Source organism: Ctenopharyngodon idella, chromosome 19 (genome assembly GCF_019924925.1).
Source record: "Ctenopharyngodon idella isolate HZGC_01 chromosome 19, HZGC01, whole genome shotgun sequence".
NCBI lineage: Eukaryota > Metazoa > Chordata > Actinopteri > Cypriniformes > Xenocyprididae > Ctenopharyngodon > Ctenopharyngodon idella.
In genome coordinates, this window is record NC_067238.1 from 2,065,341 (window position 1) to 2,209,519 (window position 144,179).

The 144,179-nt window shown below is 37.8% G+C and overlaps 3 protein-coding genes and 1 long non-coding RNA gene across 6 annotated transcripts; 3 read left to right on the forward strand and 1 right to left on the reverse strand.

Annotated features, from left to right (window-relative positions):
• The first annotated feature begins 26,300 nt into the window (after nucleotides 1–26,300).
• Nucleotides 26,301–85,944, forward strand: zfpm2b (zinc finger protein, FOG family member 2b). 2 transcript variants are annotated; one of them, XM_051873806.1, is made up of 8 exons: nucleotides 26,301–27,038; nucleotides 42,894–43,049; nucleotides 46,270–46,371; nucleotides 56,737–56,861; nucleotides 64,690–64,786; nucleotides 80,926–81,132; nucleotides 81,765–81,989; nucleotides 82,471–85,944. In XM_051873806.1, the coding sequence occupies exons 1-8, from the start codon at nucleotides 26,999–27,001 to the stop codon at nucleotides 84,792–84,794; spliced, it is 3,276 nt and encodes a 1,091-aa protein (XP_051729766.1). In that variant the 5' UTR covers nucleotides 26,301–26,998; the 3' UTR covers nucleotides 84,795–85,944. The 2 variants fall into 2 exon arrangements, with proteins under 2 accessions (XP_051729766.1, XP_051729767.1); XM_051873807.1 differs by lacking the exon at nucleotides 81,765–81,989.
• Nucleotides 85,945–87,036: 1,092 nt separating this feature from the next.
• Nucleotides 87,037–89,093, reverse strand: LOC127501293 (uncharacterized). The gene is made up of 2 exons (XR_007926579.1): nucleotides 87,709–89,093; nucleotides 87,037–87,293 (listed from the first exon to the last, which is right to left on the reverse strand). It is a non-coding gene; the product is annotated as an uncharacterized LOC127501293 (long non-coding RNA).
• Nucleotides 89,094–94,114: 5,021 nt separating this feature from the next.
• On the forward strand, nucleotides 94,115–100,720 carry srsf4 (serine and arginine rich splicing factor 4). Of its 2 annotated transcripts, XM_051873096.1 has the most exons (7): nucleotides 94,115–94,302; nucleotides 95,610–95,752; nucleotides 96,615–96,780; nucleotides 97,459–97,568; nucleotides 98,896–99,104; nucleotides 99,308–99,373; nucleotides 99,537–100,720. In XM_051873096.1, the coding sequence occupies exons 3-7, from the start codon at nucleotides 96,723–96,725 to the stop codon at nucleotides 99,982–99,984; spliced, it is 891 nt and encodes a 296-aa protein (XP_051729056.1). In that variant the 5' UTR covers nucleotides 94,115–94,302; nucleotides 95,610–95,752; nucleotides 96,615–96,722; the 3' UTR covers nucleotides 99,985–100,720. The 2 variants fall into 2 exon arrangements, with proteins under 2 accessions (XP_051729056.1, XP_051729055.1); XM_051873095.1 differs by lacking the exon at nucleotides 96,615–96,780.
• Nucleotides 100,721–100,855: 135 nt separating this feature from the next.
• On the forward strand, nucleotides 100,856–109,096 carry tmem200b (transmembrane protein 200B). Its single transcript, XM_051873094.1, has 2 exons — nucleotides 100,856–103,321; nucleotides 106,679–109,096. Exon 2 carries the CDS (start codon nucleotides 106,712–106,714, stop codon nucleotides 107,915–107,917), a length of 1,206 nt encoding a protein of 401 aa, XP_051729054.1. The 5' UTR covers nucleotides 100,856–103,321; nucleotides 106,679–106,711; the 3' UTR covers nucleotides 107,918–109,096.
• Nucleotides 109,097–144,179: the final 35,083 nt, after the last annotated feature.

Genomic DNA, 144,179 nt, shown 5'->3' on the forward strand with positions numbered 1-144,179 from the left:
TCTATATCTAGTGCTCAAGATACTTGCAGAGAATTATCAGTATCATGTATTACAGTCCATATTTGACAGAGAAACGTTGTTAGTCTCTTGCACATGGCACTTGTAATAACACTTAATTTTTCTGCGATGCAACTAAACAGGGGTGTGTTTCCCATACAATGGCGTAACTCGTTGCTTAACTACCATAATAAGATGCAAAGTTGGAGAAATGAACAAGTTAGTCATAACTGTTTCCCAGAAACCGTAGTACTGTGGCCACACCTTCGTCATTTGAACCATGCTGGTCCAATAGGTAACACTTTATTACACCTTAGTTAGACATTCTATTAACTATAAGTAACTTTGCAACTACATGTCAACTACCAGTTATTAGAGTAGTGTTGTCAAAAGTACCGACCGTGATACCAAGTCGGTTCTGAAAGGTTCTTTGCAAAGCCCAGAATGTTTCTTCTACGGCATTGCCGCAAAATCCACCTTTTGGAACCTTTAAATTTAAAAGTGCAGACAAACAGTATGTTTGATCTCCTAAAGTAATAGCACACTTTGTCTGATCAAGCTGCATTATTTGAGGTAGGCTGTCTTTTAGGGTGAATTCAGGGTGATGGGGACACTTTTTGCCATTGAGATGATTTGGAAAAAGTGTCCCAATCAATCTGAATTCACCCTATATTCCTAGCACAAACAGTGCAAGACATGTTATACACACCAAACCGAAGAGTTATGTTTGCCTCAGCAAACACCACTAATTAAATGTTCCTCTATATCCTTAAATTAACTTAATTTGTGCAAAGTAATACCTTAGTGTCACAAGCTCAAATGGCCCAGTGTTCTGTGAACAGTCAGTACACAGCTGCCACGCGTCAGTTTGCTGAAGCGATAAACATCGTCCTCTCTGATGAAAGCTTGTCAACCCAGAGAGCGCCATTACGGCTGATGACTGACAAGTGCAGAATCTCGTAGGATGCCATTTGGGATTTGCTTTTCCAGATGTTTCCCAACTTCTCCTTTCTCATTTTCAGAGGGATTGCGGGCAAATAGCGTACAAACCGAGTGGGGCACCGCATTGTGGTCTCGTACTGTAGTGCCAATCTCGACTGACGCGTCTCTTTTGAAGTATTCATCAATTTTGACAACCATCTGCACAGATTACTGATTTCTTTCCACACATGCACAATTAGAAGTTTGCTGTTGTTGTCTTCTGTTGCTCAGACTGGATCAACCCATCATAGATCGTGCAGAATAACTCCCAGATTTGTTTATAAAGGAAGTAACATATGGATTAAAGTGAATGCATATGTGTGGCATATGGGCAAACTAATTAACGAATAAAAATAAGTTAGGCTACTTTAGAAAGTTGAATCATTTAAAAGACGCTTCTTAATCTATTCAAGTTATTGTGTTCGTATTAACCCAGAGGGAATGTTTATCGCTCAGATGTTTTTTAAGCATAAACTTTGTCTCAGATGTTTCTCCTACAATTCGGAGAACAAAATAGACACGAGGAGACTCTGAGAAGCAAGAGATTTAAGCAGAACATCAGTTAGCTCTTTATTTTACCACATTTCTGTTTATGAGAAACAACTGAGATAGCAAAGAAAAAATCCAGAGGAAATTGTTATAGCTCTGAGGCTGCTCTTTCAAAGCTCAGGAGAATTATTGGAGATCAGATTTATGTTTTTTTTTGTTTGTTTTTTTGTTTGTTTTTTTAATCATTTGAATGCCAACTTTTTCCCTTAACCCTAAAAAAGCCTACTGTATCATATTTGATGCACACATTTCTAAGGCTTCTAAATGATCAACATGATTAAAATTTGCTGGAAAAAAAAAAAAAAAAAAAAAAAAAAAAAACCTGTTGTACACAGTCTACATGCCTTCTGTTGTCTGATTGATAGTATAATGGCTTTTAGTATAATTGTAAAAATGTCCCCTATGGTTGTGATACACGTTTGTTTTTGCTGTGAAATCTTTACTGATTTTTATGACGTAAATGTAAGAATAACTTTTATATTGTTAGAGATATTTCAAGAACACTTACAGAACTGAAGCAACTTAGATTTACTTTTTTTTTTAGAAAAATCATGTTAAAATGTGAGTATCGAGTATGATACATGAGGCTTTTGAGGAATGTACATTTCAATCATCATTAGTTTTGCATTATATGTTTTGGGAGATATAGTGACAACTGACAACTGATATATGCTTTTTATGCAAGCAGTCTGCTATATTGTTATAAAGATCTCATTGATTAACATTACAAGCTGTCAGAATTTAATCTTGTTTTGTGACCATATAAATATCTGTAACTGCAGCAAATTGCATATTTTTCCAGTTTGGGTCGCTGAATAAAATTGAGGTGTTTTTTTTTTGCTCCTCGAGTATAAGATACATATTCTCTCATGTCATGCTGAACCATAAAATCCTGATGTATAAAATATAGTGGTGTAACGGTACACAAAGATGTCGGTTCGGTATGTACCTCGGTTTTAAAATCACGGGTTCAGTACTGTGGTTTTTTTGAACAAATATGCCTCTGTGTATAAATAAATTAAATTATAAGTTCAATTCTTAGCTAATGCTGTAAATTATATAGGGAGCCCTTACTTGCACATTACTATAATATTAAATGTTAAAAATTAACAACAGAGCCCAGATTATTAAATTCAGTTGCTATTTATTTTTAGATATAATCATCACTCAAATATAAAAAAAAAACATGTAAATTGCACATACTGTAAGGCAGGTTTTGCATTATAATTATAAAGTTAATTTTCTACTCCAATTCATTTTTGAAATAAAATCATTTACACAATGGCTGTCATATCATGTTTTCATGACAAATTTATTTAAACATATATTAATCAAGACATTGTGTATATACAAAATGCTCCCCTATGCAGTTAATTTCTCTAGAGAACCAACATGTTGTAGACACTAAATGCCTGAAGTAAATGTAATGCTACGTGAGATATTATTCTCAAGCTGTTTTATTGATATCTTTCTGCAGTTGAAACAGAAGACATCCTTGATGACGTATGCAGCCTACAAATGCGAACTCTGGAGGACACAGCCTCAGAAAAGAGACACAGCAGCTAGTTGAGAGATTACATGTAAAAATACTGATTGATCATCGCTTCTTCTGTGATTTTTACTGGTAGAAAACAGTGTTGCAATACCGCATGCGCCCTCTTCTGGATTGGAGTGTGGATCGCATGTGACCGACTGTATTCATCGTGTGACTGCATGAACCGAGCCGTGACATCCGTACCATTCGGTTTGGGATGAATACATATATCGTTACACCCTTAATAAAATATGATACTCAAAACACATATACAAACTTTTTAATTTTGAATATTTCATTTAAAGTTTTAAGTTTCACAGTATGAGACACTTTTGAGATCTCTTTCGAAACTTTAGAGGAAACACATGTGAAATTATTTGGTATTTTTCTCTGTAAAAAAAGCGCATGACACTTAATCAAAAGTCTCTGTTTGATTGCCATTTTATCGTAATGCTAGAGGAAAGCGATGAGATTCAGAAAAGATCTTACGTTATTTTTCTCCATTTGTAAACCTGAAATAGCAAGCATAGTATGGTGCAAATGTGATATTTCAGAATAAATGCACAAAAATAGTCTTGCAGTGCTGTTCAGAGATCCAGCTCTCTTCTTCCTTTGTCGTGCCTGTCAATTAAAACATCAAGTAGCGTGTGCGCATGCTGCGCGATGATAATCTTCCACAAATAATGAGGACAGGCAATGAAACTACCATACACAAATGGCTGCAAGTATCTAATCAATTTCTCACAGGGATGAGAATTGGGTTTTTTTTCTTCTTCTCTCCCTATTTTATTTTTCTTTCCCCTCCTCCAGTAAATACAAATTGCTTATGCATCAGAATAGTCATTATCTCAGCTGCCAAGGTACATTGAATCTCAGAAACACGTGCGTTTTCCTGCAGTCTCCAGATCACAGGGATAGGCTAAAGTTGCACAGCTATTACAGCAGAATACAGGCCCGGTGTCATTCTAATTATTCCCTATCTGCAGATATGCAAGCACTATAATCTGTTTGGGTGAAATAGCCATTTCTGATCAGCGGTGCTGCGTCGAGCTGTTTAGGAATTCACCGCGTTTTTGATCTAATCACAACATCAAAATATTCATGACACACAATGATATCTCTCCAAGGCAGGCTGACAGCCATTAACGGGGAAACATGGGTAATTTATTAACACTTATCTAGACCTGAAAAGGCCTTTCACTCTGCTCACCACAGAGAGAAGAGTAAAATAGTTTTATGTGATACCAAATGATTTATAATGGTCAGTAGTTATTTGCAAAAGGGATTTAATTAAAACGTGCCCAATTTTGTCCCGAGATCTCCTGGAGAAAGCTCCCTAGAGAGGGAAAAACAGCCGTAGGGTTTTGTTTGAACCACCTTTGCTATATTGTGCATATTGTAAATAACAGTCCCCTCTTTGGTTAAATTGTACGGAAACAAGGTGCGATAAGCCCTCAAACAATCATGCTTTACAACAATGGCCGTACTTACTTCGCTAACTGCTACTGCTAAGTTTTTCGTATACTCCCAGAGGCTAGGCTAACACGGTGGATCTCTTTGTCTTCTCACAACCGTTCAATTAACCCAATCACCCACCATCAGAGCCAGCTGCGAGCTCTGATCGCAGTCTTGATAAACACAAAACAAATCAATATGAGCGTTGTAAAGGTTAAATGATGTTATGTTGTCTGTTGTAACGCCGCTGTGTGCTAGAGCAGTGAGCCACTGACTCGCTCTTACCTTGCCAGACTTTGCACAAAACACTTTCAACTCATTGTATTTACATTCGACCCACAAGTAATTCATTCAAACCTTAGTTTATTTCATGTTTTTAATCCAAGAGCACACATTACGCTTGCTAATTAGTCTAAATTAGCTGATTCTCTCACACATCTTTCCTCAGAGAAAGGTTGTTTAGTCGATCCTACAAAAACACGACTTTGTTGTTGAAGTGAACATTTCCCAACTCAAATCCTGTAAAGGGTCCAGCAATCTTTTCTTACAGGCATACAGTCACTTTCAAAAACAATTAAGCCAATGACATCACTGTAATTACACTAACTAATTACCCTCTCTAAATGAACAGCTTAGCACACAGAAAGCACGCACACACAACACAAAGTGGTTGCAGGAATAGAGCGTCCACTAAACTTCTTTTCTGCTCACCTCTCAAGACCACACAAAGGAAGCTCTTGTTTTGGGCTCACGTATGCGTCATTCTGAAGGTACATCATAAATATTTGCACTCAGTTCTTATCAGTGAATTTGCATTAGTCTCTTATCAGTCCTCTTGCCAGGCTTAACTTGATAAGGAGGAAACGCATCACACGCCTGCTATTAATGAACCTTTGCTTAGTCTGATGTCATTCTTTAGCCAAGACTTCATCCGCATCAAGGAGTTTGCATGTTAAAGAGTTCCCATTTTTAATTGGATTGGCTAAAGCAAGCATCACTATTACTATTGCTCATATACTGTATGAACAAAGCTCTAACGCTAACGTTTAAAATATTAAACTTTGGTGTGTAACCTGTCCTTAATGTTTGTGTTACGTACATGAATGATACCTTAAATCACAAGGCTTGTTGAGGTCTGTTAGTACTTTAGACCTAAGCTGCGGTCACATTAAAGGGGACCTATTATGCCCAATTTTACAAGATGTCAAATAAGTCTCTGATGTCCCCAGAGTGTGTATGTGAAGTTTTAGCTCAAAATACCCCAAAGATATTTTTTATAGCATGTTAAAATTGCCACTTTTTGGGGCTGAGCAAAAACACGCAGTTTCAGTGTGTGCCCTTTAAATGCAAATGAGCTGCTGCACTCTGCCTAAGAGGGCGGAGCTTCAAGAGCCCATTCTCCCCTGTCAGGATTCAGTCAGGATGCACTATAATGACAGAAACTGCGAATACATGCTGCATGGAAAAGAACAGGTATAGTTCAGTTCAATTACGGTTATAACTTATATTGTCTTCTTCCTCTATATTAGTACAAGCCTATTGTACCGAACTCCGTCCGAATGATGGCCAAAACTTTACCGATGAGTTTTATAATGTTTATTGTACTTCACACAAAAGATGAAGCGTCCGTTTTCACTCTAGAAAATCACTGTAAGAGCTTAATAAAACACAGTGCAAGTGTGCATTAAAATATTATCCATAAACTCCCTCTCTCTCCCTTGCATTATCATTAACATACATAGCGAAGTACATAGAAACACTCGTTACAACTAACAGTAAACAAATATATAAAGACTTATGCCTTTTCGGTTGGTGCTTAATAAACTGCTAAACTTTATATCCGTAAATCAACTCCGATGAACTGTAATAAAGTGCTCTCACCTTCATTACTGCTGTATCCAATATCACTCTGGAGACTGTAAGCTGGATCACGAACAGTTTACTGATTTATCCTTGAGTAACAAATTTTTAGCACAACCTCTGTTTTGTATTGTCCCTTTGTATTGATATTCGTTCACAAAGCAGTCCGGTGTGAAATTAATCGCGCAGACATAAACTAATTTCGGTAGAGTTGAGGGAGCATTTTCTTCGAAAACAAAATTAATCCACCTCGTCTTCAGCGGCTCAGATTTAGGGAGTAAATGGAGAGAGCTATGTGGGTTAATCCATCCAGCTACAGAACACCTAAAACACTTGGGAGACGTTCTCGTCAGTGCAGCAATGGCGGACTGTGTAAACTCGCTGTGAACTCACTTCTATGTTAAAACGGCAGTGTCTATCAACATTCATGGGCGGGGCCTGTGGCTAAAGTGACGTCACATTGCCAGGGATCTGGAAACGGCTTGTTCTGAGACACTGCTTATGATTTATGGGGATTAAAAAAAAAGGAGTGGTTGGATTTTTATCATTATAGGGTGGTTGTGTATACACACTGCCAACACACATTTATGTCCAACACCATGCAAAAGTGAATTTTGCATAATAGGTCCCCTTTAATATAATTTTCACAGGCAAAATCCAGGCATTTCAGTAGAAATCCACACGATTGGGAATTTCGCGTGAGGACATTTTTGCAATGGGTTCAAGCTGATCATGCAGGTTTGCTGATTTGACCAACAGAAAGCTCATTGGTTTGAAAGTGACTTCTGTCTAAACTGTGCTTTATACACCTTATTTTTAACATAAGAGCAGGCGTGGACATTAACTTAACGTGAGAGGCATCCGGTGCCATCCACTTCCAGTTATTTTAGCTGTACAAAAACATTCCATAATGCTGCTTGATGTTGAAAACTGGTATTTGTTATCATTATTTCATCATAATTATAAGCACACTGTTAATAACATTTTTCTAGTTATTTACCAATAGCGGCTACATTCACAGCGGTACATTCACAGAAAACAGTTCCCTTTCAAGTGGAACTTGATGCTGCGTCATGGTGTTGACGCTATGGGAGCGCTGCGTGTAAGCCGATGTGTGAAGCATGTGTCTACACATGCCAATTCCTGATTGGCTGATCAGGATGACATAGTATAATACATTACTGAAACCATAAATAGACGCCAGACCAATGAGTCGTCAGCTTCTTTGTCTTAAGAAGGCGCATGTTTGAGCGTGTGTTTGCTGAACTGAATGAGTGAATTGTCTGTCTTCAGTCAGGAGTTAGAATGCAATGTCAGGCTCAGAGTTCAGGAGATGTGTGATGCCTTGCCTGCGTTATATTACGGGTTTTATATTATGGGGCCTGAACCGTACTCTTTGGACATACAGGTTCAAGATGCTGACCCTCAAGCTAATCATGTCATAAATCCAATTAGAGGATTTGTTTGTGACGATAGATCTACAGACAATAGATTCTGCCAGAACACAGGAAGTTTCTCAGGTTCGCTTTTGGGGGCGAGGCATACCAATATCGAGTTCTTCCTTTTGGCCTAGCCTTATCCCCACACACTTTCGACAGAATCAACAGCGAAACTTTTCCTCCCATACCTGAGGGGCTATCATATGTCATGTGTGCACAGACAACACATTGTTAGTCTCTTACATAAATCACCAAGGCAGGCTGTGGTCCCATCTCCAGGTGCAGCAGATCCTGCTCTGGGCAGAGGAAAAGTTCTTGTCTCTGAAGGCAGTTTACATTCTGGGGCATGCAAACATGGGGGCAGATATCCTGTCGAGGCAGGGACTGAGGCCTGGGGAATGGCGACTCCATCCTCAAGTGGTGAAGTCCATATAGCAGAGGTACAGCAGAGCGGAAGTGAACCTGTTCAACCCGGAGGAGATGACTCACTGTCCGCTCTGGTTCGTTGTCACACCTCTTGCTCTTCTGGGACTGTATGCCATGGTACAGACGTGGCCGAGGCTGTGACTGTATGCCTTTCCTCCGATAGCTCTGATCCCGGGAGTTCTAGCAAGGGTTTGCCAGGACCGAGTCCACCTTCTCCTAGTCGCTCCATTCTGACCAGTTCTGGTATAGTTCTTGGACCTGATATCTCTTCTAGACAGCATTCCATGGGAGATCCTGGGTCAGAGAGATCATCTGTCTCAAGTGCAGGGGACGTTCTAAAATGGTGACTCTTTGTATCATGGTGCGAGCTGCGCCACCTGAACCCAGCTGCCCTGTTGGTTCAGTGCTGGGGTTCCTTTAAGAATGCCTTTCAATGGGTATGACCCCTGCTACGCTAAAGGTCTATGTGGCTGCCATTTCAACTAGCCTCATACCTTTAGATGGAGCTTTTGTTGGGAGACATCCTTTCATGTCTTGGTTCTTCCGGGGTGCCAGATGGCTGAAGCCTTAGTTGGACCTGGGTCATGGGAGCCTTAGCTGAAGCCCTATTCGAGCCTTTGAAGACTCTGAAAAAAATACTGACTCTTAAAGAGGCTCTGTTACTAACATTGACTTAAGATGTTTAAGAGAGTAGGAAACTTGCAGGCCCTGTCAGTAGCCTCTTCCTGCTTAGACTTTGCTCCAGGTGATGTCAGAGCTATACTGCACCCCAGACTGGACTATATAATCCAAAAGTTAATTAAATTTCTTATATGATGAACTGTTACCACACAAAAGCTTAGTTTATTCCAGGAACTGGGAAATCATCTCAATTCACTTACATTTAAAAAAAGAGTGAAAATTTTTTAACATTGTTGAACATTTGAACATTGTTGAACATTTCAAAATGGTATTGCTGTTGATGTAAATAACCTAGTAACATAACCTAGAAACATCCAAGCAACCACATAGCAACATTCCATAAAACACTCACATACTGTCTAAGTAGGTAATACATTTGAAAAAAAAAAAAACATTTACTTAAAAAAATATGTTCTATATAGTATGAATATGGCTAGTATGAATGAAATTCGGTAATACATCTAAGTAATAGTAATACATCCACCAGTTGTTACTGTCACGTGTCTTAACAGCATCAGTTGCGTCACTTCACTGCCATTCATAAACTCTCCCGTGGCCTCATGGTAAAGATAGTAAAGTGTTCATCGAATGCGCACTTCAGAATCTCGGCGGAAGTAGTAGGTCATCCAGGGACATTTCACCTTCTGTTTTTCGAGTACTACTATGTATTCGGACGCACTACTCTTGGCATACTGAATTCAATTTCGGGTGCAGTGTCAGAATACCTTAACAACACATAGTGTTAGCAATATACTACAAACTAATCCTTTAGCAGCCACATAACAAGACCCTGACCACTACCCCCAAAACTCTAGCATCATGGGAGTTTTACACAGACAAGACCCACTCAAATCCTGGTTTTCAGAAGGTTTAATTGGGGCTAATTAAATGTAACATGTTCTGCCTAGAAATCAATTTAATTTAGTTTCTAACAAACCAAAAAGGCCAATATTCAATCAAATATTCTGGTTTAAACACATTAAGATATACAGTCAAACCAAAATTTATTCAGACCAATGAACATTTCATTCATTAATACAGTCTATTCACTATAGTTTTTAAAAAAATGGTAATAAAATATGACAAGATCTCAAAGTTAAACTGTATCAGAAAAAATTAATCTTAATTATGTCAGATAACACTTAAGCAAAACATGGTCAGGTCAAAGTGTCTGAATAATTTTTGATTCCACATTTTTATCAATTTTACTGGTAGTCAACTGTATGAAGAATTTTTGGGTATAATATGTCACAGTTTACTTTATTTTGCTATCCTCACTTACATAAATGAACTACAGTGTTGTGCACCCACTAGTAAAAATATATCAAAAATGTCTGAATTATTTGAATGTATAGGCAGCATCTCTATTATGCTGTTGATCCCTCAGAAAATAATTTTAACCCTGTGAAAAAAAAATTGTTTATAGTAATGCACTTACTGTAATGCACAATAGACATCTATGTGAGAAGACATTCATGAGGATTGCAAAGTAGCAAATTGAACAAATTTTATTAAAGCACGTACTGTTCCATACAACCTTGTGTGTTGTTTAAGTTGTAAAGTTCAATAAATTGTCCTTTTAAGGTGGGAACACTGTTTTAAGTTCTGTTTTATTACAGTTCTACTTTCATGCTAATACACATATAATATTCAAGTCTCACAGATCAGATTTTAAAACAGCTTGAATTTTAAAATTTATTCTGATGCTGTGCCATCAGACTTCCATACTAGATACATTACTGTAAATTGTCTTGTTTTGTAAAACATCATGTCACAGATGCTGTCCATGAGCTGCAGAGATTGGGCTGGGATGTGGGCTGCTGCTGATGAAGTGTTCAGAATGTTTTCTGTGCCTCCTCATCTTTCTCTTTGCTGCTGATTTGAAAGAACGGCCTCTCTTCACCTCACACTGTGAGATTCCCCCATCTGCTTCCCCTCCATTTCATCAGCGCACCGATCAACGGCAGCCCTTCCCTCTATCACAGTCACCTCACCGCATGCCACGGATTTGAAGATTAGCTACTCCCATATTTTCCCTTTCAGCTTTTATCTCCTACAAGACACAGCCATACTGAAAAAGGGCAAAATCACAACGAGCCATGCGGTTTCTAATGCCTTGAGGCCTTTTAATTACAAAACTAATGAATAAACTGAGCTGAGGAGCAGTGTATGTTAAAATTAAGGGAACAAATTCAATATGTTGTTTGTGTCTTCTTAAAAATTCCTTGTCTCGTTGTATTGCTGGCATTGCATTTTTTTAGATGTAGACAATGAAGCCATACTTAAAATTAAAATTGTTTTCCTTTTTTGTATGCCCTTTTATGATTTTCAGTCTTGCATTATTGTAAATTATCGTATGTTTCCAATTATTTCTATTGGATAATGCATGTTAAACTCAGCTCTAAATATGTTACAGTTTAGGATTAATTGTAAACTGCTCTGAAACCCTCTGATGTACTGACAAATCCATCCAGTGTTGTTGGGTCCGAGACAGGCTCCAACCTCCCAGCAACCGTACATAGAACAACTCGGTTTGAAAAATGGATGGATGAATGGATGTTCCCAATGGTGTGTATCTTCCATCTTAGCCTATTTTTAAAAATTAAGTTTAAAAGTACGAATACCCACACGTGATGCAGACACCAGTCATATTAGCTGATTTATTTTACATTGAGCAGGTTGCCTCATGGGTGGCAACATGTCACAATCAAATGACCAGCCTGATACTCACTTTATCTGGGTAATCATGTTATTAAACTTTTTTGCACAATAAATAAATTTGTCTGACAGCAAATAAAGAATTTGTATAATGGCATAAGTAACTGAAAAGTTTGGTAGCAATGGTAACATTTTACAATAAGGTCTCATTTGTTAAAGGGTTAGTTCACCCAAAAATGAAAATAATGTAATTTATTACTCACCCTCATGCCGTTCCACACCCGTAAGACCTTCGTTAATCTTCGGAACACAAATTAAGATATTTTTGTTGAAATCCGATGGCTCAGTGAGGCCTCCATAGCCAGCAATGACATTTCCTCTCTCAAGATTCATTAATGTACTAAAAACATATTTAAATCAGTTCATGTGAGTACAGTGATTCAATATTAATATTATAAAGTGACGAGAATATTTTTGGTGCGCCAAAAAAACAAAATAATGACTTATTATAGTGATGGCCAATTTCAAAACACTGCTTCAGGAAGCTTCGGAGCGTTATGAATCAGCGTGTCGAATCACGATTCGGATCGCGTGTCAAACCGCCAAACTGCTGAAATCACATGACTTTGGTGCTCCGAACCGCTGATTCGACACGCTGATTCATAATGCTCCGAAGCTTCCTGAAGCAGTGTTTTGAAATCGGCCATCACTATATAAGTCGTTATTTTGTTTTTTTTGGCGCACCAAAAATATTCTCGTTGCTTTATAATATTAATATTGAACCACTGTACTCACATGAACTGATTTAAATATGTTTTTAGTACATTAATGGATCTTGAGAGAGGAAATGTCATTGCTGGCTGGAGGCCTCACTGAGCCATCGGATTTCAACAAAAATATCTTAATTTGTGTTCCGAAGATTAACGAAGGTCTTACGGGTGTGGAACAGCATGAGGGTGAGTAATAAATGACAGAATTTTCATTTTTGGGTGAACTAACCCTTTAACATTAGTAAATGCATTAGCCAAGAATAACAATGAGCAATATATTTTTTAAGCATTTATTGTGAAGCAAATTAGCTCAAAGGGGAAATATTAATAATTATTCATAACTTATTATGATGATTAATTATGATTAATTATGAATATTTGAATCAGTTAATCAGATTAACTTGATGTAGCTACATTAAAATTACAATCAAAATTACAATCAATCAGTTTCATTCTGTGAACACTCAGTATTGATTATTAATTAATTCTAAGAGAAGGGTATTTTTCATGGCCATAGAAAAATAATTATTTCTTAGCATTTACAGCACTTAGAGCTGGTAGCAAATCTAAATCATTTAGGAGGCAATTTATTGCAGACAGTGAGTCAGAACCAAATATGTATTGTGCACAAGTTTTATTAACTAAATCACGAACACATAACTAAACTAACAAACACATACATACACACAAGTCACACGTACTGTACATGGGTAAAATGAGTGAATCCGGAAGTGGGAAAAGGAAATGGGGCTAGGGAGAAGAATCAAACAAGCTGGAAAAGATCATAAGTTGTTTCAGTAATAAAGCACATTTGCTAACAAAGGGGTTCACAAATTAATACTAAATCGCTGTTTAGTGTTCAAATGTACGATACTTGCAAAATGCATTTAGCTGTTGAGGAGCATCAGATCTGCAGGCTGAGGAGAAATCCTTGATGGTTCGGTCCGAAGTCGTAATCAATATCTTCTGCTTTGGATGAAGAAATATGAAACAACTTAAGCTGTTAATTTGACTCTTGTAGTAGGAAAGAGTTATTTCTCTCTGGGTTAAGCACATGGTGGGGGCAGGTCAAGGCCTGCCAGCCTGGCCTGAGAAGCCACCAGCAGGAGTTGTCTTGGGGCAGTCGAAGATGCGGAAGGAGAGAGAGAGGGCGGTGTTGGGCTCTTAAAGTCCAGGCGAAGCCACACCTCTCAGGGTCGATCTGACCAATGAGGAAAGTGGAACTTATGAGCGGGAACTTCCTCTTGTGGGGAATTTATGAGCCTTTGTGTTTCTAGCAGGGCGTTTGCGTATGTAACTGACTGGGTTGTTGAAGAAGAAACTATTAAAGATTCTTGTTAGCCTAATATGTTGCATAGGTATCACCATCTCATATACACAAGCATTTAAATCTTCACGATACGATATTAGTTTTACCTACAGTCACCAAACTCGGTACATATATTTTTCTCATTAAGCCTGACAACTTTCTAATTTAAACTCATGAGCTGCGACCAACAGGAAGTCGGCTATTTTGGATTGAATGTGGATTTTTTGAAAAATCAGGCTCTGAATTTTAATCTTCTACTTCTAGAAGTTTTTTTTTATTCAGACCAAACATTTTTAACATGGTGCTAAGACATTGAAGATGTTAAATTGCGAACAGATATTAGATATCTCGAACGGTGTTGCCATGGCGAGAGATTAAACTAATGTCAAAAAAGGGAAACAGGAAGAGTCTCATATCTTCTAAACAATACATTATACACAATTTATTTCTATATAAAATAATACAAATGTTTGAAATGAACACATTTTATTCAATTTTTTCAATTCAAAAAGCATGTATAAGTTAAAAACAGGCAGATTAATTATATCTGGTAGAAAAAATAAATAAATAAATGTCATACATAGTGTAACCACTAGAGGGCATATACCTATTTTTAAATAGGGTTGAGAAAATTTGTTGAGAACACTGTTGAGAACACTGTCTCTTTTAGGTATAATTACATATAGTGGGTATTCTATTTGGATGCATATATTTAGACATTATCAAAGACTAATTTCTGTCACAGCGTAGATTGTTGAATCTTCTGAGTCAACTTACTAATAGAACAGTCTCCAACTAAGCATTTGATCTCACTCTGCCTCTCTCTCACTCTCTCTCTAATCCATATGAATCGAGTGGTTTAGTCCAAATTTTCCGAAGAGACTCGATACTTGTTATGATGAACAGATTTAATTTAGGCTTTTACTCACATGTAAATATTGATCAGTAAACATAAGCAGAAGCTCAACCGAACCTGAATAATGCACAAGAACAAACCTCTTCCGGAGCTCAAATGTGCTGCATAACACACGAGAATGAACCTCATTGCATGGTTACACAGCACGTTTGAGCTTCCGGAAGATGTTTGTTCTTGTGCGCCATTCACGTTAGGTTGAGCTTCTGCTTATGTTCGCTGATCAATGTTTACATGTGTGTAAAACCCTAAATTAAATCTGTTCATCATAACAAGCAATCGATTCTCTTCAGAAAATTTTGACTAAACCGCTCGATTCATATGGATTATTTTTCCGATTGCTTTATAAAGTTTTTGAAGCGTCAAAGTGGTAGTTGCAAAGGCAGTCTATGGAAGGAATCTGACAGCATTCTGTCATCAAAAAGATCTTCATTTGTGTTCCGAAGATGAACGAAATCCTTACAGGTGTGGAACAACATGAGGGTGAGTAATTAATGACAGAATTTTCATTTTGGGGTGAACTAACCCTTTAACTATTGTTAACAAATGAAACCTTTTCAAGCAAAACATCTCATGAAAATACATTTGTTAGGTTTTAAATTATGTGACAGTAGAGCCAAATTGCATTAATTTCATTGCATTAGACACAAAATACTAAATTGGGTGTCACTGGGACAAATTCTGCTAGAGCTTTTCTCAGAACCAACTTTATCGCTTTTCTCAGCATTTATTGAAATTACTTTTAGTCAGCTGCATCCATTTTTAGTGGATATAAGAAATCATTTCTCCTCCTCTTAGCAGACCCTTGTAAAATAGAAGTGCACTTAATTGTATTAAATGTGCACTTGTAGTATACAGATCTTAAAAGTAGCCTATATTTACTTTCAGATAATATAATAATAATGCTTAAAGACAGTACACTTTCATGAATGTTTCTTAACACAGTTAAGTAGGCTTTTAAAAAGTGCACTTTTCTAACAATGTCAAATTAAAGGTTTTGTTTATGTTTTAATATTCTTTTGTTGTGCTTTAAAGTACACTTATTTGGATGTGTTGACTACTAAAGCACATGTAAAATTATTTGATATTACATTTTATTAATATAATATAAGGTTAACATATTTTAAATGTACTAAATTTTAGCTTAATAATTACAAATGCGTAATTACAAATATATTTAAATAAATGACACAAGTTTCAATAGAAATAACATTAAAGTATAATTTTTATTTTACCATAAATGCTTGTCAGTACATTCAACAGTAAACTTTGAAGACAAAATTATGCTAAAGTGTACTCCTTTTTCACAATGGGAGTTTCATCACATTAACTATCAACGTCATCCGCTAACATCTGACAACCACAATATATCACCATAGTTTGGGTTTTCATTTTTTTTAACAGAATATCTATTGGTTTATATTTTAAAAACTTGTTTATGTGAAAAAAAGTGTGCTTGTGCAGTCTTTCTTTCTTTAAAATAAATAATAATAATATTTAAAATGGTGTTAATAAAAATAAGTAAATAATAAATAATAAGTACAAATAATGAGTTATTTTATTTTTTAATACAATGACCATTGGACCATTGATGCCTAAAAGGCTACTCTTTGAGGCCAGTTGAATGAGTATCAGAGTTAAAGCTTCAGTAAAAACAAATGGAAAATAAAGACATTCATTGTATGATACAGACCATGAAGCAGCACAATGATGGATGTTTCATAACTCTATAAGAGATCCTCGTATATGGAGATGACACTCTGAGAGCTATTGTCTTCCTGCACGCTAACAGCTGTCTTTATCTTTTGTTATGACACGACAATCTCTGACAGAAGCCTAATTACTGTTTAAGTTAATTACCAGCACTACACTGATGCTCTGCCTTCAGTTCAAAGCTCTCAGCAGCTAATTGACGCGTCGGCTTCTGCATATTCGAACCATAATGGTGGCATGCCATTATCAAACCTCTAATGATCAGGTGCTGGGCATTATATGAGGAAGCAGGGCATTTCTGTCCAGGCCTCTGAACTCCCCTCACCCCATGTGACGACTCTCTTTGCCCCCATCTCTGCTCTGATGCACGAGATGCTACAGCGGTGACAGCGCTAGGAGAGGATGTTCTCAGAGAGAGGAAGTGAGCATGTGATGGATAGTAATTATGGAGTTGTTCATTTGATAATCCTGTCTGCTGTCCCACAGGGAGCTAATTAAACACTGGGAGCATTCATTAAGCCTGCACCTGTCTCACTGCAAATGATAATGGGCCAAAGTTCATCTAAGCTGAAAATGTCAATGACGGAATGGAGGAAGTCAGGAAACAATGTGAGATCTGTTGTTTTGAACGACTGAAAGCATCAACGTACTTTATTTTTGATGGACGACTTTATAATCTAAGCTTACTGGGAAAACAGTTTTGTTTGATGTTGTTTTCAGATTTGTAAGGTGTCCTCTGCTGAACATTTTTTCCCTACTTAAAAACAACATGAAATTAAAATGGACCTTATTTACTTTCTTTAAGGGGCACTCTGTAATATATTTTCTCATTTAAAAAAAAGTTGTACACATATTTCATAGAATTATCTAATTAATTAATCTAAATCAGGGCCACAGTCCTACAGAGTTTAGTTTCAGCCCTGCTCCAGCACACACACCTGTAGTGCTATTTAATAATTAATGAATTATTATACATTTCCAAGATCTTCAATATTCCTCATAACCTACAGGCCAAATGAGCAGAATTATTAAATCTAAGCTAAAAATGTCAGTGACAGACTGGAGTCAGAAAACAATGTAAGAGCTGTTGTATTGATGACCGGAAGCATCATGTTTTATTTTTGATGAAAAAGTGCTTAAGTGTGTTGGTTAAAGGGTGTTTGGTGGTTAAGTGCATGTGTGTTAAGAGGTGTGTCTTGAGCTGCTTCTTGAAAGAGGTGATGTTCTCAGCAGTTTGGGTGGAGGTTGGCAGCTCATTCCACCAGAGAGGAACAGAGAGGGTGAAGGTTTTGGAGAGTGACTTTTTGCCTTGTTGTGAAGAAAATACAAGGCATCACTCATTTAGTGACCTTAGCTGGCGAAAGGGAGTGTACACTTGTGGGAGTGAATTGAGGTAGGGAGGTGATGTTCCAGTGGCAGTCCTGAAAGCCAGCATCAAAACCTTAAAATTGTTTCTGGCCCAAATGGGAGCCAGTGGAGTGAGATTAGGTAGTCTTTATAGTCTAAGCCCACTGGGAAGCCAGTTTTAGATTTAAATTTTAAGGTGTCCTCTGCTGAACATTGATCAATTTTTTTACTTAAATCTAACATCAAATTAAAATAGACCTTATTTGGGCGTTTTAAATCTTATTTTCATAATCTATTGTTATTATGTTATCAATTAACACATTCAAGAGTCCAAAGACTAAGATGAGTCAAAAGTTCCAATCCAAAGGTATTTAATAAAAGAATAAACACAGGGTAATCCAACATAACATACTGTAATAACAGTGTGCTCAATATACAAACAATAGCGACAATGAACTGAGGAAACACAGGAACTTAAGTATACAATGATAATGAACTAAAAAACTAACAGGTGTGATGATCAAACGAAATGCCAAGGTAACTGATGAGAGCGGGAAAAGTGAACAAAGACAACGGGAAATAATGAAAAGCAAACTAAGTCCATGAAAATGAAACTAAAAGAACAAATGACTGAATATGTGACAATGGGTCAAAATATTTTCTTGGATTTGGTGGAATTCAGATCCAACTTTGGGATCACTTGAGACAAGACTTACTTTGTTCAATTTTAATTATAAAACAGAAAGTTCCTGTCTTGAATGCTGATTGGTCAATGCAGTTATAGCAGCACATCACTGCATCTTCCATAAAGTCCAGCTATCTTTGTTTACATGTCAGAGAGTTTACTTGTTTGCGCAAAAGTGAGAAAAGAAATGTGTGTCCTTAAAGGGTTAGTTCACCTGAGTTCATTTCATCAAAAATATCTTAATTTGTGTTCCGAAGATGAACGAAGGTCTTACAGGTTTGGAACGACATGAGGGTGAGTAATTAATGACAGAATTTCCATTTTTGGGTGAACTAACCCTTTAATATTTATTATTGTGTTGATTTATGTAGTTTAACAAAGTATTCACAATATATTAGGCCTTTTTGTTTTATTGCTTACATACTGTTTATATATTTTTCTTAATTAATTTGTTAGGTCTTTTGGATTTATAATAGATGTATTTTTGTTATTTTGGTATTGTAAAGATTAATATACTAATAATGTTATACTAATTATGTAAACATTAAAAGCACACAAAACCACTGTTAAAAGTAGATAATTAATTAGACTCCTTACTGAATAACTTGTAAAAATATATTTTAGTGATCTCATAACCAGAGTCGGCATGACAGGGGTTGAATTTGCTCTGTGCGAGCGTTATTAAGTAGAGGTGTTGTTCTCTTAATGATTAATTACCTAATGTCAGCGTGTCTGTGCGAGGGGCAGCCACACACAGAGACTCCGTCAGGTTGTTAGTATGTGTGATGATTAGCAGTCCAAGCCCATAGGGACACATATTAATGAGGCCACATACAGTGTTAACAATTCATATCAATTCTTAAGGCAGGGCCTAAATTAATTAAGCTCTCATTTACAGGCACACAGAAACCCCTCTGGATTTGACCCGAAGAGAGGGTGTTAATAATGCTTTTTGGAGTAGCATTTACACAATTAATTAATTCTCATTAACAGCAAGTGAAATATAACAATTATCAAAAGGATGTTAAGGTGATGTCTCAATAATGACAAGCCTGATGCTTCATTACCTCTGTGGTCAGTCAGTAAAATCTCATTTAGTCTGAGCATTTCAGTCAAATATGACATACATTGCGTCATGCTAAAATTGTGTCCTGCTTTTAAAAATTTGTATATATTACAGGAAGTGCATAGATATGTATGCAACATTTGAACAACACAAAGGAACATTTTATTGATACTTATTACAGATATCATTATGCTCATCATCTATATATATTACCTTTGACTAAAATAGACTACAGAGCTGTATATACTGTTCTTCCATACCACATATAAATCAGTCTTGGAAGAATTTGATGAGAAAGGACTGAATTCTCTTCTTACATTTTAGAGGAGACATGTGAGATTACTGGGGTCTTTTTCTTAGGATAAAAGTCTGAGAGACAAGAGACTACTAGATGTCTCAATTTGATCTCAAGTTTAATCTTTAAGTATCAAGCTTTGTTTGAGAAGTTTCCCCGAAAAGAGAAATAAAAACAAATGATTAATTTTATTTAATGAAAATCTTCGACCATGACAGAGACAAACGCACACCGCAAGTTTACCATCATTTCTTCATTCAATGTGGAAGAAATCGATTGCAACTTCAGCACCATTGGACTGAACTCTCAGGATTTTCTACTGCAACATTATATTCGGATGCTCTTCAAACAGCTGAGGCATAATGCAAGTATTGTACGATATACTAAATAAATGCTGCTAGTTAGGTAAAGTTGTTGACCCCTTTTGAACTCCTAGTTTAATGACTCTTTTCCCATAGCTTCATTTTCTGTTCCCATGTTCAGTTTCATTCTATCACTCTTCATTTAACTATGTACGTGTGATTGTGTTTGTATGTGTCTGTTAGAGTAGTTGTGTTCGTGATTTAGCTAAAAAAAAAAAACTTGTGCACAGAACATGTTTGGTTCTGACTCCTTGCCTGCAGATAAATTGTCACTTAAATGATCTTGATCTTGTTACACGCTCTAAGCGCTGTAAATGCTAAGAAAGAATTATTTTTCTGTGGCCATGAAAAATGCCCTCTTCTTATAATTAATTAATAATCAACACTGAGTGTTCACAGGATGAACTGATTAATTGATTGTAATGTTAATGTAGGTACATCAAGTTAATCTGATTAACTGATTCAAATATTCATAATTAATCATAACAAGTTGTGAATAATTATTAATATTTCCCCCTTTGAGCTAACTTGCTACAAATGAGACAATTGTTGACATACAGAGAGTACAGTAGAGTATCGTTTCAACATTGATAATAATACAAAATGTTTATGGCACAGCAAATCAGCATATTAGAATGATTTCTGAAGGATAATGTGACACTGAAGACTGAAGTAAAAATGCTGAAAATTCAGCTTTGCCTTCACAGGAATAAATTACATTTTAAAATATATTCAAATACAAAACAGTTATTTTTAATATTTCAAAATATTACTGTATTAATATTTTACTGTTTTTACTGTATTTTTGATCAAATAAATGCAGCCTCGGTGAGCATAAGAGACGTCTTTCAAAAATGTAAAGAAATCTTGCCGACCCCAAACTTTTGAACAGTGTATATGCTATAAAACAGGGGTCCTCAATTCTGGCCCTCAAGGTCCACTTTCCTGCAGAGTTCAGCTCCAACCTTGATCAAACTCACCTGCCTATAACTTTCCAGTACATTCTGATTAGCTTGTTCAGGTGTTTTTGATTAGGGTTGGAGCTAAACTTGTCAGGAAAGTGGAGATTTGAGAACCTCTTCTACAAAACACTTAAATTAGCACAGATAATTTGATCTTGGACAGTCATAAAAATTGATGAGAAATGTTCATATTGAAATGTGAGAAATTTGTGAGATCTGTGAAATTCTTGAGGAGACAGTTTTGGAGACTTCATGTAAGGTGAAAAACATTATATAGGACAAACAGCTGAAAAATTAAAGAAATGTCAATTGTGATAGTTCTTTACCAATAATAATAATAAATTTAATAATGATTTGGAGTATGCAGCGCTTTTAGTATCCACACAGAAACAAGATTGTGAAAACTGGCCCTTTTATTCCCTACGCGTCAATGATGTGCGATAGCACCACAGAGTGCGTGTGTGTGTACACGAACATGTGTGACAGCCCCTGATTTCTGGCCCCAAGGACTTGTTCGTTCCCTTTCCATCAGCAGCCGTTTTCAGGTGGCATGCAGTAATTTCATGGCTCGTTGAGGGTGTGCAAAACCTGGGCCACTGTCACTGTTAACTTTCCTCTTGCCTGGAGCCTTTAAATGAAGTTATTAATCCAGCAAACACAAGCGGACCGGTCGCTCCCATGGGGAGGAGCAAAATTCACTGCCGCCGTCGACATCCGTGTCGCTACGAACCGTGTAATGACAATTTCATTTGTTTTGTTTTTTTTAAAGATAACTTTGACGTCACCTCAGTGGATGTAACCCGTCAGGCCCTGTTACACTTCTATTTCCTCTCGTTTTACTCTCCACATCGCGTCCTCCATGTTTCCACCGCTGGTTTCCCAACTTCCATGTTCTGACGGCGCATCTGTTTCCTGTTTAATTGAATCAAGCCTTTCGAGTTTCCATACACCCCCTGCACTGAGTAAATGTGGTAAGACCACAGAAGTAAACATCAGAGGTAGTAGGAAGCAGCTTTTGCCATTCACAGCTTATCACCAAAGACCCATATGTTCACATAATATGCCTCCAATTTGAAGGAAAGGATAACATTGTCTACAAAATATCCCTCACAGACAATGTTGAGAGACTAATACATCAAACTAAATTTGTTTGCCTTACTGTAAATATAATCTTCTGCTTTGTTTTTTAGGGGAGACTTAAAGCACTCTTGTAGGGGTTGAGTTATTTTAGCAAGATTTGGCCATTCTAGATTTTTTTTTCTTTCTCTTTATGGATAGCATACAGGTGGGTAAAAGGTTGGCGGGGATGATGTTTTGCCAATTTATTTTATCAAATGAACTAAAAATGAACTTCAAATATATCTCACGCCAGAGGCGAAAACATATGCAAAACCCATTACACAGGCTTCACCCTACCCCATTTCACACTATAATTCTATCAGATATCCTTTTAATGGTCTTCAGAAATGTGAAGGTGATGGAAGGTAGGTGCAAGGAGTTGAGGGCTTCAGACAAGTCAGATAAAGTAACAGGATGAATTATGCCTTAATTGTTACCGCTCAAGTCAATCTTCTCAGAGAGATGGGGAAAAATGCATGGAGATGCATGCCACAAAAGTCAAGAACTGTACCGACCTCTGTTGTTTCTTGAGGAAAATCTCAGTATTGTTTGTTGGATAGATCTTTAAGTGCACTTTAATCATTCAGGATGTGATGTTACATCCTAACCATCATGGGTGATTAACTTGGTCAATTATGACTGTTCTCTTATTTATTTATTTTTTTTTTAAATACACTTTTGGGAGGTACATTTATTGTTTCACAAGTTCATATCTGCTCATGTAATCCTTGAATATAATGAAGGTAAACAAATTTGGCTTGAACTTGAGACTCTGAGCTCTGAAGTTTGTTATAAAATTTATATAAATAAAGGTGGAGCTGCAAGAACTGGTAGTTCATGCTACTGAAACATGCAGCTCTTGCATTATATTTGACAATATTAGATGAATTTCCTCATCCAGAACCTTCATTTAGAACATAAAGCAAAACGGGGTAATTGTTTTAGTGTAGTTTACTGAGAACAAGACATTTCAGGAATGTTGTTCCTTATTAAAAAAAAGAGAAAAAAAAAAGGTAGTAGTACACTTTAGCGTATTTTAAAAAGTGTAAATTTCCATGAAAATAATATACCTTAAAAGAATATACTTAATTGTGAAATGTAATGTTTTCAGACACTTAACTGAATGTTATAGCTTAAATTTAATAATTTATATTAACTGCAATTAGCTGAGCTTTAGAGTACTTTTTCTGAGCCACTGAAGTAGGACCTAATGTATCTTTATATGTAATTTCATAATTACTTTTATTGTCTTTGAAATATAATTAAAATGCACTGCCGAATGACAAGGATTTATGGGAAACTAAAATATATTTTAATACCATTTCTATTGAAACTTGCATGTCATGTATTTGAATACAATTGTAATTGTAATTGATGAACTTTAAAGGTAATATTAAATAACACACTTAAGTTTAAATGATTATCAAGTACTTTACATGGGCTTTATGTTAATCAACACATCAAAATAAGTGTATGTCTTTAAAGCATGACAAAAGATTATTAAACCATCATGATTTATTATGTACTTTAAAGTAAAACTTAACTTTTGACATTATTACAAAGCGCAATTTTTAAAATTATACTCAAGAGTTAAAGAAAGTCATCAAAGTGTACTCTCTTTATGTACACTTAAGAAGCCTTTTATTTCATTAATATTATATTATCTACAAGTAAACATACTTGTAAGATCTTAAGTACACTACGCTACACTTTTTCACAAGGGGTAAGATTTCAGTTTGAACTAACCAAAATGGGATATATTCATAGTGGCCTCTAAAACTGATTGCACCCTACACTCTTTAAAATAAAAGGTTCCAGTAAAAATATAGAAGCCCATTTAGTGTTTTACAGTCGGATGCCATAAGAGAACCGTCTTAAGTTTTACAAAGAAAGTGTCATTCTCTTGTTCTTAGTGATCTTGTGCTTTAAAGAACTCAGAAATAGTTTGTTCTGAAGAATATAACACCAAGAGCTTACACCCTCCAAAGAAACATACACTAACTCAAAAACTTCCTACAGAGTGAATAATGCTTCATGACAGGAACCTATTGAAAGAACCACTGAAGAAGTTTTATTTTTAGGAATTAAAGGTTAAGTGGTTGTGATTTATTGTAAGAGTGCAGCATGCACTTTCACCCATTCTGTATCTTCTTTTCCATAGAGGTCATTCTGTCCTCTGTTTTATAGACTGTCTTTCTCCTGCCATCATTTTACAGCACAGTTATTTACATCGCCCTCTCGGTTGAGCAAGATACGGGCATAATTGCATGTTAGTTTTTAATTATAAAAAAGTAAGGCGATGGGCTGTAAGGTAGCATCACATTGTTCCCGTCTTATCCGTGCTCTGTGATCGTGTGAGCCTGTCTCCTGTGCTAAGTGATGATAAGCCTGCTTTCTATGCTCGCTCATAATTAATCCATCTCTGGCGCGCCCCCGCCCTTATCGCGCTCGTTCCCGCGTCTCAATGGAACTGGAATTCTCCATTGATATCTCCCATAAAAAGAGAGTTGCAAATCCTTTAGTTGAGCCTTAGATTGAAGACATGATTCCCATTGCGCTAAATCTCAGCATCTATAACCTGAAAATACATCAAATTAAAAACAGAACTGACTCTTTTGGTGAAATTCCAAGGAGGAATTTCAGTCTGTTGTATATAAGTGCACTTGACATAACTGAATGTAATTTTTTGGACACCTAATTACATGCCAATTGTAATTGAATGAAAATGTATGATAGTTAAATTTTATATTAAATGCAATTTGCTGTACTTTAGAGTGTTTTTTGACCCGCTTAGGTAGAACTTAAGTACATCTTTATGTTATTTCATAATTACTTCTATTATCTTTGAAATACTGACTGATTTATGGTAAACTAATGTAATTTCTATTGAAACTTGTAACTATTTAAAAATATTTGTAATGATAAAATTTATTTAGTACATTTAAAAAATATATCAACTTTAAATGTAATATCGAATAACTCACTACCATTAAAATTATAATCACATACTTTACATGTTACATGCTTTAGTATGTTATACAAAACATCAAAATAAGTGTACATATTTAAAGCATGCCAAAAGATTATTAAAATATAATGATTTAAAATGTACTTTAAAGTAAAACTTTTAATTTCACATTGTTACAAAGTGCATTTTTTTTTAAAGCGTACTTAAGTATGTTAAGAAACAGTCATGAAAGTGGATTCTTTAGTACACTTAAGGTGCCTTTTATTTCAATAATATGTTATCAGTTTTTTTTTTTTTTTGGTTACACTTTATTTTACAGTGCCGTAGTTACATTGTAATTACTCAAATAAGTACTGAGTACTATTAATTAACTACATGTACTTACTACAGAGTTACAGTTATGGTTAGGGTTTGGTTTAGGGTTAGTTACTTGTAATTATATATAATGTACTGTTATTACTATAGTAAGTACATGTAGTAATGTGTAACTACGGCACTAAAATAAAGTGTTACTTTTTTTTTTTTTAAATACATATATACTTTTAAGATTTGAAGTTCACAGCATATGCACATTCATTACAATTAAGTGCACTTTTGCACAAGGATTATAAGCAGGTTTATATAGATTATAATATTCATTGACATTTCAACATTTTTTGCCCATTTTGAGTCAGCTCAAAAAGTACCAAAATCAAAAGCATCTAAGTTCAGAAATGCTGTCTGTAGGCAGCTCACTAGGCATATATTCAGAATGGAATACTTGCACACTGCTTATACTGTGCAGTAAACACTGTAAACAGCCTTCTGCTTATTTTGTGTGTGTGGAATGCATAGTGAAACATTTCAAATAGTAGTGTGTATGCATGTTGAATTCAGCAAATGGCATCCAGCCATCATCTCGGAAATAAAAATGGTTGTTTCAAATTTTATGCAAAATAGCCTTATCTCTTTGTAGTTTGATCAATAGGTCAGTTAACAAGGACATGCTAAAAAAGGTGGTATTTCCAGTTCTTTCTCACACTGGGAAGGTAAACTTGAGCACATTGCATTGTGGGATATAGTGTTGCACAAAGCAAGCTCTGGCTCTGTCTCAAATGGTGCACTTGATGTCTATTTTGATGTCTTGCAGGACCAATGGTCTATGGCATTACATCAGGTGTGGACTTAGAGGAGGACTTCACGGTGCCATTTGGGACAAGGCCTCTGTTGCATGCGGTACATTTTAGCAAAATGCAGTAAATTATCCAGTCATAACATCCCATAAATTATCAAAATTTGCAAACCACGCAAAGTATGCATACTGTATACTGCAGAAATAGTAGCCTATACGGTTTTGAGACAGTTTAAATCTGTTCAATGTAACCTTTTACACTGTGTTGTTCTGAAAATTTCCAGCTAATATGATAAACAAAACAATAAATAACCTATTGGCTGTAACGCTTTTTTTTTTTTTTTTTTTTACAAACAATCAAACAAAAACAAAACTCACTTTCTCACCCAGAAAGTTACATTTACACCGTATTTAATTAGACCTCATACAAAACCACCCAGAGAGGAAAGAAAGAAAAAAAAGAAAGGAAAAAGAAAAACGAGAAGCTATTAAAATACTACAGCGCAGTGAATGTAAGTTGGCTGTAGTGTGTGGAGTGTGTGAGTGCTGCTGCAGCTCTACGGCGCACCGCTGCGCTCAAACCTCCTGCAACAAAAGCACAACACGCGCTCATCTGCGCTGTCAGTGTGCGCTCGGATCACAACACAACTTAACCCTCTACACGACGACACCAACTAACCCTGACTGGAATCAGACAGACACTGAAACACATCCGAGTCTTACAGACAGCACGTTTATCTGTGTTTGGATGAATCGCAGTATCATTTTTTAATCTCGAGACCAGCGCGCGGAGCAGGAATGTCCCGGAGGAAACAGAGCAACCCAAAGCAATTCAAACGTGAGTTTGCCAACGCGGATTTTACTCATGCTTTTTTTCCTCAAAAGATGACAGTTGTTTATAGTAGTTTTAGTTCAGCTAAAGTTGATAAACAAACGTTTCTTTAAACACATTTTATATGCATCGATTTGTGATTAAGAATATCGGAGCAGTCTAATGTGGATCAGAAAATCAAAGGCTTGTTTTGTTTCATTGTATGAAATAACTGATATTCTTCTTTTATATTATATCATAATAGAAATGACAAAATTGAAATTTTGAGATCTTTGGAAAGTTAGGAACTCTTGATTTGACTGAATGCCTGCATGCAATGTTTGTAAAGTATAAGCCATGTGCATTATTAGTACTTTTAATACAGTTATAAACTGAGAAATATACACTTGAAAATTACACTTATAATCTTGTCAGAAAAAATGATTATTTTTATATTGTTTGAGAAATTAATATAATGAAAAAAAATGTCTTTGGAGTGAAAATAACGTAATCTTAAAGTTTTTAAAATGGCAATACTACAACGCTTATTTGAATAAGGCAAACATTGCAAAATATCCGTTAATGCATCTTGGAACTACAGAGAAGTGCTTTGGTTGACACTGGGTGGAAATTCAATTTTTATTGAAGCAAACTTGAAATAACAAGGACAGGTCTCCAAAATATGTTATTTATTTTCAGTCTTGGCATACGGCACTGGAGTTTTTATAGTGCTGAGACTGTTTGCTTAGCAGTCCAGGCATATCAGCTCTCATCATGTCTGTTTTCTACTTTTCAAGGTCTGCATTATACAGAAGGCAGTTGTGATATCTCAATCTGCAGACGTGTCCCACATATTTCTGGAGTGATTTGAAACACTAGCACAGAGCAGAGAGTTCTTGAAATGACTGTAGGCTAGAGAGCGCAGCAGCACCTGTAAGGAGCACAGCTTTACCAGCCACCTGCTCATAGCAAAGGACAAAGAGGTTGTTATGGGTAGAGACGCTCCTCTCTTTTTTTGTTACATTTTGTTCCCAATTGAACGCACTTTGCCCTGTTATCTGAACCCTGGCGATTCACCCTGGATTTTCATATTTTGCCTATTCCATTCTCTGGTGTGCCCTCTGTGAGGCAGATAAAGCGAGAGCACTGAAAGAGCTCCATTAATTTGCCCCGATGACTGTGGCGATAAGGGCAGATAATGGGTTAGATAAGCTGGGGAAGATATACCATCAGAGACCCCATTATTACCATTAGAATTCCAGGCCAGCAGTCTGTTCCAGCCTGATAATCCCTCCCCCATCCTCCACTTCGCATGATAAGACAAGGAATAGTCAGTCCGCACTCTCTTTATTAGCCCGCCTGGATATTCAGATAATATGGTGATAAATTATGTATTTTCTTTTCTCCCACTATTTTAGCCCTATTGAAGGATCTGTCTTTCTCCTTATGGAGAGATAAAAAGGGCATTTTGGGTCATCTTTTTTTCTTTTCCCATGCAGCCCTCCCCCTCTACTGGTGTTTAAGGTTTTATTGTAATAAGAGTTTGATGGTAAAGTGAGATTGGATGGCCAAGGTGTCTTGGTGGGAGAGTAGCCGTCAGTGCTATCAGATCAGCATCTCCAGCACAGGCTCGTACCAGCTGTTCATCTCAACCTCTTATCACCTCCATGGCCAAACGCAGTGTAAATTTGTCCAAATTGTTGGTCAGCACAAGGCGGGTGCGGCAAATAAATGACAGCGGATTAAAAAGTCAGAATGCGACGAGTCTAGGTCTGGTTTCCGTATACTAGCATAATATCTATATATGTATATTTAACTTAAACGTTAAGGACATTCTTATTGTCTGATTCTGCATGTTATCTTTGAATGTCTTTGCATTTTGAAAGCTAAACTGTAGATTTCACAAAGTGCCTTGTCTCTAGTGCGAGAGAAAAAAGATTCACTCTTCATCTCTTTCGTCTCCCATATTTAAATATTTTTAACTGAAATCCATATAATCATGTCAGGCCATCATTAATACAAAATAAACTCCTTCAGAAAATGCGGCGGCTCCAAAAGTATTTGGACTGCTAAATGTTTATGGTCATAATGAGACATACCTGTGGTTGCTTTGTTATGATACCTGTTTGAACATGAGGTGAACTGACTTCATACATCCAATAAAATCACCTTGACAGTAAAAAAGTAATTTCAGAAATGACTCAGATAAGTTAACTGAGAGTTAACTTGTGTTCAGATATTGATATTTTGAAATTTAATTCAGTGATATTGACATGTTTTTAATGGTGCGTTACATTTACCTCATCATAGCTGGAAATTACGTCACACCCGAGTTGATCGCGTTCCAGTTAACATGTCAAAAAGCTAATACGTGTCCAGGCAAACCTTTGTTGTGCTTGCTCTTTTGGAATACAAACATATATTTTGTGCAGATAATGTCATTTCCACAAAAAGACGTTGGATATTGTATTCAGTTTATTGAGACAAAGACAAACAGAAGTGCTAATAAACAATAAAGTACTACTGTTTCACTACGGTTGATGCACTGAGCAGCCATATTGGATTCTGAAGATTCTGGGGTTGTTGTGCTTCCCCTCGAGTTTCCAAGTCGCGAATCCGACTTGAGGGGGCGTTCAAGTTAAAAGTTCCTACTGGGCACTAGGACTTTCCCACTTCCAAGGACAAATGGAACCATAAGTGTAACTTAAGTGTCCAAATGGCGCCAATGTATATCCTTCTAACTATTCTTTCAATATGGTGTAACCGCTAATGAAGTTTTATCACATAAGCTAGTCTCAGCTCTTGCAGCAATGAACTGTCAAAGTATTTCTCTCATTGTTCATAACACTTCAATTATTTATTTGGTGGCTGTCATTGGTAGTTATCGGCGCTAACTTTGTGCTGTCAAAATATGATAATTTATTTCATTATTATACCCTATCAAGGATGTCAGATTTGTTGCCTCTCCTTTATTCTTTTTTTAATCCGTTTTGATTAACTTCATCTGCCAACTGTCAGCGTGAGGCATCCCTCATTCGTGAGCTATCTCTCACAGATCAGTGCAATATGAAGAGAGGGCTTATTGCGTGCCAACTTTCTCCCCAGCATCTGTTCAGCACTAATGAGCTATGAAGTGCTGTGGCTCACTAGGCTGCAAAAGGAGGAGGGGAGATGGAGAGGACAGGACAGGAACGCCACGCGCCTGTCTCACCCTTCTCTAGGAACGCTGTGAGACATCCGAACAGCTTAAGAATGCAGCCACTGTTTGTCTTTGTTAGCTGCACAGAAGAATTCCACAACTCAGTGATTAGTAATACCTGGATTCTAGTCTAAAGCAACAAGCCACAAGAGGCTGTACAAAGGGAGCAAATGGAAGGGGTAAAATCACTGTAATGCACGGTCTTGAGTGACTTTTTTTTTTATTTATTTTTTTTATAAAAATGGTGCAAATGCAGTATGATAAAACACCAATAAATTATGAGTTACTTTTATTAAAACCATACAATATAAATTATTACCAAAATAGTAATTAAAAAGCATATAATTTGTAATTATATACAGTCAAACCAAAATTTATTCAGACACCTTGAACATTTCATTCATTAATACAGTTTATTCACTATAGTTTTAAAAAAAAATGGTAATAAAATATGACAAGATCTCAGAGTTAAACTGTGTCAGAAACAAATAATCTTAATTATGTCAGATAACACATAAGCAAAACATGGTCAGGTCAAAGTGTCTGAAAAATTTTTGGTTACAAATTTTTATCAATTTTACTGGTAGTCCACTGTATGAAGAATTTTTGGGTATAAATATACCAAAAATATCAAAAACGTCTGAATAATTTATGGTTTGACTGTATATATTTATATATATATATTATGGATGCCACAATTCTCAATATAATATTGAACCATTCGGTACGACATCCACGGTTCAATACCCACTTGTGAATTGTTTTTTTTTTTTTGGGTTTTGAGTTTAAATTTCTGTGTGTTCTGTTTTATTTCTCTCCGAAAGGACTCTATGCACAGTCACTTCCGCGTTTTTCCTCAGGCCCATATTTACATCTGGTCCTGCGCCGTAAACCATTGTTCCTTACCTAGAGCTATCAAAATGACAATTTTACCTTTTACGCTGATTTGATCAGCACTTCAATAGAGTTTAACTTTAAAAGCCATTCACCTCAAGGAAACAGAAATTATTAGTTCACCTCTCGAGTCTTGGGGTAAAAAAGTATTTTTTCTCCTTAACCTCTGTTCCTGTCGCCTAAGCATAGAATAACAACAAACACTCTGATGTGCCAAGCCATCAGAACCGAACCGAACCGAAAAACCTTGGTTAAAAAAAACGAGGTATGTATTGGACCGTGGGTTAACTGTATGGTTGCATCCCTAATATATACATGCTACCATTCAAATGTTTGGGATTGGTAATATTTTTAAAATATTTTAAGTCTCTTTTATGCTCACAAAAGCTGCATTTATTTGATTAAAAATACAGTTAAAAACACACACATATATATATATATAAAACTTTTTTCTGTCAAGAAACATCTCTTATTATTATCAATGTTGAAAACAGTTGTGCTGCTTAATATTTTTGTGGAAATTGTGACACTTTTTTCAGGATTCTTTGAGAAATTGAAAATATTTGAAATAGAAACATGAACAGAAAAGGTAGCTGGCCACACACTGAGTCCAATGAAGACTGAAAAAGTCAAGAAAAACCGAATTTATTTTATGAATTGCATCATGTCATCGCGCCAAAATATTTGAAATAGAAATATGTTAATTGTTCAGTAGATATTGGCTTCAGTTATTGAAACTTCTGTATCAGTCAACCAATACAAAATACAACCCCCTCCCCACCCCCCCAAAGAAGACAAAAACACAAAAAGACAAACGTACAAAAGGCTGTCCTTAAACGGCATCTGTAGGCAGCCTCTGGGACAGTAGCTCTAAAAGAGGCCGACAGAATCAATGCCAAAAACAAGATAAGCAAGATGTTTATTTGACGAGCCTTAATCATTGATGCCCCTGCTGCGCTAGATGTCCTATCAGTGAGGTCCAGCGGCTCTAAGGGAACACGCCACTTTTATTCTCCTCACCTTCATTGAGCCTTTAGAATTCAATGATGTTAAATCAATAACTGTTGTCAGATGCACAAACTGGTGGTTGGTTTTGAATGGGAACAAAAAGACGGCTCAATTAGGGTGTTTGTACTGAAGATTTGTTAAAGAGCTTGTCCTTCGAGTTACACCAATGTTCCTTTAAGTCATGTCATTTTACTTGGCAGCCATCTTGGTAACTGTTTTTATGTCATCAAGTTGTCTACTTAAATGGGGAAAGACAGAAATAGCCAAAAGTGTTGATCAAGATTACATTTGAACAATATATGTCTAATCAGCAATAGAATTAGACGACAAGGGTATCATACAGCAAATAAAACATAAAAAACACAATTTCACTTCTTTAGCTTTAGCATATTTAGCTTTTTAAAAGGCAGTACTTCTGTTCCAATACTCACCATTTTAAGTGTTACTACACTCCCATTTATTGTCCTAAAAGTGCTCCGTCTGCTCCTCCTAATACTATTTTATATAAGCAAATTCTCTCCCGGCCAGTTGTGGAAATGAAATATATCTTCCTTCTGTGAATGTTAAGAGTTCTGTTTACTGTATGTTACTTAGTCTGTTACCTGTAGGGAAGTGCTGAGATTTTGACTGGGTCAGGTGGTTTAAATATTGCTTATGTTATGGAGAGAGAAATATATAGGCTACAGTAAATATAAGTGCAGCAGAGCTCAGAGCTGTTTGCTTTTTGATGCGTTTTCTAATGATTAGTGTCTATCCAAACAAAGATGTTAAACATGGGAAATGGTCAAATAATCTGGTATTTGGCAACAAAAGTCTTATAAAATGCTTAATAAATGAGTTATTTGAAAAGCCAAATATGTTTGCTTGTACAGTGGCTTCTGGTGCCACAATATAGAGTGTTTGTTGGGATTAGAGAGCTCTGCGGTCTAATTTTAACTTCAGCACCTCCACAGCAAATGTGATGGCATGCTTTTAAATGCGGAGTGGAAAATCGCTAATGGCACAAATCCGGGGCACTAATAGGTGATAGCTGAAGTTTGTGCAAGCATCTTTTGCGAACTGTGCTTAAAAGTTCATAATTCAAAGTGCTTTTGGGGTTCAGTCTGCAAAGCTGTTGATATCAAATGACAGCCTTTAAGTTCTTTAATTACCTTAGTGATTGCACAGTGTGCTTCCAGGATGCTTGAATTCTGTTAAAGCTTAATTATTAGTTGTGCTTTCTGTTTATATCAAGGATTTTTCAGAAAATGATATGTCAGTTGTTTGGAGTGGTTTATTTGCCATGAAGAATTAACAGAATTAGGATCATGACAGATAAATCACAAAGGAGATCTCCTTAATAACTCAGTTGTTTCTCCCAGACAGTAAATGAAAAATTAACAAATGGAGACTTATGTGTAAGTCTGCCTTTTCTCAGATTTTTCTCCTGGGAAAACAACCCAAACTCTCACATGGATCTCCTGCAGACTTTCAGAAAAGATTTTGAAGTCTCTCCATTTAAAAGCCAGAGATCTCAGATTATTTTCCAAGACAAAATGATCTGAGTTACTGATATTTTCTATATTCATTGTGTAGCTCCATACTCTAATGTCGATAATAATATCTAATTTGTTTATTTTTATTTCTTCTAAACAATGCACTGTAAAAAAAAAAAAAAAAAAATCTTGTTTCAACTTAAAAAAGTAAGTTTTCGTGCTGCCTTAGAATTTTAAGTTTAGTCAACTCAAATATCCAAGTTGTCACTTAGTACAACTTCACATTTCAAGTTAATTAAACTTAAAATTTTAAGGCAGCACAAAAACTTACTTTTTTAAGTTGAAACAAGATTTTTTTTTTTTTTACAGTGTGGGTTAATCATAGTTGATACTTAAATGAATCATAGTGTCCTCAATCGCTGTCTTATAAAATACTTTAATGGAAATTTACCTTTCAGTAGAGTAAATGCCTGTATAATGGAGACTTTAGCACTGATTAATGTAATTGATTATCTTATGGTGGATTGATTTCTTGTTGGGTTTCAGTGTTGTGAGCAGATAATTCAGATCTTTGAAGTCAGAAAATCGTTTTTTCAGACAAGGGTGCTGTAGGTCATTGTGTTTCCTCTCCAGTCACAGTTAACACAGTTTCTCCATCCAGATGTCAGCTCTTATATGAGCGATTGTTCCTACACTTCTCCCTTAAATACTAGTTCAAGGATAAGAGAGTGTATTATAGGATGAGATCTGAACCTTTTTCGTGTTTCTAGGCTGTGTACTAATTGTTCATATAATCTCATTTAAAGATCCAGCAACACAAAGAAGGAAGGACTGAGCATGTGTATATTGGGGGATTATGGGAACATGGTGATCGCTGATGGGGCTTCTGTATGCTAAAAGAAAAAAAGGTTCTCATTGTAACCCTAATTAGTCGTGGATTTTTTTTTTCATTCTTCCCAACAATCACACTCTGAAAAAAAAAAAAAAAAGAAAAGAAAAAAAAAAAAGTACTTAATTTTTCTTTTGCAAGTTTTTGCGTATTATTATTTTTTTTAAAGTAAATTTCACATGTATGGAATCAGGTGAAACTAAATTATGTAAAATTAAAGCCCTGGGTATACTTCGTTTTCTTACGCGTACACTAGTGTATGCGCATAGTTGAATCCACAGCCTTGGAAAGTATACTTCATTTGACTCGTATGCGTACACAGGCGTTCGATGCATGCGCAGTTTTGAGCAATCTCTCGCCCACCAGTTACAACCCATGTAAACATCTTTGTGTTCTTTAATGTTAGAGTTGTACAAATGAGGGTACTTTCTAACCTCTTCGCACAATCTCTCGTCTATGTAGGCGTCCATTGTCGCTGTAGCTTGCATGCGTTCTGGTCTGTTCTGTTTATTCAGTTTATTAAGTAAACTGTAAAATTATTTATTAAGTAAACTAAAAAATTAAGTACACATGTGAGACTTGCGCGTACAAAGTACTTCTGATGACGAAATTCGTGTCACGTGCACTGTACGCTGACCCTCGCCTACATGTAAAAAGTGAAATATACTTTGGGCTTAACAAAGAGAATAAGTAAATTTAACCTGGTCTATCAGAGTTTGTTGAGTAATTTCTACTTACTCATTTGAAGTTTACTTTGCAGTACTCTGTTTCAAGTACATTTCACTCTTTGTAAATTTTACTCAGTGTAGCACTGAATTAAGCCATGCTTTTAAAGTGTATGCTTTACTTAGAAACATTTAAGTAAACAACACAGTAGATTTCTTATTACACTTAAGACAACATATCTACACAATACAGGTAATGAGGTACCCAACTGAACACAGAGAATGCAATACTTGGTACACAATACACAATAACAGTAACAATCAGTGGATAGTTTTTGTGTATGAATGGGTTATTTTGACTAAACATTGACAAATCAAAAACTCCAGATGCCACAAAACAGCAAATTACTAAAGCTAACAACAAAAGCAACAATAAAACAATATAAATACAACTAGAAAACAGTGAAAAATGCAGCCTTATTAATTATTTATGCCCCAGTGCATGATGGGAACACCAGTATCATAAAGTTGAGTCGGTTTTACTTAATTTTAAAACTTTGGTACATAAAAACAATACAAGATTTTCAAACAGTTTTATCCAAGATGCATTGCACTATTTATTTTTGTCACTCTCTGTGGACTGTGCAATAACTTTTGTACCTTTAACTGCACTTTCTTTGTCTTATCTGCATCATTCAGGTTTATACATGGACTGTGATTATGTTATTGTGGTTTATGTGTGGGTAGTATTGTAGCACCTCTGTGTAGTCTCTGAAATTTCATTGCATCCCGATGCAATGACAATAAAAGCTTGAAATTGAAATTCTTTAAGCTTGGTTTAGAAAACCAAGTTAGAATACCAGGTTAGTTGCATGTAATTAATTATGGCTAATTTACTGTTATTACTACAGTAAGTACATGTAACATATTTCGATGACACTGCAAATAAAGTGTTACATAATATGATATTCTTAGCTTTAGGTTCTGGGGTAAAAATGAAAAACGCATTAACTACACTACCATACCCTTGTGAATAAGAAGTACATTTTGATATACTTTTAAAAAGAGTACTTATTATGGAAATAATATATGTTAAAAGAATATACTTATGTGTGAACTGAATGTAATGTTTCAGACACTTATTTGTATTTTTTTCTTTACAATTAAATGAAAGTGTTTTATAGTTTAAATTTATATTAAATGCAAGTTTAAAAAGCACTTAATTAGGACTTTTTCAATTAAAATGTTCTTTAATGTAATTTCTATTGAAACATGTGTATTTAAAAATATTTCTAATTACAATTAATCAAAATAAGTGTACTTCTTTAAAAGATGACAAAAGTTTATTAAAACAATGATTTAAAATGAATTTTAAAGTAAAACTTAATTTGACATTATTACAAAGTGCACAAAGTGTTCTTAAGTGCGTTAAGAAACATAGTCATGAATGTGGACTCTCTTTAAGTACACTTAAGTGGTCTTTTATTTCATTAATATCTTATCATCTACAAGTTCAGTTTTTTGAAAAAAATATATTCTTTTAAGATTTAAAGTACAACAAAAATGCACTTCTTTTTCACAATGGTACAACGTGAACACATGGCTAGATACAGTGCACCATAGTGAAAATACTGTACTCCAATCCATCTCGGCCTGATTTTATTTAATTGCATCCGATTAAATGTGGCATCTACTCTGACTAAGGTCTCCCGGAGGTTCAAGTTGATCTTTAAAGGACATTATTGGTTCACAACTTTTCTGAATCCACTCTTTCTTTATCTCTTTCTTCTTCTTTTCTTTCCATTCTCTACATCTCTCTGGCCCATCTACTCCTGGGAAGAACCCAGCAGAATGACTGAGATGTTATGCCACTGAGGTGATCAGGCATGCAGTACAGTGCCAGGCTGCCAAAGCTGTTTGTTTGATTTTGTGCCGATGTTTAGGAATTCAAATCTGACATTCACACAGAGAAACGCATGAAAAATTTTATTCTATTTGGAAATGTAATCAAGGATGTATATGATGCATCTTAATTTTTGTGGTATGTTAAAAAATGCAGATATTAAATTAGGCAGGTCAGTTTTTAAAAGATGGACATGTTTGCAATACACAGCACCGTATAAGTGGTGTGTTCAGAATGCAACACTGGCACACTACTGTGCTGTATACTGAGTCCTTTGAAGCTTTACGAATCTTTTGTTTCGAATCAGTGGTTCGGAGCGTATATCAAACTGCCAAAGTCATGTGAACCATTGAAATTTCGAAACGTTTCGAAACATTTATGACGTAACAAAGCCTCCTTTACTGAAATACTGACATTGGCAGTTTGATACGCGCTCCTAACCACTGATTTGAAACAGAAGATTCGTAAAGCTATGAAGCTTCATGAAGCAGTGTTTTGAAATCGCCCATCATTAGATATTGTTGAATGAAGTCGTTATTTTGTGTTTTTGGCGCACAAAAAGTATTTTCGTTGCTTCATAACATTAAGGTTGAACCACTGTAGTCACATTAACTGTTTTAAACATGTCTTTAGTACCTTTCTGGGCATTTGAAAGTGTTAATTATCCTGCTGTCAATGGAGGCCTCACTGAGCCATCGGATTTTATCAAAAATATCTTAATTTGTGTTCTGAAGATGAACGAAGGTCTTACAGGTGTGGAATGACATGAGGGTGAGTAATTAATGACAGAATTTTCATTTTTGGGTGAACTAACCCTTTAACTTTTGGCAGTCCAATAAAATAAAAGTCAAAAAACAGTAGATGTTGCTGTCATTAATTGATAAATTCATCAAATTGGAAATGGAAGGTCAAGTTAGGTGCATTGCATTGTGGGATACAATATACTGTGTTGTATGCTGCATATTTTGACAAATCTTGTTGGTCATATTCTCTGCACACAGAAAATCTTGTGCACTGTATGCGTTCTGCATACAACTACTTTCAAAAATAATTGGTAGAATGCCATTTCAACTCATCAATCTTTGATCAGATGTAAAAAACTATACTGTAGAATACCAGGATAGAAGGAACAGGCCGGAATGGCAAGGAAAAGAAGGCTGATTTCCATGCGGCTCGGTGCTGTCAGATTGAATTAGCTCAGGTGTAATTAGAGCGCTGGAGAGCGTCCTGCTTTGGCTGCGGTGTGCGACGGGGCAGCATGGCTCTACACTGAAGCCAGCTGATACCGAGCCGGGCCGCTATCACCATGCAAACACACGTCTCCAACATCGCAGGCGAGCAGCAAATCCAAGCATGAAATTAGCAGTCACTCAGATCATGCCCGCATACTTGCATATTTCACTTAGTGTGTTTTCAGATTTGTGTGTATGTGTGTGTTTGGGAGGAAGTGTTTTAGTGGCTAGCTGGATTTTATGTGCAGTGTTTTCTGGTGGATTGTTAGGAGTTTGCAAACAGCGTGGGTGCTTATAGTGACCTTTTTGTCAAATTTAAAGTCAACGTACAAAATGGAACTTATTTACTAAACTTCATATTTCTTTATAGTCTTAATTTTTGCACAATTTGTCAGTCCATTCCAAAAACAATCTCCATTTAAACTTTAATAAAAATGTCATAACTTACTATTCATCCAAATTGCCCTTTCTTAAAAAAAAAAAAAAAAAAAAAAAAAAATCTAAAAACAATTTAGAAATAGGTTCTATAGATTTGTATAGAAATCAAATCTGAAAATCTGAAAAAGAGGTTTCATAGAGGGAAAAATCACAAATTAAATATCTCTAGTTTCTGATAATATCTATAGATCTACAGTCAAACCAAAAATTATTCAGACATTTTTGATATTTTTGATATTTTTTTTTACTAGTGGGTGCAGAACACTATAGTTCATGTAAATGAGGATAGCAAAATAAAGTAAACTGTGACATATTATACCCAAAAATTCTTCATACAGTGGACTACCAGTAAAATTGATAAAAATTTGGAACCAAAAATTATTAGATACTTTGACCTGACCATGTTTTGCTTAAGTGTTATCTGACATAATTAAGATTAATTTTTCTGACACAGTTTAACTCTGAGATCTTGTCATATTTTATTACCATTTTTTTTAAACTATAGTGAATAAACTGTATTAATGAATGAAATGTTCAAGGTGTCTGAATTAATTTTGGTTTGACTGTATATAGATGTTATGAGCTTCACAGTTTTATTTACAATTACGGTAACTTACTCCTGTTATTTACAGTCATGGGATCAATTAATAAAAAGTTACTGTGATGTGACAAACTATCCATGATGATGCAATGCATGTTACAGTTAATTACTATATGATATAGTCATTTTCTGGTCATTTTGCAGTTATTTACCTCAAAAACCTTATAACCTTATAAAGTATAACAATGTCTCTTAGAGCTCTGTTAAAAATTGCCAATAAATTATTCCAAGATTAAATCATCTGCTATGCACATTTATTTATTCTCCAAAGGGATTTTCAAAGAAATCTTTTTGATACTAAAGTTTATGCCTAAGTGAGAGCTACACTGAGTCTCCTGAGCTGCGGAGGAGTAACCTCTCAGCAGTAACATTGTCCTCTGGGGAAGGCTGAACATTTATGGTCAAATATGGTAAAACTGTGACCTTGTTCAGCACATCTCCTCTCATTACGTCTGTCTCGATTCCTTTCATGCACACAGTCATTGCTGCCCTCCTACAAAAGGGCCATTCATAAAGCTAATGAAAAGAAAGAGTTTACTAACCCAGATCACAACATCACAGCTCTCTCTCTCTCTCTCTCTCTCTCTCTCTCACACACACACACACACACTTTACTAATAATATACACACAAGACAAAACATCACCCAAAACCTAACCCTAAGTGGAAACATGTTCTGGAATAAAAAACAACACATACTTTATTCATGACTTGTTTTTCTAACTGAGGACATCTCCAAAGGGAGGTGTTGTCAGGTTTAGTTCACTTCCCGAGACAAATTTGCACACAGACTCTCTCACTGAATGTATATTCACTCTTACAGTTTCATCCCTGTAAACATGGAAGCGCCGAAGCCAGAATATTTTTTAATATCAAAGGTGAAATACGCGCCTGTTTAATTTTGTTCAGGTGGTTTTTTTGTACTCCTCCATGCCCCTTGATTGAAGAAAAAAAAAATATTAATATGCAAATATCAAAGTACATGTACAGCTGGAAGGGAAAAGGACTCTCTTGATAGAATGTAGCCAATGTCTTTTTTTTGACAGAGGAAAGAAATTAATCAAACAGAGAAAAATGAACTTTGTGATTGCACGGGTGTACCACCCAAAGGCATGGCAAGCAAATGAAAAATCAACATTGTACCCACTGATAAGGCAAATTAATAAGAAAGTGTGCTATGTCTACCTTCAATGCTGCTGCTTGCGTGAACAAGTTATCTTGGAGCAGACGTAACCTTAGGCTTTGGATCTGTTCCTGTGTTGGCATCACTTGAACACTTTGCAGTTGCCTTCATTTATACTTATGAAAGGTACAAAAACATTACAAAACAGTCATAGTGGTTTATGGCTTGTTAGTGGTGTTTACATCCTGCAGTGTTTGATGGACATGATGTCATGTTGCTTGTTGAAAAGAGGTGTACTGTTGCTTTTCTAAACATCAGACTTACTTTGATTTGGGCCAGTAAGCAAGTTTTCTACCACTATCAAAATTTTGTCAATTTTAATATTTCATATAGAAGAGTTAAACAATTTGCAGTAGTTCATATACTTTTGTCTTTAGCTATATTTAATAAGCTATCCAATTATCTTGTGTGCTTCAAATTTTAAAGTATGTATTTAAAAAAATATTATCTATTGCACATAATATAATATTAATTAAATATAAGGCCACTTAAGAGTACTTAAAGTACACTTTCATATGGCTGCATCCGATATCGCATACTCTCTTGAGTAGGTACTAATTCGATAAGTAAGTATGTAATTGCTTCACGACTGCTAAAAAGGTTAGTTCTATATAGTATAAATGTGTGTAGTATGTTTGTAATCTGGGCGTACTACATTGGCTATGTTGTCATTATCATGTGACCTACCAGTGTCAGTTATGTTGCTTCACCACCAAATCCTCTCCCGTGGCCTCATGGGATAGTAAAGTGTCCATTGTATGCACATCTCAGAATCTCACCGGAAGTAGTAGATCATGCGGGTGCTTTTTGCCTTCTCTTTTATGAGTACTGTGAATTTAGACACACTTCTTTTGTCATGTGCTGTTTTTTGCCTACTATATAGTAGGGAAGTATGCGATTTCGGATGCAGCCTATATGCATAAGTACACTGTAAAAAATATTCAGTAGTTTTTACAAAATAATTTTGGCAGCTGTGGTTGCCAGAATAATTTTCTAAAAAATACAGAAAAACTGTAAACACATTCACAAAACAAACTGTAAAATTTACAGTATAAAACTGTAATTTACAAACAAGAAAATCTGAATGTAAACCAGTAAATTCAACAATGCACACTACTACTAAAATCTGTTTTGTACCTTTAAAATACTGACAACCACCATAATAATGCAGGTGGTCACACAGGGAATTGTAGGAATATCAGTTTACAGTTTTTGACTGTAAATTATACATTGATTTGTTTTTTTTTACGTCTAAAAATTGTAAAAATTTAGAGCATTTTACTGTGAAAATTACATAAAATGTCTGGTAAGAGCTTCTACAGTTTTTCCCTGTATATAGTACGGGAACTTACTGTTAACCTATTTACAATTTTTTTCCGTAGCGTTTTTACAATATTTTACCATTAAAATCACATTCATTTTTTACAGTGTACACTTTTAAAAAGTGGACTTTGTAAAAATGTAATAAAGTACATTTGAAATCACTGTTTTAATAATATTTTGTCATGCTTTAAAGAAGTACACTTATTTTGACGTGTTGACTAACATACTAAAGCACATGTAAAGCACTTGATTAGAATTTTAACTGTAGTGTGTTATTTGATATTACATTTAAAGTTAATATTTTTAATAAGTCCCCCTGTAGGCAATCATTTTATCCCTTAAAACTCATCTTTCAAAAAAAAAAAAAAATATTTAAACAATTTTTCATTGAAAAAAAAATCTTCATGCCTTAAGATAGCTTGAATGTAACTCTACACCCTTGCCTCATTTAGTATACGTGGTTCTATGAATATGCAAATTAGCCCTGCCTCTACTCACACCAGCTCAGAGGTCCACTCGTTGACATTCGCACTTTTTCATGATTGGTTAAAAGGTAGTTTGTGACATCAGGAACACCAGCGATTTCGACCTGCATTTTTGAGATAACTGCATTTTTAAGGAAAAAATACTCAGCAATGGTGTTGACTTATGAATTTGCACATGGTTTGTCTTAAAGCATATTAAAAACACCACATACACATATAAACATCCTTAAAAGCTTGATTTTTACCACAGGGGGACTATATTTAAATACACAACATACACATAGAAATGACATTAAAATTATATTTTAGCTTACCATAAATGCTTGAAAGTACATTCAGGAGTACACTTTAACCATTTCAATGACAACAGAAGCAATCATGAAATTACGAGTAATGATGTACTTAAGTCTTACTTAAGTGGGTCAAAAAAGCACTCTGAAGTTCAGGTAATTGCATTTAATATAAATCTAAACTACAATTAGAGTTTCATATTAATGCAATTAACATGCAATTAAGTACAAAGGTGAATTCACTTTAGCGTCTTCTGAAGTGTTAAAGGTGTGCATTTGTTTGTCCTTTATTTGACAGGAATGTTTGAAAATGGGATTGAGACAGACTCTGAGGAGATGGTGTGTGAGAAGAAGGAAATATTGAAAGAAGAAGACAGGTCTGTGGAGGACGACCCACTTTACTTCTCTGACCCAGAGAACATCATCTCTAAAGACGGAGATCACTTGAAGAATGGTGAGCTCATTTCCATTACAAAGATAACCAGAGGAACTTTTATTGCTCAGAGCTTGCTCTTCATAGCTCAAGAGACTTTTAAAATAAAATACAAATACATATTAGTATGTTTATTCTATGTGGTGATAGATATGCAGGGCTGCACAATACTGTATGTTGGTTTAGCGTCAATATCACGATGTGCGCATCTGCGATAATCACATCGCAGCTTTTGCAATGTCAGGTAGGGATCGTAGTTGATACATGATCCGTATGGACCATGCACCACGGTTTGAAAAGCATGTGATTCTCAGATTAATTGCAAAGTGTAACTATCATAGAGTAAAAGTTTATCATTTGCACATGTTTTAGGTCCTGTAAGTGTAAACATTCAAGTGATTTTAAACCATTTGAGCACACAAAAACACAAAAGAGAACTTAATTCGGAACTCACGTTTTCTGTGTTTTTTGTGCAAACACACAGAGCCACGAACACCGAATTCCGTTCCCTTTCTTGACTATTTGTGTTTCAAAGGACACATACATGCAAAATTATGTCAAAATGCCTGTCTTAGTGCCTGTCCTCGTAAACACAGTTTATTAGCTTATGGCTAATGTGAACGTAAAAACAAACCAAAATCGGCACACTGCCACTGTTGCTCCCAAAGAAAAATTCATTAAAATGAATTCACAAGTTCTTCATCAGGCCATGAACATAATGTGAATGTAAACAAAGAAAATTGATGTGTATCGTTATCTAATTAATATGTTAATCAAACTACAAAATACAAAGAGAAAATCACTTTTGTAGCTATAAAAAGGTTTAATTTATACAGTAAAGACTATGCAGTGTTATTTTACATTTGATTATTCAGTTTCTGTACCTGAATACTTTTACACTTACCTGAAAAACATAGGCTAAAGCACTGTTTATTTCATTTGTATCTTTGTTCTGTTGTATTTACCTATGCTTGTAATTTGTTTATTATTTTCTATACAGATTCACTCCCCTACAAAATCACCCCAGTCATTCTAGAATGATTAATTATTTCCAAATAGAGCTATTCATCTGGTGAAACAGTTTTCATATCGCAATATACAGTATATTGCAGAAAAACTAAATATTGTCTGTTTTTTTCCAGTATCGTTCAGCCCTGGTAGTGTGTATCTGATTGGAAATCTGCCACAATTCACATACAGTTCTGTAAAATTCTGTGGATAATTTTAAATCACACATATGGGCTTGTTTTAATATGTAAACAAACACATCCCTACTGTAATTCAGTAGAGGGATATATATATTTTATATTGTATTCCACAATCCTCTGTAAATGTTAGAAGTATCAGACCTTTTCTAGAACACACAATCTTTTCGCACCTTCCCACCGCAGCCCCTTTAGCTCAAAGCAATGTTTGGTTTTGTGCTGAAATTGAATTTGAATATGAAAGAGAAGATTGAAGAAATATGGCATTTTGAGGGAAGACCTACTGTATATGTTACTAACAGGGTTATTGGTCATAGTAAATAACAACAGAGTTGCTGGTATTTGCTGCAGGCTTCCACCATCAAACTCGAGCTAATAGCATCAGCTCTTTGAACTGAAATTCAATTACAGGCGTTTCTGCCGGCCACACCTCACCGTCACAACGGGATAATTCAGAGCCCCCCCAGCCATTTGAAATTCACTCAGCGTCCTAACGTTATGCTTTTCTATTTGTAAACGATGAATCTTCTCTTTGAAATGCCTGTCTCGCTATCCCCAATGTCCAAAAGTTTGCGACGGCAAAGTGAACTGCGTAAACTACCTGCTTTGCCTTCCAGCATGCAATCTTCAAAAGAACAATCACTTTCGCTTTTTTGTTCAAAATTGGTGGAACGATGTGTGCCGGTTTTCTTTTGTTCTTGTTGAAAAGGAAGAGGGGCAGTTCTTTTTCATTTTCTCATTTGTTTTGACCTATTAAGTTTTGAAGGGCAATGGCAAAGAAACATTTTTGAATATTTATTGTTTTTCTCGACCCCCCCCCAAAACTTGATCACATAATTGCTTTTTGAATCTGTGAACCGTATAATGGAAATGTCAAAAATAAAAGTATAGATCATGACACCTATACCTGATGAAAATGAGTTATGATTTACCGTGTATGATTTCTTCCGTGGGGTCATTTCGAGCCGCTCTCAGGACTGCAGGAATGCTTATTAATTACTTGAGCATGAATAAATAAATATGTAAAAATGTCAGTTTTCCAGGTTAAGGTTCATTACCGATGTGTTAAGTTATATAATAGAATATTTCATCTGTGAACCGTATAATGAAAATGTCAAAAATAACAGAATAGATCATGACACCTTGATAAGTTATGATTTAATATTTATAATGAATTAATTACTCCAGAACAAATAGATGGATCTGTAAAATGTTCACGTTTCCTGTTAAGATGTGTTGAGAATATATCCTATTGGGAAGAAATCCTATTGGAATCTTATTTTGCCATATGTTTTGTTATTATATTGCTCTTTTTTACTCTTAATTTGTGCAAATACATTAAAACCCCCTCGTTTGAACACACACTAGATTATAGGTGCTATTTTCTTGTGCCTTTGAGAAGGTTTAATACTTGGCTCTGTCCCTGTATTTATTCAGCTTGAGTTTTAAGATCATAAGGTTTTATCCATTCCTGTCACCAGAAAGGAATTTCCTGTCCGCAGAGGACATGGACTGATTCCCTCTGTTTGTCTGTGTGTGTGAGAAGTTGTATGAGGATCTGAGGTAAATAGGCCTGTTCTTGGAGTTAACTTCTCTTGCCTGTGACGGTGTTAAATAGTACTTTGCCCATGGTGTCAGAGCCAAAGGCAGAAAATCCTTAATCACAGCTTAATTAAGGAATCATCTTGTAGCTTAATTTCTTCCCCAACACTGTAATTAAACATTTCCAATAAGTTTCGTCACAGGGCTTAACACAGGCAGCGAGTCTGTGATCAAGGTGGGTCCAGGGACTTGCTCTCTGTCTCTTTTCCATTCTCTCTAAAGAAATGAGCATAAAATCCCACAGTAGACACTTGAAAGAATCCAAAATGAGAAACTGCACATTGGAATTACAAGGAATAAGGGTTTTAAATGAAAGAAAATGAACAGCTGCTGCTGGTGCGAGAGCCTGATCGGCCGTCGCTGTCAGGTTTACTGATTGTGCTATGTTTTAGTCGCTTGTTCACACACAGCTAAGCTTTGATGTCTTTTTACAGGTGAATTGTGCGCAAGTTTAAAGGTGGAACAACAAGACAGTGATGGACAAGAGGAGAGGGTCCAGCCCAGCCCACTGACAGCAGAGGAATGGGACGGTCCAAGTAAGACAGCTGTCCAATCACATCTCAACTGTCTTACCACATATTATATTTATACAATGCAACATACCCTTGTGAAAAAGAAGTATACTTTAGGATACTTATAAAAAGAGTACTTATGGAATAGTATACTTTAAAAGAATATGTGACCCTGGACCACAAAACCAGTCATAAGTCACACGGGTATATTTGTAGCAATAGCCAAAAATACATTGTATGGGTTAAAATTATCGATTTTTCTTTTATGCCAAAAATCATTAGGATATTAAGTAAAGATCATGTTCCATGAAGATATTTTGTAAATTTCCTACTGTAGATATACCAAAAATGTATTTTTGTGAGTGGATATGCATTGCTATGGACTTCATTTGGACAACTTTAAAGGTGATTTTCTCAATATTTTATTGTTTTGCACCCTTAGATTCCAGATTTTCAAATAGTTGTATCTCAGGCCAAATATTGTCATATCCTAACAAACAATACATCAATGGAAAGCTTATTATTTATATTTATTGTTTCAAAAAATTGACCCTTATAACTGGTTTTGTGGTCCAGGGTCACATATACTTATGTGCACACTAAAGGTAATGTTTTCAGACACTTAATTTACAATTAAATGAATATGTATTATAGTTTAAATTTATATTAAGTGCAATTAATTGATCTTTAGAGTGCTTTTTCAACCCACTTCAGTAGGACTTCAGTTTATCTTCATATGTAATTTAATAATTACTTCTGTTGTCATTGAAAAATTGTTAAAGCGTACTGCCAAACGTACTGACGAGCATTTATGGTAAGCTAAAATATACTTTTAATGTATTTCTTTTTAATCTTGCATGCTATGTATTTAAATATATTTGTAATTACACATTTGTAAAAATAAAGGTGCAATTTAGTACATTTAAAGCATATTAACTTTAAATGTAATATTGAATAACACACTACAGTTACAGTTTGAATCAAATACTTTACATGTGCTTTCTTATGTCAACACACACACAAAAAAAATAAGTGCACATCTTTTTCACAAAGGTGAGCAAGGACCTCAGAATGAACAAAACTGAATAAATATTTTTATAAGTAGGTTTATACAGATTATAAATCATATTCATTGACATTTAAAAATTTCCCATTCTGAGTCAGCTCAGAAAGTACCAAAATCAGGAGCATCTAAGCTCATAAATGCTAGGTAGGCAGCTCAATAGGGATACATTCAAAATGGTATACTTGCGCACTGCTTATACTGTGCGGTAAACACTGTAAACAGCCTTTAATTTTTTTTTGTGGAAGAGAATGCATAGTGAAACATTTAAAAAAAATAATAATAAAAAAATACACCTTTTATATGCCACAATTGTACAGAAACAACAGCATAGGACAGATACAGATACAATGAGTCTGAAAGGTGCAGCCAAATGATGTAATGTAATAAGCCTTGTCCTCTTTAAAAGCATGAAATCTGATAATGTAATAATGCCATTTTGGGAGGTGCTTTATCTTGCGTGTTCACACTAGATTTACAAAATACAGTCACTAGTGCCAGAGCCAAACTGAGCTGACTTCTCTCCTATCTTTATATCTGATCACGGGTCTTTGTAATCAGGTCTTGATGGTGAGATATAACCGCATACTGATATTCACGCTCTTTGTTGCGGTCTCTATCTCTGGATTTCTCTTTCTTTCCCTCCAGTCCTCTGAATAAACATGATTAGTTAGGTTACAGACTCATTCTAGCAATAATGAGTGTTTTCTTATCTGATCAGGAAGGAGTGTTTTTGTCTTCTCTGAACAGTTGAGCCTCGGTATGCCAAGCCAATAGACACAGAATATCTAGAATTGATGCTTAATTTGTGAAGTCACATGGTTATATTTGTAGCAATAGCCAACAATACATTATATGGGTCAAAATTATCGATTTTTCTTTTATGCCAGAAATCATTATATTAAGTAAAGATCATGTTCCATGAAGATATTTTGTAAATTTCCTACCGTAAATATATCAAAAATTTATTTTTGTAAGTAATATGTGTTGCTAAGGACATCATTTGGACAACTTTAAAGGCGATTTTCTCAATATTTAGATTTTTTTGCACCCTCATATTCCAGATTTTCAGAGCTTTCAGATGATGTATAAATCTCAATTTCAAAAAAAATGACCCTTATGACTGGTTTTGTGGTCCAGGATCACATTTGTGTCATTTTTTTGGATTTGGATCACCTCATAAGCTTCTAAAACAATTGTACAGTACAACCAGAAATATTGTGAAATGTTATTATTATTATTCATATAGTGTAATTTATTTCTCTGATGGCAAAGCTGAATTGTTAGCATGCAGTCATCAATTCAGTCTTCAGTGTCACATGATCCTTCAGAAATCTAATATGCTGATTTGCTGCTTAAGAAACGTTTACATTTCTTCTTATTATTTTTTTTCTTTGAATAGAAAGTTCAAAAGAACATCATTTATTTGAAATGAAAATCTTATATAACATTTTAAATGCTTTTATAATGCCTTTATAATTGATCAATTTAATGCATCCTCGCTGAATAAAAGTATTAATTTCTTTTTAAAAAATCGTACTTACCCAAAACTTTTGAATGGTTGTGTACATTTAATGAGAAATATAAATATTATAATGTTGTCAAGTGATATCACCATAAAAATTTAAAACAAAAATAGCAATGCAGTTTTTGGTTAATCATAGAACAGAGGCTATTTTTTCTCCTCTATTTTTATTCATTGAGGAGAGAATCTTCTTTGCTACAGTAGCACAATAAACTTATTTGCATATTCATTTACCCCAATGCATCTTAATAGGAAACCATTACTGTACTAACGCTTTTTCAATGCACACACACTCAATCTGTACTGAAAGCAAGTGTCATGACACAACAAAACAAAGGGTACTTGCACACTAGAGAAAACAGAGCGTTTCATGAATAGGAATATGTTAGATCCATTTAGAGGATGTGGATGTAGTTAATACAGCAATTTGGATTTCCACAAGCACAACTAGACCTGCCTGTCTGAAGTTGAATTGCAACTGCTATTTTATAGTTTTGTTGATTTTGTTTATGGGAGTGATGAAGTTTTAGTGTGTCAGACCACACTTTTTTTCTTTTGTTTCATGACCCTGCCAGCTGGATCCATCACTAGACCTTGTTCCTGGACCTCATAATTTACAAATTAAAGCATTGGATGGAATGACTTCCAACCTCTTAAATTGAATTAGAATCTACAGTTATAACTTCCCAATGAATATTTCAGTGGAAGAAGGAATGATTGTCCAAAAAAAGAGTGAGAGATGAACGAAAGGAACCCGATTCTGTCCGACTCCTCTCAGAAGAAGGCAGGATGGAGTGAGGGATTTTAATGAAAGTGTAGTGGATTAGAGAAATCCCTGGAACAATATGAAATCATTACAGCTGCAGTCGACATCAAAGTCCCACTGATTGAGCCCCCTAAAGCCTTTTCACACAGGGAACAGGAACACGGTGGAGAACATGTAAACCAGAGCTGAGAGCAGCTGACCACTGAGCTCACAGCCAACTGGAAGAGAGAGAGAGATACATGTACGGATTCCAGACTTCTGACATTTAGACAGAGCATCATGGGATATGAACTGAATCAAACTGAGGGTATTCATTGTCTTATATATGGCCTCCTTGATTTCAGATTGTTTAAGCAGATATTCTCAACTCTTTTAAAGGAATTTTCTGAGTTCAGTACAAGCTTAAACTCACGGACAGCATCTGTGGTAAACTGTTAATCACCACAGAAAATCATTTCAAGTCGCTCCTCAAAACAAGCATAAATCGCATTTACAGTAATTCACTTACAGTGAAGACATATGGGGCAAGACATTTCATTTAACCTAGATCAACATTAAAATACACATTGTTTGAAGTACAGCCACAAGACTTCAACATTGTGTTGAATGTTAACATGAGACTAGAGTGATAAGATGACTTAAATAACCAGTAAATCATTTACAAAACCAGTAAACATTTTTCCGTTTACTGGTTTTTATAAATCATTTCACTCAAATGATGAATTATACAACTTATAATAAAAGAACAATAAAAGACACAACGCACATATTTCTGATTTTAAAGTAGGTTTGAAATGGAAAGTCATTTTATATATATATATATATATATATAAATGCATCTTTTCATTTTAGTAGTTTTTAAAGCTCTTATTTTTAATGAAAAATGTCAGGTTGCACTGTATTTTAAAGGATTAGTTCACTTCAGAATTAAACATTTCCTGATAATTTACTCACCCCCATGTCATCCAAGATGTTTATGTCTTTATTCCTTCAGCTGAAAAGAAATGATGGTTTTTGAGAAAAACATTCCAGGATTTTTCTCCATATAGTGGACTTCAACGGCTACCAATGGGTTGAAGGTCCAAATTGCAGTTTCAATGCAGCTTCAAACGGTTCTACACGATCCCAGACAAGAAATAAGGGTCTTATCTAGCGGTCATTTTCTAAAAAAAAAATTTTTTTTATACTTTTTAACCACAAATGCTCGTCTTGCACTAGCTCTGCAATGCGCCACGTATTACGTAATCATGTTGGAAAGGGTGAAAAACTCTCTCATTTTCTCCTCCAACTTCAAAATCGTCCGACATCGTTGTTTTACCTTTTTTTTGTAAAGGCCGTTTGACTTAGTCTTTGCTCATTCACTTTGTGAACACTTGCTCGGTACTTCCGCGTACATAACGCGTGACGTTCTCAATGTGATTACATAATGCATGGCGCGTCGCAGAGCTAGTGCAAGATGAGCATTTGTGGTTAAAAAGAATATAATTTGTATTTTTTTTAGAAAATGACAGATCGTTCCGCTAGATAAAACCCTTATTCCTCGGCTGGGATTGTGTAGAGCCCATTTAAACTACAATTTGGACCTTCAACCCGTTGGTAGCCGTTGAAGTACACTATATGGAGAAAAATCCTGGAATGTTTTCCTCAAAAACCTTAAATTCATTTTGACTGAAGAAAGAAAGACATAAACATCTTGGATGACATGGGTAAATTATTAGGAAATTTTAATTCTGAAGTGAACTAATCCTTCTTTGTTACAGTGTAATTATAATACTACTCAATGTAAGTACTGAGTATTATTAATTAACAACATGTAATAATTTTACAGTGACAGACTTTGGTTTAGGGTTAGTTGCTTGTAATTATGCATAATTTACTGTCATTACTATAGATGTAACATGTATAACAAAGACTAAAGTGTTACCAAATGTCATAACTCAACCTTAAACCCCGCCTCTTTCAGGGGGCAGTCGTGGCCTATTGTTTTGGAGAGTCAGACTGGTAACCTGAAGGTTGCGGGTTCGATTCCCAATACCGACAGGAAATTACTGAGGTGCCCTTGAGCAAGGCACTTAACCCCCAAGTGCCACTAACTTGGAAGGGTTAAATTCAGAGAAATTTCACTTTCTTACAATCAACTCCAAGCTCGCATTCAGATCTGCCTCCATCTAACCGGTAGACAGAACCACCCTGAATATTTTTTTTTTATTAATCTGTTTCACTCGGTTGTATGCCACAGTATGGAAGAAAAGATCTGCCATTACTTCTGTTACATTGTGACTTTAAACCCTCCCTTCCCAATAAACAAAAATTGCTTGTTTTTTCCAACAGAGGGGAGTCAAAATTATTTTCTGAGGTAGTCTAAAATAGGAATAATATTACTAAACATGCATGTGACCTTTCTGTATAGGACAGCATTAGGACAGCATTCACTTCAAAAATCATCCTGAGCCGGGAGATCTTTGACTGTCTGACAAAAGTTTCTGGCTCCTCTTGACCCCTCCTCAAACGGACACAATGTGGCTCATTCATTGTCTGTACGATACGCCTGTCCCTCTTTATGCCTGGAGGAGGGGTGTGGGGGGATGGGGCTGTCAGTTGGATTAAAATACCACGTAATAATAATAATAATATAAATAATGACATTGATAAAAGGGCTAATCTACACAAAACAAAACAGCGTGTTCCTCCCTGATTGTGTGGGTTGTTGCGGTATTCAATTAGGCCATTTTCACTGGCATATTAATCATCTTTTCAACAAACAAGCCGGCGTTAATTAAAGCGGAGCGCGAGGATAAAGACGTGTTGCTGGATCATCACTCCGTTTATCAGCCGCGCGCACACACACCCCGCCGTTTAGCAAATCCCGCGCAGCGCTGCGAGGGGAATTTCAATGCTCTCTGGTTTGGAGCTGGTTTTTGGGAGGGGAGGAGGTGGATTTTGCTAGTTTCAAATACGGAGACTGTCAGTGTGAAGCCCTCTGCCCTTCACCGCTGGGAGATGAATTTATTCGTCAGTTTTATTTCAGCTGAAAAAAAGAGCCCGGAGAGTAAATCGCTTTAGCCCGAAACACGCGCAAGAGGAAGTCGAAACTCTGCGCTTCCCTTTTAAGGGCCTCGACAGGGAAGGTAGTCAGACAGACACCTTTGAATGGGGTTTAATATGATGAATGAGTGGATGTTTGGCTGACATTAGACTGATATTAATGCACATATTAGCGAGCTCCCAAATGCACATGTTGTTCCTTACAAAAATTGACATAATTTCCATCCTAACGCCCATATTTATTGTTAAATTTACAGTTATATTTAAATGTATCCATTTATCTGTTTGCCAAATAATATGGATTATACATACAGTACCCAGTGCAATTTATTGATCGCAAAAAAGCCATATACAAAATTATGGAGATACATTTTACACACTATTTTATAAATTAAAAAAAGAAAAGTGTGCTGATTATTTTTTATATCTTCTTAATTATGTTTTACACTTATTGAGGCACGTTCATGAAACACAAGCAGAACAAATTTATGCCTAAATCATTTATAAAACTATTCTTATGTATATTGTCGCATTCGGTTCATCGTGACAATCTACACAACAATAATTTAGTTTCATAAAAGAGACCCATTGTGTTTAATCTTAAACAGAGTACAGTCATATGCTTAAATAAACTGAGTACAACATGCGTCCATTGTGTGCCCAGGGCAGATGGTCTGTTTGAACCCTACTCATCCACGTAGTGCACTTTGCCTCTGACATCTCTGCCTGCGAAGGACTACATCACACAATCATGCTACACTCCCACAATCCTTTTCTTCTCTGGCTGCTTGACTCGAAGCACACTCAAACAGCCTGCTACACCACACTGAGATCTTTCTCATTCTCTCGCACATTCTCTCTTGCCCTTTTCCTGTCTCTCTCTCCAGGAACTCGTGGCAGAGAGAGAGGAGAGAAGTCAAAAACCCGCGACAATGTGCCAGAGAAATATCAGAGTGGCTTTTTTTTTCACTCGTCACCCAAGCCAAAGATGGGCCGTCTCCAAATCCTGCTGCCCTATCAGACAAATTAAAGTAAATCAAGCATGAAATGAAGCAGGAGAGCCCGGAGATAAGGTCCCTTTAAGTCCCTCACAGATTAGACCACTGAGAGAGAGAGAGAGATGGAAGAGAGGGACAGTATGGAAGTAGAGAGGTGCAGAAAAGGGCGGTTTGCTGGTTTCTCTGTGGCAGACAGTGCTTTTGATTAGTTCACTTTGGCTCTAACGTAGAAGAACAGTGGATCTATTCCCTCAGTCATTTTTTTTTTTTTTTTTTTGATAATGACTTTTGTTTATTTTAGTACTTCAACGTTCCCGAAGTGCTTTGGAGTGTGACTACATTTTTGAGTGACTATATTGCGAGTGTCCTAATGTTCATTTGATGTATTGAAGTGGAACGGTACAAAAATCTTTTCCTTTAACATGGATTTTCTCAACCATTGGATTAAAGTCTTTTCTTAGTTTTAAGGTTAACATGAAATCAAAATGGACCTTTTTTATTTTCTCAATACATGCTGCTGTTGTTATTGTGAATGATCTGAGAACATGATTGCAGAGAGAAAAAAATATTAATGTAATCTTTTGTCAAAATGTAATAACTTGCTCCACTTCTAAGACAACTTTCCTTTTTGGTTTATGTCAAAAATCTCTTATACTTCACCCCACCAACCATCTGACTTCCTAAAGAAGTATTTTGCAAATTGTTGGTAGCCTATAATTTTTAGTTCTCACAGACTTCCATTTTGTGTGTGTGTGTGCGTGTGCGTGTGTGTGTGTGTGTGTACAATACAAGTCAATGCTCTAAACTCATTTGGCTTTCTTCCATAAAGAACACACAAGAAGATGTTCCGCAGAATGTTCATTATGCTCTTCTCCATACAGTAAAAGTGAATGGGGAAAATGACTATAAAAGTAGACTATAAAATTTTGTCAATTCTGAAGTTATTTGCTGAAAATCTTCATTTTAATTTAATTATTTAATTATTTTTATTATTTTATTATTATTATTATTATTATTTAAAGGGTTAGTTCACCCAAAAATGAAAGTTCTGTCATTAATTACTCACCCTCATGTCGTTCCACACCCGTAAGACCTTCGTAAATAAAGACATATTTAAAACTTTAAGCTTTATGAATCTTTTGTTTCAAATCAGTGGTTCGGATCGCGTATCAAACTGCCTAAGTCACGTTTCAGTAAACGAGGCTTTGTTACGTCATAAGTGTTTCGAAATTTCAATGGTTTACCACTGGGGGGCGTGACTTTGGCAGTTTGATACACGCTCCGAACCACTGATTCGAAACAAAAGATTTGTAAAGCTTCGAAGCTTCATGAAGCAGTGTTTTGAAATCGCCCATCACTAGATATTGTTGAATAAAGTCGTTATTTTGTTTTTTGGCGAATGAAAAGTATTCTTGTCACTTCATAACATTAAGGTTGAACCACTGTAGTCACATGAACTGTTTTAAATATGTCTTTAGTACCTTTCTGGGCATCTGAAAGTGTTAATTATCTTGCTGGCAATGCAGGCCTCACTGAGCCATCGGATTTTATCAAAAATATCTTACTTTGTGTTCCGAAGATGAACGAAGGTCTTATGGGTGTGGAACGACATGAGGGTGAGTAATTAATGACAGAATTTTCATTTTTGGGTGAACTAACCCTTAAATTAATTCAATTAAAATTTAAATATTAATTTTTTATTTCATTAAAAAAAAAATTCTCACTTATGCATTAATTTAGTTCAGTCAGTTACAAGATGTATTTGACATTTTTTCCCCTTAAATTGTTCTGGAGTACAAACATAGGTCATCATATGTAAAGTATTGTTGTGTATAATTCATAAAAAATATATGTATATTAAGCATTTTTGAGTCATGCCCCCCACTTGTGTCCTTATGTAGTTAAATACATCTATTAATCCAGAGAGGGGATGGGTGTAAAGGCTTAACCCTGATCTCCTGAAAGCACTGCCTCAAGATTCTCTTTATTTATCAATCCATCTGCCGGCATTTCGCATCTCCTCCTGAAACTGGATAATTTAACACGCTTCTGCACTGTTCACATCAAAACTTTCAGCAGAAAGAGGCTTAATCCACCTTATCTGAAGCCCTGTCAAAGCATTGAGCGAAAGCCTAATCAAAGAGACAGGCAGGGTCACCCAGGAGAGGGGTCCGATGGATGGGTGTATGATTTCTAATTGAGCTCCTATGTGCTCACACTGAGGCTTAGTCTGCTTAGTCTGTTTTAGTTAAAGATCTGGGCTGGTAACTGTAAAATATGTAGTTTTGAACCTGATGAACTTTCAGCATTGTGCCCTTGAGCAAGACTCTAAACCGCAGGTTACCCCAGATGGGTTTTCCCTGTAGTTGAAATGCCCATAATATACAATACAATACATTACATCATATTATATAACTATACTACCTGCTGCCCTGTACACATACCGTGCAAAAGTTTGGGGTCAGTAAGATTTACAAACATTCTAGGTTACAAACATTCTTCCAAATATCTTTCTTTGTGTACAGCAAACAATTTGTGTTTTTGGGTGAACTATTCCTTAAGTGATCAAAAGTGACACATTTGTATGAGTTTCCTCAAAAAACAGCACAACTGTTTTCAACATTGATAATAAGAAGAACTGTTTCTTGAGCAGCAAATCAGCCTATTAGAATCATTTCTGAGGGATCATGTGACACTGAAGACTGGCATAATGATGCTGAAAATTCAGCTTTGCTATCAAAAAGAATCAAATACATATTCAAATATATTCAAATGGAAAACAGTTATTTTAAATTATAATAATATTTAACAATATTATTGTTTTTACTTTTTTTTCAAATTTGGCAGCCTTGGTGAGCATAAGGGACTTTGTTCAAATATATTAAAAATCTTACTTACCCCAAACTTTTGAACAGTGGTGTGCTTGGAGATATTTTTAGTGTAACATCAACAACAAGTTAGAATCAGGCTGAACTAGTTTTTTCTTCTACAGGGGAGCTGAAAATGGTTGGTGAAGGAGGGGAGAGACGGATTTTTTCTTGTCAGGCACTTCTACTGGGCACCACGTGGGGTCCTTTCCCTGGGAAGATTGAGGTGGCCACAGGAGGAAGTGACAAGGTGGGTGTTATTTGTTTTGCTTATTTGCAAAATATGGACATGATAACCTCATTTTCTTAGTACAGTTCTTTCTAATTAGTTTATAATTCAGAGCAATGTGTAGTTAACAAATCGAAGCACAGTTGAGTTTATTTTTTTACTTTTTCACTTATCACTCACTTTTCACTTTTTTGAATCCTTTTTTATCCTTGCAACAAAATGAAAATAAAATAAAACACTTTAGCTGTACAGAGAGATGTAGTTGTCTGTTTAGACTTTTAGCAAAAGGGCTAACAAAGTGTTTTACTTCACTTTAACTTCATATTCAAATAATACAATCAACCTTCACAATAAATGTGTTATTGTGACTTAAACCAGTTTGCTTCCATCATGATTCTTTAATTGACAACCTAAAATTGTGCACCCATAGTTTTGATAATTATGACATTGTTGTGGTGTTTGTTCTGGTACACTCATCTCATAAATACCATCATTATCACGTGACTTAACATTAATTGGTACTAGTGTGATTTTGCTTTGTCCACCAAATTTTTAAAGGCATACATACAGTCTTAGTGAATTGTGGGTAATTACAGTAAGACTGTAGACATAGAGACCAGATTGAAAAGAGCAAGGGAGAGAAGTTAAATCATTTAAAAGGTTTTTGTGTCCATTTTGTATTTTGAGGCCTTGGAGAAGGTGGTGTTGTGTTTTGGAGTGTATGAGAGAGAGAGTGAGTGTGTGTGTCACGGGTAATCTGTGCCCGTGGCAGGTTTACCCTGTGAAGCGGACTGGTATCGCAGGCCCATTGTTGTTGCTCCTGTCAGAGTGGGGAGAGGCCGATGGAGGCCTGTGCTGGCCTGATAAGGGGAAAGAGGATTCAGCGGAGAGAGAGACAGGCAGAAAGAGAAAGAAATGACTCAAGGAGAGTGGAGTGCTGTGTAGACTCTGTCTTTTTCATGAAGTATTCCCACACAGTCAGATCTGCACAAACCTCTCTCTCTTTCTGCGGCTCCATTCTGAGGGTGAGGCTTTAAAAGGAGACTCTATACGTACTGTAAGTGAGTACACAGGTCACACGTGGAAGGTAAACAAAGTACGCAAAATGTTTGTTTGGTTCTCGCATGTTTTTACTGGTGTTTTGTAAGACAAGTCAGGCGTCACTGTTACTATCACACATACTTTGTGATCTCAACAAACCTCTAACTGTAAGTATTAAAGTTCTATGCATAACTCAACTTGCACTGAAAGGGGCACCTGGGACATCTAGAGACCAGAATATCATAGAGACATGAGGGTGAGCTAAGTAACCATATAGCAACCAACTAGCAAAACCTTAGCAAGTGTATGAAAAATGCCCTTTTAATCACTACAGTGGTGATTCTCAACCATGGGACGGGGCCCACTAGGGGGCCTCAGCAAACTTCCAAGAGTGCTGCAGGATGACTCGGGGGTGTCCAAACTCGGTCCTGGACAGTAGCCCCTCACTGTAGAACATGAGATCCAGGGTTGGTTGGTTTAGGGATATGTAAAGTGGGAGGAGTTGGATCTGGATTCAACCTCACCCCCTGGATCTCATGTTCTGCAGTGAGGACCATCTTGTCCTGGAGGGCAATTGTTCTGTGGAGTTTAGCTCAAACTTGCCTCAACACACCTGCCTGGAAGTTTCTAGTATGCCTAGTGAGACCTTGATTAGCTGGTTCAGGTGTGTTTAATTGCAAACTTTGTGGGACAGTGGACCTCCAGGAGCAGGATTGGACACCTCTGACTTAGGTATTTAAAATAAATACATTATTAATAATATATTACAATACTCCAACTCTAATCTAAATTCAAATGCTAAAAATACATGAAAATTATCATTGAAATTGAAATCATTTGAATATTGTGTTAGACAATCGGTGCCTTTTTCAAGTCAAAAAGGTTGAGAAAAGGTTGGTTGCATCAGTAGAAAAAAAATGTTCAAGAGACGGAGAAAGTTTAATAGAAAATGTATCATGAAAAATGACTGAAAAGCTTTTATCTTTAAAATTGTGTGCACTGATGAATTATTCACAATAAGAACATTTATGAAGAACATCAATTTTCATTTCACTTTCACCACCACCTTTTTTTTTTTTTTTTTTTTCTCTAGAAAAAACAACAATCACATGCATCTCCCCTAGAAGAGATCTCAAAAATGTCTCAAACTGTCCTTGGATTTGTCAAGACACCAAAATCTGCAATTTAAAAGAGATTTCAATACGAATATTTCTCATCAAATTCCTCTAAAAGCTGGAATACACTACACCACTTTTGCCCAGATTTTCTCCTGATTTACAATCTGGAGGATTCAAAGCTAGTTGCCGAAAGTCAGAGCAAATCTGCAGATTTGGGCCAGTCAGAGATGACAAGATTTCACAGAATTTGCATAGTATATGATGGACACAGACTTTGATTTTTTTTATTTTCAGACTCTGATTCTACAGTCAGAGGAGACCAAACATGTTTGTTATTTTGAGCCGATTTTAGAATACATATTGTTTTCATTTGTCACATTTGTCTCTTAGCAAAAAAGACGTTTATAGCTGCACCCCAATTCAGAGGCTGCAACTTTCAAAGGCCATGCCTTCGAAGTCCACAAAGGTCAAACCAAGCATTGTTAAATGGGACAGCCTAGCCTATGGAGTGTTGCTCTTCTTGACAACTGTGTCAACTGCCACTGACGAGAGGCTAAATATGAACATGTCAAACTAGTGATCAAAGACTACAGATTTTAGCCTAGGATTATAAGAATCTTTTAGGATTCTCAAAATTTGTCTCAGACGACCAAATTGCAGCCAAAATCGCACAGTGTGCACCCGCGTTAAGTTGAAACCCAATACTTACATTTAATCCGGCATTTTCTCTCTAAAAAAAATCCAGCCATCAGAGACGCACAATGAATCTTGGGATAGGCTAGGCTGCAAAGGATCCACTCGTTCTATCCTTCGCTGCCCAAGGAAAGCCATCAAATTGGGACAGCCTTCATTGTGCGGCTATGATGCTTTCGGCCTTCAAATGCAGCCTTCACAGGATGCAGTCTTTGAATTGGGACGCAGCTTATGTGTGACCTTTGTTCGGAATGACATGAAAGCCCTGTAGTGAGTGATTCTCAGTCCTTTAGTTTATGATACACATTTTTTCTCTTTAACAATTTACAAATTATTCAAAAGATTCTAAAAGTTGTGTAGTGTATTCCAGCCTTAAGGTAACTTATGGGGCCTGTGTATTTTTAGTTAGGCATAAATGTCTACATTTATATGCAGGGACCCCAAGCAGAGCCCCATGTCATCAATTTGTACTAATTTCAGATTAAGTCATCACAGCCCTTTGAGGAGAAGTGGATATGATCTCTGCTACCTGTAGGGATCAGGAAACATCCAGCTCTAAAATAGCATCATCCCCTTATATCCCTATGGGGGAGGAAAGGAAACCAAATGCTTTCCAGACTCTCAGACTGTTATCACTGTGCTTATCTCTCCAGGAGCACACGCTCCCTCTCTCTCTCGGGCCAAATCTGCATTTTTGCTGAATCGTATCATCTTCCTACCGACTGGTCAATCCCAGACAGGGCTGACGGGGCTTTGTCTTATAGCCTATTAGAAATAGAAAGGCAGACACAAAGAGGAAGTATACACTTGTGAAAAAAAGTACACTTTAGCATACTTTTTACAGTTTATGATTGCTTAAGCACATTTTAAAAACACACAATTCATACATTCACACACACAAGTAGCAGAACACGTTTTTTTTTTTTTTTTGCAAAATGAAACTTCATTTGAAACTTTACAATAATTTAACAAAACCCAATTTTGACACCATATGGCACAAATACGGTTCATATAATCTGATTCTGTTTGAACCATCTTACACGCTTGTAACATTTCTACTTTTCTAATGATATAGACTGGGTTTGATTTTTGTTAGAGTAAAGTAAATGAATATATTGCCCAAACACAGCACACAAGACCAGTACTGCACATTTATTACTTAAATATTTATTCCTCTCCACATTGTAAAACCAGTCAATACATCCGTGCATTTCCAAAGGTTGCATTTTGCACTGGAAATCAGAACATATTCTAAATACAATATAGTACATGAACAAAAACATTTGTGGAGACAAAATGAAAGCATGATTTTAAAAAAGAACCTAAACATCATCTCTTCGCCTAGCTGGATCTGGCCATAGCACCACATCTCAGGTGATGTCCTTTCTTGAAGAATCTTTTTGAATAGCGAATCCATCCTTACACAGACCCTGCATCAATTAGGTCACAGGCATCAATTAGGTATCCTGACATAGGGCTGGAGATCGTAAACCTTCCACCGCCATTCCAAAAAAAAAAAAAAAAAAAAACTCCTCAACGGGAAGGGAGAGTATGGTGGGAGGTATTGAAGTGAAAATTGTGGATGCTCGTGAAACCAGTTTTGTACCAGAGCAGATAAGTGGAAAGATGCATTGTCCCAGATGATACTGCTCTGTATTCATTTGGTCTTCTGCTGTGATGATGTTGTGTAGTCTGTCTAAAAAATAAAAAAGTGTCAATATAGGCCTACTATAAATGTACATATAAAAAGGTTCTGTGTGCAGTGCACAGTACTGAAGTGTACATTACTTACACATATTCATACCGCAAGGTCTTTTACTCCTTCAGGATTTCTTTCAAATGGCACTCGGTAGAGTTGTTTCATCTGTATGTGATGTTTTTTAAGGATTCGCTCCAGTGTTGCTAGAGAGACCTGATGGACATTATTGAAAACTGTGTGGTCATTCAGGATGTTTGTTTGAATTTACTCTGAGATGTATCGCATTACTGGCCAAAACCATGGTTACGATAGCTCTCTCTTGTTCTTCTGTGAATATTCCTTCCTCCTTTAAGTTCTCGACCTTCAATGCTATGTAGACCAATCAAAATACAAGTTAAAGGGTTAGTTTACTTTCAAATGAAATTTACCCCAAGCTTTACTCACCCTCAAGCCATCCTAGGTGTATGTGTTCATCAGAAAGAAGAAAGTCATAATCGGAGATATATTAATAAATATCCTGATGCGTCCAAGCTTTATACTGGCAGTGAGCGAGACCAGCGAGTATGAATCTGAAGAAAGTGCCTCCATCCACATCCATCCATCCATCATAAACGTATTCCACATGGATCTGGGGAGTTAATAAAGGCCTTCTGAAGCGATGCGTTAGTGTAAAAAAAAAAGTATCCATTTTAACAAGTTATGAAGTAAAATATCTAGCTTCCGCCAGACTGCCTTCCGTATTCAACTTACGAAAAAACAAAACTGGTGTCATGTCATTTAAGCTTTTTCTGTAAGTTGAATAAGGAAAGCGTAAGATGTAGTGTAAACGTTTTGAACTGCGAGAGGCATTATGCTTTCTTCGTAAGTTGAATATGGAAGGTGGTCTGGCAGAAGCTAGATATTTTACTTCATAACTTGTTAAATATGGATTTTTTTTTTTTTTTTTTTACCCAAACACATAGCTTCACTTCAGAAGGCCTTTATTAACCCCCCAGAGCCGTGTGGGGTAAGTTTATTATGGATGGATGTGTATGGTGGATCTTCAGCTTCATACTCGTTGGTCTCGCTCACTGCCATTATAAAGCTTGGACGCGCCAGGATGTTTATTATCTCCGATTTTGTGTTCATCAGAAAGAAGAAAGTCATATACACCTAGGATGGCTTGAGGGTGAGTAAAGCTTGGGGTAATTTTCATTTGAAAGTGAACTAATCCCTCAATGTCACAGGACAGGACACAAGACATTGTTTCAAACATGGAATACAGTGAATGGGTACCAAAAAGTACTGATGTAGGTCATAATATAGTAGGCTACATTGTACTAATTGTACTGTTGACAGTAGAGAAAAATTTTTGTTTTTTTTATTTAACCTGTGCTCTTGTCGAAAAGTCAAGCCTCTCTCAATGTCAATCCATGGTTTACAACATGGTCAACCAAGGTTGCCTGAATCGCATCTGATAAATTTGGTCCCCATCTTCTTTGTCCACATCCTCCTCCATGTCTACCTTTCCCTCTCCCTCTTACTTCCATTTTTGTTGAAGACAGGTAAACTCACCTGTTGCCTTTTTATAGTGCTTACACCTGATTGTTGAGTTTACAATTAAGCACTTAAGTGTCTGCACACCTGCCGTGTTTGATCAGTTGGATTATAGGTGTGGTATTTTGGAAAGCAGTGCCTTGAAATGGCAAAGAAGACATAATGTTAGATTTTTGTGTCTAATGTAGTGAAGTGTGTTTAGTGTTTTGCAAAAAGTGTGAGGCTGAGAATGTGCATATAGTTGAGGTTTTTCTCCTTGAGTGTCAGGTTTCACTAACTGTATGTTATTTTTAATTTTAGTGTGTAAGCAATCGTAAAAAACTGCAAAAAGACTACTTATGACAAAGGCGTCAAAAACTGAAGCATCAAGAGCCTTTAGTGTCACTATAAGGGGCCGTTAACACAGAACGCGTCTTTGCGTCTAAAAACGCGAGACGCAGCGCTCAGGAATGGTTTTTTAAAAAGCGCAGCGTAGAACGCGAGGGTCTCGAGACGCGCTTTTGAGGCGTGATACAGCAGAATTGATAGAAATGAGTTTTGACATGGAAAAAAAGAAAATAAGATAATAATGAGCACCTCCTCCGCCATGTTGCCATCAAATAAAACAGTTGTCATGCCAACTTGCTACTGTAAACAGAAGCTCGCAACGCTTGCCCCGCCTCCGAGTTCTTCTGATTGGTCCACTGTTTTGGAACTGACATTGATGAACTGACACTGTTTTGGAACTGACACGGCGCTGCGTGTAAAAGTTGAAATTCTTTTAACTTGACACGGCGTCTTAAAAACGCGGCTCTCATGTGCGAGGCACTGCAAAAGACGCGAGATGCGAGCGTAACGGTCATGCACGTCCATCAAGCGCGTTTACATAGAAAAACAATGGGAAAGTAGCGCATTGGAACAGAAAAACGCGTTCTGTGTGAACGCCCCCTAAGACATTAAAGGTATCCCAAGGTATCCCTAGGCATCGCTATATCTACAAACTAGGAAATCAATTGCTGCAATCTGCAAATAGTTTATAAAAAAATATACTTTTAAGATTTGAAGTACACTACAAGTGTACATTCAATAATTAAGTGCAATACAATTAAGCGCACTTCGTTTTCACAAGGCTGTACTTAGCAACATCACAGATAAAACACAGTTGTGAGCACAATTTTTATTTTAACAGAAATATCAATTCATTCCAGTCATTCTGGTTCCAATTATGAAATCAAATACTCTGTCCATGTCTTTGAAACCCATGCCGGTTCTTTAAAATCCCAGTGTGGCGGTCTCAGGAAGCTGTGATGCTGGTGATAGAGGGGCGCAATGTGTCTAAAGATCAGTGCTCAGCATTCCGATTCTTCTGTCTCCAAGTTCATGCCGCTCCATTCTGGATTCCAAACCTCCCAAAGGATGAGATCTAATCAGGTGGAACATTCAGAGGGTCTCTAACAATACAGCCATTCAGAGGGTGAGCGGGACAGGGTGTGGCTTCCTGCTCGCCTCTCTCTTCACATACATACATGGAGATAAAGCTTTGGAAGGGCTTTTGGGAATGATGAATTTATGGTTGAAGTTGTTTAAACAGACTCACTAAGACGACGTCGGATGGCATGTCCACAGTCCGTCACTGACTGTCTGATGTATTTGTCACACAAAAATGGCACATTTTGGGTGAAATCAGTTCTAAGCTTTGGTTGGTTGATCCATATGTCAATCAGATGGTTTGTTCGAGTTGGTGGTTCTTAGAAACAGCTGACGTGTGTGTTTTGCGTTACAGGTTTCGCTGATGTTGAGTGGAGGTCCTCGCTGGCTGATGGACATGATGTGGGTCAGTGCAGAGGATGGAAAGAGCAACTGCGCTGTTTACAGTAAAGGTGAGAATTTATTCTTTGGGTTTATAAATGTATTTGTAATTCTTTTCACTGAGGCTTCTGTGCCTGAGCGAGTGTGTACTTGAACGGGGTGTTGAAGACCCCATGAAATGGCAGGACAACACAACTGACAACAATTGATAGCAGAAGGATATCCATCAGCAGAAATCTTTTGATAAATACAAACTATTTTAATGCATGACTTTGTAATTGTGTTGTGGGTAATATCGAGTTATCAGTGTTTATTGGGTCAAGGCCCTTGCTAGTGCCTGAAGTCTTGTTTGTGATATGATTCACATCATAGGGAACAAGGGAGTGAAATGAGACACAACCAGTGATTTGTGACTTGATATCGCAAGAGAGTTGCAGGTGGTATTAGAGCACATTCCAATTGTAGAAAGCGTTTGATTGAAAAATTGTTGGCTTAAGATTTCTTTCTTTCTTTCTTTCTTTCAAGTTCAGGGAAATATGGTGTAAAAATATATTATAAATTAATAATTTTTTGTGGGGTTAAACATTTTATGTTTAATGGTAGTTAAAAAAAACACTGAATTAAAATGTACAGAATTTGAATTCATTGCTGTTTCCTTTTGCTTCCTAACGACTGGTTAGAAATCATGAGATGAATTATTCTGTAATTATTTTATTCTATTGACAGCTTTTATATTTCTCTTGAGGTTTATACATATAAAAGTCCTACAGCATCAACTTAAACAAAATTACGTATCTATTTTACTAGTACTATTTCACTACTAGTTCAAAAGTTTGGGGTCAGAAAGATTTACAAAATATCTTCATGGAACATGATCTTTACTTAATATCCTAATGATTTTTGGCATTAAAGAAAAATCAATAATTTTGACCCATACAATGTTGGCTATTGCTACAAATATACCCGTGTGACTTATGACTGGTTTTGTGGTCCAGAGTCACATGTGATATGAAAAGTATTAATCAAATATATTAAAGAAGAATTGTTTCGCAATATTACTGTTTTTATTATATTTTTGATCAAATAAATGCAGCCTTGATGAGGACTTCTTTCAAAAAAAATAAGTCTTACTGACCCCAAACTTTTGAATGTAGTGTATTTATCTGCGTTTATATTTTTAGAAGGGGTCCCTCACAATGAGATCATCAAATTTAGGGGTCTGTGGCATTAAAAAGTTTTAAACCCCAGCACTACTATATACTGTAGATGACCTCAAAGCTAGCACACATGAGCTAAAAGCCACAGAACTCATAATTTCAATTTCATGGGGTCTTAAAACCCCCATGTCTTGACTTCATATGTACAGTGGATCTAAAAAACCATGGGCCCTTTTCCAAGATAAGACCATGGCCCCATTTTTCCCAAAAGAAGAAAAAGTGAACAGTAATAACTTGCCATTCCACGAACAAATACTTAATGTTTAAAGAGCAGAAAGATAACTCTTTGTTGCTGGTGCTCTCTCTCCTTGACTAAAAGTGATATTTCCGCTAAAGTGCTTCACTTTTTTTATTATCTGCAGGGGCTTAATTGATTAATCTACTTACAGTACATGTGTAAGTTCAACAGAACAATCCCTTCTCCATTTTGAAAAAAGACTTGAGGATATGAAAGACTTAAAGGCCTTTATCGCACTTATCTGAGAACACAGAGAAATAGAATAATGGTTGAACATCTCCAGCAATGTCAAATTTCATTATCAGTGTATTCAAACAGCACCGCCCCCCTGGAGGAGTCGACTTTCCAACAGCGAGCGGCACAGTGATTGCGTTTAATTAAAAGACAACGCTGATGAACTGAAGGGCTTTCAGCAGACAAGTTATTAAGGAACTGAAAGAGGGCCGGGATCGATTAGGCCAGGCTGCTGAATATCTCTCGAACTCTCAGGCTTACTATACTCAGCCAGATTGCGGAGTTAGCTCTCCCAATGCTTGTCACATCAGAGGTTTTTGGGGGTGAGAATTATATACTGTATGCATATTACAAGGTTATATTCACATATTCTGGATTGGGGGGTGAAATATTAGAGTTTCACAGTGGTTTTCACATTTGACTAACTTACTTAGTCCAAGTCTGAGTATCTTACTGGTCTGTTTTCACATTATTTGGCTCTGGCTCTCTTTGCATCATCAGTACAGGGCCACTTAAGTTCAGTGGGCTTATAGACAAATATTTTGTGACACTGATTTTCCAAATTGATTCAGTTCTGATTCACAAGCTTTTGATTTGGATATATCTCAGGAACAGTACGTCAATTTTTCTCAAGAAAAACAATCTCTCAACTAATGCTGTAAACTATATGGGGAACCCTGTCAGTTGGTTCATTTCTATAATATTAAAGGCTAAAATGAAGTCCAATTGCTGAAAACTGAGCTGTATACAAACATTTAAATTGCACATAAGGCAATTACATCAACTTTTTAAATTATAATTATGTTTCTAATCAAATTCGTTGTTGTAATTTAAACATTTACACAGTGACTATAATAAACTTGTTTTCATGACAGATTTATTCCAACATACAATAAATGAATCATCAAATAAAAATGATGAATATGTATCCACCTTATTCCTACACCCCATGACTCTTTGCGTGAATTATGGGTGTAACTTCCGTTAAGCTGTAAACAGTCAGTGAAAGGCTCGCTCTATGAACGCAATAATACGTTTTATTTTTAAACTGGGTACAATGAGATGACATTATTCTACTCACCCTTCAACCAACGAACATTAAAAGGACATTTAAAAGTGTAAAAGCATCAACAAGGTACTTTCAACAGGCCATGAAAAAGCGTGATTCTTTCCACAGCAATGGACGGGTTAAATATAACTATAGTGATATATATCTGTATTATGTAATATACGTTGCCTTAATAAAAAATGTTCATTAACGTCAGCATTGCATGATACTATTTCAAATTGATTTCCATCATTTTTACAGTTAATAAATTGTATTTACCTGTGAAAACAAACCTGGAAAGAGACTTGAGGCTTTGAGGAGAAAAACGAGAGATTCTTTATGCATTCCAGTGAATTATTAATGGGATATATTGTAAATTATATCGGGAGAACAGACCACAAATGTGCAGTATATGTTGTCATTTTTCATACTATTACAGCGGTATGCAAAGGGACGAAAATAAACAGGAGGATAGAAAGCAGCGACTGAAAAGAGCTCTTGCCATAGATATTCTTGTTATAACATGTTACGTTAAAATACCAAGCGTTACGCTATTCTCATGATGTCTGAAAATAAAACATGAAAGAAAAATTGACAGCTCATTCAGCCAAACTGACAGATAAGCTTTATTTGTAGGGCAACCTTATGATTTGAAACGATTCGTTTCAGTCTTTTTAAATGGAAGTTCCCCAAACCGGAAGTGGAACCCATAATTCAAAACGCAGTAGGCTAGTCAGGAATAAAGCGGATACTCTTAAATATAAAGGTTCCAAAAGGGGTTTCCTCAGCAATGCCATAGAGAACCATTTATGGGTTCCCCAAAGAACCAGTGAGCAAACATTTAAAAGAACCCTTTTTTCATAGTGAGAGAACATTTTTATAATCTAAAGAACCCTTTTCCACTATAAAGAACCTTTTGTACAATGGAAAGGTTCCTTGTATGTTAAAAGCTCTTTATTCGACCATCAATGCCAATAAAGAACCTTTATTTTTAAGAGTGTAATATAGTGCATATATTTAACCAGCCTGGTCTCATTGTTAATATTTAAGTATTAATACGTAACTTTCAAAGACACAAAACGTACATTTTTGTACGTTTAGAAAGGTGCTGAAACGTACAATATTGACGTATTTATAGCACTAAAATGTGAAAATACTTACGTTTTTTTCGCTGAAAAATGTCATAAAGATATATGTATAATTTCCCTTTTATCATTTTGTAGATAAATGTAAGATCCCTAAACCCCATCCCGAACCTAAACATACCCATTTTATACAGAATGTTAAAAGAATAAAACATAATGGACAGAAATGTGTAGGAAAATGACAATTTTAATAAAAATATAACATTAAAATGATATTTTGAGCCACTAATCCTACACCTACCCCTAAACCTACCCATAACCATTTCTTAAAACTTGGTATTGTTATAAATAAAAGAATAACAGACAAACAAGCGTAATCACTAATCACAATAATTTATTTATTGCGAAATTGTCAAAAGTGGTACCAAAAGTAGTTCAAATGATGATGAGTTGCAGTCGCAGTCCTCTCAGGCGGTAATGGTTTTTTATAGGGTACAGAGCAGAATTTAAGTTATTAATCCGGCTTCTCTCCGTGAAGGCGCGCACTCATTTCAAATGTCAATCCACTGAAACACGACACGTCGCAATCCTGTGACAAAGCAGGTGAGAACCAATGAGCGTTCAATATCAGTGCCGTAAACCATGTCGTAACGCTTCTCGAGGTCGCAGCTTTCAAATTTGAATCATAACGAGCACGGTCTTTGACTGTGACAGTCGCAGCTGAGAATGAAGATAAAGATCGCTGGATAAAGGGCTAAATTTGGATCTGTTCCTTACAAACATATGGATTCTAAAGATTTGGAGTACAGCGAACAAAAAAAAATTTATGTGATCTGTGAATGTTGTGCTTTGGTGTATCTTATGGTTGTATTATCAGTCGCTGCATAGGAGAAAACGCCTTCTGTGTCGCACAGCAAACAAACTAAATATTACAAAATGGTTAAACAATTACAGAAATTGTATTCATTTTAAGGTTTCAAAGTGTAGTCTTGTTTAACATTATGTAATCCTCCGAAACGAGTTTGCAACACAACACAAGTCACGAACAGAAATGTTATTTCATATTAAGTAGATGAGTAAACTGCATTCAGTATTCGACTAAAAACATGTATTGATATGACAATTGAATACAACAGATTTAAAACATTAATGCCACGATTTTAATATTAATACATAGGAATTCATACACATTCACACTTGGATACGTAAATGATTCACGTTATATTGCTGTTAATACATAAGTATTTTTACATTTAGTGCTATAAGTATGTCAATATTGTAAATTTTTGTGTCTATGAAAACGTAAGTAAATGTACGTGTGGTAGAACCACACTTTACATAAAAATACACACATATTCTCATGAGATCACATTGATTTAACAAATGCTCCCCACTTTTTTTTAGCTAACTAACAAGTTTATGGACATTGAATGGCTTTGGTGATGTTACGTGACATATTGACATAAGTTGTACTGTATCTTTCAACCTTCTGATGTTCACTTGACCCAGTAATATTAGCACTTACTTTTTCTATTTCTATTCTCTCTCTCTATTTATTTAATATAAAAAAATTCCTTGCTATGAGCGCTTTGCTGGAATAACTGGGACTTGACACTGCACTTGCATACTGTTGCACATATGTTGATTTGATTGCTTCTATTGTTCTCATTTTTATAAGTCGCTTTGGAGAAAAGCGTCTGCTAAATGATTAAATGTAAATGCTTATTTTGTTGTAAAGAGGGAGAGATGATAGGAGGTGCGCTACAAATAATGTTTGATGAAGCTTTGTTCACACATTTACTGAAAACAGCATAGACTGAAAGATTGATGTTTGGATTTAAGAATCAATATCGGTTCATCAAAATGAAGATTATTTGATATTGTCGACCCAGTCCCAGTTGGCAAAGCCTAATAAATACAGTTGTTCCCCTGTGCATAGTCCGTCAGACTGGACCACTGTTTTCAAGTCGACTTTCCTGATAAACATTTGAGTTCAATGACAAATTAAACTTTTTGACGTCAAACTCTCTCCTAAAGAGTCTCAATTTAAAAACACATACTGGTTGACCAACTCACTGGGATATTGTTGGGAATGTGTCCCCATGAGGGTCTGTAGTGGTTCCGGACCGGTGTTCTCTATAACAGAATATGGGTTGTTGAGTTATCTGATATGAAATGTTGTGGCAGTTGCAGTCGGCGCATGGCTCACCGCGTCTCATGAACTGATGAGTTCCTGTGAAGGGGGCAGTAAAATTCTTAAGCGTGTGTTTTATATGTGCTCTCTATCCTGTCAGAGGGCTTTTGGCTTATCTTGAGTGAATGTCGAGGCTGGAAATGTCAGGCACGGGCAGAAAAAATATGAGATTATGAAGCTGCTGGATGTTGTCATGGGGTTGTGATGCGTCATAAATCCTGGTTTGATGGTAGTGGATGTCTGGATCAGGAGGGACACGGCTTAAGGACTGCAGAGACTCTGAGCTCTGTCACTGAACAGGAAAGAGGTTTATTCTGGTCATTAGACGATGTAGACCTCATCTTTTGATTTATCATCCCAACCCCCCCTGACTTTCCCTCTCTTCCCTTCATATTTCATGCTTGCTGTCTCTCTCTCTCTCCCTCTGTCTCATTTCTTGATGGACTGATATCTGACAGGCTTATGGCTGTCTGTGATGGGAAGGAGCAGCTCTATTAAGGTGAATCTGGGGTCAACAGAAAGAAAAAAAAAATCCTGGCACATCACAGCAAGAGGAAACGGTGGTCGTTGGCTTATCACTTGTAGTTTCCTGTGATAGTACTAGTGGATAGTAGCCAGAAAGCCATGTGGAACATTTATAATGTTGGTTAAATGTGTAGTTTATCTTGAGAATTTGAAGTTCCTCCACATAGAAAATTAGTCTACCTAAAAAGGACGATTCAGTCAACCTTACAGATACATTTTTAATAATTTTTAGTACAATTTAATTTGTTTAATTGAATTAGTTGTTAGTGTTTTAACAAAATAATGAACTTCACATTTACATTTTTAAACCCTTTAAAAGGTCCAGCTGCATAAACTGCTTAGTCTAGTCTTAAAAGTTTTCTCATTTTTAGTCATCATGTTTTTTTCTTCAAAACTGGTCCTAACTTTTTAAAGGATTAGTTCACTTCAGAATTAAAATTTCCTGATAATTTACTCACCCCCATGTCATCCAAGATGTTTAAGTCTTTCTTTCTTCAATCGAAAAGAAATAAAGGTTTTTGAGGAAAACATTCCAGGATTTTTCTCCATATAGTTGACTTGAACGGGTCGAAGGTCCAAATTGCAGTTTCAGTGCAGCTTCAAACACTATCCCAGCCGAAATGATCAGCCATTTTCTAAAAAAAAAATAAAAATGTATATACTTTTTAACCACACATGCTCATCTTGCACTAGCTCTGCGATCTGCCACGCATTACGTAATCACGTTGGAAAGGTCAGGCGTGACGTAGGTGGAAGTACTGCGAAAAACTCCATCTCATTTTCTCCTCCGACTTCAAAATCGTCTAACGTTGTTGTTTTGCCTTTTTTTGTAAAGGCTGTTTGACTTAGTCTTTGCATGTTCGCTCTGTAGACACTGGATCGGTATTTCCGCCTACATCACGCGTGACCTTTCTAACGTGATTACGTAATGCGTGGCACATCACAGAGCAGTGCAAGATGAGCATTTGTGGTTAAAAAGTGTGTGTATATATATATATATATATATATATATATATATATTTTTTTTTTTTTTTTTTTTTTAAAAATTATCGATTTTTTTGCTAGACAAGACCCTTATTCCCCAGCTGGGGTCGTGTAGAGCCCTTTGAAGCTGCATTTAAACTGCAATTTGGACCTTCAACCTGTTGGTCCCTATTGAAGTCCACTTTATAGAGAAAATTCCTGGAATGTTTTCCTCAAAGACCTTAATTTCTTTTTGACTGAAGAAAGAAAGACATAAACATTTTGGATGACATGGGGGTAAGTAAATTATCAGGAAATTTTAATTCTGAAGTGAACTAATCCTTTAAAGCCAGTTACATAAAATGGGAGATTGGTCTAATTTGATTTGGAAAAGTAAGACTTTTTGTCTTCTTGCTAGTTGGTCAAACTAGTTCGTTTTTAAGACACAGTCTCAACATGGTGGACTGGCCCCAGTCTTCTAGTCAGGCTTTATATGAAGAACAAACTGAAATTTAAGTCGTTAAGTCATTCACATTCCTTTTTGATAGATCTGGTCACTCTGAATGACATTCACTATATGTGGAAAAGAGCTGCATGAAGATTTTTCAAAAATTTTCAAAAACATGACAGCTTTGAACAACATGCCAACATGCTGGGCTTTTTAGGTGAACTACTCCCTTAAATACTGTTTTGTTTTGTTTGTTTGTTTTTTGGTGAATTCTATCATGCTGTTTTTGAGGGTCTAAAACAGCAATCTTGTGTCTATTTTATTGTGTCTCCTTGTTCAGGGTTACAGCATTATGTCAGAGGAATTTCAGTTTGATTCTCACTGAAGACGAAGTCGACAGAGACAAAGTTTAATTGAGTTTTCCTGAAACCAATCGGGAGTTTTGCTAGAAGGTAGAAAAGCAGAGGCACATAATCCTCTTCCCACTGAGGCGCTCGCTTGAGGGGTATCTCTCCTCCCTTTCTCCCAATCTCTCCCTCCTTCCGTCCCTCCCACCCTCTCTCCAACTCTATCCCATTACCTGGAAAAAAGAAGAGGGTCCCAAGCTACAATACTGAATACCCCAAGATAAAAGTAAAAAATTTCTTCTGAGACTTTTTTTTATAGAATCTGCAGTTGTTTTTCAGTCACAGATCAAAGTGTCTCACTGGTATGACTCTATAGGGTCATAAACGTCAGAGGACACTCGACTGAGTGGCATAAATCTTCCCAGTGTGAGCGAAGTGATGATCCACTGAGGGAAATAACAAAGTGATTTGCATAATATATCAGCGACCATAATCCCTAGTGAGGCCCTGGCAGTGTCCTGTTGTGTATGTAACAATCCCTAAGGAAGATAAGGTGATGGATAAGTGTAAGAGTGCAGCTGTATATTTAACAGATTTGGTAACAACAAATCTAGAAATCTGTTGTAACTCAGCATCACCAGACATTTTCCATTATGTTAACCTTTTATTTTGTTTACATTTAACTATTTTTTTTTTAACCTATGTTAACATTTACTTTCATATTTAACTAATTTGTTAACGTTTACCTTTACATTTTGCAATTTTGTTAATGATTACTTATTACGTACATTTGCCTTTGTTAACCTATTTTGTTAATGTTTAAATTTACGTTTACTTATTTTGTTAACATTTCCCTTTATATTTGCCTTTGTTTACTAATTATACTAATGTTTACCTATTTTGGTAATGTTTGCATTTACTAATTCTGTTTATGTTTAACAGAATAATGTTTACACCTTTGTATTTTCTTTTATGTTTATCTTTGTTGTTGTTAATGTTTACCTATTTTGTTATCATTTACAAGATTTTTCATGATAACATTTACCTTTATGTTTACATATTTGTTTAAAGTTTACATGTATGTTTACAATTACATTTGTGTTTATCTATTTTATTGTTTATTTTCTGTTTTGTAAGCTAAATGCTTACCTTTGAAGCGTCAAGCATATATGTGCTCTATGTGCATCTCAATTCAACAACACGTCAACTGGGCAACGTATAGCACTGACGGGGTAGCGCGTAGCTATTAAGGAGCTGTCACAAAGCTTAATTACATATTCGGGTATGGAAATGAGTTGCTGCCTGTCAGCGAGTCTGTGATTTGAATGCTTCACATGTAACACAGAGACTGTCAAGAAAGACTTCAATCAAAAATGCTAAAATAACCGAGTTGAACGGCTAGCTACACTTTCCTCCTTTATTAAGATCACCACAGTATGAAAAACAGTAAGTGAGGGGGAGGGATGATGGGGGAGGAATAGTAGGGAAGGGGGGTCTATCTCAGGCAGAATTGATGTGGTTCTATCCATATTCATATTCAGCAGCAGCTGTTATCGCTTAAAAGGCTTTCTAATTACAACAACAAGACAAAAACTGCTTGGATACGGTCCAGACCCGCTAAATGATAAAATAAGCGCTCATTCACTCTCTCGCTCACTTTCTCTCTCTCTCTTCCTCTCTTAATCTCCACAAAGCACCTTGGAGTCTACTCACCCAAATACATGCCAATGAACAGGGAAAGTGCCATTCGGAGATGCAGGTGTCACGTTTGATAAGAAACTTCTGGATTAAATATGCTGTGGCTAATGAGCAGCCGGGCGAGCCAGTGAGGGTGCGACCATGGGCACGATTGTTCTCCAGCTGATAACATTCTGCGGAAGAAACAGCCAAATTCCATCATTTAATAAACAGCCCCGGCCTCTATCAGAGAGAGCGCCTGGATCCCGGTGTTAAGTGGGAGACATTGCTTTTCATTATGGCAATCTCAGGGGGCTTCCACAGGGGTGTGGAGGTGCAGCGACAAACAAATTGTCCCATATTTAGACGTTTATTTGTGTGCATCTGTGTGTGTGTTTCTCAGAGGTGCAGCTGGAGTTAGAATCTTCAGCTTGACAAGAAGTTCTTGTTTTTATTAGTGATGTTTGCTAAGGCACGCATCACTAGTACAGTTACCCAAACACTGAAAAAACTGAAGGATTTACTTTGAAATTTTCACTTAGGAATTGCTTGTAAATGTTACAAATAATCAAAAAAACTGCAAGTTACACTTTTAATTCAAGTTTTTTCTTGTAAAAAAAAAAAAAAAAAAAATACTCCAATAATCTTTGTTTTATTTACAACTTTAAAAGTGTACTAACGGTTAGGGATTTGAACAAACTCCTTAAGGTGAACTTTTTGAGCAATGCTGCCGGGCAATGTCGCTGAGCACTGATGCTTTGGCACTTTCCCATTGAGAATGGGAAACAAATTTCAATCTAAAGTATCCAGATAGAAATTTGTTGCCTATTCTCAGTGGGAAAGTGCCCAAGCATTATCGCTCGGTGACATTGCCCGGCAACATTGCTCAAAAAGTTGCCTTGTGTATCATCACCTTTATTAGTCTTAAACTTCAGTGTATGAATTAGACTGTATGCCTTGTTGAGAAGAGGTTTGTTATGTATGGTTTTCACCTGGTTAATAGTTAAAATGGGTACAAAAATTGGCTCTTTACCTTATCTACCCCTAAAAGGTGCACATTAGTATTCTAGAGTAGTAATATGTATCTTTAAGGTACTACTATGAACCTTTTAGGGTAAATAAGTTACAAATATGTCCCTTTAAAAGTACTGCCCCAAGTGATAAGCTGTTTAACCCAAAAAAGGTACAATTTGTTCACATTTATAAAAAAAAAAAAAAAAAAAGCCCCGATACCATTCAAGTGAAATCAAACTTCATTTCGAACAAAATCAGGAAAAAAAAAAGAAGTTTGTTTTCAGTTCATTTCGGGAGTTTGAAACAGCTTTCCAAAAAAGTTCACTCTGGCTGGCAAACACCTTTGAACGACCATTGGTCTGTGGTGATTATGTAATGGGTAGGTGTGCTCTGAGGCTCCGCCTTCTTTGACAAGGAAATCTGGTTCATTTTTTTTCTGTTCAGTACGTCGAGATCTGACACGAGTGAAAATATGAACACACTGGAAATCTGCTTTATAGTAGAAACTGAAGTTGTAATTTATAAATAAATTAAAATTAAAACTCCATTTTTGTTAATTCTCATAAATCATGTTTTTTTTTTTATTGTGCATTCCAAGTAATATCAATCTAACTGCAGTTGGGTTGTTTGATTAAGTAATAATAACTAAAAACAAAGAAAAAAAACAGGTAACTTACAAAATTGAAAAGGTTCATTGAAAGTATGTTTTTTATATATATTAAAAATTAGGTTTTTTTTAGCAGATAACTCCAACAGTCGTTTTTTGACAAAAGCAGATAACTCCATTTCATGTTTCAGAGTTAAACAAAACCAAGTAATTGCTTTGTAATTGCATTTAAAACACTCAAACACACTAACAGATGGGCACACACGTATGCGTGCTCACACACAGCTTTGACGAAACTCCCCTCAGCTAGCGCAAAGTGACTAGCAGCCTTGTCACCTGACCTGAATACTGCACGCTGATTCGCTAAAACGGACTTATCGGGTTGTGTTCACAAACAACAAGGGTGCTCGTCAGTTTCTGCTGTAAAACGTGAACTTGCGATGCCTTGACAGTGGACAATACTGCTTTTGTGACAAAACGGATTTATGGTTCAGAATGTGCTATATGTGGAGAATAATGCACAGCAGTCAGTTCTTTTCTTTTTTTTTAAACTTGACGTTTATCAGTTTTTTGCAAATGAACTCTTAAATTCTAATTAAAAGTGACAATGACACTGTTTTTCATATTTAATACCGTAAAGCTGCTTGCTTGAAAAGCAATCTGTTGTATAAAGGGATATATGATGTCTTGATTTGAATTGCAGAGCTTGTGAAAACACTTTGCAACCACATCGCTATAATCAGATGCTTGCTTAACTGCTGTTTTCTCACCGCTGTCATTTTTGTTGAGTGTTTATTTTGTTATTGAGTCCTCTCATAGTGATGTTAAACAAACAGCACATTTTTACATATTCACCTAACCGCTGCTTTCTGCAGCAAGGGCAGAGCTGGGATGTTCGCTATTGTGTACCGCTGCAAACGTATTTTAAATTTATTTTTACCCCTAGACGAAGAACGAAAAAATAACTTTGCTGTGAGTCTATCGGGTCTTGAGTGATAAGTGGTGAAATACCATCCATATAATTTCCTCTATCAGTAAATAGATGTCGAGATCAAAAGTTGACCTCTTCAAGGTCATTTAGATGCCATATTGAATCCGATGGACTGATGGAAAGAAAGCAAAAAAGAAAGCAAGACAGATGCAGGTCTTGACCTGTCACTCATAAGGAGCTTAGTTCACCCAGCCAGTAAAATCTCGCTTTCTGCCAGCATTTGCTTTAGCCGGACCAGCAGGCTAGCTGTCAGGAAGACGATTCATTTCTCAAAGCTCATATTTAGAAATTGGAAAAAGGCGGGATAATTTTTTTGGCAGACCTGTCAAGCTACCGCTGCTTTTCAATGTAAACCTGAAAGCCGGGGGTGTGGTGTGCTGCGGGAAAATAAACACTGACTGCACTGCCTCATGAATATACAAAAAGAGGCACATAACTTCACACCCTACTACCCCAGCCAGATGACTGGCCGTGCCTCACAGGAAGCTGCACAATGCCCCTCTGGTGTGTGTTTGATGTAGCGTGTGGGCCAGTAGATCAATGAGGGTGCAGGTGTGCGGGGCAGATGGTGGAGAGGTGATACCCGGGGCGCTGAAACTCAGCCGGGCCAGAAACACAGAAGCTCCAAGAGGGCGGCCCCCAGGGGAACCGAGCCATATGACTGATGCACTCTGGGATGCAGCGAGGCAGAGATGTGATTTATGGAATAGAGCAGTGAAAGTGAGCTCCCCGCTGTCTTACTCACACTGCTGCTGCGCTTGCAAGATCTCAGTCTCTTATGTGGTTTTTGGGACACTTTTTCTATAGTGTATTGCATTTTCTTGGGACTTTCTCATTAAACATAATTGTTGGGTGAAATAAAGATGGTGGAGGTAAAGTCATAGTTTATTGTTAAAACAATGCAGTGGTAGACTGTTACAGCTTCATTAAATATTCATGTTATTTGTCCAGTAACAGAACCTTTCACACTCTAATTTGATGCGAACCATATGAGGAAACAGAGCTACAAATCACCTGTAGAAACTGATTGTCTTTTCTTTTTTTCTTTTTTTAATAACACTATTCAAAGGTTCAGGGTCGGTACAATTTTTTTAAAATGTTGGTGCTCAAGAAACATTTGTTATTATTGAAAACGGTTGTGTTGCTCAATATTTTTTACTGTTAAAAGAAATAATAGAACGTTCAAAAGAACAGCATTAATTTTAAACAATCTTTTGTAGCATTATAAATGTCTACAGTTATAATGCTACAAATGTCTTGTCTTTTTTTTGTTTTTAGCTCAACACATGTTCAGGCATTCATTATACAACAACAGATGTAAAGTGTCAGGAAATGAGGTGTAAAATGAAAATGACTACTGTAAAATGGAAACTGTTTTTGATGTGTGGGTTTTAAATGCCAAAACAATTTTTAAAGGATTAGTTCACTTTAAAATGAAAATTACCCCAAGCTTTACTCCCCCTCAAGCCATCCTAGGTGTATATGACTTTTTTCTTTCTGATGAACACAATCTGAGTTATATTAATAAAAATCCTGACGCAATGTCAGTCAACGGGACCAATGAGTATGAAGCTCAAGAAAGTGCATCCATCCATCATAAACGTACTCCACATGGCTCTAGGGGGTTAAAAAAGGCCTTCTGAAGTGAAGAGATGCGTTTGTGTAAGAAAAATAACCATATTTAACTAGTTATAAAGTAAAGTATCCAGCTTCCGCCAGACCACCTTCTGTATTTTGCTTTGGATGGATGCACTTTCTTCAGCTTCATACTCATTGGTCCCATTCACTGCCATTATAAAGCTTGGATGCGTCAGGATATTTATTAATATAAATCCAATTGTGTTCATCAGAAAGAAAAAAAGTCATACACACCTATGATGGTTTGAGGGCGAGTAAAGCTTGGGGTAATTTTCATTTCAAAGTGAACTAATCCTTTAAAACAAACTGCCAAAATGACAAATCAAAATTATTAATTAATAATTAACAGCACTGAGAAAAATGAATGGTATTTAACAGAGAAGCAATCAAACTACATTTATGAATGATCCTGAAAGATCTTGCATTCAAAGGTGAGGATGTCGCCACCTTGTGGCAAAGGCTAGTTATGCACTCAGCTCATTCTCCAAAAAATGTTATTAGCCTACTATCAAGTTTCCCTTTAGCTTGTAACTTTCATTTTTTAGTCATGTTTGAAGCTCAAACACTACACTTTCTTTTCAGCTCTGATGAGCAAGAAACGCCTTGACAGATCCAAATATTTGCTTGGATTCATAGGTTATAGAGGCAGGGAGGAAAAACGCACATGTATTTCATTTATACCTCTCATTGTCTTTACTACAGTGTGTCATGGCAAAATAAACACTGGATTGCTCTGTTTCACTGCCAGAACTAAAATAGCAGAAACACAAGAATAGGCTGAGCAGAGGTTAAACACTTTTTACTTTGTTTCATGTGATTGGTTTGCAAATACTACAATACATTGTGCAGTATTTAGATAATGCAATTTTTATATTATTTGTTTACAAAAATGCACCCTGTTAACTATAGTGTCTACAAAATACCAAAAACAATATTGTTACCACATTAAAACTGGTAACTTGCTTTAATCATTGTCATCACCAAACATTACCAAAAAAATTAATTACTGAAATTGTTTCAGTTGGTTAAAATATTAATTATTATTATTGATTTTGTTTACTTTACATATGATAAAAAATGTTGGTACTCTGTTGGGTTGCCACTTGATTTCCGTAGTAAAATCTGAATGGACATTGAAAACATGGCCGCAATACCCACAATACCAAAAGTCCCATTCAAGCACATGCAATTAGCATTTCTCTGCAGGAGGCACGACCACATCACAGGTCACCTTTTTTCCTCCTTCGACATGTTGTCAGAGAGCGCTTACACATCTTTGAAAGGTAGCATTGAGTGTACTTCATTCTCATTGTCCAACTCCCCAATTAGTCCACGTCCTAATTCTAGCATTTAGTGTTGGCATATCATGTCTCTTCTTGTTATCTTGCGTTCCAGACTTTTGTAAATAGTCATATTTAAAACTTTAATCCCCTCAATGGAAGATGACGCGCAGACAGAAAGTCCGTCATTTAGACAGATAAATGTTATCTCAGTCACAAAGCACTCCTCTCCTTTTTAACTGGCTAATGAGTTTGTTCTGCGGACTCCAGTGGAATGTTTCATCCACAGCCCTTCAATTTGATAATGCTGTACTTTTATCCAAGATGTCCATTCTCTTTAGCAGCAGGGAAAATATACAGCGTCTTCGGCAATATACTTGTCCCTTACTTGTTTGTTGTGGCTTCAAAGCAATGAACGCATTTGTGTGTAGCAGGACAGCGTGCTGTATGTGGGTTCAAAAAGTATTACATTTGTATTTACCATTATGCTGATTTCTATGTATGTAGTATAAAATAGATAAAAGAAGCAGCTTAATAATTCTGGTTCTGAAAAAACAAGTTTATGAGGTTTTGCATTGATACCACACTGCCAGAAAAATAATTAGTAGGTTAACAAATATATATATATATATATATATATCTCAAGTACCCTCAGATAGCATAAACAACTGCCTTTAAACCCAAATCTTTGCTTTTACTCACAGGAGGACATGTATGGTGTTCCACAACAAAAAACATCATGGAGGGAGACGAACTTGCAGCCTGTGTGGTGGATTTGCATGCGCATCTTCAAACACCAGCTCAAACTCCCTACGGTCAAGGGATGTACCCGGCCCGACAGCTGGACAGCATCCAACTCCTTCCTCAGCAAGCTGCCATGGCGTCCATACTGCCCGGCGCTATCATAAACAGTGAGTGCTGCATTATCAGACCTCTGCCACAGTGGATAGACTGATTAATGTGCTTGGTTAAAAATGGAAATCCATGTCAAAGAATCATCACAGTTCTGATGTGCATGTTTGCCATGGATAAGAGAATTACCAAGAGTCGAGGTTGACCTTCAGTTTGCAGGAACTAGATATTTACCCTCTTCCATTCTCTAATCACATTTAACAAGAATTTGATGAAAACAACAGCACATTTGCTTTGCCTATGGGTTATGTGGTTCATCTAATTACAGTTAGATTGTATCCCAGCTTCCATCTGGGACCGATGTGCTCTTCAGCCTAATTGTATTACCTTTACTTTTTTGTGATCATTTTCTGATTTAAATTCCAAAAAAGCATTTACACCTGGACATGAACAAAGCAATTTTTCAAACAAAGAAATCTGTTATAAAATTAATAAAACACATTTAAGATTTGCACTATTTCAAAATCACTATTTTGTATTAAATTACAAAAATGTGAAATAGAAGCATTTCTCTGGTGGTCTCAGACTTCTTGACCCCACTATATTTAACTTTGCAGTTTTAGATGTTGGGTTTTCACAAGCTTTAGATAATTCAATATGAATATGCTTGTGTCCATTTCTGTCTTTGTAGAAGACATCTTCCCCTGTAAGGCATGTGGCATCTGGTTTCGGAGTGAAAGAAACCTCCAGGCCCACCTTATGTATTACTGCAGTGGGCGACAAAGGGACCCTGAGATGGTGGCAGAGAAAAACGCCAATATCAGCCATCAAATGCTCCGCAATTGCACATACCCACAATGCAATATGAGCTTTGCAGGCTCACATGCCCTGGAAATGCACTTATCAACACATAACTGTGAGTAGACCAGTAAGACATTCTATTTCAAATAACCAGCAACAAATGAAAAAGAGAAAATTTGTAGATATTCAAGAGCCACTGTTTAAAAAAAAAAAAAAAAAATACTCCTTTGCTGAAAAAAAGTCTTAACTAGTCTCCTAGCTTGCTCAGGTTGGTCTAGTTAAATGGTTTTAGACAAATTTTGGCAATTGCTCGACCAGCTACACAAGTTGAATACCATCTTGGCAAGGCTGGGACTTAGGCTGGTTTGAGATGTTTTTGGCCTCCCCATCCCCCAACTTTTTATTCATAGTTTAGTAAAGAGAGGGCAGAAAATTATGGGTATAGTGGATCAGGAAATGTTCTAAACTTGATTCAAACTGATGTTATCCGCACAAGCACATGTAGGAGCCTGTGTACAACTGCCTTGGTTAGACTGTGTATGATAGTGTTGGTCATTAACACCATTCCTGTTTTTTGTTTGTATTTATTTTTCAAGCTCTCAAGTCAGATGAGATATCGACTGGAAGCAACTTGAAATGCACAATTTGTGACTACACTGCTGAAACTCTTATGGTACTCCAACACCACATCCTCTCCCATCTGTCCCAAACCGGCCTGAGATGTGGTCACTGCCACTTCACTTTCCAAACCCCCAGAGCACTGGCTAAACATCAGGAACTACATGGACATAGCTGTACGGTCAACAAACTCATCAAAGAAGACAAAGCTGATAACTCTCCTAGCAGCATTGCAGGCAGCCCTCAGCAAGTCAGAGCTAACGCAAACATAAAAGACCTTCAGGAAAGAACAGTAAAGCATGATATAAGTCAAATTTCAGAGCTGGAAAGCACAGAAAGTAGCCAGACATCCACTAAGGGTGAGGGGAACTCAGGAAACAAGGCTAGTGTTTCATACTCCAGAGTAAAGTCAGAACCTTCTAGTCCACGTTTAGCCTCCTCACCCATTCAGCACCACCTCCATCCTGCCTTTCCCATACCCCCTTTCATACCACATGTCCCATTCTCACAGGATATTACGGTGGGCCCACAGGCATCTGAGATACTGGCCAAAATGTCTGAGCTGGTCCATCGACGGTTACGTCATGGGGGAAACTCTTACCCTCCAGTCATGTACAGCACACTTGTGCCAAAAGGAGCAACATGCTTTGAATGCAATATCACCTTCAACAACCTTGATAATTATTTGGTGCACAAGAAGCACTACTGCAACACTCGCTGGGAAAACACACACAAGCCACATGACTTCCCTGGACTTCTGGATAAACCAGCAGGCACTGTAAGCCCTAAAATCGGAGCCAGTTTGGCTGTTATGCTAAATGCCGGCCATCCCTCTGAAGTGAAAGGGCCTGAGTCTAACCCTTGCAATCCCATTGCAGGTGGAAAAGTGACAGATGAACTGTCCGTGCAAGTTAAAAAAGCGTCAACTCCATCGGGTGCACAGGAGAGGCCAAATGGTACACAGCTGGATTTACAAAGCCAGAAATTGCCACCAACTGAAACTGACCCCAACCACACAACATGTGAAGCCTGCAAAATCACCTTTAGTCGACATGAGACCTACATGGTGCACAAGCAATATTACTGTGCCACTCGGCATGATCCTCAAGTGAAACGTGCAAACAATAAAGGAGTAGCGAATCAGAAGTCAGTACGTCCACGTAAAAGAAGAAAGGCATATGAGCTGGCCGCTCCTGAACAAGAACAAATGCCACCCATGGGTATACCATCATTTCTTGGAATGCCCACTATTGGAGGTCCATACTTATCAAAGGACACACTGGATAGCTTTAGGGACCATCAGAGATACAACATGATCCAGGGGTTAGTACCCAAATATCCAGAGGCTTCATTGACAGTTACAAAATCAGCTATTGTGTCAAAATGTAATACAATCTCTAAGGAAGAAGGTGATGCACCAATAGATCTCAGTAAAAAATGCATGCCACAGTTTGGCAACACTTCGGTTTCCCCTAAAGGACTTATGGATTACCATGAGTGTGTCGTGTGCAAGATAAGCTTTAACAAAGTTGAGGACTATCTTAAGCACAAACAGAACTTCTGTCCAGGTACTATTTTGCAAAATGCTTCCACTGAGAACAAAATCATCAAAAAAGAAGGTCCTAGAAATACCAACAATCTCTTAGAGAACACTCTCTTTGAGCTCCCAGCTCTGCATGGAAAGACTGAGCATCCAAATGCAGCAACAAGTTCTGACATCCAGGCTTCCAGTGAGGAACAACTAATGCCAATAAAAGATGACCTGAGGAGTGTGTTTCAACCCACTGGGGGTTACCCAAGTCCTGTTAAGAAAATGAGACCTGATGAGCAAATTTGGCCTTACTATGAAATCAAACCCACTGATTATGCTACAGGGATGCTGGTCTCACAAAGTGAACGGAGGCAGAGTCCAAATGAGGGCAGTGAAGGAGAGAAAGACCAGCCGATGCCTGATGGTAGCCATCTTAGCACAGATGACCCTGAGAGCCAGAACAAGTGCTCATCCTTAAAGGACAGTCTTAAATTTGAGGACAAGATGGAAGATGCTGGAACTAAACAACATGGTTCCGCTACACCAGACAGCCATGTAGACAGTTCAAACAGCTATAAGGAAAGCACAACGCTGATGCCATCTCCAAAGACTGAGGAAGTCTCGACAAGCTTCAAGAGAATGTTGAGTGGGTCCACTGCCAGTAATGTAAAGTACTGCCGCCCATGTGACATCCAGTTCAACAACCTCTCAAACTTTATAACACACAAGAAGTTTTACTGCTCGTCACACACAGCGGAGCACGTTAAATAGTGAACCTGCCCCTTGTCTTAAATCTAGTTCACAGTAGTAGAAAAGGTAACACTGTTAATGAGCGTTGCCTCTTGAATTCACATGGGACCCAACCCCCAGGCACTTAAGCAGTGTAAAGACACGTTTAGGCCCCCCAGGACCCAGGACAACATTCCCAGTTGTAGCCACTTGACATCAGCCCTGCTGTTTTGAATCTGACACCATTTGCTTGCACTGGACACTTGCTTGGCTATCATTTGTGAAGACTAGTGACAATATGCCCCTTCTTCTATAAGTGGACACAAGCCTTGAACCAGTCATATTAGATTTTTCACAAGCACTGTTTTTTCCCCTTGTAGTCAGCAACATGAGACATTTTTACAATTCCATGCTGGTGTACTCATCAGCAGGAGGACAATCAAATCAGGAGATTTATCCTACCAGTCATTTATTAGAAACTTTTAAAATATTTGTTGGGAATATTCTGTGTTGATAGTTTTGTGTGTGTGTTTTTTATGTATTTATTTATTTAATAATAGTTGCAGCTCTAAAAAGATGCAGATCTGAAATGAAAAACAAGTTTATGAAAGTTTTAGAATTACAAAAAGGCACATGAATTGTAGAAATTGATTAAAAAGAAAAATATACAGATGGTGGAGCAACCTCTGAATGACTGTCAACATATCATTAAATACTTGCAATCAAGTTTTCTGAATTAATAATTGTCAATACATGTAGAGTCTAGTTTGTCCTTGATGTTTCTTTATGCTTCAAAATGTTTTTCTTGTCAATGCAGAACTCTTCTTAAAAAGGTGACCTGTATGTGTGTTTGATTCATTATCTCTTTTTTAAATATTTGGCTTCTAATGCAATACTTTTTAAAAGATGAAACATTATTTAAAGCAGTATTATGAAAGGGTAACTTTTTTTTACTTTGACCCCAGAAATTGTCTGTGTGAAGTGTTTACTGAAGTCTACCTGGAGAAGGGTTTACACTTGGTATGGATGACTCATTGTAATCTTTCCTACAGAAAAACAAAATAATCTCATGAAAAAAGAAAAAAAAGTGTAAAAAATGTGTTGCTATGCATGTACCTGTATGGAATGAAATTCCAGAAATGTGGGAAATGTTATTTTATGTGACATAAAAATTAAAATTTTTATCTCAGGACAGCAGTGTCAATGAATTTGCTATACATCATTTATTATTATTATTATTAATAAATTTATTTCAGGACATACTGAATATCCATAGAAATCTATAGTCGCATCATTCAGGACAGTGGGAGTTTGTATCTCCAAATGTGCAGGCACTAGCACCACCTAGCGTTAGTTACGATTCAAGACATGAAATCATTCTTAATGGCATGCATCACACTGAATGCCGATATCATAGCATAGTGCTTATGGTCTACTGTCTTGTGTAGATATCCAGTATTTATTAGGTTACTCGTGTTCAGTCAGGGTCACTTATGTCAGAGATATCCAATCCTGCTCCAGGAGGACCACTTTCCTGCAGAGTTTAGCTCCAACACATCTGCTTGGATGTTTATAGTAATTCTGAAGACTTTGATTAGGTGGTTCAGGACAGTTTAATTAGGGCTGGGATGGGCCATTGTCCTGCAGAGCTTAGCTCGAACAATGGCCCTCCAGGACCGAAGTTGCCCATCCCTGAATTGGGGCTAAAGCTAAAGTCTGCTGGAAGGTGGTCCCTCCAGGAGCAGCAGGACTGCACACCCCTGATTTAAAGGGTTAGTTCACCCAAAAATGTGTCTGATGCTGACGCAGGAGCCAGCCAATACTGAGCCAACGTTCAGACAGTAAACACGGAAGCGCTGCACTGTCAACTGCTGTATAAGACTGACAGGGTAGAGAAGAAATTGTTGAATAAAGTCGTTATTTTTGTTTTGTTTTTGCGCACAAAAAGTATTCTCATCGCTTCATAATATTAAGGTTGAACCACTGTAGTCACGTTGACTTTTAACGATGTCTTTACTACTTTTCTGGACCTTGAATGGTGGTAATTACATTGCTTTCTATGGGGAGTAAAAAAAAAAAAAAACACCTTGGATTTCATCAAAAATATCTTAAGTTGTGTTCCGAAGATGAAAAAAGGTCTTATGGGTTCAGAATGACATGAGGGTGAGTAATTAATGACAAAAATTAAATTTTTGGGTGAACTAACCCTTTAATGATGTGGAGCTATTCTGTTAGAGTTGGTGGTTTGTTCATTAGAACAATCAAATCAAGACAATTATGAATTAGTCAGGAATCCATCAGTTTATTTTCTGAGAGGATACCAGACAAAGACCCAAGCTTTCCAGATGCATCACCAGAGCATCTGTGTTTTGCATGATGATTAGACTGGATGCACCGGCGCTCCTCAGGGCCTCCTCCACATGAGCAGAACACCTGAGGGGCAAGTGACGGAGCACATCATAGGGAGCTGAACAGACGTGCTGTTCTATGAGTCCTCATCCCCATCTCTGCAACACTCAGGACAAGGTGCATGTTAAGCTCCTAAGCAGGAAATGCACAGAGGTGCTGTTAACATGGAACCACATTTATGGTGGATTAGCATAAGTCACGATAGTGTAGCCTAAATCCTTTGCAAGGTCGCCACATGTTTGCTAGTCGACAGGGAAAGTAACACAACAAACTCTCACTTATATATCTTTTTTTATGGGAAAAATGAACTGCCACATCTGACTATAACGTATCAATTTCAAATTATATTAGTGCTTTAATAAAATAAATAGATGAAAATAGTGCCTTACAAAACCCCAGCAAGCAAGCCCCACCACCACTTGATACAAATATTCAACTAACTTTTTCCTTCTTTTGCAAAATTAGTCACATTAAAACCACAATTACATGAGAGAGACAGAGATGATTATGCTGAGATGGCTATATGGAAAGAGTTTATCGACGTTACCTGTTGTCGACTTGCAAACTGTTGAACGACGCTAAACGCTCCGGGCTCTGGTGAGACGCAACGGCACGCAGCGTTTTATATCAGTTAGGCGGGGCTCCCTCCCTGGAGGCCTGTGAGGAGCTCAACACATGCCCATTTCCGCTGGTATAGAGATTATCCAGTGAGCAAAGCATTCACAGTAAATGTTCACTATACGGTGAGCAGAATCTCTGGGTGGTATGAGTGTCCAAATCACCTGAGCCCAATTGTGGAGAATGAAGAGACACTTTGATCTTGTGAGAGTTCCATGCGACTTCTTTCTATTGTAATAAAGTTGTACTAAAGACTTTTCTTTGAAACATAAAAACACTAATAGGCCTATTGTCTATTTAAATATTTCATTGAAGTGAAGATAAATTATTAAAAAGACAGATTATAAATAAAATAATTTTAATAATGATATTGTTTAAGCTTATTATTATTAGCATGCCTAGCTATATCAAAGCATTACTATTATCTCTCACACCTCATCCTGTCTAGCCAAGCCTTAGCATCATCCACAGCACTTTAACTGCTGATACAAGTCACATTCCATACTGAGTTATCACTTCAAAAATTACATTTTTTGTTAAAAATCCTGTTTATAGTAGGCTAACCACAAACACTATAGCTTGACAGATATCAGTTTGTACACGAGTTGATGACAATAAAAGGGTCGGCTAAAAAAAAAAAAAAAAAAAAAATCTTCAGTGTTTCGTCTCTACCTGTTTCACCTGTGGCTAGTTATCCCACTCAGCCATCCAACTATTCGTTATAAATGGCTTCGGGCTGAAATAAAATCTCATAGAAGTTGTCAAAGATGTGTTGTTATGCATAGGCTACCTTTACGAAATTAAATTCCAGAAATGTGGCAAATGTTAATTTGTGTGATATAAAAATTCAAATTCTTATCTCAGGGCAGCTGCATGTCAGTAAATTTTCTATATCATCAACATTTTCTATCATTAATGCTCACGTTTAGTTCAGGACCTACTGAATATCCATAGAACTCTATCATTGCGTCATTCAGGATTGTGTATCACCAAATGTGCAGGCACTAGCACCACCTAACGTTAGTTATGATTCAAGACACGAAATCATTACCTTTTCTTTAAATTTTAAAACAAACAGCTTTACATAATGGCATTCTGATGCATGATTTTGGGCGATTGATTACTCAAAAAAAAAAAAAAAGGTTGCTCCAACTATTTGAGTTTACATTTGCATGTACAGTCCTAGAACTAATCTTAACTATTTCAGTTAAAATCCACAGCTATCATAGCATGTAAACTTAGTGAACAAGCGGGATACTGCTTGTCACTGGCATTAGTGCAGTCATTTCTTATGGTGTCCATAGCTACGGTCTATTATCCACCTATTTTTATGCGCATTTTGGGATATCGTATAAAATTCTGTCTGCGTTCTAAACTGCATACTTCCCTATATATAGGGCAAACAAATAAGTATGTCAGAAACGAATAAGTAGCTATGTCCGAATCTTTAGTATTTATAAGAGAGTAGGCGAGAAATACCTGGGTGTTGGATTCTCGTGAGATTCAAACGTGCGTTCGAATATGCCTACCTACTTACTACAAAACATTACGTGAAAGGAGTAGTATGTCTGAAACTTCAGTTTTGGTAGGCGAGAAATCCCCAGATGGCCTACTGCTTCTGCCCAAATTCAGTAAAGTCTTAAGTTTAACGCAGACTCAGGATAAGCCTTCATGCAAAATGGAACCTCGCGTTAATTTGTAACACTTACAGATAAATTCTGCGCTGAGGAAACATTTCACAAATTAAACAGCACACTGTCAAAGCGCCTGACAAGGCAAGCCATGTTAAACATTACTTTCGGTTGTGACATCATTGTTTTTTGAGTGTTATTCGATACAATGTATTTATTTTTTCTGTGTACAACTGTTCAGAACTCTGCTAGCTAACCATGTGCTGATTAGCATCTTTGAACTAGGCTCAATAATATCAAAAAACGTATTATTGACAAGAAGCGAAACATGTCATCATTGTTTTGGTAGTGACAAAAGGGAACACATAATCATTTATTTGGGGGAAATAAACAAAATTTTAGTACAGTTATCATTAGTATTTTAATTTGTTTTAGTAGTGTTTTAGTATGTGAGTTAATATTCTGTAATGTGATGTGGTGGCTACCAACAAACACATTACTGTCACTACCAAAAATGTGCAGTCACGACCGAAACATGGGATGTTTTGTCAAAAAAAGTATATTAAATTATCAGCTAAGATGTTATTATAGTGTTTGGTTCAATATTCAAACTAATGAAACCTTAACTTTGAAATCAGTATGCTAAACTTTATGCTTTTTACAAAGAAAGATTGGAAATAATACAACAAATCTCATAAATTACACTTGAAATATTGTTAAAATTGTAATTGTTATTGATTTACCTGTGAAAAACTTTATATATATATCCATGGCTTCAATGAGGTAGCCGCTTGGCCACAACACCTAGTTGTGTACTTAAAAGTTTACTACTGTTACACTTATACATGAAAGTATACTTTCATACACTAAAAATTGGCCCTGTATATAATAAAAACTGCCTGAATTCTGGCTGTACTCAGTCAAAGAATGTGGCTTTCTGGAGAAGCTCTGATGTAAGGTTGATGTAAGGTTTATCTACACAGCGATCAGAGATGGTGGAAGATGAAACCCGACACTGCAGTGGTCCCTTACAGAGCAATTAATGTACGGACAATGCCCAAGCAAACTAAATCCATATATTTGAAAAGAATATTGGAAACCATGCCAATGCCTAGGCCCTGGAGAGGTGATTTACAGTAAATGGTGGTCTTCATCAGACATTTGATCAAACTGAGTATCTGTCCTTGGACTGTAATTCATATTAGGATAAACAATTTTACCATGAAGATAAATGCTATACTGTGTGCAATGCTCTCACAAGAACTGTAGCCACCATGACATTTGATGTATTTTTTAAGAAGCTCTTGCTGGAGTGTCACAGATAAAAGCATATGGAAGTGGTACATTGTGTTTACCATTAAAAGTTACACCAACTGTTGTGATAACTTTTAAATCTTCTATAAAATCACGCATGTAGTCTTTTACTGATTCAGGTTTACAGGGACCTGCATAGACACCTATTATAAACACATTTGCTTTTGGTAATTCAACTATAGATGGTTTCAACGGCAACAACATAAACGTTATTGGCCCAAACTTAACTTCCGGTAGACTTCCGCAAAGAATCAATAACAACAGAGTCCCTCTAGAATAGAATATTTCTGATAACAAGCTAAATAAATAAGTAAATTACATTAGCTAGCGAGTTAAAACTATGTCTAGCCAGTATTATTTTGGGTTACCAGAAGAAGAAAAGAACCACTACTTGGCCAAAATTACATGAGTAAAGTTACACTACCAGACCAGACCAGGGCAGGGTTTATGTTAATTGCAGGGTTTATGATGTCACCAACCCGGGAAGAAGCTTGTTGTAGTCCAAACTGGTCGTTTTTGTAGGCTTTAAACTGCCATAACTTTAAAAGACAATATCTCCGTTTGCATTAAACTTTCAGTGCTGTAACTTTGCAGATACTGTTTATGCTCAAGCAGCAACATTACACACTAACTAAAGTTAAAAAAAGTGAAATCGCAATGAACCACCCCTTTAAAAGTGAATTACGTGAAATGTGAGCACCACAACTTTAAGCCTTCCAAATCTCTCAAAGTGAATGGTGAAGGCTTCGAAAGGATTAAGAAAGGGGGGCACTAATTCTTAATACAACACACCCCAGCTGTGGTGAAATCAATGATGTCAACACTGCAAACTGACCAAGAACACAAATGGAAAACTGTCCAACCACGCAAGTTTGCAATGCAGTTTTCAATTGTTTGATAGAACTACGTTTAGGGAAACACTAAATCATTAAACTATGTTGAAAGCGACATAACCATTCTAATTATGCATTTCGGAAATGCACCACTTTTTTTATGTCTGAATTTTACCCAAACCAGTTAATGCGCAAACCTGCCCCACAGCTGGTTTAATTTGTCAACTCAATCATGCAATTCCCTGTCAATTCCCTGTCTTTCAGAGTTTCGTCAAGTTTAGTGTTGACAAAACCATACAAATCCAACCTGGTTTACATCAGGTTCAACGGGCTCACAACGCTCGGTATAAACGTTCTCTTTCAACTCAGGCTTGATTCAGGAAGTTTGTGATTAATTCAAGCACCTGAAAGTGAGTCATGTACAGCAAACAGCCAATCAGCAACAATGGAGGCCTATATAGACAGATTGTGCGAAGAGGTTAGAAAGTACCCTCATTTGTACAACTCTAGCATGAAAGAATACAAATATATTTACATGGGTTGTAACTCGTGGTGAGAGATTGCTAAAAACTGTGCATGTGTCAAACGCCTGTGTATGCATACAATTCAAGTGAAGTATACTTTGGAAGGCTGTGCATTTGACTGCGCGCACACGTAAAAAAAACCGAAGTATAGCCAGGGCTTAAATCTCATAATTAGATTATGCAACTTTAGCTGGGGTTTCACAGGCAGGGTCACATATGGTTATAGTTAGCGGTTAGTATTTGCTTCAGCATTGTGGTTGAGTTTTTCTCAACCCTGTTCCTGGAGCCCCCGACACTGCACATTTTGAATAGGATTATTTGAGATGCCAAACACATTGCGAGATGAGAGATGGCTGCAGTCAGGGGTGGAGTGAAATAAATATTTTTGATGAACAACACACCCAAAGTACTGGTATTTTAATTCCCCCTAAAACATGTTTTCCATCTATTTTCAGTTTAATAAAGACACACACAACACAAATATATATATATTAATATCAACAATCACATGTCCCAAAGAGATCGCACGGACACTGTTTGTGAATATTCAAGCATAATTTAAACATAAAAACATGATACCAGAGTTTAAACATAATACATTTTACAGTTTGATTAATGCTAATTTTAAAGCTCCTCTGTTCTTTGTCTGGCCTACTTTCAAAACTACTTTGTTACTTGAAACAGATACATTTACATTAAATATAAAAAAAAAAATACTTACGTATTAAAAATTTATATTTTAAGTATTACAATATAGTATAGGCTACTTTAGTATCATAATATAGTATATATTTAACAGTTTTTGTTTCAACACAAACTTTATTTTAAATAAACAGCAGATGTCCAGTGTGCAGTGTTTTAACTGCTTTGAAACTGTGAATCGCAAAGCAGTAAAGAACCAGAAAGCTTTTTTTCTCCCATTACTGCTTTGCCATTGGTGGATCCAAAATGGTCAATATTCATATTCATGCATTTTATTCATATTTCATGTTAATCATTTATGGCTCATGATTTATCAATATTACTTTTGATTTCATATATTCATGTACTCCTTCTCCATATATTAATCCTCATCATATTTTCAAGTATTTACTCTTTATTGTACCCTTTATGGTTATTATTCTTTTATATTTAAGAGTATGTATGCTTGTTATATTCAATTGTTCTTCAAAGAGTTCCAATGTGACAGGTCACGTTGACACATTTGTGGTTAGATATTGGACGTCTGCCAAGTACTGCAGAAGCGATGTTTTTGGAATTAGTTGCTCATTTGAACTCGATGTACCTTTATATCAAAATATGTCCATTTCTATTTCTGCTGACATGTGATAATGTAAGATCTGCAAAATTACCTTAAGGGGATCAAAACATCCCCTATATCTATTTTCATCTATTTTTGACATCTGACCAGTCTATGACATAATGGATAAATCCATTTGACTTTTTCTTATTAGACCAAAACATAAGTTTGAGTGGGATGTAGATTTCCCTATGCTTATGGTATAAAATGGACTGAGTCGTTGATAGTTTTTTTTTTTTTTTTTTTTTTTTTTCCTTTGCTTTCCTCTTCTGCTTCTTCTCTTCTATCTCTCATTTCATTCTGCAAATGTCTTATTTTTGTTCCTTCTTTCTGTATATTCTGATCTTCATATATTAGATACAATACTCTGGATTTTACAATACTCTAGATTTTGTTATTAACTATTAATTACTCAATTAATCTGTTTGTCTCTATAATTTTTAATTAATACATTTTTTATTCCTTATTCAAATTTAATCTCTGACATAATCATTGCTGGACTGCCTGGATCTCATTTTCTCAAGTTTTTGCATCACCATATAAAGTGTTGATCATTAACATGTCTTAAATTTAACAAAGTTCGATAGCGAGAAAAGTAAGCAGCAACGTCTGTGCTGTTGGTTGTAACTTTCACAACCGCAACCATTTTGGTACTGTCTTTGTGACTCTTATTTTGGAAAACACCAATGCGTGTCTCTTATTTTGACCACAGGCTTTAGGACTTTTATATTGGAAAACAGCAATGCGCGTCGCTTATTTTGAATCTCACATATGTTGTTGCTGATTTTGCATGCTGAGCTACTGCACCGGGAAAATGTCTCGAGTTTACGTTGGAAAGTTGAGCTATCGCGCCAGAGAGAAAGATGTAGAAAGGTTTTTTAAAGGTTATGGGAAGATACTGGAAGTGGACCTGAAAAATGGGTAAGAAATATAGTCTTTATACGAGCAAATTAAATGTGCAGCCGGAACAGCGATTGAGTCATTAAGAAGGATAAACTGTTTGTTCTTCTGCTCCACATGATTTAAAAGAAAGCTATATTATGAATTCACTAGCAGCATTACTAATAAATTACGCATAAAAATATATTTGAAAATTGTATCAGCTTTTAATCAGTCATTTTAAATATATTTTTAGCTGTTTTAGCATAGCATGCTATTGCTAACCCCCATTGTTTCCAGGCTGGCCTCGACTGAGTTCTACATTTTGTCTTTTTTTTGTCCCATTCACTAAAAATTAACTCATGTTGATATTTATTTTATTATACATGTACAGTAGGGTCTGGCGCCCTCGTGAAAATGCTTATTTTTGGCACTTTTTTTTTTTTTTTTTTTTTTTTACAAATTTTATTACCAGCAGTTTGAGTGAAGAGTTTAGTTAAAAACGTTATTTGAAAACGAGAATATTAATAACAGCAGAATTCGAGTTGAATGATCGTCAAACGTGTCGAGTTTAAATGCTGTTCATCATTACATTTTGATTTCAGTGTGGTCTCTTTTTTTTTTTTTTTTTTTTTTTTTTTTTTTGACCCTGCTATATGTTTAAGGGTGATATTTCATTTTGTCTATGTGCAATATTTTCGGTTCTTGCTATTTTATTTAAATATATTGTTAATAATACATAAATGGATGGAAATCACAGTTCACGGATTTAACTAATGCCTATTGGCTGTGTTAATGAAGAAAAAACAAACAAACAAAAAAAAAGCAGGTGCAAACCTTTTGATATGTCCCGCCTAAGCTTAGTGTTTCAAGAGGAAATATGTTAATACAACATAAAACTGTGCTTAGCAAGCCATTTCATGACTTTACATTAAATTAGACTATATAGGGTAACAAGTGTAACCAAGGGAATAGCTGAAAAAGCTAATTTGATGATTAGACAACTGGCCCAGGTGAAAAAAAAAAAGTACACTTCCAACATACTATTTCTGTATTAAAAAATGTATTTAGTTACCACTTGTAGTGCACTAACACAGAGATAGTGTTAAAAGCACATTTTAGTTCATATTCATGGTGTCTCAAAATAGCACAGTTGAGTACACTTAGATGTTCTTAAGATTATCTTAAGAAATACTAAAGAAGAATATTTAGTATATTAAGTACAAAATTGGTGTGTGAATAAAGTACATTATGGAAGTGTACTTTTTTCACCTGGGGGATTTTGTGTGTTGTAACATTTCACATGCATATTTTTCCTCAAAGCTCATAAATCCTCTCTATCTCTTTAGATATGGCTTTGTAGAGTTTGATGACCCCCGTGATGCAGATGATGCTGTGTACGATTTGAACGGCAAAGATCTTTGTGGGAAGAGAGTGATAGTGGAGCATACCATAGGACAGCGCCGTGATGGAGGAAACCGATCTGGAAGAAGTAAGATATTAATTTACCCGCTCTTACAGAATACTATATACCACATACTATTTCTTTTGCAAATGAATTTCTATTTCTTTGGTAGATGTTAGATTGTGCAAACAAATTTTTCTTTTTCAGGCTTCTCAGCTGAAGAGTTTGGTGCTCAGCATGCTCATTATGATTTTTAATCACTATACCAAAATTAGTTGTTTCCAGAATTAATGTTTCAAGTGATGTTACTGCAGGTCGTAAAGAAGATCGTTTCTGACATTGTTTCCACAGTTCCATACACAACTCTGTCGACTAAGACACTGATGGTTAAAAAACAGTGAATCACTTGTCCTTAGGCATGTTAATGTCATCATTGATTTGTTTGTTTTTTTCTTCATCTTCACATTGACTCATTTGATCTAAAAACAGAATAGAACAGCATGTTTGAGAGTGTCCGGTCTCTCTTTGAGAAGCCTGAAAATTGTATGTTTGGAAATTTCCTTTGTAACATCATATGCAGTTACTGTTTAACTTTGTAGGGAGCGAAATTGTTTGGATCGTAATCTTTACAATGTTATTGATGGGTGATTCTTCAGTTGGGAGTATCTTTCTGTCCTTGGAGCAATATAACAAATGGCATACTTTTTAGAAAAAAAAAAAAAAGAGATCTGCCTCAAGTGAGTTTCTCAAGTGTCCCTAAATGAAGAATCACCCTGAAAAACGTTTAGTAATTCTAAATATTGTAATTTCTGCTTCACTATATGCAGATATCTATTGTTGCAATATAACTGATTGATTTCTTTTAATTTTTTTTTTTTTAAATGAAATAACTTTTTAATTCAAAATAATGTCAAAGCTAGAAATTTAACCCTCAATGTTTTATTAAAAGAGTCTGACCGCCTGCCCCTTTTGCTGGCCATGGTGTCCCCCTTCCCATGCGTGTGGCTCTTTGACCAAACTGGGCCCCTGGGCAGACCATTAAAGCGAGCCAATGTGAATGAGGACCGCTTTTCCCATTAAGCCGGGTGGTGAGGATACCAATGGGTTTAGGAGATGTGGGTTGAGCTCTTTTAGGTGCCTGTAATATGTTTTGGTTTTATTTCTTTCCACATTTTCTTTTTCCCCTGTTAAATAATCTTTTAAATTTAAGTACAGCGTAAGTATGTTATTTGGTGGAATATTTTAGAGCAAATCTGTCTATTAAAGTGATAGTTCACCTAATAATGATTGTCATCATTTACTCACCCTTATGTCATTCCACACCTATATGACTATACACACAAGATGCTTTGAAATATGATTCAATTATTGTTTGTCCAGACAGTTTGTCCAGTTTTGGACCCCACTGGCTGGCTGAAGAAAAAACAAAAAAAAACATGATTCTGTATAGACTTATCTCCAACATATCATCTTTTGTGTTACACAGACAACATGTGGGTGAATAAATAATTCATTTTTGGGTGAAATGTCCAAAATTTCAGAGGGTAAAATATGTATTACACTCTAGTAGAAGTAAATCCAGTTTCTTAAACCATATATAAGACTTTCCTTTTTTTTTTTTTTTTTTTCTTGAAATTTACAGATTTTTGTAGATGTTATAAGTTCTTTGTCTAAAGTTTAATCTTTTAGTGTTTCTGTGTGTGAAATCCACAAAGACTTAAAGGCTAGTGTGGACACTTCATTTTCTTTTACCAATCCTGAATCATATACATCTTATTCTCGTCATTTTTAAGGTAATCGTTATGGGCGTGGAGGAGGGGACAGGTACGGCCCACCTACACGCACGGATTACAGGCTGATTGTGGAAAATCTGTCTAGTCGCTGCAGCTGGCAGGACCTGAAGGTACAAAACATACTATTTTTAGTTGTCTTATGTTTGCTAAGGTGAATATCACTGTTACTATTGCTTATGCTTAGGGATTTGAACAAACCCCTGGCTCAAAGACATGAATGACTCTGCTCCTTGTTGAGGAGAGGTGTGCTATTATTTTTCAAAGTGATTAGACTTATGATTTTCACCTGGAGGATGATAAAATGGATAAAAATGGGGGAAAAAAGCCATAGACTTGCATCGAAAGAGTGTCCTTAATCCAGAATATTGCATATTCTAGATAGCAGGAAGAGGATGGGCTTTTTATCTTGGGACAATTTTTATCTTTTTAGCAAGTTCAACCACTCGGAACACCCTAGAAACTACATAGCAAAATGCTAAAACACCTTAGCATCATGGTGGCGAGTTATTGCACAAGCAAACACCACTCACTTTTTCTTAAAAAAAAAAAAACAAACAAAAGATTTTTTTTAAATCAGATATCGCTGCCTCTAGCCAAGTTACATTTTGTCCCTCCATATCAAACTATTGACTTTAAAAATCACCATGAAATAAAAAAAATACTTAAATATTGCAATATTTATTAGTGATTTATCTGTGCACATCATTAAATTAATGTGCCCTTGTAATCTTTAATCAAAATAACTTCCCCTCCCTCTTGCAACGACATCTCGTTTGATGAACATGGTTAGTAGAGCGATAGGAAACCACAGTGATCCTGTCAGTTCGAGACTTGATTTTGTCTGGCCCTACTTTTTTTTTTTTTTTCTTCTTTGAGACACTGTTTCACAATAGGAAAATGGCTTCTCCCGCCAGCTCAGGTCACTGAATGAGAGATGCCTTGTGGTTCTCTCACAGCGAGACAAAAAGTCACTCTCCAAAACGTTCACTCTCTCTGTTCCTCTCTGGTGGAATGAGCTGCCATCCTCCACCCAAACTGCTGAGAACATCACATCTTTCAAGAAACGGCTGAAGACACAGTTCTTCCGCATGCACTTAACCACCCCACACTCTTAAACCAATGCACTTACACAAACATACACACACAAAAATTCTCTGCATTTCTTTTTTTTTCTCTAGCTGGTCCTAATCTAGTTGTCTAACAAACCTGGTATTGTGTACTACAATGATTGTTGGCTCATTGATGAATGCTTTGAAGTCGCTTTGGATAAAAGCGACTGCTAAATGCATAAATGTAATGTAAATGTAATGGGGATGAAGAGATTTCCGTTTTATGCCGACTTCAAGCATTTCGAAAATTGTCATTTAGAAGGGCTGTTCTGTAAACGTGATCAATGATTTTGTCTTGAGTCGCTAATGTGTCATTGATTCATTTCAGGACTACATGCGTCAGGCTGGTGAGGTAACTTATGCAGACACTAATAAGGGCCGCAAGAATGAGGGGGTCATAGAGTTCAGGCAGTACTCAGACATGAAAAGAGCCCTGGAGAAACTTGACGGCACTGAGGTCAATGGAAGGAAAATTCGTCTCATTGAGGACCGACCTGGTGCCAGACGCAGACGCTCCTATTCTCGCAGCGCCTCCAGGTGAAAACAAATCAGCTTTATAATTGAATTATATTGTAAATGTGGGAGACGTATAACTGATCATTTAGATTTTGCATTTGCATTAATGTCATGTTACTTGGTGTTGAAAAAATTAGCTAAATGAACTGCTTGTAATAAAAGCTACTTTAGAGTTTAACAAAGAACATGTGTAAAGTTTCTTGCTTCTTGCACACATCCTTCAGGTCTCGCTCCAGGAGCAGGAGGTCTCGCAGGAGCCGAAGCCACAGTCGAACCAGTAGCCGCTCAAGGTAGGCAAATAAAAGTGAATTGTGCTTAAAGTAGAATGATCACAGTTTGAGTCCACTAGAAGGCAGTAATTTCTATAATAAAAATAAAAGTTCTGTGTGGCTTCAGTCTTGCTAATATATTGATTTTATGTATTTTTCTTAAACTGTTCCCTCTCTTTTCCAGACCCTCAGGCTCACGATCACGCAGCAGGTCAACCAGCAAGAAGACGAAGGGCAGGAGCAGTAGGATGGAGGAGAGCAGTAATGGAGCTCGCAGAGGAGGTGAAAGCGCAAGGGATAATAGCTTGAGCTGCAGCCCCCAAAACAAAAAGAGTAAACGGGAGAACAAGAGGGGTCGCTCCTATTCTCGATCCAGATCTCGGTCCAAATCGGGCAACAACAGGGATCTCTCCAGGGAGTCTGGGTCCAAATCTCAGGAGGCAACCAAGAGCAGTGATGAAGGCAGAGTGGCTGAACGGGTGCACCGTTCTAGAGCTCATTCTCGATCCAGATCACAAACGCCACCAGATGCTGATCGGCGCAGGGAATCTAGATCCAGATCCAAATCTCGCTCACATTCACGCTCAAAATCGTATTCCCGATCTCGATCCCACTCAAGGTCTCGTTCCTAAGTCCACTTCAAAAAAAAATTTTTTTTTTCTCAATCAGTATTTTTCATCTTGTTTTCCAGTCTAACTAAAAATCTTTAAAACAAGAATAAATCTTAAATTAATGTTTTTTTTTGTTTTTTTTTTTTAAATACCCCACTGACAATTTTTTGTCACTAAAATTGTTAGATTTTTTGCTTAAAATGAGTGCTTAAAATGATTTGCTGTTGGGGTTAGAAAATAAACTTAATTCAAGGTATACTGTCTGAAAACAAGTCTGAATATGTTACATTTTTTGAGAAGCAAAACTCTTGTTTTTAGATGTTATTTCTTGAAAATAAGATGACAAATAGACTGAAAATTGTTTTGCAGTCAATGTCTAAATGTTGTTCTGCCCTTCATTTCTATTATTTGAAGCGAACCACTTCTATATATATCCCCCCCCCCCCCCCCCTTTTTTTTTTTTTTTTTTTTTTTTTTTTTTCAGATAGATCAGATAGGTATTAGGGGAAATGCTTGCTTATTCACAGTTCAGTATTTTCTGGTATTGTTAACCTTATGCATCATTTTTAGTAGTGTTTTTATTTGAAAATTGCTTGCATACATTTTATTCATTAAGACTGAGTAAAATTGAGCCCTAACCTTTGCATTGTATACTTTAGACATGTTCCATAAATGTTGTTAAGATGGGGCAGAGTTTATGGTCTTTTTACAACAAATTTCTCCATACAAAATAATAAAAAAAAAAACTGCCTCACAATACTTTGTGTCCATTCAGTTCATTTACAAAGTTGCTTTGTGGTGGGTTTTCTTAATATCGTGGGTCAAATGTATAAAAAGTGTATATAACTGAAAGACTCTCTAATGTCTGTTCAAATTGTTGAAAAGCTGTTCAAGCACCAATATAGAAAGTTTAATTTTTCCTCTGTCGTCTCTCTAATCTGTCTTTGTGGATTTAAAACAATCTTGTCATCATTGATCTTAAACCTGCTGTGATGCTTTAAGAAGTGGATTTGCAAGTGCGAATGGAAAAATCTGCTGAATTTGTCTACTGAGGAAAGAAAATTAGACCATACAGTTCAGTATGACAGGAGAGTGAGTAAATGAAGAAAATACAGGTACATCTCAATAAATTAGAATATCATGAAAAGGTTTTTTTTTTTCCTGTAATTTAATTCAAAAAGTAAAACTTAAATATATTCTAGATTTATTAGACAAAGTAAAATATTTCCAGACTTTTTTTTTTTTTTTTTTTTCATTTTGATGATTACAGCTTGCTGCTCATCAAAATCAAAAAATCAGTATCTCAAATTATTAGAGTATTTAATTTCAAGTTCTATTAAATTACCATTCTCAGGTTATAAATAAATGGTTTAAGGCCAGTAATCCCAACAGCAGTCATGGGGAAGTCTGCTGATTTGACAGTTGTCCAGAAGACGATCATCAAGACCCTTTACAATGAGGGTAGGCCACAGAGGGTCATTGCTGAAAGAGCTGGCTGTTTGCAGAGTGCTGTGCCAAAGCATATTCATGGAAAGTTGACTGGAAGGAAAAAGTGTGGTAGGAAAAGGTGTACAAGTGAAAGGAATGACCGCAGGCTTGTGAAAATTGTCAGGCGAAGCCGATTTAAGAACTTAGGAGAGCTTCAAAAGGAGTGGACTGAAGCTGGAGTCAGTGCATCAAGAGCCACTGCACTCAGACGTCTTCAGGAAATGGGCTACAACTGTCACATTCCACGTACCAAGCCACTTCTGAACCAATGACAACGTCAGAAGCGTCTTACCTGGGCTAAGGAGAAAAAGAACTGGACTGTTGCTCAGTGGTCCAAAGTCCTCTTTTCAAATGAAAGTAAATTTTGCATTTTATTTGGAAATCAAGGTCCCAGTCTGGAGGAAGAATGGAGAGGCACAGAAACCATGTTGCTTGAAGTCCAGTGTGAAGTTTCCACAGTCAGTGATGATTTGGGCTGCCATGTCATCTGCTGGTGTTGGTCCACTGTGTTTTCTGAAGTCCACAGTCAACACAGCCATCTACCAGAAAATTTTAGAGCATTTCATGCTTCCTTCTGCTGACAAGCTTTATGGAGATGCTGATTTCATTTTCCAGCAGGATTTGGCACCTGCCCACACTGCCAAAGGTACCAAAAGGTGGTTCAATGACCACGGTCTTACTGTGCTTGATTGGCTAGCAAACTCGCCTGACCTGAACCCCATAGAGAATCTATGGGGTATTGTCAAGAAGAAGATGAGACACACCAGACCCAACAATGCAGATGACCTGAAGGCCGCTATCAAAGCAACCTGGGCTTCCATAACACCTGAGCAGTGCCACAGACTGATCGCCTCCATGCCACGCCGCACTGATGCAGTAATTCATGCAAAAGGAGGCCCAACCAAGTATTGAGTGCATAGAAATGAACATACTTTTCAGAAGCCTGACATTTCTGTTTAAAATATCCTTTTTTTATTGATCTTAGGAAGTATTCTAATTTATTGAGATAGTGAATTGATGGGTTTTTATTAAATGTGAGCCAAAATCATCACAATTAAAAGAACCAAAGACTTAAAGTACTTAAGTCTGTGTGCATTGAATTTATTTAATACACGAGTTCCACAATTTGAGTTGAATTACTGAAATAAATGAACTTTTCCACGACATTCTAATTTATTATTAACTGCATCAGAATTTAAGCAGTTTTATCTTTAATATATTCTAATCTATAAAGGTCATTTGCGGACAATTATTTTCCCGCCTCTCCATGTACAAGTAAGTCCGCAAGATGTCGCCAACATTCAGATAACAGAAAAAAAGCATATGTCCGGTGTCTGGTGTGTCTACTTTAGTTCCCTCTGTGTGCCTGCTTTTACAGGCATTTCGTCGTCATCTCCCTAAATATTACACTACAAATCTTTTTATAAACACCAACATATTTTGAGGCTTTACTTCTCACAACACTAAATATAGCCTGTTGAATGTCAGTTATTGCCCTGTCTGATTATATGGAAAGCAAACTGAAGTCTGGTCACTCCATTGAGTCTCATAAAAAGACACGACGAAGGAGGCGCTCTCCTCAACACTTTACTGAAGGGAGAACACGAAATGTGGACATTGGAGAATGGACAGACTGTGACTACTGATGATGGAGCGATATCTACCTTATCTGCCTTCAGAAAGTCAGTTCTTTTAACCCTTCAGTGTCCCCTTCTGGAGTGGAAGAGCTGTCATGGGAGAAGCGCGGCACTTCGCACGCGTCTGGATTGATGGAGAACCGCGAAACTTCGCAGTGGATGCAAAACATCATGAGAACGCGTGTCCAGCGCGGTAGAACGATGGAACGCGGACGCAATACACTGTAACAAAGGCAAGTAAACGCATTGTCTCCTGAGGCGCGTTTGATACATTGTTACGCCAAAGCGCCAGTATCAATACAGCAACTGTCTTGACCTTATTAGAGGTCGATAGATCTCTAATGTTATTGATGAAGTCCAAGCACAAGCTGGACAATCTTTGAGAAGCTTCTTGAAATGTGTGTGAAATTACAACGAAGTGATGGATAAATTCTGGTGCATTCATTGAACATTTTCTATGTGGTGCATTATATGTAACATGCACAAATAAATTGGCGACTGAAAATCTTTGAGAAGCTTCTTGAAATGGCAATGAATTACAACGAAGTGATGGATAAATTCTGGTGCATTCATTGAACATTTTCTATGTGGTGCATTATATTTAACATGCACAAATAAATTGGCGATTGAGTCCTATATTAAGAAAAAAAGTTTTAATGTTTTAATGAGGCATACTGCAATGTCAGAAAAGATAGTGAACGGACCGTTTTTACGTGACGTGGAAAGTGGTAAGCTAAATACAGCAGAGGTGTCACAATGAATCCATTTAGACTGTACTTGCTTCTGTGCCAATGATTCCAGTAATATTTTAGTGTTCAGACATGAATGTAAGTGACAGTCAAGTTCAACTACAAAGGGCACTTAGCAAATGTCTGGGGTGCATAAATAATTGTCTGTACAAACAATCACAATAATTTGAAACATTCAACACAATTCGGATTCAATGATTGATCTACATCTGCTGTTTATATTTTATACTCTTGTATAATTAATTTCACCCATTTGGAAACAAGAGTGAACAGCCATTAAAAGTAAAGCTGAAATTTGTAATGGAAAAAAGAGGTCTGGAATTCATCAGTCTAGTCTTTTGATGAATCAGTCCAAACATGTGCTCCAAGATGCATGGCACTATACATTGTTTTTTTATATGGATTTCATTTAACTTGCAGAGTTTGACACTTGCATAGTTGTAAAAGGATAAGTTTAAACCTTTGAGATGCAGCATTGATTTCAAAAGGCAGTTATTAGTGCCAAACCTACATATTGTTATTATTGTGATTATTATTATTATTATTCTTATTCTTACTACACACTTGTGGCCACAGCCTCATTATTAACATTTGGTCATATTACTTTGGATATTTAAATACTGATATCTTGCTTACAAGTTCTATCTGATATAAGTGCTCTAGCAGAACATCCAAACCAAGCGAGTCGGCAGAATTGTAAATTACATTTTCAGAGTTGTTAAGAAATCTCTGCCAATGGAGCATTTGTTATTCCAGAGTGAACTGACTACATATAATTTCTCATTTATGGACTTTTGTTTTCCCCCCACATTCTTCTTTGGTCAAAAGTGGCATGGACTTTAGAGATTCTTAGTGGTTCAATTTATTTTTGCCCTGGTCAATGCCTATACAATCAACACAAGGCTTCCCCTGCCTGAACACCTGTTTCTTCTTTAAGTTAAAATCAACAACATAAATAAATGCCATCTTACTTGACCTAAAATCAGCTAACCAGCGTTTAAAATCTGGAGCTCCATTTGGGAGTCCAGCTGGGTAGTTTATCGGTGTAGATGTCATGCCTCAAAACTATTGCAACAGTTTACAAATTGTTTGAGGGATTGGGAATACTCTTGCTGCAATAAAATACAGCATCAGCCACTTTACTTGTAAGGATGGTTGTATTTAGAGTATATACAATTTATTTAAATAGATTTAAATAGATAATGATTTGTTGTGGTGCCCCATCCAGGGGAATCGGAATTGTTTTACTGTACTGCACGTAGCTCTGAAAATATCATGCTGCAGTGTTTCATTATGTTTCTGAAATTTTAATTAAATTTTTGGGGAATTACAGTTAGACCCCATAACAAGACCAGTATGCTCATTGAAGACCAGGAGTCAAAGCTGAAGTTGACAAGAGAGTTTACTGAAGACAAACTTCCAAAGGTCATAGAAATGAGTGAGAGGATCCAGCCTCAAACTACTGGATAATCAGTTGACATTATTTCTGCAGGTTCAGATAGGTTAACAGTACAGATAATTCTTGCAACATTTGACACACTTTGTTCTATATACATAAACTTTGGTAAGGGTCACAGGTTAGTCATAAATTACAGAAGGACTCTTCTCATCTGGGAATTCTTCTGGAGACTATTCCTTTGGCATGGTCACAATCAAATAAACAGCCCTTGCAAACACAATTAGATAAAACATAGGTGATATCTTTTCCCTTTATATTTTTGTCAGAGTTTCACTGGAACAGAACATAAAAACTACATCCGTACAGGGCACAGAGCACGTATACTCTGATATATATACACATGATTCATTGTCATAGTTTAACATATAGTGACCAGTGGTGCCATAAATACTAAAAAGAATTACACATGCTAAGTATGCGTATGTGTTAGTGGATACATGAAGTGCGTTACTGTACAGCTATCATTAGAAGAGCAGAATAAAATGAATAAGATTAATCTGGTTGTATGAACAAATTAATTAATTACAAAACAAGTATATATTTATTTTCTGGAAGCTGGCTAAATGAGTAAACATTGTTTCTGCATTCCTGACATGGGCCAGACCCTCAGAGGGTATCTGATGGTAACTGTATTTGGTATCAGAGGGTCTGATCCAAATTATGTTATGCCTGTAACAAATACTAGAATAGATACACTGGTTTTAAGAAAACATTTCCAAGTCATTATATAATATAAGAAGAGGTGTTGTAAATCTACCTCCTTCAAAATCATTTGATCATCTACTGGCATTCCATTCCATTCTTTGTTTTTGCCATTTATCTTTGAATTTTTCATCAAAGAGCAAGATGCACTGGGCAGACATGGGCAGCCTTTTCTCTTTTTAAATCAATTTTGATTCATCCAGTAAAAATGTTATGCAACAGTTATGCAATTACAATTAAAGTCCATGAGGTAAATGAAAAATGTTTACATAGCCCAGTGAGTCAAGGGCTTGACTTGTATTTAACCTGGAACATTCCTGTAATTTATTACTATGTATTAAGTGCTTTTTGAAGGTTGTGAAGGAGAAATCACTGCACTTGTTTTCTTAAATTATTTAAAACAAGACAAGCCCCTATGGATTAAATATTAATAGAAGCCATTATAACAAACAGTCTGAGAAAAAAAAAATCCACGAGCCTTAGCATCAATGTTTCAAACACAGTTTAAACAAGGGATTATAATAGTTGTAGCATATAGATGATTCAAGCTGTATATTGATTTAGGGGTCTGAAGCAAAAATTAAAGTGAAAAAAAATACTCTTGACTTGAATAAATTACTGAATGCATGTCACCACTTGACCTCAACCTTGATTATCCCCTTTCCTCCTCACCTTTACAGATTCCCATAAGGGATCATTACAGACCATATGCCATGAGGACTCAGAAGTCCCACGGCCGGACGTCAGGCACACCTTCCCGCCAACGCCTGCCACGTTTCAGTCTACACTCCAGGAGAAAGAAGGAATGTGTAATCCAGGGAAAGCTGCGTATCCGTTCTATGCCGGGTGCCTTTCTGGTGCTTGGGGTGGTGGTGGTTGTTGTTGGCACTGCACTTGCCGTGGCGGGCTACTGGCCATATAGGCCTCGATCATCAGTGGACACAGAGGAAGGATCCTCTGGAACCGCATCAGGATGGGGATTAGGGTCCAAAGGACAGTTTTCTGCAGCAAGTCTGGTTCATAGCGAAAGGATGAAACTTCTAGGACCTGTCATAATGGGAGTGGGACTTTTCATACTTATTTGTGCCAATACGGTACTCTATGAGAATCGGGACAGGGAAACTCAAATGCTTCTGGCTCAGATGCGGAGCGTCATTTGCTCTGTTTCTGCAGCCATGCCTTCGGCTGACCTCTTGCAGGTGAACTCTCTTGCCAGGCACTACCAGTGGGTCAGCAGTTTACCTGCAGCCCATCTGAACATCCTCTGCCTGCATGAAATGTCCAGTTCGGAGCCTTTACTCCAAGTGAAGAGCATGGATGAGGAGGACAGTATTCAGCAGCAAGACACAGTGCACACTGAGGTTCTTCATCATCAGGACTCTTCCTCTTCCCCCTCTATTCACTCCTCCAACTCTTGCAACAACAGCAAAGAGATGTTTTGCACAGAGGTACAGGGGGCCACCTCTGCACTGGATCTACGGCAAGAAAGTCACTTTGGTCTCAGCAACTGTATGACTGCATCCTCTATGTCCACACTAGGTGGGGAGGACTGTGAGATCTTCTCCATCCCACCCAGACGCTCCTACAGCATGAGCCACAGGACTAAACCACATATACTGCCCAGGGATCTGGTTCATCTAGAGGACAAGTCTGTGTCATCTATGGGTCACGATGGACTGCTTCCAAGACAATCCAGCTCAGAGGTGTGTGTGAACATGGTTGGAGTTGGCATTACAACCCTTGACCTTATACCTGTGGAAGAGCAGAGGCACCGCAGCTGGCCTCGGCTAGACCTCGGAAGCGCCAGGAGGTATCTCAAGCTGGAGAACAAAGAGGACTCTGTGGACAAGTTACTGGACCAGCTTGAGCAGCAATGCTTACAAATGAACAAAAGCTATGGCTCAGGTCCCTTCCAATGAGCTGAGGTTTAATCATTACATTAATGGATTGGCAGTTCCCATGGTCATTAGGAGGAGTCTCACTAAGTGACATACACTTGGAATAACTCAAATTGGCACAAGTTTCCAGTGGATATTGTTTGCACAGTTTCTGGAATCCCTTGAGGCCAACTAATTTGCTGATTTCCAAGACCTGGCCATTTATCGCACTTGACTAGTTTTTGCAACTAGTTTGTTTGGAGATTTGCGAAGTATGGAAATGTCACTTGAAAGAACATTAACACCTGCAACATGGTTCCTGCTGCCCTTGACGGTATGGAAATGTAAGCATACATATTAAAGGAAGCTAAGGATGGAGGTATTTTACAGTCATGGGAATATGCTAAACAGTTTGTGATGTCAGATTATTGGATGGATCCAATTATGTGTAAACGTCCAGTTGGTGGGATAAGTTTGTTATTGTTGCTAAAGTCCTACTTGTTACTAAGACACAGTAAGCAGCATTTCTTAATCTACGAGGTAGAATAAACTAAGACCTCAGCAGTGACTAGATTCAAAGTAAACACATTTCTGACTTCCGAATTCAGGACAGCCAAAAGCATGGCTCCAGATTTGATAGAGATAAGAGCCAAAAATGGAGAATGCTGGTTCTTTGACCAAAAAATGTATTAATCCAAACAGCGTATTTACTGTTGAATTGTTAATTTAAATGATTACAAGTTAAGGTAAAGAAACCTCAGTTGCAATGTCTGTAAATCTTTGTCTATGGTTTCCCAGAGTGTCTATTATCCTTGTATCTCACATTTCTTCCATCTCTGCCTGACAGCAGTGAAACAGAAGCATTCATGATGAGGGTGCAATGCCCTCTTGGCTTCATTAACCAAGGTGATCAGTGTTTTTGCATGCACTAATGCGGGTACATAATTGCTTTCCCTTTAAAGGGAGGAGCTGGACAGAGCCCCTCCTCTTTGCAATGAAAATGTGTAACTTCACCCTGTTTACAAAAACAAGGCTGTCACCCTGTCTCTATTTTGTCTGTGTAGACTGTTTTGGTACGCTGTGTTATTTGCTGTGTGTTCTCAATGTATACTGAGCAATATCCACAGTCTGACTGACCAATCAGTGATCAGACACACCTTTGAACTGAATTCCATGCCTGTGTTGCAAATAAAAGGTGAAACAAAACCACTTTGAATGTAAGTATTTGTTTGCTGTCTGTTTTTCAAGGTAGCATCAGAGGGTCAAGTTTTGGCTTCTTGTGCCCTTGCTGGTAGATTACTACCATTATGCAGGCAAAAAGCTTCTTTTTCCATCAATGGATACTCATATGCAACATGAAACAACATATTTTTTTCTATTTTTAGTATTCACTATTTAGTATTCAGCTCAGAGATTTAAAAATGCTCAAGCTTAAAAATGTTTCAAAAATGTATCAAAAAAACTTTTAACTTTAACTTTACTATTGTAATTAGACTCTGAATTGAACTAATTCTATAGTTCTATATTAATTCATAAAAAATATATATATATATATATATATATTTTTTTTTTTCTGCAGAAAAAGCAAATCATTTGACTACACCTGATTTTGAACAGGAATGCCTGGTGCAGTGAGGAATAAGATTATTGTAATGAAGCAGAGCTTAGCGATGTGCTTTGTTAGATGTGTATGTGCAAGATTTATGGATGTTTGATGTTTCACTGCTGTAACCACTCAACCATACAGCCTTAAAAGCAAGGTCTGTTTCAGTGATGATGGATGAAAGCATTGGAAAAGAGGTTTTCTTAAGTGTGAATATATATTTCCAAGGTGCTTGTACTCATATTACTCAGACATTCTATTTTTTTTCTACCCAAGTTTAAGAAATTAATTCAGTTTGAACTATTTATTCATATTCTTAATACTTATTTAAGATTTAAGTTCTCCCTTTCATTGTTACCCATTAAAAATCTAGCAAACTGTGATGTCACTAGCATTTGCATATACCAAATTATGATTTGTCTTTTTGTTGCTACATCATTTTACAGTCTTTACTGCATATTACTATCAATATATTTCTCTCTATTTATCCTACAATGGATAAAAAAATAAAAAAATAAAAAAAATAAAAAAAAGTGTACACATGCCTCTGAACTAATACTTAGTTGGAGCGCGCTTTGATTTTATTTTCACTCTGTCTTTTTAGATACGAGTCTATCAGGTTGGCACATCTTGTCTTGGAAATATTTTCCCACTCTTCTTTGCAAAAAATGTGCCAAATCTGTTAAATTGTGAGGGCATCTCCTGCACAGCCGTCTTCAGGTGCCTTTACAGATTTTCTATTGGATTCAGGTCTGGGCTCTGGCTGGGACATTTCAAAACATTAATCTTTCTTTGAAGAGGGTCATGCACAGGAGATGCCCTCGCAAATTAATAGATCTGGAATGTTTTTGCAAATAAGAGTTGTTCCGGTAACACTTTACAATAAGGTTTCATTAGTTAACATTAGTTAACTAATTTAGTTATCATGAACTAAGAATAAACAATATTTCGGGAAATGCAAATCCATAGGTTATTTTTGGCCATCTTGCCATTTTTATTGATAAGGACAATGGAAGAGGTAATGACAAAGTCAAACTCAAATTCACATCATTTACATTAGTCTCTATCAGAGCGTGCTGGTCCTTGAGTACCACAGCACTGCACATTTTTTATTTCTCCTTTTGATTTAACAGCTGATTTCTATAGGTTCATTTGCAGAGCCTCTGAGACCTGCATTCACGTAAGGAAGACATTCAAAATGTGCACTGCTGTGGTCCTCCAGGACCAGATTTGAACATTACTGTACTAGACCACTGCTTTGATAACTCTACTTAACTTCAGAGTTGTCTTTAAAAATTTGAGTCCCCCTCTGTTTTAGTTACCATGCCACCAATTATGATTCCTCAATAAAATTTTAAATGTTATATTGTTGTCGTTGTTGTTGTTGTTGTATAATTGACACTTTGCTAAGCTCCGCCAACAGACACGTTTCACAGAACTGTGGTTTTCTTGAGAGAAAAGCTCCATTTGATAATGCTTATAATATTTCTACAACATTCACTATGGTACTGTGTGCTCTTTTTTTATTATCAACACTATGACCTGAATCAAGATGCAAATATGATTTATTATATGAATTATAACATATGAATTATTATTTGTTTGTATTTACCTCTGTTGCATTTAAAGAAAATGCAAATGTTTTTACTGATTTTACACATTTATTTGGGAATTATGGCTGACGCAGTTTAATCCATAGCACTTACCAAATTTTATTTAACTATTCAAATACTCAGGACTCAGGAATGGCAGCTGCAGTGATGCAATGACTTTATAAATCAGCGATTGGCTCTTTTACTTAGAAGGCAAGACCTTTTCTGCCATATTGCGTGTTGCAATTTCTCCCCTTCATAACTAATAGGAGTGGACCGTCTTTTTATATCTATAGTCTTTGGTAACAACCCATTTTGTAAATAACTGCAAAATTGATCAACGTGAAACATGAGAAAAAAAAAAAAAAAAGACAAAAGCTTGGTGAATTTGGTTTAGTTTCTGTAATGAAAGAGGAAGGAGGAGGGGAAAAGAAATTCCCCTGCTGTAATTATCCTCAGCAGTGTTTTTGTCAGGGGCCAATTTTTCCCCCCTTATTAGGTTTTATGGCTCCTTCCGGGCAGGTATGCAGTCTCTCGTGATCTCTTCTCATTTAATTGGTCATTTACAAGATGGCTTCTGCGATTCTAACAGCTTGTAAAGCTAGCAGGCAAGACCCAGGCCTTTTTTTTTTGCCAAAAATTCAATGAGGAAGAGTTGTATGTAGGTGGAGAGGGGGCAGAGCAGAAGACTAAAGTGCAAAACTGTTTTGTGTTTGTGTGTGAATTTGAATATGATGTTTCAAACAATGGCAATGGTGCCCAGTATGGTGTAACAGTATGTCAGCTGGTTGCTATACAGCTTCTAATATATATATATATATATATATATATATATATATATATATAAATCAGAGGGCAGGACTGCTTTAATGAAATTTACATGTGAGGGCAACAGAAGCACAGAGCATGTTCCAAATAAGACGATGATGAACGGTGTGATTATTTGCAACAATGCAAAATCTGGTTGTTTATGGTTGCTGAACAACTTCACAACTTGCCACATTCGGATATGCAGTCACAGGTGTGTGCGTGTGTTGGCTATTTATGCACTGATGACAGTTACTGTCATTGATTTATGGCAGTCTTGGAGAATGGTCTTCATCCAAGACAAATTGGCACAGCATTGCATCTTGTGCTTTACCAGATACATTATCCTCTGGCACATGGTTATTAGCCGCCATCAGCATCTGCAGTGCATTAAAAAAGTTTAATAAAATCTCTTGCACAGATTCAAAGGTCCTCTCGGCCCCTTTAACGTGACAGAAGTCTGTTAAAAACATCACCTCCACGCTAAACACAGCCAGATGCAGAGTTTGAGAAAACATTGTGAGCCATAATACAGCCTGTTTACCTTATGCAGAGAACTGCTGGTCATAGTATTTTTAAAGTGGATTATAGTTTTGAACAATACATCGGTAACTCAGCACATTGGGTCAGAGCATGCTGTTTAAGTTTGTTTATATGTGTGTGTTCAGGATGTTAGCAGGAGGGTTGTATAAACGGCCTGGATGTAATTGTTTTTTACTGCTGCGTGTCCCAGAGGCACAGTCTCGTTGGCTTGTGTGTGGGCAGTCAATGGGAACCAGGTGTGACAACACACTCACATGGCAATTCATAACCATTTTACATTTTGGTGAAATGGTGGCTAATTTGTATGATCTCATTTGTATGTTTTTGTACGATCTGCTCCCCCTAGGTTTAGATGTGGACCTTCTTGCTTACACTTTTCTAAAAATATGTTTTCATAAAAAAATCTAATCTTATGAATTCATATGAAATTGCCATCTTGTGAAATAGTTACATTTTCTCATGAGAACAGACTATTGAAATAAGATGCCACAAGACAACTAGGACAAAGCAGAAGAAGACATGGCTGACACATTGCATTCCTTGCTAATGGAGCAAATGGAAGTATTTTTCATAATCATTTTCTCCATTTACATGTGAACATATACTACCAAACAAACTAGCTCAAACTAGTCCTCTCGATGAATCACAACCTCATAACATTGAGTTCAAAAAGAAAAAGGAAATAACCTGTACAAAGGTACAGGACTATGTAATTAGTTTAAGAGGGAATGAACTACTCATCCCATGAAGCATTGCATATGACCATGAATTAAAAATGACAGTACAATATGAAACTTTTGACTTGTCTAATCTACTTCGAGTGGTGGTCACAATCTCAAGAGAGAGAGCCGTCTACAGAGAGAGGGTATTCAATGAGAGTGTGTGCACACTGCAGGCTGCACTAAATCCCTGCCAGTGTTGCTGCGGTCATTTCCCCTGTGTGCTTCAGCACTAATAAAGAGAGCTAATTTCCCTAAAAAATGTTCCGTCTTTTTAAAGATGACATTCCACCCGTGTGTTTCTGGATGCGCTCGTTACCTGGCGCCAACAGATGGTCATGATTGCTGCCTCACATGTCTGGGCATCAAACTAGCCTCTGCCTCGAACTAGTTCTCTTGCTGGTAAAAACCATGTGAGGACTACTTCAGGTAGTAGCCTGGATGATCTGAAGATTACGGTGAGGGCTTCCCCTCCGAGGAACCAACCTCCCAGTGCCCCTCATCCCTCTTGCACTCCGCAGCCAGTGGAGATGCCCGAGGAACACACTGGACCTTCTAATCGTACCACCTGTATCGTTCGGGGCTCCCCTCGATGACCAGAATTGATGGCTATGCTTGCCCGGGCCACCAAGAGGGTCAGGCTCAAGTGGAATCCTTCACAGTGTCCCGAGCCCTCGAGGTTGGATGATTGGTTTCTCGGTCCCATTCTTCCCGGAGGAGCATGAGGAGCTTACTAGGTCATGGATGGCACCTTTTACTGCCAGAATCAGACCTAGTTACTCCTCCCCCTCACTACCCTCAATGCTGGGGCGCCCAAGGGGTATATGGGGATCCCCCAAACAAATCCTTTGTTTCATTTTATTTCTGTTCTGCCCAAATTTTCAAAGAAAGAGGCATGGAGAGCTGTGGATGGTACAGAACCGTACCACTCTCATCCTCTATTGCCAGCGGGCAGCAGGGGGTGGTTTGAGAGCGCAACCAAGCCTTCTTACGCACCCTCTGCCCAACCGTGGAACCAGGTAAGTGTTGCATCGCACACTCAGACCCTGCTTCGGGCCACCGTGGAGCCCCCCGAGCTGGGTCCCTTGCGTTCCACCTCGCTGCCCCCCGTGAGTACGTCTGTGGTTCCCTTGATCCCTTGATCCCCGCCCGCTAGCGCTCCCCAGCCTGTCTTGCTGGCTCCTTCGGACCATCAGACTCAACTATGCAGAACAGTTCGCCAGGCGTCCCCCAAAGTTCAAGGGCATCTAGTTCACCTCAGTAAAAGCTGTCAATGCTCATGTCTTGCGCGCATAGATTGCAGTCCTACTGGTGAAGGACGGGATAGAGACGGTCTCTCCAGCCGATATGAAGACAGGGTTTCACAGCCCCTAATTCATTGTAACCAAGAAAGGCTGTGGGTTACAGCCAATCTTGGATCTGCGAGCCCTTCACAAGCTACCGTTCAAAATGTTAATGCAGAAATGCATTTTCGAATGCATCCATCCCTAAGATTGGTTTGCAGGGACTGACCTGAAGGATGCATACTTTCATGTTTCGATTCTCCCGCGACACTGTTTCTGCGATTTGCATTCGAGGGTCGAGCATATCAGTACAAAGTCCTGCCCTTCGGGCTGTCCCGGTCTCCCCGCGTCTTCACGAAAGTCTTGGAGGCAGCCCTTGTTCCCATGAGAGAACACGGCGTTCGCATTCTCAACTATCTCGATGACTGGCTCATACTGGCACAGTCACAAGATCAGTTCTGTGAACACAGGGACCCAGTGCTCAATCACCTTAGCCAGTTGGGTCTTCGGGTCAACTGGGAAAAGAGCAAACTCTCCCTAATGCTTACTGTGCAGAGGATCTCTTTTCTCGGGATTGAGCTGGATTCGATCGAACAGACCAGGAACGTGGAACAGAGGAACAGAGGAATGTGCTCAGTCGGTGTTGAACTGCTTGAATTCATTTTAAAGGCAGAACAGCGGTCCCACTGAAAATATTTCAGAGGCTCCTGGGGCATATGGAAGCCACAGCAACAGTAACACCCTTGCGTACATAAACCACCAAGGTGGTCTGTGCTCCCGTCACATGTCGCAACTCGCCTGCCATCATCTCCTCTGGAGTCGGAAGCATCGGAAGTCACTTTGTGCCATTCACATCCCCAGTGTGCTCAATCGTGCAGCCAACAAGCGCTCACGAGCTGCGCTTCTGAGAGAATGGGGACTCCATCCCCAGGCGGTCCAGCTGATTTGGAGACTGTTTGCCTCTACAGAAACCTCTCACTGCCTACTGTTCTACTCCTTGACCGAGGGAACACTCGGCAGACACTGTGCAAAGTCAGGGAGGACGAGGAGCAAGTCTTGCTAGTTTCTCCCTAATGGCCTAACCGGACCTGGTTCCCAGAACTGATGCTCCTCGCGACAGCCCCTCCCTGGTGCATTCCTTTGAGGAAGGATCTACTGTCTCAGAGACGGAGCACCCTATGGCACCCACACACAAAACTCTGGAAACTCCATCTTTGGTCCCTGGATGGGATGCAGAAGTTCTAGGTGACCTACCCCAGGAGTTAGCGGACACCATCACTTTGGCGCAAGCACCGTCTAAGAGACACGCTTATGCCTTGAAATGGAACCGGTTTGTCGAGTGGTGTTCTTCTCACTGAGAAGACCCTCGAAAGTGCTCGATTAGAGCGGTGCTTTCCTACCTGCAGCATGAGTTGGAGTGAAGGCTGTCTCCCTCCAACCTCAAAGTATATGCTGCCAGAATTTCTGCTTATAATGACCCCATAGGAGGAGAGTCGGTAGGGAAGCATGACCTGGTCATCAGGCTCCTCAGGGGGGCGAGAAGGTTAAATCCTCTTCGACCTGCCTCCATACCCTCTTGGGATATGGCTCTGGTGCTTAGAGCACTTCAGAATGTCCCATTCAAGCCTTTGCAGTCAGTAGAGCTTAAGCTTCAATGAAGACTTTGCTGCTGGTTGCATTGGCCTCCATCAAGAGGGTAGGGGAGCTGCAGACATTTTCGGTCAAAGAATCGTGCCTAGAGTTCGGGCTGGCTGACTCCAGTGTAATCCTGAGACCTCGGCCTGGCTACATACCAAAGGTTACTACCACTCCCTTCAGGGTCCAGGTGGTGAACCTGCAAGCACTGCCCCCCGGAGGAGGCAGACCCAGCCCTAGCTTTGCTCTGTCCCGTCTGCACTCTGCAACTGTACGTGGACCGAACTCAAAGCTTCAGGACCTCAGAGCAGCTCTTCATCTGTTACGGAGGCCAGCAGAAGGGAAAGGCTGTCTCCAAACACAGGATGGCCCAGTGGATAGTGGATGCCATCGCCTTAGCTTACCAAGCACAAGGCGTGCCCTGCCCGCTCAGGTTGCGAGCTCACTCTACCAGAAGTGTTGCATCCTCCTGGGCACTGGTGCGTGGTGCTTTGCTGACAGATATTTGTAGAGCTGCAGGCTGGGCGACACCTAACACATTCACTAGATTCTATAGCCTTCGTGTTTCCCTGTGTGTTCTCACCTCAAATGGGTAGAAGCACCGAGAGGCCCTGGCTTAGTGTCAGCTTGCTGCGCCAAGGTATGTGCTTATACTGCTCCAGAGAGTTCCCTGTTGGGCAAACCCTATTCAGTTCCTCCATCACCCTCGGCAACCAGACGTGGCGGAGCATCCGGCGCCAGGCCTTCACTCGCTGTATTCTTAAAAACCAGTGTTAGGCTGAGTGACCTTGAGGGGATCCCATATGTGTATTTTGTGTATATATGTGTATCCCATATGTGTGGGTTGTGCAGGAACAGCAGTGATCGACCTTCTCTGCTTAAGCCCTGTCCCATCTTCTGCCCTAATAGGCATGGAGGGATCAGGAGGCTTGTTCAGGGCACTGGAAGGAGCAGCATCAGTGGCGCTCTGGTAGGGATTCCCAATTCGTCTGTCACCGACGTGACGTCGAACATGACTGACTGAAAGGGAACGTCTCGGTTACTTGTGTAACCCTCGTTCCATGAAGAAGGGAATGGAGACGTCACATCCCGTCCTGTCGACACAGTTGCTGTTCCACTGGGGATGGGGCGGCTGGGTCACCGACTCGGCTCCTCAGCAAAAACCTAAATATGCATTGCACCTGCTGCCTGTTTATACTCATGCTGCAGGGCTTGGCAGTCACATGCCAATGTGCATTGGCTCATTTAATTAACACTCAAAGAAAATTGGTCTCTCTGGTGAGATTCCCAATTTGATGGTCACCGATGTGAGGTCTCCGTTCCCGAGAGAACGAGGGTTACATAAGTAACTGAGAGGATATATACAAATATGACTATATATATATCTTTTCCATGGTCCCTGCTAAAAAATCTAGCATTGCTGGTCACCAGCATGAGATATGTTTTGCACGCTGGAACCAGCATGGGATACTGGTTACTGGTTTGCTGGTCCCCAGCATGAGGTGCTGGTATGCTGGTGGACCATTATCTTTTGAGTGCTGGTATTATCCTAGCAAGACCACAGCAAGTGTCATATGTGTTACATATCACATTTCTTCGTATGTGCTCATAGTAAAAAAAAGACCAAGACAATTTTACAATTAATTTATTAAACTTTTTTTTTTTTTTTTTAAATTAAGAAAACGCATGTTGAAGGTGACATGTTTACTTGTACACAGCAAAATCCTCAGTGTTAAATAAATACTGCTCAGTTTTCATATGGCCCCAATCTATATAAAGTAAAAGTAACACTGAAGCAATGATGCAGTTAGTGAAATAAAGTAGATTCACTCTACAAGTGATGATTGACCATTAATGATGACACCTGCAGTAAAGAAGCAGAATTGCTGAAGATAAGAGGAACAAGAACAGAAAAAAAAAAAGAGACAAGCAGAAACACAACAACTACAACTGACTCACAGCCTTAGATGAAGTAAACTGCAAATAAAATCAATATTTCACCAGAAGATGCTTAAACAACTCCAAAAACTGAATTACCATGTTCATTTATTACAAACCAATTTGGCTTTATTTCTTTCATATGGTACTTGCTCAAAAGCTGTCGAAGTCTGTTTGAAGTCACCATTATGGTGGTTAGTGTTCCTTTTTGTTAGGTACTTGGTTATTGACTTGTTAAATTAATTCTTTCAGCAATTGTTGAAAGTGCATGCTATCACTGTTGTCTAAAATATACCATGCTCCTTCCTGCAATGACAACTTTTACTGTGTGCACTTTTCGGAATCAGTGAATGACAGCCGGATTTTGACATGTCAGTTGCCAAATGAGCATGAAAGTCTTTAAAAACAACAACTTTCAATTTTGAACTTCCATAATCAAGTTGTTATTAACTGTACCATTGAAAGATCTCTTCTCATAACCCCTGTTATTGAACAAACTTTTATTTGGCATTTCTCTTTTTTTCATATCTCTAAATGTTTTGTTTTGGAATGTGCACAAGCTCTTTTTAAACTGATTTTTAACTGATTTGTGTAAAGGTCATTTGAAACAAGATACAATTCCTTTGAAACATTTTACCAGTTTGATTTTTTTTTTCTTTGTTATTCAGATGACAGTGATTAATAATATAAATCATAACTAAAACAATTAAAATGTTCAGTTCTACTTTCAACAGAGGGAGCAAAAGAAATTACAAAGTTATATATTACATAAATCATGTTTTAGTCTTATATTGTTTTTCTTTGCATCATTAAGGTGTTAAACATAGAAATGTGAAAGCAAAAACAATCGTTGTCCCCAAAACACTGCTTGCATACAGACAATGGCCTACTCACAATCGAACCATGACCATGCTGGTGAACCAGCTTCAGCAGCTCTGTTTTGTTTGAGAACAGCATGACTATGCTGATCCACCAGCTAGCTGCTAGACCAGCACTGTACCAGCACTAACCAACCTAGACCAGATTTTTCATCAGGGGTAACATCAACCTTTCTGTTTGTGTAGTCCTGGGAATTGTGCTATCAAACATGATTGTCACTGTTGTTTATTTATTTTTAAAATGAATGTCAAATCCCACTGACTTTCGCAGAAGCATATATCATCTCTTTGAGCTCAGTTCTCTCTTATATCTGTCTTAAAAAGCTTATATCTCTTTAGAGAAAATGAATGAGATTGTTACTTCCAGAACCCTATTGTGGCACTCTATACCCATGAGGTTACTTCTAGAAAGGAGTTCTGAGCACACATCTTCAAATCTATGCAAATCTGACAGAAGAGAGAACAAATAAATAAATAAATAAATAAATTAAAAAAAAATAGATAAAGGAGAAAGTCTTTGATGGAACTTAACGAGAATGAGGCTTTATAACAGTCTGTTGATGCTCCTCAATGAATGAGCATATATGGACTTTGAGAAGGATGTATAACAATATTCTAACAATGCAGAATGTTTACCTGAATATTATTAGGTAAGAGAAATCTGACAGCATGTAACAACATGAAATGCATTTGATAAAGCATGCTTTGCATGAGATATGGCATTATTTTCATGACAATAAAGAACGTCTCAGGTTACAGATGTAACCCTGGTTCCCTGAGTAGGGAACGAGACGCTGCGTATAACGCATTGGGAACCTTCTGCGTGTTTGCGTCATTGAAGCACTCATGTATCTAACCAATCGCGTAGCGAGACGTCAGAGGCGGGTGACGTCACGGACCAGGAAACTATAAAGCATACCCGGATGCAGAGATCGCTAGCTTCTGGGATAAGTCTGAAGCAAGCACTCGCAAGTATGCTGGGGGTACGGCAGGAGACGCAGCGTCTCGTTCCCTACTCAGGGAACCAGGGTTACATCTGTAACCTGAGACGTTCCCTTTCGTGGGAACTGTCGACGCTGCGTATAACGCATTGGGAACGCAATCCCAGCTGTGCCGTAACTTCACGTACTTGCCAATGTTAGCTTGACAATATAGAAGACCCCGGAGTGGAGCCGACATCCAGGTTGTAAAACCTAATAAATGTGTGCTGGCATGACCATCCAGCTGCATCACATATGTCATCGATGGAAATTCCAGACATCAAGGCTTTTGATGCCGCCATACCCCTAGTAGAATGGGCACGGACATTCAGTGGGGAAGGCTGTCCGGCCGCTTCGTATGCAAGTGAGATGGCCTCGACCACCCACTTGCTCATCCTCTGCTTCGATGCTGGGCCCCCTTTCTTAGGGGACCCATAACAGACAAACAGTTGATCTGATTTTCGCCACAGGGCAGCTCTGTGGACGTACGCATCTAGAGCCCTCACTGGGCAGAGCAGATTCAGCTTTTCCTGATCCGAATTCCCAAAGGGAGGAGGGTAAAAGGCCTGGAGCACAATAGGGCCTGGGACATTGGTGGGGACCTTCGGCACATAGCCAGGTCTAGCATGAAGAAATGCCTTCACCATTCCTGGGGCAAATTCCAGGTAAGATGGAGCAACTGAAAGTGCTTGTAAATCTCCTATCCTTTTCAGGGAAGTGATAGCGAGTAGGAAAATAGTTTTTAGAGTGAGGAATTTTTCTGGAACCTCCTCTAATGGTTCGAAGGGAGCCTCGGCTAACCCTTGCATTACCACGGCCAAGTCCCAGGCCGGAACCCTTGTGCGCACTGGAGGCCTCAACCTCAGTGTACCACGGAGGAAGCGTGTGACGAGGGGGTCTCGTCCAACCGAGGAATCCCCCTCAAGAGGAGCATGATAGGCTGAGATAGCCGCAACATAGACTTTTAAGGTAGAAGGGGATAAGCCTTCTGAGAATTTTTCTTGAAGGAATCTTAGCACAAAGCTTATGGAAGAGTGGACAGGGTCCGTATCATTTTGTCTACACCAAGTAGAAAATAAATTCCATTTATAGGAATATAGCTTCCTCGTGGAGGGAGCTCTGGAGTTAAGGATGGTCTCCACAACCTCAGTTGGGAGACCAGCATCTATGAACCTGGCCCCCTCAGAGGCCAGGCCCATAGCTTCCACAGTTCTGGGCGAGGATGCGTTATCGTGCCGCCCGCTTGCGACAGGAGATCCTGTCTGAGGGGAAGCTCCATTGGGGAGCCGTCTAGTAGGGACACTAAGTCCGAAAACCATATCCTGGTTGGCCAGAACGGGGCTACCAGTATCAGGCTGGCCCCCTCCTGGCGTACTTTCTCCAGAACCCCCGGGAGCAGAGCGAACGGGGGAAATGCGTACAGACGTAGCCTCGGCCACGTCTGTACCATGGCATCCAGACCCAAAGGTGCTGGATGTGTTAGGGAGTACCAGAGTGGACACTGGGTTGACTCTCCCGATGCAAATAGGTCGACTTCTGCTTGACCGAAATTTCTCCATATGAGGTCCACCACTTCCGGGTGGAGCTTCCACTCCCCGGGCCTCGGCCCCTGTCTCGACAGGGCGTCTGCTCCCACATTTTGATACCCCGGGATGTAAGCTGCCTTTAGCGAGAGCAGCTTCCCTAGGGACCACAGGAGGATCCGACGGGCCAAGTAATATAGTTGGCGAGACCGCAGACCCCCCTGATGGTTTATGTATGAGACCACCGACATGTTGTCCGTGCGGACCAACACATGGTGGTCTCTCAGGTCTGGGAGGAAGTGTTTCAGTGCTAGAAATACCGCCATCATCTCCAGCCGATTTATGTGCCAGGAGAGCTGATGGTCCTCCCATAGACCCTGAGCTGAGCGACCACTCATGATCGCCCCCCAGCCCGTGAGGGAAGCATCTGTCGTAAGCATTACACGACGACCAGAAGTCCCCAGCACAGGTCCCTGGGACAGGAACCAGGGATTTTTCCACATGGCCAGAGCACGAAGGCATCGCCGCGTGACTTTGATCATGCGAAAAGGATTTCCCCTCGGAGAAAACCCCCTGGTCTTGAGCCACCACTGTAAGGGTCTCATGTGCAGAAGGCCAAAAGGTATCACGTTGGACGCAGCTGCCATCAGACCCAACAATTTCTGAAACTGTTTTACAGTGAGTGACTGGCCTAATTTCACCCCTTTCACGGCTGCGAGAATGGAACTCACACGAGCGGGGGACAGATGCGCCCGCATCGTGGTGGAGTCCCAGACTACACCCAGATAATTGGCAGTCTGAGCCGGAACTAGCACACTCTTTTTGGCATTGAGCCTCAGCCCAAGCCTTTTCATGTGGGACAGGACAGCATCTCGATGCTGAGCTGCCAGTTGCTCTGATTGAGCTAGAATCAACCAATCGTCGATATAGTTTAGTACACGGATGCCCTGGAGTCTCAATGGAGCCAGGGCTGCATCCACGCACTTTGTGAATGTGCGGGGTGATAATGACAGGCCGAACGGAAGAACCCTGTACTGGTAGGCTTCGCCCCCGAAAGCAAACCTGAGGAACTTCCTGTGAGAAGGATGGATGGACACATGAAAGTACGCATCTTTCAGGTCTATCGCCACAAACCAGTCCTCGGACCTGATCTGTGGGATAATCTGTTTGAGTGTAAGCATCTTGAATTTTAGCTTTTGTATAGAGCGATTTAGCACACGTAAATCTATGATAGGACGTAGTCCCCCATCCTTCTTTGGAACAATGAAGTAGCGGCTGTAAAAACCTGACAGCTTGCTGGGAGGAGGAACCCTTTCTATAGCTCCTTTTTGCAAAAGTGTCACAACCTCTTGTTCCATCACCAGAGACTGCTCGGGGGTCACCACTGTGGGAAGGACCCCATTGAACCTGGGCGGGCGAGACCCGAACTGAATTCTGTAACCCCTCTCTATAATGAGCAGCACCCATTTCGATATATTCGGTAGAAGTTTCCATTCTGCCATAAAATCTACTAAGGGAACCAGTCTCTCGAGACTGGCCTCTGGTGTTTTTTGAGCACTTGGCTCGGCTCTCTGAAGCGGCGCACCGGCAACAGATAGCCGAATCAAGTGACGGCCGGCCCTCCTCGGAGGGTCGGCGGGGACCGCTGCGCCCTGACGCACACTGGATGGCAGGGTTAGCATAACGGTCCCCTGAGGGCGCCGAAGGGAAGCGGGTGCCAGATATTTTAACACCGGGCTCCCTCCGGAGGGGACCGCCCTCACTGGGTCCTGACCCACAGATGTCAGGACCGCTTCGAAGCCTTCTTGGCAATAATAACGGCCCGCAGGTCCGCTTTACCCCCAGAAGGCTTCTGCTGTGTGGACCGCCCCGACCCCCAGGTTTTCTGCGGAGGGGTACGAGTGGCCACACTAAACTTCTGTTGCGCTCTGTGGTGCGCAGAGGAGCTCGTAGACGGCCGAGGCTGCTCCCGCTCAGCAGCCCCGGGGGGAATTTTTGAGCGGCGGGGGAGGAACCTCTGGAACGCCGCAGATTGTTTTTTAGTCTCCTGGAACCTGTCGACGACTGACGTAACAGCGTCGCCAAACAGGCCCGCAGGAGACAGCGGCGCGTCCATAAGGGCAGTTTTGTCTCTGTCCCTTATGTCCGAGAGGTTCAGCCACAAGTGCCTCTCCGTGGCCACCAAGGCTGCCATAGAGCGACCCACTGACTTGGCCGTCTCTTTGGTGGCACGGAGAGCCAGGTCTGTTGCTTTCCTGAGCTCCTGGATGCACTCAAACGTGGCCTCCCCGCTCTCATCGATTTCCCCCAGCAGGTCAGCTTGATATGCTTGCAGCAGCGACATCGTATGTAAGCACGCTGCTGCCTGGCCTGCTGCCGCATAAGCCTTGCCCACCAAGCCTGATGTTGTCTTTAGGGGCTTAGTGGGCAGCGTCGGGGTTTTTAGGGACGATGCAGATTCGGGCGAGAGATAGCCCGCGAGCGTCTCTTCAACCCGAGGCATCGCCCCATAGCCATGCTGTTTCAGCCCCACTATATTACTATAGATCGATGTTTGGGGGCTGAACACTCTGTATTGAACTGGCCTTCTCCACGATCTCGACACCTCGGTGTGGAGATCGGGGAAGAAAGGCAAACCCCGACGCTGGGGTAGTGACCGGGCAGGGAGAAACCGTTCATCAAGCTTACTTTTCGGTTTCGTCTCAGCTCTCTCTGCTGGCCAGTCGATTTTTAGCTTATCGACAGCCCTAGTCACTACCTCCAAGAGCTCCTCATACGCTGGGGAAGAGGATGGCGGTTCCTCCTCCCCAGCCTCGGCGCTCACCGCATCAACCTCCTCGGAGGAAGAGAGGTGAAGCGCCGGTGTCTCTCTCCGGGGGGAAGAAACCGCAGCGCGTGCTTCCACCACCAGAGAAGAGACACTGGACCTGGCAGGTGAGGGACGAGATAAGGCTGGGCCCGTCTCCATCCCCTCTGCCAGCTCCATTTGTGAACCCCACGAATGGAGTCTGCGCTGTGCCTCAGCAGCAGCGGGACCCGATCCGCGGGGAACACCAGCCAAGGCACCCTCCTTATCAAAGAGTGCCCGGCGTGATCTTAATACCCTGAGGGTGAGCCGATCGCAATGCACACAGACAGCCCCCTCGAGAGCTGCCTGTGCGTGCTCAACCCCCAGGCAAACAACACACATTTCATGTGTATCCCCCGGTGTCAGATATCTATCGCAGGGATGTACACATTTAACAAAATGCTGCTGTTTTTCGTCCGCCATTTTTTCCCCCGTGTCTTTTTATATATATATATATATGGTGCTTGTGAAAACTCTTGTCCTCAGACAAAGAGATTTTAAACAGGCTACTTTTGTTGGTAGACAAACAACACCAAATAAGACACACAAGATAACATAGAGTGCTTGCTGAAGACAACAGAAGCTAGCGATCTCTGCATCCGGGTATGCTTTATAGTTTCCTGGTCCGTGACGTCACCCGCCTCTGACGTCTCGCTACGCGATTGGTTAGATACATGAGTGCTTCAATGACGCAAACACGCAGAAGGTTCCCAATGCGTTATACGCAGCGTCGACAGTTCCCACGAAAGGGAACATTATTTACTAAAATTCTGATCCTCGTTATAAAACATTCTGCATTGCAGTAATGTGAATTGAGAATCATCGAGTGTGTGGGGCGAATGCAGTTAATTTTCATGATAATAGTGAATGTGATGAAGTTGACAATGTAGACTCGTCATCTCTGCAATAATGAACGCGCATATATGCACGTTTCACACGGATTACATAACCTGAGAATATTTGTTTTCCATTTGAATTGGTTCATTTAAAAGTTGATAGTTCACTTTCTATATTTTTCACGTCTGTGAGGCAAGTTTAAATGGAGTTTTGGTTCTTTTTATTTTGGGCACGCTCAAGTTCACAGAGAGAGATGGCAGAAAGCACACCCTTTATGCTTTCATTATTTTACAAAAGCACAACGTTTTGTTATTATTGTGAGTGCACAAATAAAAGTAGACTCTTCACAGATTCAAAAGATGTATTGCTCTCATCTGTATGACCAAAAATGACAGAGTATTTTAAGTGCAAGTGATCGCACCGGTGCCTCCATGTTAGCCATCATGCCGCGTGCTACTATTCAGCTTTCACACTTTTTCACAACACTTGAATAGCCAATATTTTTTTAGGTTAACGTTAAAGTGAGCGGCCATGTAAAGTTGCTACTACTTACATGTTTCAGATGATAAGCCATATTTGAGGATGATGAATGATAGGTGAGCAATTGGATGCCCTGCCTGATATACTGTAATTACCTCATAGATGATCAGTTCGTCACAGACTGCGTGACTTCACCACTTCCAGTGGATTTTTTTTTTTTTTCCCTGTGACTAAGCGTCTAATAAAATTTGTCGACTAAGCCTCTTCTCCTCGACTAACGGTTAGTCGACTATTAGGTGGGCAGCCCTAATGATATTAATAATAAGTATAGCTGCAAGCAGCAATTAACGGGGTTCAAACGTTTTAAAGCCTTTAAGCACGTGTAAAAAGATTTTTAGTTTTATTTAGCAAGCCTGTAACCATCTCGATCATATATGGAAAAGACCAATACAGGCAATTTACCATTGGAAATATATGGTTTGTAAAGCTTTTTAACAATTATCAAGGTTGAGCCAAAAACCTAGGACTAGTTCACCAAAGTTGGTTTTTGAAATAATCTCCAATATTTAATGAATACCAGGCAGGAAGAGGGCCACTTTCAGCCATTTCATGGGATTCTCCATAAAAGTATGCATGCTTCTTTAGAATCATATGCCGCATGTACTCCCGTAATGATGCGAAGTTCTGAGTTTTCGTTTAGGAATGATAGGCTTTTGGGTTAACCTGGCCATGCCTGTTTCTCAAACCACTATCCCGAGAATTGTGCCGCAGTGGTTTTATCGAGGTTGAGCCAAAAATTGCTGATTTTTAACTCCAACCGTTGCGGTCTGTCAGTCGTATAATGCATGTCAATGGGAACACCATCTATAAGAGTAAAAAAAAACATGCACAGACAAATCCAAATTAAACCCTGCGGCTCGTGACGACACATTGATGTCCTAAGACACGAAACAATCGGTTTGTGCAAGAAACCAAATAGTATTTATATCTATGTCCAACTGCCTTGAGCGCACGCACGGCATCCGGTTGGTGAGGCCTGAATGCACTCTGATGCTGGAAGTGATCGCTCGCACTCATTGACAAACACGCGAGAGATCACTTCTGTCATCAGAGTGTGTTTTTAGACCTCACCAACCGGATGCTCAAGGCAGTTGGACATAGTGGTGTATTAGAGGTAAAAAAATGATATAAATACTGTCCAGTTTCTCACACAAACCGGTCGTTTCGTGTCTTAGGACATCAATGTGTCTTCACGAGCCGCAGGGTTTAAATTGGATTTGTCTGTGAATGTTTTTTTTACTCTTATAGATGGAGTTCCCATTGAAGGAAAAAAAAAAAAAAAAAAAAGTCACCTACATCTTGGATGCCCTGGGGGTAAGCAGATAAACATCAAATTTTCATTTTTGGGTGAACTATCCCTTTAAGTCGATCGAGCTAACGGTGAAGTATATATAGCCATGAAGTATATATATAGCCATAAAGTATATAAAGTTATAACCATTTTCAGGTTTTTTCTTCCTGTTATAGCACCACCAAGTGTCCAGTCGCTCCATCCTTTTTCACACAACCACAGAATGCACTCTTACATAGGTGTGCTGAGTTTGGTGAAAATATCTCGTTCCATAGTTATAGCCGTTTTAGTAAAATTGGCTCTACCCACCTCAAACGTTTTGTCGGCCCTTAGGGACTGTGAATTGGAATTTCAATTTCAACTTCTTTTTTGGATAACTATTGACAATCAGACTCCTGAGAATCTAGCTGCACTGGGTTGGTTCCAACCTAGGACTAAGAGAGGAAGAAAAAAAAAAAAAAAAAAGGGTTCAGGAGTTATGAGCCATTTTGTACTTTTGACCGCTGTAGCGCCCCCGTCAGGCATATCTTCATCTATAATGGGTGACTAGTTCTTTGATTAGTTGCTGCAGTTTTTTTTTTTTTTTTTTTTTTTTTAAATTTGCTGATCTTAAAGGTTATGCACACAGAAGAATACAACTGAGATGAAGCGGCAAATGTCGTGAACTTTCTATACAGGAGGTATAGAGGAAGTTTTATTTTTAGCAAAGCTTTTGAAAAAGACACTTAAGTGTATTAAATGTGTACAAACACTTATTTATTAAGCACATTTATAAAAAAAAAAAAAAAAAAAAAAAAAAAAAAAAAAAAAAGGATACTTTCAAGTAATGTAGTTTAAATAAATTAAAAGGGACACTTTAATGCATTATACTATACTTCAGCCACAAATTCTGTTCAGTATCAGCTGAATATATTATTTTACAATTACATTTCCTACATACTAAAGCACATTTAAACAAAAGTATACTCGATTATCATGTCTACTTCAGTTAATACGGTTTAAAAACATGTTTGTGTGAAACAATTAAAAAATAAAAATAAAAAAAAATAAAAATTCTCAGGGTTTTTTTTTTATTTTTTTTTATCTATACAATATTGGTTTGAACCCTTTATCTTTGGTGTTCTGCAGAAGAAAGTCATACAGGTTTGGAATAGAATTGTCACAGAACACAGACTGAGGAGAATGGCGAGTACAATGATGAAACAATTTATTATCCAACAGGGTGAAGTAATATAGCAAATGAAGCAAAAATCACAACAACCAGAGTGGATGAGGATAGAAACAGTCCAAACAGGTAAGCGCACCACACGCACCTTGATGATTGCTGAAGATGATGATGATAATGTCTCTTATCTTTGTAGCTGAACAGATGATAATGGAGGAGATGGGAATCCAGGGAAGCAGGAATGGAACACAGGAAGATGATACAGGTAAGTAGATCCAGTTGAGTAGCAATATAAGTACTCCAAGTTAGCAAGGACAAGACCAGACAAGGCCTGTGTGTGTGGTGCTGGCTTTTATGGAGAGTTGGTGAGGATGATGGCAGACAGGTGAGTGATTGGGAAGTGCGTGCAGGTGATTACCAGGGAGGATTGTGGGAAATGTAGTGCACAAAGGAAACAGGCATGACTGGTGAATGGCGATCCTGACAAGAATGACATGAGGGTGAGTAAATGACATTTTTCGGTGAACTATACCTTTAAGAAATCAAGTTTAAATACAATTAAGTTCCATTGAGTGCACATTTAAATATGTATTATGATATTTGAAAGTATATTGTTTTCATTTTAAATCCTTATTTTAAGAATACATTTAAATGTATCTTTTTCATGAGGGCTGGGTTGCAACATAGTAGCTGTAAATCTGTGTAAATCATAGGCTGCACTGGAGGTTAGACCTTTTTATCTGCATAATGTACTGTTGTGCATCATTATGTTGAGCCTCAAGCATCAGGATGCTATTAAATAAACATAAAAAGACCTTTGAACATCCTTTTTACTTTATCCAGAGGGAAACGTTGACATAACCAGTGAAGTAGAGCTTTATTTTAATTTTAGCATTAATCTGAATTTTTTTATTTTACATAATTATACGTTTAAGAACAAATTACTTATGAACTCAATAACTTTCAAGAATTATATGAAATTATGTCTTATTAGATTGCATATAAATGGCCCATTTTATATATCAATATGTTTTTTATTTATTTATTTTAATCGATCAAAGTTGAAATGAAGGGTCTGCATAGACAATTTGAAAAGCATTTGTGGGTACTATACTTAACTTCATGCAGTTTAAATGACTGAATGCTCTCCAAGAGACAGACAGCAGTTTGATCACTTACAAGGCACAATAATACCGTAGGTGTATTATTGTATATCAGTGCTTACAGATTGTAACATCATGTTTGGTGTGATATGGGTCAGTGACAAATATAATGAAAAAGGAAAAAGATAATATTTAGATAAGATAATTTTTTAAAGAAATAATTAAATATATATAGAGATATATAATAAGATATCTCAAAAATGTTTTTATCTTATTACATTGAATTAACAAAATATCAGTCTATTCATTATCCACACCAAAAAAAATATTGTTATGCTATTCCAGAACTGTCTGAGCCAGAATATTTTTCACTCCTCTTTCATCTCCCAGCAGACAGCTCAGATTCTCACTTTCATTAGATTGCCATTGTTATGTTAAGTTATAGTCTAAAGTCTCCATCGATCATATAGAGAGAGCTTTTTGGCAATCCACACCTCTTTAAATGTTCTGAGTTTCATGGTTCATGATGAGTGCACAGAATCACACTCTACCCGTTCAAGACAGCAGAGGCGAATAAAGAGAAAGAGTCGCTTTGCATCTGAACTGAGAATTTGATTACAGATATCAGAATCTGCCAAACCGGATTAGAATGCCTGTAATCTTATGTAACACGTGTAACCCCACCCCTCAATGGATTTACAACAAGCTGTTGTGGACTGTCCATTGCTGAGTTGATTTCTAAACCTATAACCTTCACACAGTCTGGACAAACTTAACACACACACACACAGATTCACTCAATGATAAACTCATGCTCTGTTGTTTGTTAGGAGTAGTGGTATTGATTTGCAGTCCACACAAAAAAATGTGCATTTAAATGGTTTCTGTAGGTCTTTCTGCTGAAAGCTTCAAATGGAGACATGGAAACTTTCATTAGTCACAATTAACATGATTTCCACACTCATTTGTGGATCTTATGAGACTTAGTCCCATTCTAGCATTAAGTTAACTATTATTTTTACTGTGTGTATAAATTGTGTAAATGTGTAATAGTTGTGTATAGCTCAGTCAATGATATAATCAATCAATCAATCAATGGTTCTTGAGTGTGTCAAAATCAATTTGTGGGCTGAAGAAGAGAACATTTTCAGCAATTATGACTTCAATTATCCTAGAATTCTTTAGTTGTTATGATGAGACTGAGAAGCAGCTCACTATGTCTTCATTTGCTCTTTATTTCCTCCCAATGCTGTCTACATTTTTCTATTCTATCTGAGGTCAATGTGTTCACTTTGCATGAAGGCTTATAATCTCACATTTTGAGTTTTGCTTAGAATGATTCTGCTCTAGAAATCTGTCGTGTTAGGATTATAAGGATTTGTCCAATGCTTATGTAACATGGCATGCTGAAGTGTGTTTAGTGAGTGTGTTTCAGCTGGCACAGGGTTTCTTGTGTCATGAACTCAAATGTCACAATAATAGTTTATGAGAACAGATTAGGAATATGGAGTAAATTCACAGGTTTTATCTATGTGTTTATCTATCTATTTTGAGGAGAGTAGCAAAAGAGGTCTATATGTGTTTATAATCAAGAAGAGTGTGTTTGTGTGCTGCAGTCAGTGTCCGTGTGTTGTCACTGTTTTGTTTGATGTTTGTGTTTGTGTGTGGAATTATTTAGCTGTTCTTTGTCCCCAAATTTTCCCCAAATTGGCTACATGTGGAAAACCTGGAGTAATGACTGCTGAAAATTCAGCTTTGACATCACAGGAATAAATAAAATTTGAAAATTCACTCAGCCAATGATGTGATTGGGGTGAGAAAATCTGTTTGACTGACCAATGGAAGACCGAAGGAGTGTTCAATAAATTTGTTGGAGATCAGTTTTTTTTTCCTTTTTTTTTTTCTATTCCATTTGGTGACACTAATGATGCAGAAATTACACACTTCAGCTTAACCCTACTTGTGAGTGTGTTTGTGTGATTGAGATTTGATTGTGTTATTCTGTTCAAATGCATTGCCTCACATTCTCTAGCCCTTTGCGTTTTGAATTAGTATAATATTGTTTAGTGTGTGGGTCACGTCTTGCTTACATTGTGAGGACCAAACTCCCCACCACATTTGTGTGTGTGTGTGTGTAGTTCAGGTATTCCTTACGTTATGGGGACAAAATGGTGACACAAGAAATCTTTGCCCTTATGGGGACATTTTTTGGTCCACATGAGGAAAACAGCTAAAAAATCATACTAAATGATGTTTTCTGAAAATGTAAAAATGCAGAAAGTTTTCAGTGATTGGTACTGTTAGGGTAGGGGTAGGAATAGGAGATATAATATACAGTTTGTACAGTATAAAAATCATTTTGTCTATGGAAAGTGTGTGTGTGTGTGTTTGGATGGTGTAACAGTGCTGTAGGGGGTTCCTTTGGCTCAACGGTTTGTTTATCATCTTTAAATTCACAAAGCTGAAGAGAGAAGTTACTCTGTTATTCAGACGGAATAATCAAACCCTCTGCAGCTTGTTTTACTTCCTTACTAAGTCACTTTATGCCTCTTTAAGTCTATCCTTGTTTTCTTTCGCTTTCTCCTTAGACACATCAAACTCTGCAGTCTCGTTTTTATATGCTCTTATATAAGATTATCAATTTTAAATGGAAATATGAAGGAACTTAAAAGAGATTCTTTTTTAAATTTTTTATTTGCTATTCTCCATTTTCTCCACCAACTCTCATTCATACTGCTGATATCATTCAGCAGACCACTGGACTCTAATCATGTGGATCAATTTTTTTTTTTTGTTTGTTTGTTTAAATAGACCTTAGTGTGCTTGTGTGTATTGAATGTGCATTTGTAGTGTAATTCAAATATTAAAAGTATATTTTTAAAAAAATCTAGGTGTTCAAGGTGTTGCCTTGGCCTCCAAATTCCCTGAATCTCAATCTGATTGAGCATCTATGGGATGTGCTGTAGCAAGAAATCTAATCAATGGAGGCCCTAAGACCTTTGTTCATCTTCGGAACACAAATTAAGATATTTTTGATAAATTAAGATATTTTTGATATTTTTGTTTCGAATCAGTGGTTTGGAGCGTGTATCAAACTGCCAAAGTCACGTGAACCATTGAAATTTCGAAACACTTATGACGAAACAAAGCCTCATTTACTGAAATCATGTGACTTTGGCGCTCTGAACCACTGATTAAAAACAAAAGATTCGTAAAGCTTCGAAGCTTCATGACACAGTGTTTTGAAATCACCCATCACCAGATATTGTTGAATAAAGTCGTTATTTTGTTTTTTGGTGCACAAAATGTATTCTCGTCACTTCATAACATTAAGGTTGAACCACTGTAGTCACATGAACTGTTTTAAATATATCTTTAGTACCTTTCTGGGCATTTAAAAATGTAAATTAAAGCAATAAGCCCCAAGAAGCCGTGGTTTACAGTAAATTTATAACAGCTAAGGGGGTTTTAGGCACTCCGCTCTGCGTCGTGCCTAACAAGGCCCCTTAGCTGTTATAAATTCACTGTAAACCATGGCTTCACGGGGCTTATTGCTTTTATAAAACGGTTACCACACAATACAAATATTAAAGCCAAAAAATATGTATCAATGCAACTTTCTTGAAGAAAAATCATTAGAAGCCTTCCTTATGCCAGAAAAAAAAAAATAGTCCCTGCAACAGAAGTTACATTTATTACAGCATTATATTGCAGCCATTTGCTAAAATCATTTAAGTTCATTTTTTTTCCTCATTAATGTACACACAGCACCCCATATTGACAGAAAAACACAGAATTGTTGACATTTTTGCAGATTTGTTAAAAAAGAAAAACTGAAATATCATATGGTCCTAAGTATTCAGACCCTTTGCTGTGACACTCATATATTTAACTCAGGTGCTGTCCATTTCTTCTGATCATCCTTGAGATGGTTCTACACCTTCATTTGAGTCCAGCTGTGTTTGATTATACTGATTGGACTTGATTAGGAAAGCCACACACCTGTCTATATAAGACTTTACAGCTCACAGTGCATGTCAGAGCAAATGAGAATCATGAGGTCAAAGGAACTGCCTGAAGAGCTCAGAGACAGAATTGTGGCAAGGCACAGATCTGGCCAAGGTTACAAAAAAAATTTCTGCTGCACTTAAGGTTCCTAAGAGCACAGTGGCCTCCATAATCCTTAAATGGAAGACGTTTGGGACGACCAGAACCCTTCCTAGAGCTGGCCGTCCGGCCAAACTGAGCTATCGGGGGAGAAGAGCCTTGGTGAGAGAGGTAAAGAAGAACCCAAAGATCACTGTGGCTGAGCTCCAGAGATGCAGTCGGGAGATGGGAGAAAGTTGTAGAAAGTCAACCATCACTGCAGCCCTCCACCAGTCGGGGCTTTATGGCAGAGTGGCCCGACGGAAGCCTCTCCTCAGTGCAGGACACATGAAAGCCCGCATGGAGTTTGCTAAAGATGGTGAGAAATAAGATTCTCTGGTCTGATGAGACCAAGATAGAACTTTTTGGCCTTAATTCTAAGCGGTATGTGTGGAGAAAACCAGGCACTGCTCATCACCTGTCCAATACAGTCCCAACAGTGAAGCATGGTGGTGGCAGCATCATGCTGTGGGGGTGTTTTTCAGCTGCAGGGACAGGACGACTGGTTGCAATCGAGGGAAAGATGAATGCGGCCAAGTACAGGGATATCCTGGACGAAAACCTTCTCCAGAGTGCTCAGGACCTCAGACTGGGCCGAAGGTTTGTCTTCCAACTAGACAATGACCCTAAGCACACAGCTAAAATAACGAAGGAGTGGCTTCACAACAACTCCGTGACTGTTCTTGAATGGCCCAGCCAGAGCCCTGACTTAAACCCAATTGAGCATCTCTGGAGAGACCTAAAAATGGCTGTCCACCAACGTTTACCATCCAACCTGACAGAACTGGAGAGGATCTGCAAGGAGGAATGGCAGAGGATCCCCAAATCCAGGTGTGAAAAACTTGTTGCATCTTTCCCAAAAAGACTCATGGCTGTATTAGATCAAAAGGGTGCATCTACTAAATACTGAGCAAAGGGTCTGAATATTTAGGACCATGTGATATTTCAGTTTTTCTTTTTTAATAAATCTGCAAAAATGTCAACAATTCTGTGTTTTTCTGTCAATATGGGGTGCTGTGTGTACATTAATGAGGAAAAAAAAATGAACTTAAATGATTTTAGCAAATGGCTGCAATATAACAAAGAGTGAAAAATTTAAGGGGGTCTGAATACTTTCCGTACCCACTGTATATATTTAAAGATTTTTGTTCAGGCTTCCTTTATCCTTCTTTGATATTTTCCCACTCAACTTCAACCATCTCTCTCACCCTTCTCCCCAACATCCCGTTCTTATGATTCTCTCCATACAAGCACTTTCTTCTGCAATCCCTGTGATCTGTCCATTCACATTGAGTTTCAACGGGAAGCAATCCTTTGAGTTCTTCACTCTGATGAGTTAAGTTAGAGCGAATAAGCCCACATCATTACATGCAGTGGGTTACCCTGTTTAACTTCCCACCAGCATGACATTTCAACCCAACCAAAAGAGGCCACCCCCAACCATTGCAGAAACCATTACACAACTCCATATCCCAGCAAAGAACTGCACGCTCCATCTGAAATTGAGCTTCAAACAAATCTCAGCGGGAAAATGACAGAATGGGGAAATATAGATGTAAGCCAAACTATTTTGCAAGCACTGTTTCTTGTCCAACCACAACAATTCACAGTGAGTTTACATTATCGAATTGAGGATAGTTGGATGGTTACTGGGTTTCAAAACAATCACACTTAAGTGCTGAGGTTGTCTGTGAGTGGCTGATTGGCTAAAAAGAATCTTTGGTGCATGTTATCTGGGCTACACTGAAATGGGAGCATTGAAACGCTGACTTGTCATATCAGAGAGCCGTTGGCCAGGCAGAAATGCTTTCTGACAGCGTGTGTTTGAATGGCTCATCCCCTCCTGAGCTGAAAGAGTGAATCACTGAACTGCTAACTCTATTATAAAACACAATTCATGTTAATTTAAACAAAATAAAATAATAAAATAAGGATATGAAGGATTTGTGTAGTTTTTACAACAAAACTAATTAGAAAAAACTGACATGTAGGCTAACTGACACAAACATGGCTCTATACCTACATTTTTGCAAAACTCCAAAAACGTACCTGTACATACAATTCACTGCACTTTCCTTCCAGTTGTAATGAATACTGGTGGCAGTGAAACACCAACGACTCCTTATCGCACAAATTATGATTATGCGGCAGATTATTAATTAATAAAGATTTATAAATTTTTGCACAGTTCCTTGTATAATGCTATGTTATGACCTCAAAACACTTTTACCATGCATGATTTGAAAATTAATACATTTTAACCTTTACATCACATAATCACCTCCATATATATTGACTTTTCTGATGTAGTGAACTTGCTTGGTAGCTCACCTGTTTTTTATTTTCAAACACAATAGAATTGCCGCATACGTACAACAACCAAAGTAGTAAAACATAGATTTGTGTTCATGAGTTTTCAGATAAAACCAGATAAAACATTCCCCTTTGAAAGTGTCGCAAAACATGCAAGAAGCAACATAATATAATTTTGCAATGAGCCTGAGTTGAAAAGGATATTTGATCAGTTAAGATAGCTGGCAGTAGCAGCACTTTTTTACACATATAGTGTCTGTAAATATACGGACACCTCGTATAGTATAACAGTATGCAAAAAATGTACATATATTTTAGACACAATTTAACAATATAAACAGTTCTGGATGAAGCTACAACAGAATTAGTCTTTTTGAAAGAATTGGTTGAGTGAATGATTCAATGACTTATATTATATAATCATTATAGAAAGTCACTTGTTGACACCGACTTCCATAATGATAACATGCAAAAGAGTAACTGACAAATCCCCAATGGAAAATTTGAGTGATACAAACAGTGAAATGTTGTATTGGGACTCTTGAAGCACAATAACTAATTGTTGGATAACAGCTACTATCTAGCATAAGTATAATCAGTATTCCTGGGTAATATTACATCTTATAGATGACGCAGATCTTGGCAGTTTCTTCCATCCTCTCTGAGACTAAAGCCACTGGGAGTGTCCATATCTGGATCCATTGCAGGTGTGCTTACCCATTGAGTTCTGCTGTATAAATTAGCATATTTCTAAACATTTTTTATATGACAAAATGTATTAATGGCACCTCAAGTCTATAATATTTCCACATTGATTGTCTCACTGAGCAGATATAGCACTATTTATATACCTAGAGCTAAAATCTGATGAAGTGAAAATTAATACATATGATAATGCATTTGTGCAAGCACATAATTTTTAGAAGAGCCTTAAAATATAGTGAGCTTTAAGTGATTAGCCTTTAAAAAGACTTTTAATCCTGGGAACAAGTCCAACCATTGAAAAACAACCATTGGGGCTTAATTGCGGTTATACTGTTTAATCCACAGAAATCAAAGAATGCCCATGTGAATTGTCAGTCAAGGAAATCTACATAGCATTTAATCCTGCTTCATGTTGGAGTCCTGATCAGCCTGTCAGGGTTTATTTTGTGATAATGACAGGCTGGCCCAGGCAAAAAGGTTCCTTTTAAGGAAACATTCCTAACGTTGCTCATATTTCCCCATATTTTTTTCATCTTGTATTTCCTTCATATTTTCTTTCTTCTTACATAATAAAATCTCAAATTAATATTTATCTGGTAGGTAGCCATGGAATAAATGAGATAATGTAAGGTAAAAACCTCTTCACTGTGACACAAGACCCAGATGCATACAGATACACTAACTGCATGAGCAAATGCAGTAAACCTATCATTAAAGCCAAAAGGGAATAACATAAAATTTATATACATAAAATTGTATATATTTTTCATTTAATTTTTCACTAGACTTAAAACTGTTTGGATGTGAATGTGCTTTTAGAAACATTTTTATTTCAATTTAGGGAGGCCATAAGTGCCTGCCTTCTGCAAAAAAATGTGTTGTGGTCGTTCAGTAGGTCGGAAGTCAGCCATCAGCCTCTCATTTGTGATCTGCATGTGTTTTTGGGTGGTCCGCAGGCAGCAGGCAGGCACAGCACAGGAAGCATCATGCCATTTACCATTCCCTGACACACCATTCCACTGAGATAAGAACATTAGTGGAATATTTTAACTTACATTACACCGAAGTTAAACTAGTGCTACTTCTGAGACAAACTAGAAAGCAGTTTGGAAAAGGACCTGAATTATTGAACCTTTAGACAAAATATTTTTTTAAAAATCTAAAAAAAAAAAGTTAGCATATTTGCTTTTGTTGAGTATCATATTTGACACACCAGGCATTTAAGGCTCATATAAATAGGAGAATATAGAGCTTGTACTCAAGCAGGAAAAATTCAGAGGCCCAAACTGAGCAAAAATATGCAATTTGGTGCAGATGCTGATATTTATATGGCCAAAAAGCAAGATGAAATTCTGATAGCTTTTAATATAAATCAATGAGATCTTTAATAAGATTTAATAGTATAACAGACTAATTACATAAAATGCATTTAAATATCAGTTGTCACTCTATCCCCCGGTTTCACAGACAAGACTTAAGCTAGTCCTGGACTAAAATGCATGTTTGAGTTGATTTAACTGAAAGGAACTTTTACTGACATTTCTTAAAAATATATCAGTGCCATTGTTTTGTCTCAAGATGCACACCAGTAATGTTTTTTTTTCTAGTGTACGTTTATAAAAGTTACTTAAATATTCTAATTGAACTAAGGCCTAATCCTGGTTTAGGCTAAGCCCTGTCTGAGAAACCGGGTCTATGTCTCCCAATAATACATCTTAATAGGATGAAAATTAAATACAGTATATAATGCTATGCAGTACAATGATGATTGAGACTGATCCCTCTAAAGCCTGATGTATCATATTTGATAATCACATTTTATAAAAAAAAAAAAAAAAAAAAAAATTATAAAAATGATGTATGGATAATCAAGTAAACCTAAGTTTCCCCTTTAAGGGAACTCACGCTGCGTCAAGCACTGTGGGAATGCCTCTGCGTGATTGCGTCGTGAAATCAGTCCAATGGCGTGACAGAACGTCATGGGCGGATGACGTCATGACCAGGAAACTATAAAGCACACCTGAACCAAACAGTGTCAGCTTCTGTGTCTTCAGCAAGTGCTCTCTGTGAAACTGTGTGTCCTAATTGGTGTTGTCTGTCTTTATATCAGTTATATATATATTTACACATTGATGGAAAACAAACAACAATTTAAGCAGTGTGTGAGGGCAGTCCCCTCCGGGTTGAGTCGGATTACACCTCATTATATGATGCCCGTCTCATCTCGGTGCCCTCAGGGGGCCGTTCTGCCAACCCTGCCACCTTGTGTGCTTCAGGGCGCAGCGGTTCTCAGCGAACACACTTGTCTCAGTGTCCGCCCGGAAACGTAGTGGCACTTTGGCATTCGCTCCCTCTGAGGAGGGCTCCAGAGGGGCTAGTTCGATTGTTCCCTGCTGGTTCGCTGCTTCAGGGCACGGAGTTGGCCACTCATCATACACCTCGAGAGACTGGTTCCCTTAGTAGATTTTTTGGCAGCGTGGAAACTTTTACTAAATATATCTCAATGGGTCCTGCAGACAGTAGAAAAAGGGTACAGAATTCAGTTCATGGAACAGGAGGTACAGGCTCTTCTGCAAAAGGAGGCTATAGAACGGGTTTCTCCTCCCAGCAGGGAATCAGGCTTCTACAGCCGGTATTTCATAGTTCCAAAGAAGGATGGAGGGTTGCATCCCATTTTAGATCTAAGACAGCTAAATCGCTCTGTCAAGAAGCTCAATTTCAAAATGCTCACTCTGAGACAGATCGTGTCACAAATCAGGTCCGAGGACTGGTTTGTCATGATATCTCTATCCTTTCTCAACACAGGAAGTTCCTGAGGTTCGCTTCCGGGACAAAGCATACCAATATTGGGTTCTTCCGTTTGGCCTAGCTTTATCTCCCCGCACCTTTACAAAATGCGTGGATGCAGGTCTGGCTTCACTGCGACTACAGGGCATTCGCGTATTAAACTACATCGACAACTGGTTGATTATGGCTCAGTCGAGAGAGTTGGTGGTTCAGCATCAAGATGCTGTTCTCGCCCACATGAGAATGTTGGGGTTGAGGCTAAACGCAAAAAAGAGTGTTCTATCTCCAGTTCAGAGAACTTCTGGGCGTAATTTGGGATTCTATGATGCAAGCATATCTGTCTCCCGCTCGAATAGAGACGATTCTCATAGCTGTAAACAAGTTAAAGCTAGGCCAGTCATTCACTGTAAAACAGTTTCAAAGACTGTTGGGTCTGATGGCAGCTGCGTCCAACGTGATACCTTTTGGCCTGCTGTACATGAGACCCTAGCAGTGGTGGCTCAAAACCAAGGGGTTTTCCCTGAGGGAAAACCCGTTTTGTGCCTGTGTCATGTGGAAATAACCTTGGTTTCTTTCCTAAAAGCCAGTGTTGGGAGCTCCTTGTCGTCGCGTAACGCTTACGACGGATGCGTCTCTCACTGGCTGGGGGGCGATAATGAGTGGTTGCTCAGCTCAGGGTCTGTAGTGGTGCCATCATATTTCGTGGCATATAAACCAGCTGGAGATGATGGCTGTGTTCCTGGCACTTAAACACTTACTCCCAGACCTGAGGGGCCATCATGTGTTGATCCGCATGGACAACACAGCGGTGGTCTCTTATATAAACCACCAAGGGGGTCTGTACTCACGCCCATTTTGCAAATTGGCACACCAGATCCTGTTTTGGTAGCCCCATTCTGGCCGGGCCGAGTATGGTTCTCGGATCTGGTATCTCTCCTCGACGGCTCTCCCTGGGAGATTCCTGTCAGGAGGGACCTTCTTTCTCAGGCGGGGGGCTCACTTCTTCACCCTTGCCTGTAGTTATGGAAACTGTGTGCCTGGCCTCTGAGGGGTCCCAGCTCATAAGTTCAGGTCTCCCAACTGAGGTTGTGGAGACCATTCTCCATTCCAGAGTTCCTTCCACGAGGAGACTGTATGCACTAAAGTGGAGAGTTTTCACCTCTTGGTGTGGAGATCGTTCTTTAGACTCAGTAAACTGCCCAGTTGGCACAGTTCTGGAGTTTCTGCAAGACAAGTTAGATGCAGGTTTATCCCCTTCTACCCTAAAGGTATATGTGGCTGCCATTTCTGCTTACCACATTCCAGTAGATGGTGTCTCTTTGGGAAGAAATCCATGGCTTACATGTTTCCTCCATGATACTTTGAGGCTTAGGCCTGTGGCACATTCTAGGGTGCCGACTTGGGACTTGGCCATTGTGCTTGAAGGCCTTTCTATGGCTCCCTTTGAACCTATTGAGGAGGTTCCAGAGAAATTTCTAACGCTCAAGACAGTGTTCCTCCTCGCTATCTCGTCTCTTAAAAGAATTGGAGATTTACAGGCCCTGTCGATTTCCCCTTCCTGCCTGGACTTCGCTTCAGGCATGGTCAAAGCCTTCCTTTTTCCTAGGCAAGGTTATGTGTGTAAGGTTCCCACTAACGTGACTGGACCTATTGTGTTGCAGGCCTTTTGTCCTCCTCCTTTTAGTAATGCAGACCAGGAGAAATTAAATCTGCTTTGCCCGGTTAGGGCTTTGGATGCGTACGTCCACAGAGCTGCCCTGTGGCGTAAGTCTGAACAGTTGTTCGTGTGTTTTGGGTCATCCAAGAAAGGGTATCCTGTATCTAAGCAGACTATGAGCCAATGGATAGTTGAGGCTATATCAGTTGCTTATGAGTTGGCCGGCCAGCCTTCATCTCTGATGGTCTGAGCCCACTCAACTCAGAGTATGGCTGCCTCTTTGCTTTCTGGAGTCTCTTTACAAGAAGTTTGTGATGCGGCAGGGTGGTCCGCACACGTTTGTCAGGTTTTATAACCTGGAATTGGCCTCGACCCCAGGGTCACGAGTACTCTCGTCCTAGTGTGCACTTCGATTTCACACAGACAGACACTTGGTACTATAGCAGCACAGGTATTGTGTTCCCACAGCGCTTGACACAGCGCGAGTTCCCTTGAAAAGTAACGTCTCAGGTTACGTATGTAACTATGGTTCCCTGAGAGGGAACAAGATGCTGCATACTCCCTGCATGCCTGTGACTGACTAGCTGTAGCCAGAAGCTGATACTGTTTGGTTCAGGTGTGCTTTATAGTTTCCTGGTCATGACGTCACCCGCCTATGACGTTCCATCACGCCATTGGACTGATTTCACATGTGATTCACGACGCAATCACGCAGAGACGTTCCCACAGCGCTTGACGCAGCGTCTCGTTCCCTCTCAGGGAACCATGGTTACGTAGTAACCTGAGATGATTTTCAGTCCTGTAAGTATTCATCATGAAATATTACTAACAATATTAGGGATTTGTTTTGGTTACACTTTATTTTGATGGTCCACTTTAGACATTCTACTAACTATAAGTTATTTTGCAATTACATGTCAACTAACTCTTATTAGAGTATTAGTAGATGCAGACTGGTTAGGGATAGGTGTTAGGGTTTAGGTTAGAAGAACAAGTTGACGTTCTTGCAAAATTACTTATAGAATGTCTGTTGGGGGACCATCAAAATAAAGTTAACAGATATTAAGCAGACACTCTACTAATACTCTATTGAGAGTTAGCTGGCATGTAGTTGCAAAGTAAAGGAAAAAAAGTGGAGTATCAAGGACAGCTCAAAATGGCTACCGAATTAATTATATACATAATCTTATGATTATACAATTAATCACACAGACTTCTCTAAAAACCCAGACAATCAAATGAGGGCATTATCTGTACCAAAATCAATAAATGAAATGAAAATGAACAGACAAGAAATGAAAATAATGGCAAAAGAAATGTTATTTGGAATAACTACTAATCCGCTCTACTAATGAATAGTTCTGAATAATTACTGTGAAAAAGTTAGTATTCAACTAGTCATGTGACCTCAACATGGCGCCCTCAATATGATTGACTCACCTTATGCAGAACAAAACAGCTTTTTTTTCAGTTTTTTTTTTTTTTTACATTATCTTTCTTTATATATATTTTCATGCATTAACAATTTTCAAACAAGTTTAGTTTTTTTTTTTTTTTTTTACATAATCTATTTGAATACTTTGTATAACTTTTAAAGCTTATGGTGCCCAGTTTTTAATCTCAGTCAAACATGACAAACATGATTACATCTAAAATCTAAGATCTCAATAAGGAATTCTCCCTAAGGTCACTGATCTTTAACATTCCGAGTTGGTCATGGCTTTTCTTCCTGGATATCTTCATCTGCTCACACTACAGATGGATAGAAATAGCTGAAACATCTGTTATTGTTCCCAGTACACAAAGCTATCTTGGAGTCTGATTCACCACAGACCATTGAGTATTTGTGTTTGTACTGGCTGCTGAGTCACTTTGCTGAAGCCAACAATATGTAGGACTAAAAATACATAGAGATAAAACACTGAACAGGACAAGAGATTAAAGAAAGACTGTGAGTGCACTGGCAAGCAGAGAGGCAGCAGTGATGTCAAACTTATGTCATTGTGTACATTGGAGTGATACTGCTGAGTTTTTTCAAACCTCACCATCATTTGTCACACTTGAATATTAGTGCTCAGAAAGAGGAACTCACTTACCTCAGCTCCTTAAAAGGCCAAAAGGATTACGTTCCTCTACTTACATCAACACTTTACATGATCTGAGAGGCTAAGCCAACAAATTTAGTGTTTAGTGTTTGTAATTTAGTCAGCATCATGTTGCTTAAAGGTGAAGTGTGTAATTTGTTTGATGCTGTCTTGTGTCCGTGCAGAGAAAACTGTATGTAAGCCATTCGCAGGTTGACTTATAAAAAGTGTAAACGCTGTGACGTTTCTGAAACATTTTGAAATGTTTAAGTCAGTCTGACATGTCAACTTCTGACTCAACAAGTGGTGTGAGTTTTGGTGTCTGTTTGTTCAAGCAATGGAAGACAGAGGGAGAGTGTGGAAACATACGTCATACGAATGCAATAATATGGTACTGCCCACTGTTGCAGTATGTAAAACATTATGCAACAGTATACATTTCAAGCAGTATGCTAATGTATATTGTTGTCACATAATCACATTCCAGTTCAATTAAATTCAAATCAGTCAGTGATGAGCAGTTGTCATCTCAGAAATAAAAGTTTATGTAAATAAATCTGATCAAATAATCATTCATCACACTGGAACCAGAAAGTCAAGCTGAGTGTGATGTGAGATACAGTACCCAGTACATAATGCACATTTGGGTATTCTATGGATATACAGAAAATTTGCATACTGTGCACTATACTGCAGAAATGGAAATAATAATATAGCAATATTTTTACAATTATATTTGACGACACTGTAGAAATTACACATAAACAGGGTTATTTAGTATTATTTATATACTATTATAGTAGTTATTTGTTTATTAGCTTTTATTTTTAGATTTTCAGTTTTTGCAATTTTGTTTTGTGATTTTATCATTTGTATTAAGTTTTTTAATATTTCTATTTATCTCTATTTTTATTTCCATTTTAGTTTTAGAAATGTTAGTGTATATATATATATATATATATATATATATATATATATATATATACCATATTTTATTTCATTTCATATCTATATATATATATATATATATATATATACTATATTTTATTTCATTTAGTTGCCAAGTGCTAATAATCTAATATTTAAATTTTATTTTATTTCAGTAGAGTGCTATAGGGATGTCATAATTTTGTAGGCTAAAATCCAAATTAGCATTTTAATATTTTAGCGCAATTGTTTTTTTTTTAATGGGATTGTGGTTAAATGCCTGAAATAAGGTCTGTGATTAACACAAGCTCAAGATATTTTCATGTTTCATTCTGTGACAAAACAAAACAAACAAAAACAGTAATTTTTTTAAGCTTTGACTTGTCTTGAAAAAGGACAA

What these genes read in the sequence shown, in the direction of transcription:
- zfpm2b (XM_051873806.1), top strand. Translation starts at nt 26,999, where the DNA reads ATGTCCCGGAGGAAACAGAGCAACCCAAAGCAATTCAAAC. An exon ending in CGGAGATCACTTGAAGAATG is followed by an intron (nt 43,050 to 46,269) that starts GTGAGCTCATTT and finishes GTCTTTTTACAG; the next exon opens with GTGAATTGTGCGCAAGTTTA. An exon ending in GCACTTATCAACACATAACT is followed by an intron (nt 81,990 to 82,470) that starts GTGAGTAGACCA and finishes TTATTTTTCAAG; the next exon opens with CTCTCAAGTCAGATGAGATA.
- srsf4 (XM_051873095.1), top strand. Translation starts at nt 94,172, where the DNA reads ATGCTGAGCTACTGCACCGGGAAAATGTCTCGAGTTTACGTTGGAAAG. An exon ending in GAAGTGGACCTGAAAAATGG is followed by an intron (nt 94,303 to 95,609) that starts GTAAGAAATATA and finishes CTATCTCTTTAG; the next exon opens with ATATGGCTTTGTAGAGTTTG. An exon ending in AGGAAACCGATCTGGAAGAA is followed by an intron (nt 95,753 to 97,458) that starts GTAAGATATTAA and finishes GTCATTTTTAAG; the next exon opens with GTAATCGTTATGGGCGTGGA.
- tmem200b (XM_051873094.1), top strand. Translation starts at nt 106,712, where the DNA reads ATGAGGACTCAGAAGTCCCACGGCCGGACGTCAGGCACACCTTCCCGC.